This window comes from Lygodium microphyllum, chromosome 2 (assembly GCF_053477565.2).
Source record: "Lygodium microphyllum isolate KBCC chromosome 2, Lygodium_microphyllum_v1.1.10, whole genome shotgun sequence".
NCBI classification, from domain to species: domain Eukaryota; kingdom Viridiplantae; phylum Streptophyta; class Polypodiopsida; order Schizaeales; family Lygodiaceae; genus Lygodium; species Lygodium microphyllum.
The window spans coordinates 150,728,915-150,873,093 of NC_141136.1; the positions used below are offsets into that span (position 1 = coordinate 150,728,915).

Below are 144,179 nucleotides of genomic sequence, written 5' to 3' on the forward strand. Positions count from 1 at the left end.
CCTAACCATGGCAGGGAATAAGGGAAAAACTAAGGCAAATGATGACCTTCAGCAACAAATAAGGGATGCACGCACCCCGAGGGATGAAACTAACCCTGAGGTGGAAGATGAAGATTATTCTCATGACGTAGGGAGCCTCAGTGCACTCACTAACACCCTCAGTTCGCATGAGACAAGGCATGCTGAGAGGCATAGAGAATTGATGGAAGGCATTGGTCAAATGAAGACCACTATGGACACCCTTGCTACCCAGCTCACTAAGTGGATGGAATTCCAAATGAAAGGAAATGAACATGAGGATAGATCAGGTATGCATGTTGAATGAGTGACGGGCCCATCAATGAATGCAGCAAATATGAACTCCCAAGGCATTTTGGAGAGAGTGGGCATCCCTAACAACACTTTTGAATAGGGAGAGCCTTCACATAGACAAGAGGAGCCCATGAACAATGCAATGAGGAGCAATTTTCAGTCATCACAAGGGCCCATGCCATCTATGCGAGTTCAGCCATCTTTTGGCAGAAGTTTCTCTAACAATGGTTCATTTTTGGGTAGCCACATGGATCAGCCTCAGTTTGGATATATGGGACAGCCGCCTAATCATGAAAGAGAGCTGAGAGACAATATTATTTTCTCCAAATTCAATGGTCAGTCGTCATCTCCAGCTAAACTCGAAGAGTGGCTCTCCAAGCTTGAGGATTATTTTGACATCTTACCCCGTAGTGATGACCAAAAGATCCATTTTGCAACAATCCACTTGGAAGGATTTGCACATACATGGTGGAGGTACATTAAAAGAGAAAATCAGCAAGTGAACTCGTGGAAAGCATTCAAGGCACTCATGGTGCAAGTATTTGTCTCGTCGATGGAGAAAGAAAAGCTTGCCCGCCAATGGTATGGCCTTGAACAACGTGGTCTTGTTGTTAGAGAATACACAAATCAATTCCTCAAACTTACCATGTATGTTGAGTTGATTAGTAATGATGCCAAGTTACACAAGTATGTGTATGGGCTGGATCCCCAATTCTTGACTAATGTTTCAACTCAAAACCCATCGGATTTGTTCAAAGCTATTGAATTGGCTAAGAGGTACTCTCGCAAGTATTGTCGAGATGCTTCATTTCAGCATGGACAGCAAAGAGGGGCATCTCAGACAGTGTTTGCGCAGCAAAGAGGAAATATGCAGTCATATTTTGAACAGCAAAGAGATGCTATAAGGATGGGGCAGTTTGGGGCAAGTTATGGTGGTGGTAACATGCAATTCAGCACTCTAAAAATCCCCACATACCCCACTTTTAATGCCTCAAGACCATAAGGTAATTTAAGGACAACAAACAGCCCAAGAATGGATAATAGGCAAGGGGACAACAAAAATAAAAATGCTTCAGCCTTTGGTAGTCCAAAGTCCATTCCCATGGATTTGTATAAAGAAAGAAAGGAAAAAAGACTTTGTTTCAAGTGTAGCGAGAAGTATACAGCTGATCATGCCTCAAAATGTGCTTTTAGAAATGCTAAGGCACAGGTTCACAGCATGCTGCTATTTGAGAACTCAGAGGAGGACCCTGAGGATACACATGCTTTTATGATGACTGCTGAAACAGATGATGCTAATGAAGAGTTTAGTCAAGAAGAGTTCTTTGACCCTACTGACTCTTTTCCTTTTCACCCCAATGGCCATGTATCACAAGGTATGGGTAGAAAGATCGAACCACATGCTGAAATACATGTTGCCACTGCTTATACCATATCTATGGATGCTTGGACAGGATCCAAAAGCCCTAATACATAGCATATTAAGGGCCAAATTCATGGGAAGGATGTGTTTATACTCGTAGACAGTGGTAGCACTCATAGTTTCATTAACAGAGCAGTCATGGACATGCCGAAGCATTTTCCAACTGATTTACAACAGCCATTGAAGGTGCAAGTTGCCAATGGGGATGAAGAAATTAGCACGCAAGTATGCCCTGCTGTTCATATTTAGCTTACTCAAAATTTTGGACTAAAATTGGATTTAATTGCATTGGAAATGGGGCCTATAGATGTTGTCTTGGTAGTGCAGCACGTAACGCTTAGTTAAAATTCATGAAAGGGTTGTTTTCCACACATCACATGGGTGGTTTTTTTAATCATAAAATGGTTGTGCACAATTGTCATACACCTTGCATCAAGCATGCCATGTGGTATCTCCTGGAATGCATTGCAATTGATTGATAAACTTTGACCAACACTGAGAGAATAGGAAACCTAAGCTATAGGTTTGGACGAGTGTTTTCGTTGAGGAAAGTCTTGTGAGGCAAATCAAAATCTCCTGGAACATTGAATTGTGAAAGAGTGGAGTTTTGTGCATTATGTGTTATATGTGTTAGCGACGCATCTTGGGGCTAATCCCTAAGGTGTAGAAGAGTTGCAGTGGAGCCGCGGCAATCAGTCAAGAGGTGCTTCCCTATGTGTGTATTATGAGGCATTATGTCTATATGTTATGGGATCTCCCTCTGAGGAGAAGGGAAGATGAACAGTGGACTACATATTGGATACAAAAGCAAAATTGTCATAATCATTTAGTGCAAAGTGAGTTTTAGACGCTCCTGGCCCGCGAGGCCATGTGGTGGGGTTGTCTATCGTATGCATGAGGTATGGCTTGTGTCATAGCCAATGCCGGGCCATTTTAGGTCCCATCAGTGGTGCATTTGCTGGGAGCTGCCAACAAGTGGTGGTTCTCGAATCTACGGTTTTCAGGGACCAAATAGTTGGTTTATATCCTCTGATAAGGACCATCAAGCCGAAATACAAAAAGCAGAACGTGCTGAGAGGGCTAGACGACAGTTGGAGATTATAAGACGCTATTCTCCTCAAAGGAGCAGCCCATTACGTATAAGTGGTAGTAGTTCTAGTAACCTAGGTGTTACGAGTAGCTCTTTGAGTGCAAGTGGAAGTCTTGGTACTTCCCTATTTGCAGTTAATCAACCCACAATAAGTGGGGATGTAGTGTTGCCTACACAAACTCTTGTTGTCAATCCGGTTGTAGCCATGGCACAACTTATCGCAATTCCAGTAGGTACACCGGATTTACTAGCATTAAGAGCACTATTGCCTACTTTCCATGGGTTAGCAGAAGAAGATGGAGAACTCCACATTAAGAAGTTTCAAACGCTCATGTTCAACTATTGAATCCAAGACGAAGGACACCTAATGATGTTCTTCAACATGATGTTAAAAGGAAGAGCGGTAGTGTGGTATCATGGTCTAGAATTCAAAACCATAGCTAGTAGTGCCCAATTCTTTACGGCTTTTCATCAGGAGTTTGCCCCTGAGAAGGGTGGGCAATATTGGTTGCGTGTTTTGAATGTAACGCGCCAAGAGCTAAATGAGAATGTCCAGGCATATGCCAAGAAACTAAAGCAAGTTCTTCTCAAACTTAACGCTTATATTCCCATTCCAACGGCTGCACAATTGCAATATTTCCTACATGGATTGGATTTTAATATCTAGGTGCAGCTGAGTAGTGTTGCTCTGGCCAATATTGACACTGCCATTACCCAAGCAGCAGAAGGAGTAGAGTCGCGCTTGCAAGCGGCTTATGCAGCAAGGATAAATTGGAATGGTAATAATTTGCCATTGACCAATGGGAGTCAAGGGGACCCAGAGGCCGTGGAAATAACATTCAACTAGGATTTGCATGGATAAGCAAGTAGGGAGTAGCACCCCCAAACCGACAATAAATGGAATATTCCTTGAAATATTCTCTAATTGACCAATGAATGTGAATATTTGTGTCAATTAGGTTAGCTTAACCACTTTCATGGGCTATAAAAGGGCCCCTAGATCTTTTGCTCACTTAGATTTCTTCTAGATAGCCTTAAACTCTTCACTTATCATCTTTCTAGATCGCTATCTAATCTTCACAATGGAAGAAAACAGGTGGATAAAGCCATCTTTTTATGAGTCTGTCTAGAATTAAAGAAATTTGTGTTCTTCTTTTATTTGTTTTCTACTTTCTATTTCTTGCTCAAATTCTGAATGTTACACCATGTAAATTTTACATTAAATTCCATGATTTAAATATATTCTAATTGTAATTAGTATCTTCAACAGTTCTAATACATAGAAGGCAACTCAATTTTTAACAATATGAGTTTTTTTTCACGTGCACCATTAGTAACTCGATTCATTTTGCACTTTAGTGAGACCTAGCTTGCATTAATACAAATATGAGATTCACAATTCAAAACATATGAGAAAATTATAAGATGTCCCCAAAAAATATGGGTACATATAAGCAAATATAAAGATTACCATATTGGATTAAGAAGATGATTAGTGAAAGAATGCTTTCATAAAGAATGTGGGATGTTCTTTCATGTATGAAACAATATCTCTCCCTATAGAATTGGGGGTTGTACTAATCCTATCATGTCAGCCCAGTCTCTCCAACCAAGGGATTGTGAGGACAAATGTAAATAATTTCTTTTAAATTATAATGATACATTTAAATATAAAATTTAGCTAAGTAGCCTCTTATGGGGATAAGGGAATTTTGGGATGGACTATGAAATATGGATCTTAAAAGTTGCCTAGAGGAACTCATTAGCATCTTGGCTAATACACTATTTCCACTAGTAATGTATGCAATCCAACATAGAAAAACCTCTCCAAATGGATGGTTTCCCAATATGACACTATATAATACTTTCTATGAAGTTGAATATCATCAATATATAGCTAGATTACAAAAATAATCTCCATATGCACATATAGATGTAACCAAGCTAACAAAATATTTCGATGTTTAATACAAAAGAAAGAATACAACTATCTTTAAACTTAAAGATGATACATACTGAGAACTACTCCTAGGAGAGGACAAGAGGACATGTAGGATGTCTCAAGATAAAGGACCACCCATCCTAATTGTAGTACCAAAATTGTGGTACGGATATGTAAGGGCTCCATACGATCTGCCAACACAACCAAGCTTACCTGATGATAGCATGATCGCATTGAAATAAAAAGAAGAGTTACCCAAGACAAATAGTGGATAAGATCATATGGTTGTCATTCAAGGAAGATAAATGGTTGAATTGGAGAATGTATTATTGATGCCACTTGGGATTATGAAAGACATTAGATTAATAGAGAGAACATAGATATAACCCTGTGATTTTGTAGTTGAATATAGTCAATAAGATCTTCTTTAGCCTGTAGAAAGTAGTCTAAAACAACACTAAATTTTAAAAACTTCAAGGAAGTACAAACAAGTTCCTTGCTCAAGCAGATATAAAGTATGCAACAACAGAGCTGAGAGAAACTTAGTCCAAAAGTTTTTGCTAGGATCCCTTTCCATTGCATAATAGAGAATGCTAATAATAATAAGAGAAACTAAAATACCTCCCCTTGTGTGTCCTACAACAACAAAAGAAAAATGTAAGGGTAGCACTATTAAGATTTTTGTGTAAAGAAATAACCAAAAAGAAAATGGCTCCACCCCTTTTTTTTGCAAGTGTATTACCACGAATTTGCCTTGGTTGAAGAGACCCATGGTATGTAAGCAAAACTCTTATGTAGTAGCCTTATTATTACATGGGTTAATTGTCCATATTGTATAGATCCTTTTTGGTAAACTACTCTATATGAATAGGCTAACAGTTGTAGCATATCTTCCATAATATGTAGAAATAGCCCTTTAATAAATCCCATAGTGTGGGAATAACCTCTAAAAAAGCCTGCTAGGAACAAATCCCTTGCATATGAATAGGGTCATGGTTACAAAATAATATTTGCACCTCATTACATAGAAACAAGAACATTGGAAGATCTTTTTGCATGTCGAAAAAAATTCTGGACTTGTACATCCTCCAGCATGTGCCAACCTATGCATGACATCCACCCCCTCTGAACCTGCACATCTTCACCATGTGTCAACATATGCATCCCTCTAAGGTGAAAAAGCCATCTCATCTTCACCCAAAGAGTCATGCCCATAATTATACTACAGTCAAGATCATAAACCCAAATCCTGGTCATCCTCAAAAATATGTACCTATCCCAAGCACTTCCACTCGGATCATAGGGTATCTAAAGCTCATATATCCCAAATAGCATGTAACCATCACCATCCAACTCCTTGAAACTAGTAGACTCTCCAAGATGAAATGGTAACAATAGCACATCAAATATTTGTAGCGTTTGAGAACGTGTAAATCCACTTGGATTGTATGGCATCATTACAACATCCCATATCACTTTGACTAGTAGTAATTCACTTGGTTTTGGTTCATCAAACATACCCATCATACATAGAAAAGCATACATCCACATGTACCTTGTCATCATGCATGGGAAAACATATGCTCCTAGTTTCAAACCTCCATAAAGATGCATTCGCCATGATATATATCTCTTGGCTAGCATCTTCTTTCACACAAACTTTGGCATCTCTACAGTTGGAATGAGCAAAAGTGGTGATGCCCTCTCGATAACATCTATATCCACCTGATCAACATCTTTGAAAGCATAAAAATATTCTTCATCTAGAGTCCATATATCATGTACATGGATTGGCCAATGTAGAATTGGCATTTATAGGCATTGTTTCATCCTCACTTAGGGCATTATTCACATGCACAATTTATGTAGCATTTGCCTTCTCAGTCAAAGCATCATTAGAAGACACTTTCACAATAACTTCAATGGCTAACGAATCTACATCATCAAATATAGTGTGTACATTATGTGCACCCTCCTCTAATACTACATTTGCAACCATAGTCAATGCATTTGTGTGATGTCTTACCTAACTTACCTGTTCGTTGCACCATCGCCACCATCACCCTACCATAATGCCACCATGTAGATTGCCACACCATCATCCCGTAGGCATTAACTACCTCATCACCGTTCTTCTCTACAACTCCCTCCCTCCCCACCCCCCCCCCCCCCTTTAGCCATGTGGTTGAACACATGGAAAGCTCATGATAATGACAAAGGAGATAATTTGATCATAACAACAAAGGGAGGTTCCCCCCCCCCCCCCCCCCCTTTAGCCATGCAGTTGAACACGTGGAAAGCTCATGATAATGATGAAGTAGATAATTTGATCATAACAACAAAGGGAGGTTCCCCCCCCAACACACCTTTTAAGGCTATAAAGCCTTAATCATTTTACCATTGGCATAATTCTGGTAAAATACTCAATCGACGTGCTTTGGATATGGGTCCTAGTGTAAGGAACAAAAGATTGGGTTGGTGTTGCACCTTGGAGAAGGTGTGGATAATTACATTATTATTCTATCTTCTAAAGATCATTTGATATTGTCTTTGTGTTTGTACATAAATTATGTGAACGAACCTCGTGCAAATAGGCTAATTAAGTAAGTTAACTTTACATGTCAAACATAAATGTGTTAGGTTAATTAAATAACTAACGCACACCATCGAGGAAAGCGAGAGGCCAAAACTCCCAGTGGGTCCATTCTATGAATGGGTGGTCTTAGTGAGTCTGGAGTTTTTCTATAGGGCACTAGAATTACAAAAAGAAAGAATGTTGCCTAGTGGTCATCTTAGATCCTGATCATTGCTCTTTTAGGGGACCAGAGTCAAGACTCTACCCTAGGGGTAGGGGGGTCGACACAAATTGCTCCCCCTCTCTTGATGCTATGTAAACTATTAGGAGACCTTAACATTATTAGGAGCCTAATCCTCATGGGTGTAGAGTAGAGCTTCTCCTAATAAGGTAGACTCAAGCAAGCCTAGGGAATAATGTATGTGATATTCCAATGGAGTTTTGAATGTTGTCACCTAGGACAATCTCTTAACGGGCTATCGAAATCATGCAGTCATCACGAACACATGACAATCTATATACTAGACAGCATAGGAGCATCCCTAGTCAATATCTTTGCATCATCAATACCCTTCGATACTATATCTGTACTATCTTCTGTCAAAGCATATGTACTCTCCTTTGTCAAAGCACCTACCAAAAATACATCTATAGTACCATGTAACTTATTAGATAAGACATTTGCATCATTTGTATACTAAACATCTTCTTCGAGTCATGTAAATCTCCACTATAACTCATGAATCTCATGAAGAGTTCCTTAGCTTTATCTTACACAATTTCTATGCGCCCTTTTCCTTGGAGATGTGCAATCTTTGACTGCAATTCTTGCATTTTCTATAAGTGTTGAAAACACTCATTTATGAGACCTTGCAAAGGCTTGATTTAGCTCACCATCTTGTGCTGGATCTTACATAAAATACCTTATTTAAGAGCTTGATCAAAGCTCTCCCAAGTTGCACCATATGCTTGCTATATGTCTCAAACATTCTCTTTGATTTCACAAATTGTAATCCAATCCCAATCCAATCAAAGCATTTCATCATATGTTTTCCTAGAACACCATAAAAATCCATCTACATACAATAGGTTTTGAGATAGTTAGAGATTTCGTGCCAATCAAATTAACCAAACCACTGCCAACCACCTAAAGCGCCTTTACTGCCACTTCATCTTCCATGATTTATTAATATACTTGCATCCCATCTATATCTAAGTAGAACTTGATATTCAAACCCTCATTCTCGGCTATGTTCATGTCAAGTTCACCAAAGGTCTTGAGAAGATATGTACACGTGGCCAAAAGATATTGAGTCTTTGTGTGCCATTCAAACAAAGGAGGAAGAAAAGAAGAAGAAGAAGAGCACACTTTTGATCTACAAACACTATGTAAAACCCCTAACTTTGTGAACCCAATCCTTGGTATATCCAAGATGACAAGTCCCTGATTACCTTAAGAGCATCCCCTCAAAAACCATGATCGTTTGCATCAAGAGAAGTGCCCTCCTTTCATCCCTCTCTTTGCTATCATTAGGTATCCATTCCCAATATCTTGTCAAAGCACAAGACCCTGCATACATTCATAGGATCACTTGATGTTCTTCATACCATCATATACATACGTGTCATCAATTTATCATCATCTTCAGTTGCATATCACGTAAAGTTAACTAAAAGATCTTGACATAACATCTGAAATCAAGTTTCAAAGAACCAATAAAATGCCCTACATGAAGTTGCAAGCATGACACCTTTTGCTGATTGCAGTCACTTTCTAAGATAATCAGTTGTCTTCAACACCAAAGACTTCGCATTGCACTTGTTGTGGACAACATACATAACATTGTTGTTTGATACTTGGCTATATTGAGTTGTCAAGGCAAAGAGTTTGTTTTCAATTACATATATTTAGGGTAGAGAATCAAGATGAAGTGTTGTAATCTCCACAAATCCTTGTTAAGTAAGGTGCCTTCTGCTATCATGATCATTCAAGAGCCATCATAAGGATCAATCAAGCTGGGAACACCAACTACATTTATTGCAATCTTAAAGATCCAAGTTAGTGTGACATGGCAAAGCATAAATGTGTGAACCCAATGCTTGCAAAGCTTTTGATCAGGTTGTAATATTATTGGAGAAGACTCTAGAGTGAAGTCAATGAGCTATCTTGTAGCGAGATTCAATAACATGAAAATAACGTGTTGATTTAGTGCACATGAAAATAACAAGATTCAATGGATAATAGGTCGAGAGGAGCAAGCTATTGGAGAAGATTGCTTGAGCTCAAATATAGAAGAAATTTCCATGAGCAATAGTTGGATTGCATCACAAAATTAATATGTTGTCGGCAACAAGTGTAGTACAAAATCTTTGGTGTTAAAGACATTGAGGCAACATACTACCTTATATGGTGACCATAATTAGTTGAATATTTCATGCTCACAACTTCATGCAAGCATTTTATTGGTTCTTTGGAACTTGATTTAGGGTGTCATGTAAAGATCTCTCAGTTAAGTTTATATTATATGCAACTAAAGAAGAGGATAAATTGATGACACTCGTGTATATGATGGTATGAAGAATCAAGTGATTCTATGAATGTATGTACAGTCTTTGACAAGATATTGGGTTATAAGGATTTGAAGATAGGAAAGAGAAGGGTGAAAGGAGGGCACATCTATTGATGCAAACACTTGAGGTTTTTGAGGGGATGCTCTTAATGTATTTAGGGTTTTTTCATATGGGATATACCAAGGATTGGGTCCACAAATATAAGGGTTTACATAGTGTTTGTAGATTAGATGTGTGCTCTTCTTCTTTTTCTCTTCCTCCTTTTTTCGAACCACTCACAAAGACCATGTGTCTTTTAGCCGTGTGCACACATCTTCTCGGCATCTTTGGTAAACCTGACACGAACACGATCAGGGTGAGGGTTTGAATATGGAGTTCTAATAAGATAGATGGGATGTTCGTACATCAAGAAATCATGGAAAAGGAACTGGCAGTAAAGGCACTTTAGGCGATTGTCAATATTATGTCGATTTTATGAGCAAGAATTTTCTAACTATCTCAAAATCTATTGCACACAAATGGATTTTTATGATGTTCCAAGAAAACATACGATGAAGGACTTTGATCGGATTACAATGTGTAAAATCAAGGAGAATGTTTGAGACATATAGAGGGCATACAGTGCAACTTGGGAGAGATTTGACATGAGTATTTTATGCAGGATCCGTCACAAGACGACGAGCCAAGTTGAGCTTTTGTAAGGTCTGATAAATCAACATTTCCAACACTATTACATGAAAGAGTTATAGTTGAAGATTACACAACTTTTAAAAAAAGAGTACATAGAAATTGTGAAGGATGAAGCTAAGGAACTCTTGCATGAGATGCATTAGTTATAGTGGAAGTTTACATGACCGGAAGAAGATATTAAGTACATGGATGATACATATGCCTTATATGAAGAGCTACCCGGTACTATAAATGTGTTATCGGTAAATGCTTTGATAGAGAAGAGAATAGATGCTTTGAAAGAGGATAGTATAGATGTAGTACCAAAGGGTATTGATGATATAGAGATCTTGACTAGGAAGGCTTCTATGGTCTTTGATATTGGTGCATAGATCGGATGCTATATGCGTGCGTAGTGAGCGCCGGAAGGTCCCTAAGAGCAAAAGAACTCTACTTTTGCACAAAAAACAAGAGATAAATTTTACATGACATGAAGCAAAAGACCAATTGGGTACAATCTCCCCCCATGCCTTGTGTCAGTATTTCACAAAGTATGTATTTGATATATTATTGATCTCCAAGCTCAAAAAATAGCCCAATTTACAATTAGCACGCTTTAGCTTTTGTGTTTGCTTTTGTCCCACTAAAGAATTAAAGCTATTGGGCGCCCAAGGAGTCAGGCAGTGCCCAAATACAATGTCCAATACAAATATTTAAATCGTGTGTCTATGCGCGTACAAAATATTAAATAAATATCAAGCGCTTCAATAAATAAGCACGTCAAAATAAATATTGGTGCCATGCCTAAGATGTGCGCCCATAAAAAATGATAATAACTTGAATACACGGTATCACCCAGTGCTTCCCAATGCCAGCGCTGCCTGCTCTACACATCAATTGAAGCATTCACAATTGTTAGAAAATAATAAAATTAAACAAAAAAAAGTGAATACCTAGCAGTCTTCAACTACAAAATTAATAAATTGGTTAGAACTCAATCCTAACCTTAATTTATTACGAGTGTGCACTCTAAACTCATAAACGTCTATTAATTTAAATATGTATTTTGCGGAATCACCCGCTATGGAATCACCCACTTGCACATTAAATTAACAAGACTCCCGAAAAGGATAGGCGTCCCCATCCACTTTTCGCACAAGGAATCCACCCTATGTATGAGCCCTGGCAATAAATAAAATTTTACGGAATCCACCATGGAATATGCCTCCTGGCATCATACCCCCGGCGTGGGATAGCAATTGTCCTCAATTGCTATTAGCTCAATGTGGAGCTAGCAGTGAGGGGTAAGCACTTAGGTTTCAAGCGTGCATCCATTGGGCCTCTTCAACAAGATGATTTTTAAACTTAACCAAATATCTAGAATATCTATGGCCAGTTCTAGTGGTCATAAAGTGAGTATCTAGAATAGTTTCAGGTTCAAGGATTTCAATTTCTTCTTCTAGTAAATGAGGGTTTTCATAAACAGGATGTACAGGTAATTGGCCTCTAAAAGGTCGTAATAAACTGATATGAAAAGTGTTGCGAATTTTCCAGTGTTGTGGTAATTCTAGTTTAAATGCATTGTTATTGATTTTGTGAATGATCTTGAAAGGTCCATAAAATCTAGGGGCTAACTTTACAATAGGGTGTTTGTCAACACTTTGTAATCTTCGCTTTTCAATTCGTAACCAAACATAATCATCAACTTTGAAACTCATAGCTTTTCTTTTCTTGTTGGCTTGTTTTGTGTATGGTTGCTCGGCTTTGACATTCATATCTTTAACTTCATCAAAAATAGTAGCATGCATGTTAGCAATATCATCAGCAGCTTGAACTTTGTTTAACAATGATGTAACAGGTATAGGCAATCTATATCCAGAAATAAATTCAAATGGTGCTTTCTGTGTAGCTGTATGTGGTGTGTTATTGTATGCAAACTGAAGTAAATGTAAATGTGTATCCCATGTTTGTGGTTTTGAAATTGTGTATGCACGTATAAGATCTAAAATAGTACTATTAGTAGCTTCTATTTGCCCATTTGTTTCACAATGAAATGCAAATGAAAAATCAATCTTTGTTCCTAAATTAGCAAACAAAGTAATCCAAAAATTATTGCAGAATCTAGAATCACGGTCAAAAATAATAACTTTTGGCAAACCATGATTAATGAAAATAATTTTCAAGAACAATTGAGCAGCTAGAGATGCAATTAATGTTTTCTTGCATGGAATGAAATATGCTTGTTTGCTAAACCTATCAACAATAGTCCAAATCATATCATGATTAGCTTTAGTGTTAGGCAAACCAGTGATAAATTCCATTGAGATCTGTTCCCATGATCGTTCTGGAATTGATAAATGCATTAATAAACCATATTGTTTACCATGGTGTCTTTTAACTCTTTGACAAATTAAGCATTCAAATACAAAGTTAGATACATCAGATTCCATGTGTGGCCAATAAAAATCTTCAATCAGTGTATGCAAAGTAGAAATAATTCCTCTATGGCCTTGGTATGGGGGACAATGAATTTCATGCAAAACAAATCATCGAAATGGAACAGTTACACAATCTTTTTTTATAAAATATAAATCCATCAGTGTAAGAGAATGAATCAATGGGAATCCAATTATTTGCAACTAATTTATTCCAATCAGCTTGAAAAGTAGGGTCTTGGTCATAAGTATCTTTCATAGGGAGAAGAGAGTCAAAAGATATCACAGAAATATTATATATAGTCAGTCTTCTACTTAAAGCATCGGCAACGACATTCTCTTTTTTGGGTTGATATTGTGTGAGTGAATGAAAACTTTAAATAAAAGCAACCCATTTAATGTGTCTGTCAGATATTTGTGGTTGATTAAGGAGATATTTAATACTTTGTTGGTTAGTTTTGATCATGAATTCAGATCCCATTAAATAGTGTTTCCATTGACGTAAAGCTTATATTACAACTAGCAATTCCTTATCATAGGTAAAATACTTAAGTTCAGAGGGTTTAAGTTTGCAACTATAATAGGCTATGGGATGAGAATCTTGCATAAGGACTGCTCCTATTCTAGATCCACTAGCATCAGTAACTATGGGATGAGAATCTTGCATAAGGATTGCTCCTATTCCAGATCCACTAACATCAGTAACTACTAGGAAAAATGGTCTATTGAAATCAGGTAATTGCAATACGGGAGCATGAGTTAAAGCATGTTTCAATTAAAAAAAATGGAGAATTGGTAGAATCTGAAGATGGTACAGTAGGCATTGAAAGGACTTTTGTTGATTGTCAGGCCAATGATACACAATGCCTTTCTTTAATAATTTTGTCAAAGGTAATACAAGCAATGAAAAATTTCTCATAAATTTTCTGTAAAAGCTAGCAAGACCTAAGAAAGAACGTAATTCGTGCACATTTTTAGGTATCGGCCACTTCAAAATTGCTTCTATCTTTTTAGGGTCAACTTTAATACCTTCAGATGAAACAATGTCCTAGGTATTCAATTTCTGTTTGAAAAATTTCACTCTTTTTTGAATTAGCATATAATTGATTCTCTTTCAATAATTTGAAATTAACCAAAGATAAATGTTCATAATGCTCATTCTCATTCTTACTAAAATCCAATATCTCATCAAAGAAAACAATGACATAATGCTTATGCTTCAAAAATATGCGATTCATCATACGACTGAATGTGGTTGGTACATTAGTTAAACGAAAAGGCATAACAAGGAATTCATAGTGTCCAAATTGTGTTCTAAATGCAATTTTGAATATATTTGATGTGTCCAATCTTACTTGATGGTATCTAGATTTAAGATCTATCTTACTAAATATTGCAGATCCTTGTAGCTTGTCCATAAGATCATCTACCCTAGGAATCGGATATCTATTCTTAATTGTGATTTTATTTAGGGCACGATTCAATGCACATGCAATAGGTTTTCTTTTTCTTTTTCACTAATAGGACAAGTGCACCAAATGGAGAACTACTAGGTCTAATGAGTCCTCGGGTTAACAATTCTTCAATTTGGGCTTGAATTTCTTTCTGTTCAATTTGGTTATGTCTATATGGTGCTTTACATGGTGGTTGTGATCTAGGAATTAGGTCTATTTTGTGATATTCAGGACGTACAGGTGGTAAGCCAAGTGATAAGTCAGCAACAAAACAATCTTGAAATTGTGAAAGAAATTGTGTGTGCCTAGGATGCATTTGATTTTCTTTAGCTTTGATTTCATTCACCCATATTAAATAGGATTTGCTACCTTTCCATAATGCATGTTTAGCCTGTGTATGACTAAGCAATGGAAAATTATCGAAAGTGTGCATACCATGCAATGTGATTTGTTTCCCATTAGAATGAATCTTCATTGAATGTGCGGAATAGTCTATATCAGGATTGTACTGATGATGCCAAGGCATTTCTAAGATAATATCACTAGACTGCAAAAGCACAACTAAGAAATTTCTACGTTCAATATAATCACCAATTTTAATTTCTAAGTCGTGCACTTCTTGTGTTCCATTGTATCTAGTGCCTAAGAATGCAACCTTGATACAATAATGTGTAGAAACAGTATGCAAATTCAATTATTTGACCAAATTTACAGAAATAAAGTCGTGTGTGCTCCCATCATCATGTAAAACAATCTTTTCTTTACCATGCACAAGACATTTCATCGTTAATAAAAAATAGAGATTTGGCATACTTGGTAAAGTATCTGAAGTAGTAATGTCTTCATCGTCTTCCGTGAAATCCGGCATTTCTTCATGGTCTTCATCTTCTGTCGCTCCCAAATAATTGATGTGTACAGTTGGCTTTTTAGTTTGACAATTCGCCGTTAGATATCTAGGTTGATGACATTTGTAACATACTATGGGTTTGGCTTTAGATACATTATTGGTAATAGCAGGAAGTTTAGGAATGTTGGGATTTGGCTGGAGAGATGGCTTAAGGTTTGGAATTGTGTTTGATGGTAAAGCAGGTGGTCATGTCCAAGATTTATGGAATAAAGATGGAAGGAAATGACTTTGATTGAATTTTTGAATATTTGAATTGAATTGTTTTGAACCAAAGTTACCATTAGTTTGAAATTGTTGTGGTCACTTCTCTCGTCCTTGAATTTTGTCTTCAGTGTCATGGGCCAAGGAAATTGCATCTTCGAGAGTCGTTGGCTTGAACATGTTGACTTTCGCATAAAAATGTCCAAGTAAGCCAGACATAAACTTGCGTTTATGGGTTGCCTCGGGTACATCTTCAAGCATTCATAGTTGCAATAGAGCATTCCAAAAACGCTCAGTATATTGTGAAATAGGCTCACGATTCCTTTGTTGTTGCAGAAGATTCCATTGTTTGATTGCTTTTTCCTGGAATTGGGGTCGAAAGAAATTCTGCAAAAATTTCTTTTGGAAAGTCTCCCAAGTAGTAGGACAATCAATGCTCTTGCGGACAACAGTCCACCATAGGGATGCTCGGTCCACTAGATGATTAGTGACACACTTAATTTTGTCTTTCTCAACATACTGTTCTTCATGGAAATAATCATCAAATTGACTGATAAAAGCAAGCACAGTCTTTCTATCGCATGACCCATTGAATGTACGAATTTTGAAATTTCTTTTATATATCTTTGTTTCTTTCCGAATAGATTGTGCTTCAAGTGTTGCATCAAGATCGTACGTCGTATAAGATCTTCAGATTGCGGTCCATCTTGGACGGCGGTAGATCGTTGCAGATTGGCCAATTGAGCTTGCAAGGTTTGACGTACTCTTCATTCCTCTTGAAGCTGCATCATAATCAAATTTAATTTTTGCTTCATCGTTGGTTCGGGTAGGTTACCTTCAGCCATAAAATCTTCCATGGTTTGATCGGACATCCTGCAAGACATCCTGCAAAATTCCAAATGACCTCACACACTCGAAATCTTGTTAGTAGGATGAGCTTAGCTCAAGGTTGGGTTTACAAGGCTTATTTCTCTTTTTTCTTTTATGGCTTTTTGTAGTAATTCTCCTTTGCAGATGCGAAATTCGATGTCACGATTGTCTTCCAAGAAGATAATCTTGCATGTAGACAGTGTGTTGCAAATATTCCCCCATGCCACGTCCACAAGTTCGATGTCACGTCCACAAGTGTGAACAGGGGCTTCCAGAGAGTTGAAAATAGGTTCGTGTTTAAGCCGGTGAGAATTGCCACTATGAAAGAAAGTTGGAATTGACCTTTGTGACTTAGTAAGGTTGAAACTTAAGAAGCTTAAAGCTTAAAGCTTTAAACTTAATCTTTTTTTTTTTTGAATTAGGATGTCGATATGTCTTGAACGACGTCAACATCCTTCACGGCATCCTTCCGCCATGAGTTGACAAATCGTTTAAGCTTAAGCTTTTCTTAAGCTTAAAGCTAATATTAATAAAGTTTCTTACTATTCTTCTTTGAGAGAAAAAAACGTCTTGATGAAGGAGCTTCTAGCGTGGTCCTCCACCTGCAGAGGCTGGTCCTTCGCGATCTGAGTGCATAGCAGGGGATTCTTGACTGCCAGGAACACATTAGTATTGATGGATTGCCACGAGACTGATTGTAGAGCTCGATCATTCTAGCAGTTCCGCCTTCGCACGAGATGGTAAGCTATTGGAAGCTCTTGATCTCAACTTCGCTCTAATACCAATGGTGCATAGATCGAATGCTGTATGTGCACGTAGTGAGCGTCGGAAGGTCCCCAAGAACAAAAGAACTCTACTTTTGCACAAAAAACAAGAGAGAAAGCTTGCACGACATGAAGCAAAATACCAATTGGGTACAATATTCCCCCATGCCTTATGTGAGCACTCCACAAAGCATGTATTTGATATATTATTGATATCCAAGCTAAAAAAATAGCCCAATTTACAATTAGCATGCTTTAGCTTTTGTGTTTGTTTTTGTCCCACTAAAGAATTAAAGCTATTAGGCGCCAAAGGAGTCAGGCGGTGCCAAAATACAATGTCCAATACAAATATTTAAATCGTGCGTCCATGCGCATACAAAATAATAAATAAATGTCAAGTGCTTCAATAAATAAGCGCGTCAAAATAAATATTTGCGCCATGCCTAAGATGCGCGCCCATAAAAAATGATAATAACTTGAATACGCGCTTCGCCCAGTGCTTCCCAATGCCATCGTTGCCTACTCTACACATCAACTGAAGCATTCACAATTGTTAGAAAATAATAAAATTAAACCAACAAAAGTGAATACCTAGCAGTCTTCAGCTACAAAATAAATAAATTGGTTAGAACTCAATCCTAACCTTAATTTATTACGAGTGCACACTCTAAACTCATAAAAGTCTATTAATTTAAATATGTATTTTGCGAAATTACCCGCTATGGAATCACCCACTTGCCCGAAAAGGATAGGCGTCCCCATCCACTTTTCGCATAAGGAATCCACCTTGTGTATGAGCCCTGGTAATAAATACAATTTTACGGAATCCACTGCAAAACCTCATGGAATCCACCGTGGAATATGCCTCCTGGCATCAGATATGCAGGTTAGTGTTGACAATACAAATGCATTCATTGTGGTTGCAAATGTATTGCTAGAGGAGGGTGCACATGATGTACTTGCTATATTTGATGATACTGATCAGCTAGCCACTAATGTTATTATGAAAGTATCTACCAATGATGGTTTGATTGAGAAGTCAAATAGGATGATGGCCTCTCTTCTCTTTTGCAGTAATACTATAGCTCTTGGCCCACAATAAAGATCCAATATTGATTATATAATTCCACAAAAGACATCTTCACAACTACATGCTTTGAAGTCCATAGTGTTGGCTTCTCCAAGACTCCCTTATTCCGCACTATTCCTTGTCGTGCGTAGCTAAAACCCTCCTTTCCCTTTTCTTTAGCACTCTCCCATCCACCTAGGTCTTATCTAAAGATAGCCACCTTTTTTTTTCAATACTTCCTAGTCTACATACTTTTCCCCACACACCTTTCTCTCTTTTTGTTACCCATTGTTTTTTTTAAATCATGCTTTCCCTCATCACATGTGGTATCTTAATCTTCATGATATCCTGTAAGCATACATGGCATAATACTATGAACCATGAAATATAAGCCTTGAATGCCACAATGTTAGATCCCATGATTACAACCAATGTGGCAAGGATCAAGACAAATTCTTATGCACATGTAACCCTTTGTACAAACAAGGTTTCCTCAAATTAAATGCATTGCTCAATGGTAGTAACTCCCAAGTAGGATGACACATTGAAATCACCAATCTAAATGTATGATGTGTCCTTAGAGTCTTCATGCCTTGCACACAAATCCACATTATAGCCAACCCCTCTTTTCCCCTAAAGTATAATAACATACAAGTACATTCATGTACTCCAACAAGTCACATAAGCCAAAAGAAAATAGTCCCTAGACATGTCTAATACAAGCGAAGTTGTAAGCTAATAAGCCTTGACACCAAAGATGGAATCCATAGCATGACATACCCTCTTGTCCTTTAGAGCCTAAAGAGAACCATCGCACATAGTTGTTTCATGGACTTGGCCAAAATATGGCATGACAATTGTTTATTTTCTTCTTATTTAAAAATGATTTTTCTAGGTCTATTCTATTTTCTTTGCTATGATTCATCTATTGTCTTGTTTACTAAGTGCGTGCAAGTATTTCAAGATGGAGTGATCATACGATATTTCCACTTTGGTGACTTGGGCTCATTATAGAGCTTGCCCTTTGGCAAGTTTATAAAATTTTCAATTGTGATTGTAGTCAATGTAGTGAGGGCCATGTTGGAATTCATATTGAAGAAAGAGTATGATTGGCCATTGGACATCCTTCAAATTAATAGCCACAATGAAAGCCCCACTAAGTAAGATGTAATATTAATGAGCAACAAGGGGGCGTTAAAGTGGCTAGTGATATGTAACTTCTCTTTGGTTGTATATATGTATTCTCTTTTGACTTCATATCATTCGATGCATATAACATGTTTTTCCAAGATGGTTGTGCCTAAATGTTACTAATGCATACCTTTGTGAGCTTCACAATTATGCATTTTCATAGAAAGATTAATTGACAATGCGAGGGCTATATAGTGACATTAAAGAAAACATTATTTGAAGGTTTTGCAAAAATGAAGATATAAAAACTATGAATTGTTTGACTCACATACAATATACATTCAATATTTAAATATTTAGTTTTAAGTAGCTAAAAAACACACTTTTTGTTTGCATTTGCTTCCCATTACTCATAAAAATGCAAAGAGTGAGGCACAACCTTGCAGATGACAACAACCATGCAAAGCTCTGTTAACAGGCTAGTGTAAATAAAAAAAGCTTAATCTCTTATTGAGAGAGAGAGAGAGAGAGAGAGAGAGAGAGAGAGAGAGAGAGAGAGAGAGAGAGAGAGAGAGAGAGAGAGAGAGAGAGAGAGAGAGAGAGAGAGAGAGAGAGAGAGAGAGAGAGAGAGAGAGAGAGAGAGAGAGAGAGAGAGAGAGAGAGAGAGAGAGAGAGAGAGAGAGAGAGAGAGAGAGAGAGAGAGAGAGAGAGAGAGAGTCAAATTACTAGTTACTATACTCAACGTTGTAACTGATCAAATTACCAGAATAAAAGATGAGGGAAATACTATGCTCAAAAGCATAACTAACATAACATTTTTTCTTTTTTTAAAAGTAATACAATTTTTATTTTTGTAGTTAGACAAAAATATTTTGCCATCCTTGAACAATAAGGCCTTGCTACTTACATGGTTATGCCCATGTAAGATTAATGGTTGTAACCATCCTATTAAATGTTTAAGATAATGTAAACCTTAAATAAAATATTAACTAAATAGCCTCAAATTACATAATGCCACATAACTGCTTAAATCTTTATTATGACTAATGTTAGTGCCATTGGTTTAGTCAAAGGTATGTGGTGCCTGTATCTTGCCCTTTTGCTAAGACCAAGAAGGACTCCACATTCTAGTGTATTGTAAATATCTTTTTTCTAAAATTTTTGGCATTATGAATAAGTGATAAGCATAACCTTACCATAGGGCCTACCCATTCTCTAGAATATTCAAACAATAACAAAAAGTATATATTTTAAATAATTATTTAAAATTTCAAATTAAATTTAGCAACTATATTAACTATTATCAACCATTAGCAAAAACAAAAAAAGCGGTAGCTAAAAAGGAAGTCTTTTGTAATCAGAAAAGAATAGAAGAAGTGCTCTTAAAATGGGAGGAATTCTTAAATGAGACAATAGGATAATTGATGAAAACTTTTTGACCTTAGTGAGGGTATGCCAAAAAGAGAAGGGATTCCACCACCACATTTGATGAGGTTGATTACTAAGTTCTAGGGTCACTGGAGCAAATAGAGTCAAGTCCACGTGTAGGCACGCTCTGTCTTGTATTTCTCTAAGCCATCGATCCATGAACCAAAGAAGCGTAACCATCCGCTTCATTTGATTGTTATCCTTCTCATCTCATCTTGTCAGCGTAGAAGTTCATCACCCGGCAAGTGACAGAAACGTCTGCTTCAAAGAGAAGGTGCGGCAGCAGAAGAGAGGATGACTTCTGTTGCAGATTTTCGGGAACCACCAGATTGTTGAGGCAAGGGTGAAGATATCACACAAGAAGCTTGGCAATTCGAGCAGCTCATGAGAGGAACTGGACATCTAGAATCGGCTGACAGAAGTACAAGAGCTTATGCCAAAAGCACAGGATATACAGGACTTAGCTGCACCGTTAAGCATATGCCAGAATTGCAGGGACATACAGGTAGTAGGCAAATTCCGCAGCTTATGTCTAAAACACAGGGTACATACGTAGGTGCTAGGCTCTCGCACATTTGAGCACTTGAATCTTGCTGACAGAAGTCATGAGAGGAAATGAAGAACACAGGTTGTAATGCCAGGTTTCCTATCCATCAAGATTTGCGGCTGTTGTGTCCAGAAGCAGCCACCAACATGCAGCTGCACACTTTTCCCCTTCCCTCAGGGAAGCACATTCACCCCTTCTTGTATCATCATGAGAGGAAACTACAGCACGCTGAGATTGTTCACCGGCCAGAAATCCCTATATTGTGCAAGTTTTCACCAGCTGCTAATTTCCGACACCCCTTTTCAATCAATAAATGCTTAGGAAAGTTAGCCAAAGAGCTTGGCTTTGCTGGGTTTTAGATGGAGAAACTTATGGTTGGGAAAACAAGCGGACTGGAGAAGAAGCCTGACAGTGCAGACAACTTGCAGGCTTTGAGCTACATGGATTTCAAACAAGCATTATCTGGTTTGCTAAGAATTGATATGGCGGTTGCTGGAGCAATTGCTAGCATTGCTGTCCTGGCTATTTGTACAAATGCAGCTTGTGCTTTCCCTAGAAATCTTTCGGCAGAGGTTCTTATAAAAACTCCTGCGTGTAGCTCTTTAGAATTTGATCAGGATAGGGATGTATTCCCCTACAAAGGACAGCCAAGTTTATCCAGGCAGCATCCTAAGTCCATGAAACTCAGGCAGCGTATTGAATCCATGAGGCTCAAGTCACAGACACATATCGGACTGGACAAAATCCTCCAAGCTTCTGATTATCATCTTGCTTCAACATTGCAGAGACATCATTTGAAGTCTACAGGAGGCTCACCATCTGCACGCAGTTGCCTACTGCAAGAAAGTAGATTGTTGTGGGAAGGAGATGGTGAAAGTGCAGGTTTTGACTATGACCAGCTTATTGAGGAGCACTCTGACTCACAGCAGAGACGGCAAATGTTTACTGGAGATGCTTGGTTGGGCATGATGCGACTGCAAAAGTATAATGACCTCCTTGACAGCATTGAAGAGCAAGAAAAGATGTGCTCTGAGTGCACACGCAATCGGAGGTAAATGGTTGGCATCTCTGATTATGCTTGATCATCAATGGCTCGTTAAATGGCGATAACAATACCTCTTTCACCAATAATCAAGCTGTTTCTTATCTGCTTGCATATTCTGTGCTGTTCTAATTTTTGTCCTTCTTTCTTATGTGATCCCAATGGTTGACTTTGTTGTGTCTCTAAAGTTGGAGGCTTGTTCGGAACTTGCAAAACACAAGAAATGCCTTTTGGACACATACTCAAGAAATTACTGGAGCTTCACTTTGAGCCTCAAGTAATTTCTTGATTTTGTGTCCAACTAGTGAAAGTTGTGATGAGAGTGAATCAACATTTAGTTGACAAAACTGAGATCGAGCAGTAACTTTGTGGCAATACACAACTGTATTAGCTTCTTACATGTGTTAAGGTAAATAGTAAGCGGACATACAAGTCTTGTAACTGTTTCATATATCACTCCAGTTAAACTTTCAAGGGAATGAAACAAGTTTCAGTGTACATGCATTCCAATTCTTACAAAAAGAGCAATTGGCTGTTTGACGACTCGAACTAAACAGTGGTTTACATTCTTTTTTTCCAGGTTACTGGAGCAGGTTTGGCAGACGGTTTCTAACGTACGCAGCCTTTGTCTTTGTATTAACATCACTTGATTTTCTCATCGATTGTTTTGTATTGTTATCTGTATACTTCAAATGATCAGATCATAGTCCTGTTGCTTACTGCTAACTCTGTTTGTATATATGCTTTCAGAAATAGGTGAAATTATACTTGTGTATGTATTCATTCATGTCTAACAAGTTAGTATACTTAGACCAGTGGGAAACTCTGCCTGAAAATAGATGATGAAATAATGTTGTCATGGGTTTGTTCTAGCTTGCTTTGTAGTCAACTTGTTCAGAACTGTGCTCCATTTTCTCTCCGCACTGTCTTGTTTATCTAATTGTTCCCCATCACTGTTTGCAGGAATATTTTGATCAGTATGGAAGGTGATGTAGTCTGACATAAGAAGATGGCTAACCACTGAAAATTCAAGAAGGCCAAATAAAAGAGTTTTTGTGTGAATGATTGGTCAGTCAGTAGCTACTTTCTTTCACACATTGGGTATAGAAAAGAGCATGAGTTTAACTCGCTCGTTGAAGAAAATCGATTACCCAAGTTTGCCTCGTTAGATGGATGAAATTTGTCATAAATACTGTAGGTACATTTGTAATAGAAGACATGCATCATAGGAGCTGACACAGATTTGAATCTATTAACTTTTGCTAAATTAAAAAAGCATGAGTACATCTGGTAGCTAACTGGCAGTGTAGGTGGTGTCATCATAGAGAAATTCATATCAGATTCAAATAAAACAAATGGCCAGCAATCACTAGAACTTGGCATGGAACTCTTGTAATGTCACATGCTGTCAGGTATGGGCATCCGTCATGTTTTTCTCGGCTCCCCATTTCCCAAGGCCATGCAAAACCAGGTGTTATCTCTTACCACCTTTCTATTTTAATCATGTAGATGTCATGCATGCAACTTCCCTATTTCAGTTTAAACTTAACCACTAAAAGCATCCTAACCACTTGCTCTAGGAAGTGTCGTTTGGGATACTCTCAACATGTGAGTACACTATGCCTCCCTGTAGTTGCAACCATTTTCTCACCAGCGACAACCACCTCTGATAACTTTGAGACTGTGACAGTTCTCTTTGGTTCTAGATAAATTTAGTATACATCTAGTAAACCTTTGCTAGCAATGACGACTCATAAACTTCACATGATTGTATAAATAGCCTAGATAGGAATAACAAGTCACTAGACCACTACAAATCTGAGGGATATGCATATACAATGGCAATAATGGACTACATTTGAGAGAAGATTTTAAATGTATATTGTTTAGCCAAGTTCTGTACCCACCCTTTTTAGCTATTGCGAATTGGCATTACGACTGACAAATTCGAGCTCAATCAGACCCTAGATCCACTTAGAACTGAATACAACGAAGAAAGATGACAGTAGCAATGGAATATGAGTAGAAATAGGCTTGCCTCGCCTAGAACTCATGAAGTCAAAATAATAATTATGAACAAAATCAAATCATAAAAGAATGCTTTTAATGTCATGTTTTCATATATCATGAATCTGGCCAAAGAGAATGTATTCAAAAAAACATTGTATCATCTGCCTCCTCTTTCTTTGTTGCAATACTATGCACTATTGCCTTCCCAAGACTATGCACATCCAACATTATTTTTTCCTAAAAGATGTAGATTAGAAAAGCATATGAGAATTAGGATTCAGATGTTAAGTTCAAGGCTCAACTAATGGCATGGTGGTACTTTGTCTCGACTCACCAGAGATTCACGTTTTGCTGAATTCATGCAGTCACCCAAGAAGGGCAGCAAGGGTAAAAAGGGAAAAGCACGACTTGATACTTCATGACACCATCTGACACTGAAAATGGATGTACTATGGCCTTAAAATGCACTAAATGCATCGAAGGAATAGATGTAAATGTTTGCTTTGGGAGAAGGTGTGCAAATGCATGAGAGGTGCTCCTTAACAAAGGATAGTGAGTTGTTGTTACTTGCATCTTGTTTCCTCTTAGACATCATTGCTGAATTTACAGAAATTCACTGCTATACACTGAATTATAGTAAAGCCAAGACTTGTTTGTGCACCTCAAGACAACTAGAGCTCACCCCTTTAAGAAAGATGGTGATGTACTGGCAATAGAATCATTAAACCAGCTTGTAGATTTGATCTATAGGTCAGTGAACATAAAACTTATAGTGGGCATAGTATTCAAGTTGGCAAAGGAAATAAAAAATACAAAGAACTTGAGAGCTAGAGCACTCTTGCATAAAAAATGACATCAAATTAGTCTTCAAGGTGAGTGCCCCTTATAGTATTTCTTTAACACTGAATATGAGCCTTTACATGAACCACTTGTGCTCGCTTATGTGATTGATATGGTTGTCGTAGACTACCACTCTCTTTGCTAATGATTCCTTGCATGCTTGGTCTCTTTAGTGGCTTGTATTCACTCAAATTGCTATGTGCTTAGTTGCTCTCACTAACCTTGCCAATGAACTTTGAATCTGTTTGAATTACACACTCAAACGAGTGTGTTTTCAACCATATAGAGCTGCAACTAGTCCAATGTTGACCAACATGACATTGAAAAATACATGGTTTTTCATTGCCACCACATTGCAATCAATAAGGAATTCGTACGAATCTCAATCCTAGATTGCCAATCCGATTTGTTGAATGAGGCCTTAGCACAGATTGTCCAATAATTTGCAGCTTTGCTCTAAGTAGTGCACCTTCAATTCATTGTCAAATTGAAGTAATTCAAACCTGTGAACCTACTGTCGGTAAACCCTAATCTTTGCATGCGTTTGCTGTGAGATTGGATGTTGAATTCATTGCTTTCAATGGCTGGAAATCAGACCTGCATGTTTGTAAACATTTGTCCTAAATATTCAATGATGTGGTAGCTCAAAATAAGGGCAAATTGGGGGTTTTGGTTGGAATGTCTTCAACAAGCAATGCCACACCCAAAATGACAGATTTCTACAAACCGTTGCTATTGGTTTGCTGTAAACAACAAACCCTAATTTGAATTTGTTGTAAAATAGAGCTTGCACAAATAGAGAGAGAGAGAAAGGAGAAGATACAAATTGAATTTTGGTTGTCCGATGTCTCATGATGATTACAAAACACTCTCCTTTTGTCCTTCACTATGAAAACTAGCAAACATGCATCTCCTCTTGTTGCTATAGGTCAACAAAATCAGGCTCTTCAAAAAATGAGAGTGAAAGAGCTCCAAATAGCCAAGATCAAGTTTCTAAATGAGTAATGAGTTGCTACTTAAAGGGCTAATTAATGACTTGATTGCCTAGTGAGAGTAGTTGACATGCGACATCCACCAAAGATGGATCTTGAGTGTTGTAATCATGAGTTGGAGCTGAAATAATGGTGAGAATGGAAGGGTAGTGGGATAATAACCAAAACGTAGCAATTTGGAGGCTAGATTTGGCTGAAAGCAGCAGTATACCACTCGAAAAGTGCTGGAAACTGATCATCTGAAGCTGATAACAGCCAGCCAACAGCTAGGAGGGGGTGTGCTGGTGGAGTGCAACTTGCACTACTTGAAACTGCAGGCAACACAAGTGCAATGATGACGTTAGCAATTGGCGATGATTTGCAGGTTGAAAACGCAGCTGCTTGACATCTCTTAGTGGGTGCTAGGGGCTGGAGTGAATGTGGCTGTAGTCAGCAAGGATTGGACAATTGATGAATATGAAATGAAGACCAAAAACTTAGGGTTAATAGCAAGGGAGAGATTGTGGACTGATATGACCTACAAAACAAGGATGGGGTGAATGGTGGTCAGCTTGTCTATTTATAGATGAGTACATCCTCCCAAATTAAGGTTTTGCTTATGGGACATAGAAACCCTGCAGGAACATGTTTTTTAAAAATGAAAGTGCAGGTAATTACATGTTTTGAGGCTGTTTAGAAAAGCTAATTAGTTAAGTAGTCCATTTTAAGCTCAACAGGGGGGGTGACAAGTCTCACATGGGGGCTGCTATGGAGGGCTATACTAGTAGGGTGAGTCCTCTCTCTAGGTGCATACCCTTGGATGGGTTGTTGGGGAACTACTTGGCTGTTGTTGGGGTGAAATTGAAAGTACAAAGTACAACCCTTAAACCTTAGGGTTGTAGAGGGTGTTCACACCTGAACATGATAAGTGCCCGTAAATGTGTAACATAGGCATATACAAAAAAAGGAGAATAAGTCTGGGTGGGATAAAACCTCTCGTATCGAGAGTAAAAAGTGCCCCAGTGTCTTGATCACCGACACTCCTCTGTGAGCGTAGGCGTGGGTGAAACCCAACAAATCCCCCTGGTGAGAAGAGTGATAAAAAATACAAGGATCATCCGCCACCAAAGGAGATCAAATTTAAAGCATTGCGAAATGCTTCAAATTTGTCACGAGGAAGAGCTTTGGTGAAGATGTCTGCCACATTACTGGTGGTAGGATAATAGACAAGGCTGATATCATCTGCATGTAGTCTCTCTCTGACAAAGTGATAATGTATCTCAATGTGTTTCATGCATGTATGAAACAATGGGTTTCATGCCACTGCAATGGCACTCTGACTGTCAGTGAACAAAGGAGCAGGCTCTGTAACAGATACATCCAGATCACCAAGCAAGCATCTAATCCATACACATTCGACTGTGGTAGTGTAAGCTGCCTTGTATTCAGCTTCACATGACGATGTGGTAATAGTGTATAGTTTCTTGCTAAGCCAAGATATGCAAGATGAGCCAAGAAAGAAACAATTGCTACTAGTGGAGTGTCGTGAATCATAATCACCAGCCCAATCAGAATCATTATAAGCATGTAAATGCAGTGGTCCCCCCTTCGTATAAAGCAATCCAAGAGATCTAGTACCCTGCAAGTAACAAAAGACACTCTTAGTAGCTTGCTAGTGTGATATGCGTGGCTGATGCACATATCCGCTCAGGGCAGCTGAAATTGCAAACTGTATGTCCGTGGCCTGTGCATAAGTAAATAAGGCATCCAACTACTGGAGCATATGTGTGTATATCAAACAAATCACTGTCATCATGCAATGACAACTTCAATCCAGGTTCCATTGGTGTATAGACTGGCTTGCAATCCTGTAAGCTAAACCTCTCAAGGAGTTCACCAATGTATCTTAACTGTGATAAACCAATACCTCTAGCATCATGTATAAACTGAATGCCCAAGCAATAATGCAAACGCCCCTGACATTTCAAAAGTTTACTATAAATTTTGTTTAAATGCTGAAATCTGATGAGCATGTATTCCTGTAAGCAAAAGGTCATCAACAAATAGACAGATGATCAGCATGCATCCCTCTCTTTACATTCGTAAAGGGTAGAATCTGATGAGCTGTTTATAAACCCTTGGCTGAGTAAAAAAGCATCAATCTTTGCATACCAAGCTCTAGGAGCTTGTTTCAAGCCATATAAAGCTTTTTCAGCTTGTAAACCAAGTATTGGGATCCCTTTGTTGAGAAATCCTTCACCCTTCACCTGCAGTTTGCATTCTTGTGTTTCTGCGTTTTGTGTTTAGGGTTTGCAACCCCAAAAAGGGGCACCATCTTAGACTGACTATGCCTATTTATAGGCCACTCTCTCATTCATTCCTTATGGCTGATTCATTTAGTCCGTCACCTCTTCTCTCCAGTCTCTCCACTACCCGCACACCCTTTCAGGAGGACATTGCGGTTCGTGGTTCGTGGCTGTCTTCATCATCTTTCTTGTGCTACGGCACCCTTGTTTCCTTGTATCACATTCACTCCATGATTCAAGTCTTCATTATTCCATTCATCAGAGTTTCCTCTCTCTTCTCTTCTCTTCTCTATTTTTGCTGAGTTCATTCCGTGTTCCTCCCCGCCAACCTTACTATCTCGCTGGTATGTCATCTTTTGACATGGTATCAGAGCTGGATCTGCTCACCTAGCAGCGAAGATTCTTCAATCCAGTGAATGCAAAGACCGGTGGCGGGTTCGGCATCCACTTCTCTTCTTCTTCTGCTGCATCAACATCTCATTTTTGCAGGTTTCAGGTGTTTTCAGCTTGTTGTCCACACCCCTTTCGCGGAGGACATCGCAGTCTCAGCTGTCCCATGTTGTTATCTACAGTCTGGCACCTGTTTCCAGCCTATCACACACTGTTCAGAGCTGATTTCAGCATGCTGATTGCTACTGCTGGTTTTTCCTGCGTTTTCAGTCTCTCTCTCTCCTACAAGCTATCCTGCTTGCGTTTTTAGTCTTTCTCTTACTTGTTGCCTACGTTTTTAGTCTTTCTCTCACTTGTTGCCTACGCGTTTAGTCTTTCTCTCTCCTGCAAGCTGTCCTGCTTGCGTTTTTAGTCTTTCTCTCACCTGCTGCCTGCGTTTTGTCTTTCTCTCTCCTCACCTACGTTTTTCTATTGGTTGTAACCTCTTACTGCTGGTCGCATCCTCCTCCCACTGGCAGCTCACTTCCAGCCCTTCCACTACGCTTCCACCCCTTGAGGTGGACATTGCGGTTCGTGGTTCATGGTGACTGATCTCTTCCTTCTTCAGCAAGGCACACTGGTATCCATGGCTTCTTTACCAACAGATATCCAGACTATTGGGTGCTCCTACTGTGGCATCACTGGACACACCATCGATGCTTGCCGACTTCGACCTTTGCTCCCCACCCCCTCGGTGTATATGCGTCTTCCATCAGGCACTCCTTGTACCACCTCTTTTTTCTGGGCCACCGAGATTTTGCATCGGCTATCAGAGTACTATGCTCAAGGCAACAAGACGCATCCAATGCGCACTAAGTCCTTTCGAGCACATGGAGGATTGATTGGCACTACGACCTCCTGGAGATCGTCGCAATGTCAACGGCAGTCTTCCCCTACTTATTTTTAGGTACAGTGGCTTCCACGACCTACAGATCTGCAGTCCGCTCCATCGAGAGACAGTGATTGTTTGATACTGTCTCCTCATCAATCTGCTTCTTCGAGAGACAATGGTTGCTCGACTCCTTTCTTTTCTTCGGCTACTGTTAGATTACGGGGCAGTTTTCTTGAAAAGATGGAAGCACGAGACCAACTAACCTCCCAGCCACGCCTAGATAAGTGCTGGCCCTCAAGCTTATCTCTTTGCCAGCCGTCAACTTCCTGGAGTCCTACTATTCCTGGACTCCCTTACTCTCTAGGCTCCCCTTAACCCCGTTCGGGCGCCCAAGAGCTCGGACGGTCATTCTCGTGCATGTTTCCCTAAATTTACCTTAATGTAACATTAAATATCCCTTTTAATGTCACATTCCACACTTATGACCTTAATGTGACATTAAATATCACTTTTAATGTCACATTTCCTTCCCCTTAAAAATTGGTTTCGTCCTCGAAAACGATATTTGGAAGGTCTAACTGTAAATCGGGAAACCTTTTCTTTAAAGTACTTACTCGCTTCCATGTTGAGCTTTCTTCTGAACAATCTTTCCACTTAACCAAACATTCTTGATAAATAGTATTCCTCGTTCGTCTATTACGAACATTTAATATTTTTTCTGGTTCATGTGGATTAGATTGGCCATAGAATAACTCCTCAATATCATCATTTAAGATTAGATTATCCAAATCACCTAGCTTCTTCCTTAGTTTGCTTACATGAAAAACTGGATGTATTTTACTACCAGCAGGTAGTTGGAGCTTGTAAGCCAATTCTCCCACCCTTTTAAGTATTATGAAAGGACCACAATACCTTGGTGAAAGCTTTGGACAATGTCCCTTTTTCATAGTTTTAGTTTGTTCAGGCACCTTAAGATAGACCAATTCTCCTTCTTCAAAGGAGATGTCTCTTCGGTGAGGATCTGCATATGCTCTAGCTCGACTTTGAGCCTTTTTAATATTTTCTTGAGCAAATTTTAACATACTATTCATATCCTCCAAAAAGTCTTTAGCTGCCTGAACCTTTTCCTTATGTAGTCCTACTGCAAAAGGAGCTCTGGGCTGAAACCCATACATCAACATAAATGGACTATATCTAGTGGAAGAGTGTTTGGCACTGTTATATGCAAACTCTGCTATCGGTAAATACTCTTCCCAATTAGTTTGCCTTTTGCTTACATATGCCCTAAGCATATCTTCAAGAATTTGGTTAACCCTTTCAGTTTGCCCATCTGTTTGCGGATGATCCGCCGTACTCATGCTAAGTTTAGTATCCAATTTCCTAAATACCGCACGCCAAAAATGGCTATCAAATTTTCTATCCCGATCAGAAATTATATTTGCCGGAAGGCCATACAATCGGTATATGTTCTCTACGAACAATCTAGCCAATTCTGGTGTTTTAACATCAGTTGAAGTTGGAATGAACCTAGCCATTTTGGTTAACCTATCCACAATTACCCACACAGAGTCGTGCCCCCTCTGTGTTCTAGGTAAAGCAACAATAAAGTCCATGGAGATACTCTCCCATTTTCCCGAAGGAATTTCTAATGGATGGAGAAGTCCTCTCATTTTTAATTTTTCAGCTTTATTAACCTGGCATTTATTACATTTGACCACATAGTCAAGGACGTCCTTATTCATTCCAGGCCAATAGAACTGTCTTTTAATAAGACTATAAGTCTTATTAACTCCTGGATGTCCCGCACTAGGGGTATCATGACACTCAAAGAGTATCTGGCGCCTTATTTCTATATCTTTCGGGACACATACCCTACCCTTGTAGAGTAAATAACCATTATCAATGGTGAAATTCTTCCACTTGAATCCAGTTTGAGCAACCCCTGATGCTCCATTTCCTAGTTGAACATCCTCAGATATTCCTTCCTCAGTAGAAGCACTTTCTTTTGGATCCCCATTTTTTATTGCTTCCCATATGTTGGAATATGCCGGATCAACCTGATATTTCCCTTTTAAAGATTCAAGCAAGTTGGAAGTGAACTGAGTAAAACTCAATTCATTAATGATGGGCATTCTGCTGAGTGCATCAGCTACTATATTATACTTTCCTTTTCTATATCTTATTTCATAGTCGAACTCTTGGAGGAGTTCGGCCCATTTGGCTTTACGCCCATGTAAATCTGGTTGATCATTAAGCCACTTAATGCTTTCATGATCGGATAAAATCAAAAGTTTGGCACCATACAAATAGTGCCTCCATTTCTTCATTGCATGTACTATTGCATACAGCTCCCTCTCATAAACAGAATAATTCTGTTTTGCACGATCTAATTTCTTGCTTTCAAAAGCAACTGGTCGACCTTCTTGTAATAAGACCGCACCTATTGCCTTGTCACTGGCATCAGCTTCAACCACAAATGGTTTATTGGGATCCACTATTAATAATACTGGAGCTGTAGCAATAGCTACCTTAAGTTTTTGAAAACTTTCATTTTGGTCTGTTCCCCAATTAAAACTTTTCCCTTTCCCTTTAAGTTGGTCTGTCATTGGAACAGCTATTTTGGCATAATCTCGAATGAATCTACGATAAAGTCCAGATAAACCTAGGAAGATCTGCAGCTCTTCCAGGTTCCGTAGAGGTGGCCATTCAATAATTGCCCTTACTTTTTCTGGATCCATGTTGATTCCCTCTTTCGAGATTATATGCCCTAAATATTTGACCTCTTGTGCAAAGAATTCACATTTAGTTTTCTTCGCATAAAGGGAATGCGTTCTTAACAGTTGGAATACTAATTGTAAGTGTTCCAAATGTTCTTCTCTTGATTTACTAAAGATCAAGATATCATCTAAAAAGACTACTACAAAATGTCCTAGATAGGGCCGTAAAACACTATTCATCAGCTTCATAAAGGTAGCTGGTGCATTAGTGAGACCAAAAGGCATCACCAAAAAATCATAATGCCCGTATCTAGTACGAAATGCCGTTTTAGAAATATCTTGTGCCTTATTCTTATTTGGTGATAACCTGATCTTAAGTCTATCTTTGTGAAGAATTTTGCTCCTTGCAATTGATCAAAAAGATCTTCCATTCTGGGCATAGGAAATTTATTCTTCACCGTTATTTTATTAAGTGCTCTATAGTCAACACAAAGTCGCATAGAACCATCTTTTTTCTTTACCAATAAAATTGGTGAAGCCCAAGGTGAATTACTAGGTTGAATAAATCCTTTATCCAGGTAATCCTTAATTTGTCTCTCAACTTCTTGATGCTGTGTTTCACTTAACCTATACGGTGGTTTTGAAATTGGGTGTGTATCCTTATTTATATCAATTGGGTGATTTATTTCACCCCTATCTGGTGGAAGGCCACTTGGTAAATCAGAAGGAAACACATCTTTAAAATCATCTAACAAACTGTTCAATTCATTATTTACATTCAATTCGCAAACATAAGAAAATTGTTGCTTTATATTACAGAAAGTAAAAGTATTCTGTACAGGAAGAGACCATAACATATATACCTCACAAACTTTCTTCTTTATCAGCTTCTGAACTTCAGTAGAACACAGCAAAGGATTATCAGATACTTCATGTTCACCTTGAATGACAAAAGTCTTACCATCCCTTTCAAATTCCAGTGTATTATGGTGATAGCTACGTTTTAAGGATGGTTCCAATCCCCATAGCCACTCCCTCCCTAGAGCAATATCAACTCTTTCCATGTTCATTATTTGGAAATCAAGCTTATCTTTATATCCTTGAATCTCGATTTCCAAATTGGATACCATTGTATCCCATATTTTATTGTCTTGGCCTTGCATCGTACGCACAACGTATTGATGCTCACTGTTTTGTTGGGGAAGTTTCAATTTTTTGACAAGTGCATAATTTATAAAATTATGTATGGCAGAGTTATCAATCATGACTCTAACCCGTTTTCCAGCTATCAATCCATGTACTCTAAGTAAATCATGTGGCCCAAAAGTAGGCTGCCACAAAGAAGTTGACATACAACACTTATGTTGTACATCCATGTGCAAGACCTTTAAAGATTTATACTTTTCATGGCCCTTTAATTCTAAGGTCTGCACTACATGGATTTGTTTTTCTTTTCCCTTGCCCTTGTCATTTCCTTTGTCTTTCCCCTTTTTCTTTTGAGGGCAATTCCAAGCAGCATGGTTAGGGGATAGGCAATTAAAACACAATTTTTCTTTTTTGGCCTTATCAAAGTCATCAGGACTTAGCTTTGGCCTCATATATGGTTTCTTTTCAAAAGGTTGTTTTTTACCCTTGGAAAATGGCATTTTTCTTTTAAATTTACCCACAAATTTTGAGGTTTCTAATTCCTTAGACTTGGGCTCCGTATCAGTGAGACTGGTGAGTGTACCTGGACGCGTACTATCTTCATAAATTAATGCAAATTTAATTGCCTCTTCAAGCGTCTTAGGTAAACTCCGTTTTACTTCCTTTTTACAGGCTTTATCCAGTCCCCTAATGAATCCTCTTGTTTTTTGGAATTCATCAATTTCTTCCAGTTTGAGGATTATCTCACGATATTCCTCCAGATATGTCAGTAGGGGCCGTCCCTTTTGTCTGACATAATCCCAATCTTCCCAATTTCTTTCCATTTCATTTTCAGGAAGAAATTCTTTTAAAAAGACAGATTCAAATTGAGCCCAAGTTTCAGGTATTTTATTCGCCTCCTTTAAAGTTCGCCACCACTTATATGCTTTGGGCCCCAAAGTTAAACTGGCCTCCAGTGCTTGGAGATGTGGTGGGGTATTTTTTAATTTATGTAAATCTTCCCATTTTTGGAGGAAATTAAAGATTGTATCTTTATTCCTATCTTTTTCCTCCCCGTAAAATTGAGGTGGTTTCATATCCTTTAAAACCAGATTATCCCTCAATTTATGATAGGTTTGGGGTTCTTTAGAATCTCGAATGGTCACATCTAAATCTTTGGATGAAGATGGGACATCTGAGATTTCTATCTTATTTTTATCTTTTTCCAATAATAAAGTTAGCTGAGATTTTATTTCAGTAAGTGTTTGAGTTAAAAACTCCATTTGAACCCCCTGAGTTTGCACACGAGCAGAAAGATCATCAAATTGCTCTCTCGTGGCAAAAAATTCTTCCCATTGTTCTTCTTGTATGTCTGGTTCATGGGGATCTGCCATAGGTTGATCCCCGGAACTAGAACTTTCCATTACCCTTTCTTTCCCTTTTTCTGCCATTAATACACTGGAATTGGAAAGCAAAAATAAGAAATTTGCATACAAGATAAAATACTTCCCTGATTTTTAATGGCAGACTGTGACTTCAGTTGTATATGATGTTTTCTGCCTGTCTCACAGCAGTCGCAGTTCTATCCGTCTTAGGAGCAGTCCTATTCGTCTCAGCAATTTGATACTGGCGGCTCCACTTCTGATCTAGTTCTCGCGGGTGCTGGCAGCTTCACGTCTGATCCTCACGGATGCTGGCGGCTCCACGTTTTTTTAAAATTTTTTTTTTCCTGCCCGTCACGAAACGTTTCTGCTCGTAACTTTTTCTGCCGTGACGTTGAAGGTCACATTAATGTGACGTGGCGCTGAAATTCTTTTAAAATTTCTTTGACGGCCCGTTTTCTCACGCGACGGGACGGGGCGCTTCTGACTGACGGCCCGCTTCTGACTGACGGCCCGTTTTCTGACTGACGGCCCGTCGACTATTATCGACGTCTTAATGACCAGCAACTCCAGCGATTATTTTCGTGACGAGTCACGTCACGTCTTCACAGCTCCTGGTTCCGGATGCTCACGCGATATGACCAAAACTGACGACCTGACGGATTCTTGTTCGATTAATGATCAGAAACATAGGCTCTGATACCAATGTTAGATTACGGGGCAGTTTTCTTGAAAAGATGGAAGCACGAGACCGACTAACCTCCCAGCCACGCCTAGATAAGTGCTGGCCCTCAAGCTTATCTCTTTGCCAGCCGTCAACTTCCTGGAGTCCTACTATTCCTGGACTCCCTTACTCTCTAGGCTCCCCTTAACCCCGTTCGGGCGCCCAAGAGCCCGGACGGTCATTTTCGTGCATGTTCCCCTAAATTTACCTTAATGTAACATTAAATATCCCTTTTAATGTCACATTCCACACTTATGACCTTAATGTGACATTAAGTATCACTTTTAATGTCACATTAATGTCACAGCTACCCAGTCCGCTCCACTGAGAGACAGCGACTGTTGCCCACCTCTTACTCATTCTGAGCCCCACCCTTCCCCACCCTCGACTACTCAGGTTCGAGAGGCTATCTCTGGGAGCTCTTCAGCACCCTAGATACCTTCTGCGGCACGACCAGCGGCACTTCCTTTGTCATCAGACATTTTGGAGTCTGTGATCCATGAGTTTTTGGATTCCCTATCTACTTCAAAGGGGGATTTAGAGAGGGATGTTATTTCTTTGCCCTCAGAGGGGGCATCTACTTCTTCTTCAACTTCAGCGGGGGCCCCTCCATCTCCCACTTTAGAGGGGGAACCTACTCCACATGCAGTTCTTCACCCATCCTTTACTTTCTTGGGGTGGTTATCTTCGACCAGTCATCTCTTCTACTGATATCGAAGATCTTCAGGTACCACCTAGATCGGGACCTCGGAGGTTTAGTTGCGACTTGGTGACGAGGCCTTCGTATTCCTTCTAGCATGGATACTTCAAGCTAGTGGCTTCTCTCCCGAGGTTGTGTTTCGAGTTCTCCAGTTCACTTTGTCTAGTGGTCTTTACTGTAGGTTCCCTTTCCGGTGGAAATCTTGGATCTTCAGGATCCTTTACATCTTCTTCCTCCTCTTCTCTTCTTGCCTTCGTCCCTTAGTAAGCATGGAGCCATCTCCTGAGATCAAGTACAGGCATATCCTTATGGTTCTCAGCACCACACAAAGTTCGACATTCCTCCTATGCATTGCATGTTTCCATCATCTTTGTACTAGGGCGCTTGGACAAGTGAACAATTTCTCCATGAGGGACACTGTCCAATTGGCACCTGCTGCATGAGCATTTTTCAGCATGTAGCATTGCATCTCCATCTCACTCTTCTCTTGTTTCCCTTTTTGGGTCTGAGAGGGGATGTTGAGAAACCCTTCACCCTTCACCTGCAGTTTGCGTTTTTGTGTTTTTGCGTTTTGCATTTAGGGTTTGCAGCCCCAAAAAGGGTCACCATCCTAGACTGACTATACCTATTTATAGGCCACTCTCTCATTCATTCCTTACAGCTGATTCATTTAGTCCATCACCTCTTCTTTCCAGCCTCTCCACTACCCTCACACCCCTTCAAGAGGACATTGCGGTTCGTGGTTCGTGGCTGTCTTCATCATCTTCCTTGTGCTACGGCACCCTTGTTCCCTTGTATCACATTCACTCCATGATTCAAGTCTTCATCATTCCATTCATCAGAGTTTCTTATGTTTTCTCTTCTCTTCTCCATGTTTGCCGAGTTCATTCCGTGTTCCTCCCCGCCAACCCTACTATCTTGCTGGTACGTCATCTTTTGATACCTCAACTGTGAAACCAATGGGCTATTGTACATATACTTCTTCATGAAGTTCCCTATGTAAAAATGCAGTTTTAATATCTAACTGATGCACAATCCATCCATAATGGGCAGCCAAAGCAACCATAGACCTAATGGTAGTCATTCGAGAGGTAGGAGCAAATGTCTCCTCATAGTCAATGCCTTTCTTCTATGCATAGCCCTTAGCTACAAGCCTTGCCTTATATTTGCCAATGGATCCATCTGCATTCCTTTTCAGCTTGTAGACCCATTTTGTTCCAGTGGCTTTCTTTCCACTGGGCAAAGACACTAAATCCCATGTTTGATTCTTAATGATAGAATCAAATTCAGCTTGCATTGTTGCCATCCAATGCACATTATGTTGTGCATCCTCAAAACATTGAGGCTCCTCATCATCAACTGTACTTGCTGCCATAACAAACTCCATGGTATGTGCAGTATTAAATTTACGAGCTTGCCTTCTAGTACGACCAGACATGGATGGATCCAGATGACTATCTTTCATAGTCTGTAAATACCATGTAGGCATTTGTCTTGCCTCCTGACTGTGCACAAGCTCTTGCTGAATTTCAGATTCAGTACTTTGCTGAATATTCAGATTAGCCAATGGCTGATTTTCTGCATTTTCCAATGGAGCAGCTGGCTGAACATTAAGTTCACTTGCTGAAGCTCCAGCTGAATCACAAAATGAAATGGGCAGTAGTCCTTCAAATACATCACGGGCAGCCTGATATGTGTTAAAATCAGCAAGGGATAATTCTGATTTTTCATCAAAGAGTACATCCCTTTTAGTGACAGGATCATAGAGTCTATAGCCTTTGCTCTTACTACTATATCCCACAAAAATGCATTTGACAGCCTTGTTATCCAACATTTTTCTAAGTACATGGGGAATGTGTGCATATGCAAGACGCCCAAAGACACGAGAGTGCCTAACAGAAGGTTTCTTGTTGTTCCAAGCCTCAAAAGGCGTAATATTCTTTAATGCTTTGGTGGGGCATTTGTTCAAATGGCAAGCACACATAATGGCTTCCATCCAAAAACTGTGTGGCAAGCTCTTTGCTTTCAGCATGCATCTGGCCATCTCCATGAGTGACCGATTCTTCCTCTCTGCAACCCCATTCTGCTGTGGAGTATAAGCAGTAGTAAATTGATGAACAATGCCCTTTTGCTTCAAAAAAGAATTCAGTATAGAGGGCTTATATTCCCCCCCTTGGTCTGAATGGAGAGTCTTTATTTTATAGCCAGATTGGTTCTCAACAAGTGCTACAAAAGCTAAAAATGCATCATACACTTTTGACTTTTTCACTAAAGAATAGACATAGTAGAAGCGTGTAAAGTCATCAATAAAGGTCACAAAATAGTAATATCCATCCAATAACTTTGTCTGCATAGGGCCATATACCTCTGAGTGCACTAACTATAACCTGGTTGCGGCTCTAAAAACAACATCATGGAAAAACGAAAAACAATGCATTTTCTCCAAAATACATCCTTTGCATAAGTGCTTAGGAGGTCTCTCCAAAAGAGGTAATCCATCTAACATTTGTGTATGCTGTAAGGGCATCAAGCTACCATAGTTTATATGCTCCATGCGAGCATGCCATAACCTCGCTTGTAACATAGCAGGAGTAAGAGTGGATGCTAAGTACACTGACCGATCAACTGAAAGAGCATCTAGCTCATATAACCCATGACATAAAGTGCCAGTTAAGACCAAAGTCATGTGTTTCTTATCTCTTACCATGCATCTGTCATCATCAAAGGTGACTTGCAATCCACATTGTGCCAAATAAAAAATAGAGAGCAAATTCTTCTTTATACCTAGCACAAACAAAGCATCTTGTAGGTGGAGAATAGAGCCATCAATGGCTGTGAGCACAATCTTCCCAATACCTCTAACAAGGTATGATGCATTGTTGGCACACTGTACAGACTTGCCAATTGGAGCTGCACCAATAGAAGCAGATAAATCTCTGCGAGATGTGATGTGCCTAGAAGCACCACTGTCAAAAAACCAAGTGCATGTATCCTCAGTAGAGCTAAATGCTCTATCAGCCCAAGAAGAGTCATAACTGCATGTATAAAAGCAATAGTCCTTATCTGCAACAAAGGACGCTGACTCAGTAGCAGTGGAAGGAGCATTAGAAACAGACATCTCCGACTCCTTTTTCTTCTCCTTGGCAATGTGCTTTCTACACTCAGTGATGTAGTGGCTTGGCTTCTTGCAATAATGGCATTTGCCCTTTTTGGCTTGCGCGCCCCCTTGTTTTTTATTAACCTGTGAAGTGCTTGAAGTCCCAGAGCTCTACGGAGCATTCTTTACTTGGGCTGTCCTTACCCTTTTGTCGTGCCATAAAAGCCTGCTCAGAGGCTATGACATCCACACCACTGTTTCTTCTTGTTTGCTCCTCCTCTAGAAGCAAACTGACTAGCTAAAGAAAAGTAATTGGTTGTGCGGCAATCCTCATGGTGAGGTTTAGGGCCGCATGAAAGGCCAAGTACGAGGGCGGTAATGAGTTCAATGTAGTAGATATTAGCTGTGCATCTGATTAGTACTCATCGGCATTCATAAGCTGCTCATGCAAGTCTTGAATTTTGTTCAAGTGATCTTGCATAGAATCACCCTCATCCATCTTCAGTGTCTCAAGCTCTTTCTTTAAGAAAGAGATACAGGTCTCATTCTTACCAGTAAACATCTGCTCCAAAGTTAGCCAGGCTTCTCGTGAAGAATGTGCAGATCGAATGCGAGGGATGATAGATCGTTGAACTGCCAATGGAATCGGCGATAAAGCATGTGCATCCCATGTATCCCATACTTTTTGAGCTGTTGATCTTTGGAAAATTGACTGAAGTGGAGCAAGTTGAGTAGGCTGAGGTGCCTGTTGTTGAGAAACCTTTCACCCTTCACCCGCAGTTTGCGTTTTTTCATTTCTGTGTTTCTGTGTTTAGGGTTTGCAGCCCCAAAAAGGGGCGCCATCCTAGACTGACTGTGCCTATTTATAGGCCATTCTCTCATTTATTCCTCACGGCTGATTTATTCAGTCCGTCATCTCTTCTCTCCAGCCTCTCCACTATCCTCACATCCCTTCAGGAGGACATTGTGGTTCGTGGTTCGTGGCTGTCTTCATCATCTTCCTTGTGCTACAGCACCCTTGTTTCCTTGTATCACATTCACTTCATGATTCAGAACTTTATCATTCCATTCATCAGAGTTTCTTCTCTCTTCTCTTCTCTTCACCATGTTTGCCGAGTTCACTCCTTGTTCCTCCCTGCCAACCCTACTGTCTCGTTGGTACGTCATCTTTTGATATGGTATCAGAGCTGGATCTGCTCAAACAACGGCAAAGATCCTCCACTCTAGTGAGGGCAAAGACCAGTGGGGGATTCGGCATCCACTTCTCTTCTTCTTCCGCTGCATCAAAATCTTGTTTTGCAGATTTCAGTCTCTTACTGCTGGTCACATCCTCCTCCCACTAGTAGCTCACTTCCAGCCCTTCCACTACCCTCCCACCTCTTGAGGCAGACATTGCGGTTCGTGCTTCACACTGCCCTCACACCCCTTGAGGTGGACATTGCGGTTCGTGGTTCATGGTGGTTGACCTCTTCCTTCTTAGCAAGGCATACTGGTATCCATGGCTTCTTTACCAACAGATGTCCAGACTATTGGGTGCTCCTACTGTGGCATCACTAGAGACACCACCGATGCTTGTCGACTTCGACCTTTGTTCCCCACCCCCCTGGTGTATCTGCGTCTTTCATTAGGCATTCCTTGTGCCACCTCTCCTTTCTGGGCCACCGAGATTGTTTTGCATCGGCTATCAGAGTACTATGCTCAAGGCAACAAGACGCATCCAATGCGCACTAAGTCCTTTTGAGCACATGGAGGATCGATTGGTGCTACGACCTCTTAAAGATCGTTGCAATGTCAACGGTAGTCTTCTCCCACTTATTTTCAGGTACAATGGCTTCCGCGACCTACGGGTCTGCAGTCCGCTCCATCGAGAGACAGTGATTGTTTGATACTGTCTCCTCGTCAGTCCGCTCCTTCGAGAGACAGTAGTTGCTCGACTCCTTCCTCTTCTTCGGCTACCTAGTCTGCTCCATTGAGAGACAACGACTGTTGCCTACCTCTTGCTCATTCTAAGCCCCACCCTTCCCCACCCTCGACTACTAGGCTCGGGAGGCTACTTCTGGGAGCTCTTTAGCATCCCAGATACCTTCTTCGGCACGATCTGCAGTACTTCCTTCGTCATCAGACATTTTAGAGTCTGTGATCCACGAGTTTTGGGATTCCCTATCTACTTCAGAGGGGGATGTTATTTCTTTGCCCTTTGAGGGGGCATCTACATCTTCTTCCTCTTCTTCTTGCCTTGGTCACTTGGTCAGCATGGAGCCAACTCCTGAGATCGAGTACGGGCATATCCTTATGGTTCTCGGCACCACACAAAGTCCGACATTTCTTCTATGCATTGCATGTTTTCATCATCTTTGTACTAGGGCGCTTGGGCAAGTGAACAATTTTCCCACGAGGGACACTGTCCAAGTGGCACTTGCTGCATGAGCATTCTTCAGCATGTAGCATTGCATTTCCACCTCACTCTTCTCTTGTTCCCCTTTTTGGGCCTAAGAGGGGGGTGTTGAGAAACCCTTCACCATTCACCCTTCACCTGCAGTTTGCGTTTTTCTATTTCTGCATTTAGGGTTTGCAGCCCCATAAAGAGGCGCCATCCTAGATTGACTGTGCCTATTTATAGGCCACTCTCTCATTCATTCCTTACGGCTGATTCATTCAGTCCGTCACCTCTTCTCTCCAGCCTCTCCACTACCCTCACACCCCTACAAGAGGACATTGCGGTTCGTGGTTTGTGGCTGTTTTCATCATCTTCCTTGTGCTACGGCACCCTTGTTTCCTTGTATCACATTCACTCCATGATTTGGAACATCATTCCATTCATCAGAGTATCACATTCACATTTAGTTTTCTTCACATAAAGGGAATGTGTTCTTAACAGTTGGAATACTAATTGTAAGTGTTCCAAATGTTCTTCTCTTGATTTACTAAAGATCAAGATATCATCCAAGAAGACTACTACAAAATGTCCTAGATAGGGCCGTAAAACACTATTCATCAGCTTCATAAAGGTAGCTGGTGCATTAGTGAGGCCAAAAGGCATCACCAAAAAATCATAATGCGCGTATCTAGTACGAAATGCCGTCTTGGAAACATCTTGTTCCTTAATTCTTATTTGGTGATAGCCTGATCTTAAATCTATCTTTGTGAAGAATTTTGCCCCTTGCAATTGATCAAAAAGATCTTCCATTCTGGGCATAGGAAATTTATTCTTCACCGTTATTTTATTAAGTGCTCTATAGTCAACACAAAGTCGCATAGAACCATCTTTTTTCTTGACCAATAAAATTGGTGAAGCCCAAGGTGAATTACTGGGTTGAATAAACCCTTTATCCAGGTAATCCTTAATTTGTCTTTCAACTTCTTGATGCTGTGTTTCACTTAACCTATACGGTGGTTTTGAAATTGGGTGTGTATCCTTATTTATATCAATTGGGTGATTTATATCACCCCTATCTGGTGGAAGGCCACTTAGTAAATCAGAAGGAAACACATCTTTAAAATCATCTAACAAACTGTTCAATTCATTATTTACATTCAATTCGCAAACATAAGAAAATTGTTGCTTTATATTACAGAAAGTAAAAGTATTCTGTACAGGAAGAGACCATAACATATATACCTCACAAACTTTCTTCTTTATCAGCTTCTGAACTTCAGTAGAACACAGCAAAGGATTATCAGATACTTCATGTTCACCTTGAATGACAAAAGTCTTACCATCCCTTTCAAATTCCAGTGTATTATGGTGATAGCTACGTTTTAAGGATGGTTCCAATCCCCATAGCCACTCCCTCCCTAGAGCAATATCGCTCTTTCCATGTTCATTATTTGGAAATCAAGCTTATCTTTATATCCTTGAATCTGAATTTCCAAATTGGATACCATTGTGTCCCATATTTTATTGTCTTGGCCTTGCATCATACGAACAATATATTGATGCTCACTGTTTTGTTGGGGAAGTTTCAATTTTTTGACAAGTGCATAATTTATAAAATTATGTGTGGCAGAGTCATCAATCATGACTCTAACCCGTTTTCCAGCTATCAATCCATGTACTCTAAGTAAATCATGTGGCCCAAAAGTAGACTGCCACATAGAAGTTGACATACAACACTTATGTTGTACATCCATGTGCAAGACCTCTAAAGATTTATACTTTTCATGGCCCTTTAATGCTAAGGTCTGCACTACATGGATTTGTTTTTCTTTTCCCTTGCCCTTGTCCTTATCCTTTCCTTTGTCTTCCCCCTTTTTCTTTTGAGGGCAATTCCAAGCAGCACGGTTAGGGGATAAGCAATTAAAACACAACTTTTCTTTTTTGGCCTTATCAAAGTCATCAGGACTTAGCTTTGGCCTCATATATGGTTTCTTTTCAAAAGGTTGTTTTTTACCCTTGAAAAATGGCATTTTTCTTTTAAATTTGCCCACAAATTTTGAGGTTTCCAATGCAAATTTAATTGCCTCTTCCAGCGTCTTAGGTAAACTCCGTTTTACTTCCTTTTTACAGGCTTTATCCAGTCCCCTAATGAATCCTCTTGTTTTTTGGAATTCATCTATTCCTTCCAGTTTGAGGATTATCTCACGATATTCCTCCAGATATGTTAGCAGGGGTCTTCCCTTTTGTCTGACATAATCCCAATCTTCCCAATTTCTTTCCATTTCATTTTCAGAAAGAAATTCTTTCAAAAAGACGGATTCAAATTGAGCCCAAGTTTCAGGTATTTTATTCGCCTCCTTTAAAGTTCGCCACCACTTATATGCTTTGGGCCCCAAAGTTAAACTAGCCTCCAGTGCTTGGAGATGTGGTGGGGTATTTTTTAATTTATGTAAATCTTCCCATTTTTGGAGGAAATTAAAGATTGTGTCTTTATTCCTATCTTTTTCCTCCCCGTAAAATTGAGGTGGTTTCATATCCTTTAAAACTGGATTATCCCTCAATTTATGGTAAGTTTGGGGTTCCTTAGGATCTCGCATAGTCACATCTAAATCTTTCGATGAAGATGGGATATTTGAGATTTCTATCTTATTTTTATCTCTTTCCAACAATAAGTTAATTGAGATTTTATTTCAGTAAGTGTTTGAGTTAAAAATTCCATTTGAACCCCTTGAGTTTGCACACGAGCAGTAAGATCATCGAATTGCTCTTGCGTAGCAAAAAATTCTTCCCATTGTTCTTCTTGTATTTCTGGTTCATGGGGATCTATCATAGGTTGATCCCCGGAACTGGAACTTTCCATTACCCTTTCTTTCCCTTTTTCTGCCATTAATACACTGGAATTGGAAAGCAAAAATAAGAAATTTGCATACAAAGTAAAGTACTTCCCTGATTTTTAATGGCAGGCAGTGGCTGTTGATTTGGAAAGAAACTCGAAGAGTAAGAATCAGATTGTATCTTCCCAGATTAGAACAGTGAAGTAATCATGCTGGAAATTCAATTTCTTGACTTCAGTCGTATATGACATTCTTCTGTCCCTCTCACAGCAGTCGCAGTCATGTCCATCTCAGGAGCAGTCGCAGTTACCCGTCAACAGCAGTCGTGACAGAGTCACGTTTTCTCATGACCCCACGTCTGATCTTCACGACCCCACGCCTGGTCTGGTCCTCGTGACCCCACTTTTAGTCTTTTCTCTGCCCGTAACGTAACGTGTCACATTAATGTGACGTGGTACGTCTCTTTTCTTTCTCTTCACGGCCCGTCGCGTTTTCACGGCGCCTGGCACGTTTCACTTTTTCTTTTTCTTCGCGGCCCGTCGCGCCGTCGCGTTTTCACGGCGCCTGGTACTCACACGACCTTGCGAGACGTTGACGACCTGGCGGACGACTGACTATCTGACGAACAACTGATCTGGTCGTTGAACCATGTGCTCTGTTACCAATGAAAGATGATTTTGAAAAGACAGAGCGAAAACCATGAAAACACGAGTGATTCTTCTCCTCCCAACCACGCCTAGATCAGTGCTGGCCCCCTCACTCGGATTCCTTTGCCAGCCATCAACTTCCTGGAGTCCTACTATTCCTAGACTCTCTTACTCTCTAGGCTCCCCTTAACCCCGTTCGGGCGCCCAAGAGCCCGGACGGTCATTCTCGCGCATGTTTCCCTAGATTTACCTTAATGTCACATTAAATGTCACTTTTAATGTCACATTCCATATTTATGACCTTAACGTGACATTAAATATCACTTTTAATGTCACATTAATGTCACAGAGGACCTTTTCCGTAGTCAACAGACTGGACTCTTTCTTCCACATGATCTCTACCAGTATATTGCAAAACAAAAGAGGTAAAAGAAGAAGGCACAAAAGACGAATCAAAAGTACCTTGCACCGGAGAGGACGGAAGAGTGAAAAAATGGAACATACTCCGGATCTTGCTCTCCAAGAGGGGAGCCCATCCCTGATGGAGGTCTCGACGGCCCTGTAACATCATCAGACTTACGCGCAATATCTGAAGAGTGAAATCCATGCATACCTTCATTTAAAAGCTTTTTTTGAAGGGCAATCCTTCGATCGAGCTCCTCAATCTTCTTTTGTCAATAGGCTATGATCAGTTTATATTCCTCAGAGGTCAGCTTGCCTATCTTTTCTTCCATGTACTCAGATGTTTCTCCCACCATGTCGGAACTTTGTGGAGTAAGCTGATCGCCCCACTCTCGCTCGGTTCTCGGCATAGGCTGATCTGAAGACTGAATCGGTGTTGATGTGTTCGAAGTCATTTGAACCTACTGTTGTTCTTGCTTCTTGAGAAGAGCTTCTAGATCAAAGGCCTAGGTTTCTCAGAGAGTACCAGTCTCTGATACTATGTAAAGAAAAATACCCTAACATAGAAACATAAACAGAAACCGTACGACAAAGCACAGACTGATAAAAAGAACACAGTTAGGGTTAGGGTTAGAGTAACTAAAAGTCAATGAACACAGTGAATAAATGAAATGATATGACTACTAATAATACGATGCTCATGCAGCAAACACACTATGCAGTGAATGAATACTGAACCTCGAACTCTTGTATCTCAAGGATTAGGGCAGGGGTAATGAGGTGGAGAGTGTGTCGTACTCCGAATGGATCCTGAATCGCAGCAAGGCAGCCTCCAGATGTGGAACACCAGCAAACGCAGCAGTGAGAAGCTAGGTCTGATGCAGACAACTGTGAGGAGAGAGAGAGACTAAAAACGGAGCCTGCAGGAGAGAGAAAGACTGAAAACACAGGTAGGACAGCTTGCAGGAGAGAAAGACTAAGAACGGAGCCTGTAGGAGAGAGAAAGACTGAAAACGTAGGCAAAACAGCTTGCAGGAGAAAGAAAGACTGTAGTGACTGTAGATAGGAGAGAGAAAACTGTCAGGGTGGCAGCTGGAGCCTGCAAATGCAGCAGTTTGCTGGCGTGGCTGGCTGTACGACAGCAGTGCAGATGAACAATAGTCAGTCGCTAGGCAGAAACAACAGCAATTAGCGTGTGGAGGGCTGGAAACAGGCGCTAGATTGCAGGGAACAGTGATGGATAGCAAGGGCTGAGATGTCCTCCGTGACCGGGGTGTGGGCAGCAAGCTGATAACATCTGAAACCTGCAAAAACGAGATTGTAAAAGAGTAGAGGGCTGGCTGCCAATTTATAGAAAATTAGGGTTCTAGATCCTCTCCCACTTAACTTTCTCAATCTGCTCCCCGTTTTAGGGTTTTGGCTAAAATAAGCCTAAAATAAGCATGTTTTGGGGCTGTTTAAGTGGCTAAGTGCATTTCTTAGCACAACACTAGCAGCTATCTCCAGTAATCTGAGAGTGAATTTGAGCAGCCATCATAGTCAAGACAGTAGGCGATGGCTTGTGGAGGCTTAATTCAACTAGGCGACCCAACATTTTTTATCTTCTTGGCTGTAGACGACAGCTCCAGGGGCTGATTTGACACAACTGCAGCATATTTCAGTCCTCTCTCTGTAATGGAAGTCTGAATTTTTACTCCTCAGCATTCTTTTTCATTCTCCAGCTATCTCTCAAGTTCTCTCAGCAAATTTCAGCCATTCCAGCCATTGGAGGTGTGGTTTCAGTAGTAAATCCCTAATTTATTTAGCAATAATTAGGGTTTACAGCCACCTTGGGTTTGGTGCTTGAAGATCGAATAGCTACTGCTCGGAACAGATGCTGGATATTGTATGATTTCAGTGTTTCCAAGAGGTGAGCCCATTCCCAATTGATTTGGGGCTAGTTTTGACTATCCAAGGGTCAATTGTAGGCCAATAAAGGGGCAAACTAATAAGATGACTTGGTGGTCATTTATGATAGCAAGAGGCATTGGAAAGTGAAGGAGATAAGCAATCTTAGTGTACTTCTTCCAATTGCAATACAAGATAAAGAAATACTGCAAGGGGAACGAGTTTCTTGGGCGAATTGGGTGCTCATTGTTCAAGGTTAAGTGGTAACATTTGCATTTCAGTTTATGAGAATTTTATGCTTGCTGTATTTTGTGCTTAATTAGGTCATTACCACCCTTTCGGAGAAGGAATGCTGGTTTCACTTGATGTCCAAAGCATGGTATCTAAGACACCTTGGCTGCCCTTCAATGATGATTTGCTCACTTACTAAAGAGTTAGTGGCTTCAATCCTGGCTTCAATCTACAATAGTTTAGGTATTTTTTTGATATCTCCAACCACCACTCGTGTCATGACATCTGCAAAAGATGCCGGAAGTACAGTGCCAAAGAGTCAATTGAAGTCCAACAGCTAGCAGGCCTAGGAAGAGTGACAGGGGTACCCAGGGAACTTGTGGTGGGACCCAAAAAGGAGACTATGAAGCCACTGTACTAAGGGACTATGTAGATGATCCCCTTTGTGGACATGATAGGGGAACTGTTAACAAGCTCGTGTTGCATCCATTGAGGTGAGACGAACTATGATGATACCTTGTCTGGTTAACACTGCTTATTATGCACAAGGCACCAATATGCAAGGTAGAAGGGAGCCAATCTGTGAGTTGTGCTTGGGGAGTGGAGTGACCAATGACCTGTCGAGAGACTGCAGTCCCATCCAACTCCTCCATGGCATGGACCATTTGGAGCTGTTCCTCAAAGCATCCACACGCGAGAAGTATGACTGTGGTACACCTGTAGGGTACTCTGGCATCAAACTAGAGGTTGCCATTGCATAGATATCTTTTAATACCTCCTGTGCGAACTGTGAACTGACCGAGACTGGTGAGAATGCTGTCACAAAGAGAGGGAGCAGCAGAAGAGCTCATTCCATTGGTGGGTGAGCAGTGGAGATGGTGGGGAGGAGGGCAGGAGAGAAGGAAGGCAAGAGGTTGTAGGTAGGAAGAAGTGATGGCAGGTGAAGGAGAGTGCAGCAGGTATAGGAAAGTAGCAGCAGGCCCTTGATGAGACTCCAGCAGCACGATGGCAGAATGGCACCTGACCACAGGAACGGCAAGGGGTGGCAGTGGTGTCCAGCTGGGTGTTGGCAGCCAGCAGACCAGTGTGCTCAGCAGGGTGTCTGGGGCAGAAGGCTGGCAGGAGGAGAAAGGTGACGGGTTCATGGAGAGGAGGCAAGGTTGAGGGACCAGCAGCTGCAGCAGTTGCAGTTCAGTAGGACACAACCTTCGCAATACAGGTCAACAATTACTAATTTGGTAGCAGGTGCCACTGGAGGGTTTGATATCAGATTCCTTCAATGGATGAAGGTGGGGATATTTTCGCCAACACTAGTTCTCGGTGTCTTCTTCCCTCCTATGAGAAAGATGAATCTTTCTCCTTCTTGGGCCTTGGTCTCCACCTTTTCCTTCTTCCCCTGCTTACCCTTTTTATTTCCTCTCCCACCGTTAGTAGAACCTGCTGCAAAGACCTTGGTGATCATATGAGCACCACTGGATGTCTAATGCTGCTGAGGCTCCTGCTTGAGAACCATTTGGCAGTAGCTTCTCCAATATCAACCTGTCACACAATTGTGAGATAATCAAACTAGAGTAAAAGAAATAGTATATAGGGAAGCCGGATGTGTAAGCAGTGCGACCAAGGTAGGAGAATGTCAACAGACAACACATCTTCCGCAAGGATTTGCACTACTGCTATTACGTGCATTTGGTAGGGATAACATGCGTGGATTGATGAGATATCTTGGTCCTTGCACACATGGACTTGCTTTTTCATGAAAACTAATTCCAGGAACATGGATAGAAAAGGAACTCAAATAAATTTTTATTAAGGCTACTGGGTCAAGTCATGTTCCAATCTAGTGTTACAAAGAACATGGATCTGTTTTTAGTCTTTTACAAAGTTATGCGTTGCAAACACTACAATCTGGATCAGGTTCTCTAGAGCAGTAATGTACATTTTGGTCCTGGCATCTATGTTTGGCAAAGGCCTGAGATATTTAGGAGAAATATATTCAAGGAGACCTTGTGATCATTATACAAAGCTCAATGTGGAATTCTATTTTTGGTGGGATTTTTTGATACAACATTGAAAGCTACTTCTTGCTAGATATGAACAGAAATTTGCTGGGGTGCATCATCCACATCCTAGTTTGAAGTCAGAATAAATAGTTTTTGGCGGGCTGCAGATTCTCTCAGGCAGATTGGTCTGGTGAACTCTTTTGGAGCTTGAATGAGGCTGGTGGTTTAATCCATTCAAAGGCAGAACTGTAAGTCTCTCAAATTCTGTAAGTTTTGGCCATTACATCTGGTGTAGATTATTTTATTCGAGTTGGGGTCTAAAACAGGTTGCAGCCTGCAGATATAAAGCTGCCAAGAAAATGGTTGCAAGGCTAGGGGATCATTACAGCTCTTTTCTTACACCCGAAGAGTACAGATTTGCACTGCATCGGCCCATCCAATCAGAATTGAAGTATTTAGCATATCAATATACTGGTGTTGGATTGGAGGTGAGATTATATTTACTCTCTTACTGTCTCCGTGATTTTATCTTTGCCCTAGCCGAATGTCGGCCTGGCAACCCCTCCAGCCTGTGTTCAACAGCTCCTTGCTGCTGTAAATTCAGTTGATGACCTACTGTTCCAGCCTCCACACTGCCCAGACACCTGCGCTTCACTGTCCTGCTGCTGGTTAACTGCATCTGGATGTTAATCACCGAGAAATTGCCACTTAATTAATCATATTTCTTGGCTCTTAAAACAGTGCCAAAAAGAATTAGATAAATTAAAATGAGAATCTGGAATATTTGGTAGGACAATTGGCTCAAAAAGTTCTGTAAAAGTGACTCATTGATGCACTGCCACCTTCCACGTGTAGGTTTTAGTCCCTCTTCAGTTCACTCTCTTTGGATGTGAAGCATGGATCCCCCCTCCTATGTTGATGATCTGCCTGCCTTGGTCTTCCATGAAAGGAAAAGGAGTGGTAAGGCAACCACTAGAAACAAACTTGGCCACATTTATTGCCAGAAATTTGGCCACATTGATGACAATTTTTGTTCCAAGGTAAAGGTTATCTTACTCACCTGTAAAACTGAACCTTTCTCCAAACTGGCCTCATCCCCATGTGGTGGTGGGATACCACTCCATGGTGGTTGAATAGGGGGATACTCCTTAGAGTGGTACCACTGTTTCTCCACTCCTTCCTACTCAGGTTCTTGCAGTTGGTGCTGTGGATTTATGACCACCCCCTTGGTTAGTGCCTTATGACTTGGCTGATTGGTTTGGCCCTCTCCTTCTTTAGGCCAGTTATTTAGGATCTTCATGCTAGACTTAGGATCCCTTGTCTAGTCAAGTTTACGCCATGTAGGCTAAGTTATGCTAGCCCAGTCTTTCTCTAGGTCCATCTTGTGAAGAAATGCTCTAAACGCAGAAAACACAAATCAATCATACGACAAAGCACAAATTGATAAACACAGAACACAGTCAGGGTTAGGGTAACCCAAAGACAGTGAATACAATGAATGATGGAGTGAATGATTACTGAATATACAATACTCATGTAGTAAACACTATGTAGTGAATATTGAACCATGAACTCTCGTATCTTTGGGATCATGGTAGAGGTTATGAGCTGGAGAGTGTGTCGTACTTTGAAATGGATCTTGAAAAGTAGCAAGGCAGCCTCCGTGTGTCGAACAACAAAACTTTAGCCCATAAAGAGCTTTCCGCGGGTAAAATACCTTGTCATTCCAGTCAGTAGAAGAAAAGCTGGGAGGTTGCTCCACATAGACTTCTCCTCCAAATAACTGTTTAGAAAGGCACTTTTGACGTCCATTTGATAGATCAGCCAACTGTGGTGAGCAGCGAGTGCAACCAATAGACGAAATGATGTCAATTGAGTGGTAAGTATGAAAGTTTTGTCATAGTCAATGCCATGGTTTTGCTTGAAACCTTGTACTACAAGACGAGTCTTGTATTTGTCTAAAGTGTCGTTAGTCTTTAGCTTGGTCTTAAAAATCCACTTTGTCTCGATGACTAGTGTGTAAGGAGGATGATCCACTAATGTCCAAGTTCCATTTTGATCAATACTATCCAATTTTTTCTCCACGGCCTCACACCATAGAGGGTCTTGGAGAACCTCTGGCTGAGAATGTGCAATGTAATCAGGTATGAACAATGCTGCATATGAATCCTGAGGGGGGCGAGCCGAGTAGACCTTTTAGGGCCCTCCAGAGTGGAATTCAGTGCTAGTACCAATGAGGTAATGGGTCTCGTGGAGAAGGCTTGGAAGTTGAAGTGTTTGCAGGAAGGTTAGGAGCGAATTGCAGACTCGGCATCAGAAGGCACGATCTCATATGATGTGAGCAGAGGTGAGGCCGCAAAGTCTGGTGTAGAAGATTGCACGATGTTGCTCTCATCAAATAAATCTCTCCTAAGGATCACCTTGTTCATTCGAGGATCAAACAAATGATAGGCTTTCTCTTCGAAAGAGTAGGCCACAAAGACTAAAGAGCTACTCGAGTGGTGAGCTTTCCTGTCTTGTCATTTGGAGTGTGTGTATAAGCATGACTATTGACGACTCTGAAGTGAGAAACAACAGGCCGAGAGTCAAAAAATGCATTGTACATCTCTCATCAAGTACATCTCTCCTAAGGATCACCTTGTTCATTCGAGGATCGAACAAATGGTAGGCTTTCGCTTTGGAAGAGTAGCCCACAAAGATTAAAAGAGCTACTCGAGTGGTGAGCTTTCCTATGTTGTCATTCGTAGTGTGCATAAAAGCATGACTACCAAAGACTCTGAAGTGAGAGGCCGAGAGTCAAAAAATGCCTCGTACAAAGTCTTTTTAGGGACCATCGTAGTTGGATATCGGTTAAGGATGTACACTAAAGTCTTAGCAGCCTCAACTCAAAGGTGCTTAGGGAGCTCTGCTACGAATAATATAGAACATGCCATATTCGTGACTGTCCAGTTCCTATGCGCTACGACTCCATTCTGTGCGGGGGAGTTGGTAGAGATGAGTTGGCATGCAATACTTTGCTCTTGTAGAAACTCAGAGAACTCGTGGGAGGTGAACTCACCACCAGAATTACTCCTGACAGCACCCATATGATGACTAGTTTGGTTATGAACCAACAACATCCAAGTGCACAATAAGTGAACGCATTGACTTGCGCTTGAGGAAGTACATCCACATGTACCTAGAGAAATCATCCACTATTAGAAAGAAGTACAACATACCATTCAAGGCGATAGTGGATGTGGGACCACAAAGATCTACATGAATGAGTCTAAGGTGTTCCTCAGTACGGGTAGTAGACTGCTGAGGGAAGGGTGTCGATGCTGCTTACCTAGCTGACATGCTTTATAGACCTCTTGAGATAGTTTTAGGTGTGGAAGGTTCTCAACCATCCCTTGACACGACAATTCATAAAGAAAGTCGTAGCCAAGATGTCCTTGAGGTGACGGGTGTGCAGTGGAGATGCAATAGTCAGCAATGGTAATGGTAGAGAGAGAGAGAGAGAGAGAGAGAGAGAGAGAGAGAGAGAGAGAGAGAGAGAGAGAGAGCATCAATAGAGAGTAGAGAGTGTGAGATGCACGATGTGTGGGTACAATGAGTTGTACCTCGTTTAGGTTTTTGTGATAGATATATGTAAGGTACAAGTACTAAGGGTGCATTTACACCCGAGCATGCATAAAAGGCATGATGGCCCTTTATTTCCAACAATCTCCCATCTAAAGGCAGCGTGCAATAAGGTTGAAAAAAAGAATCAGCTAAGTCTAAGTATGTACAAAGCTGAAATACATATACTATCCAACTCCCATCATTCGTCGGCAATGAGTAATTGCTTTGCTGGAAGATCCTTCGTAAGAAGATCTACACAGGGTTATCATTTGTATGTACCTTGACAAGCTCAATGCTCTTGTTGTCAAGTATATCCTTGATAAAGTGATACTTCACTTGTATGTGCTTCATCTTTGTATGAAAGACGGGGTTCCATGCTAGCATGATACCACTCTGACTATCACAATGGAGAATAGGGGTCTCGGTAATGGCAAGCTCTCCCACCAAACATGAAAGCCATAAAGCCTCCTTGTATGCCTTAGTGGCAGTCACATACTCTGCCTTTGTAGTAGACAATGCAACACACTTCTGTAGCCTAGAAATCCAGGAACGGTGAATACATACCCTGAAGTAGACTTCTTGCAGTTAGCATGACCATCATACTCTGCATCCGTAAAGCCAACGACATATGCCTTCTACATTTCAAAGCAGATGCACAAGTCCTTTGTTCCCTTACTTAAGATATCTCATGATACCTTTCACTGCTTCCCAATGCTTTGTACCAAGATGTGCCATGTATGTGCTAACCACTCCCATCGTAAATGATATGTCAGGACGTGTAGTAGCCATAGCATACATCAAGCTACCCATAGTTGAAGTATACGGAATCTTGGCCATTTCAGCCCTTTCATCATTAGATGTAGGGCTATCCTCTGCACCAAGGTTCACATATGGAGGCAATGGTACACCAATTGCTTTCTCCCCTCCATATTGAAATGTTGCAAAATCTTGGATACATACTCTTGCTGTGATAGATAAAGAAGACCTTTTGATTTGTCCTTGAGTATACACATGCCAAGAATGTGATTTGCCTCGCCAAGATCCTTCATGTCAAAACTTTTGTATAGGTTTTCCTTCAATGTGTCCAAAGTATGAATATCCCTACCACCAATGAGCATGTCATCCACATACAAAACCAGCATAATAAGGCTGCCATTTGCTGCCTTTTTGGTATATAAGCAGTGATTTGCTTGACTTCTTTTGAATCCTTGTGATTGCATGAATGTATCAAACTTACTGATACCATTTACGCAATGCGTGTTTCAGCTCATACAAGCTTTTGTTGAGTTTATATACCATCTTTTCTTGCCCCTTGGCCACAAAGCCTTTTGGCTGTTGCATATAGATGTCCTTATGCAGATCACCATGTAAGACAACAGTCTTTAAATCCATCTGTATGAGTTTCATATTCTCACATGCAACCAAGCCCAATATGGTTCTCAAAGTAGCCATCTTGACTATAGGAGAAAAGATCTCGTCAAAATCAATCCCATGTTTCCACTTGTACCCCTTTCCAATAAGTTGTGCTATGTACTTTGGCAAAGAACTAGAAGTGACCTTCATCTTGTAAACCCATTTTCATGGTAGGACTTTTTGCCCCTTGGGCAAATACACCAAATCCCAAGTACCATTCTTTTTTAGAGATTTCATATCTAAAAACATAGCTTTATGCCATTTCTTGCTGTCCTCTCTGTCCATTGCTTCCTTGAAGCATGACGGTTCACCACAATTTGTCAACATGACATAATTAGCAACATAATTTGCACCAAGAACAAACCTATTTGGCTGTTTGGTATTTTTGGTTGACCTACGGACCCAATGATTAGTGTTTGTTGGCTATTCAGCCTACAAATCTACATTAACAGCTTGCTATTCAAAGGGTTCAACATGTTGTCCTGCCTATTCTAGCTTTTCTATTAGTACATTTTCTTGCTGAAGTTGTGGTATATCATGGGCAACTTCTTGTTTTCTCACCAGACAAGATAGCCACAATGGGATGCTTCTTGCTTAGCCAAGAAATGTATGACTGGCCTAGAAAGAAACAATATCCACTAGTAGACTGCCTTGTATCATGATCATCAGCCCAATCTGAATAATTGTAAGCATGCATTTGCAAGTCTCCTCCCAAGTTGTATCACAATAGCTGATTGTTTACCACAAAACTGAAAAGAGAAGCAGAAACAGAGAGAATGACCATCCATGGGAGATTTGACCTTCATTGAAGAACTTTTCCAAGAGTAGTATGAGCTCCCAAACTACTCGAATAATGTATTCCCTTCCTATTGAGTAAAACTCTCTTTTGAAGTGTAAACCTTGATCATTATCAGAAGGCCAAGTAGTATATAATTCCCTTCCTAAATTAATGAGGTAGATTCAATAAGTAAACATCTTTTTTGAATATGGTTGGAGAGGAAATTGATCATAAAAATTGCATAATTTCCCAGAATATCACCTCGAATCTCGGTGAGGTTGAGTATAGGGCAGCCTTCATCACAACAGTGGAATGTTTATGGCTGCATAGATTGTTGGCCGATCTACATATTTCTTTGGAGGGTCCTATACCCATTCTTTCTAACAGTTAAGAGTGCTATTGCAGTGGCATGAAATCTTGTGTTTCATGCTCGCAAGAAATGTTAAAATTTGGCAATTTTGGGTAGTAGCCAATGTATTTTGTGTGGTGTGGACACTTATTAAAGTGTCAATGTAGGGTATGTACATCTAGTATCTTAGGAACTTAATGTAGTGACACTAGGTTCTAGAGTAAATAAACCCAACTTTAGTTAGTTGTTGGAAGGCTACTTAGGTCAACCTATGACCTAAACTAGAGTTGTACTCTTTTAGTTTAGTAAGTACACTCTACTTCTGTGCGTCAACTCACTCATTGATACTGTCTTGTTTCTCTCTCCTCCATAGTAGCTGATTCTAATTTCTCACACCAAACACATTGAGGTACATTACCATTATGTCAGAGAGAGATGCTATGCAGGAGAGATCAGTTTAATGTATGTCCTTACATAGGAGAATGTTGTAGACATTTTCACCAAAACACTTTCTCGTGAGAAGTTTGAGGCTTTGCAAAAGTCCTTGAACTTGCTACCTTTTGATGATTGATCTTTCTATACTTCTACCACATTGGCACTGTAGTGGGGTGTTAGAATTCACTAACTCTATGGGTAGTGCCCAATGTTTTAGTTAGTTGGTTTGTAGTGTGAACACAACTATGTTAATAAGTTGTGTCACCACTCCTAGAGTTAGTTAACTTGAGTTATGTTAGGGGTTTGGTCTACCTTAGACCTAAGGTTGTACTTTCACTCTATCATTTTTTCAGTTCAACAAGTACAATCTATTGTTTTCAGCTCACAATGTCTATGCTGCAACGCCAACCCTGTTGTTTTCAGCTCACAATGTCTATACTGCCCTAGTGTCAATCTCTACTGAGTACTATCACCTGCCTTCTCTGCCCTCCAACATTTGTCTTTTCATTCTGAGCTGCTCTCATTAGCGGCAGGCTAGATGTTGAAACACAACAATCTCTGGGCCCTGGGGTGGAACAGCGAAATGGAGCATTGTACAGCTTGGTGACAAGCTCTATAGATGTGTGGATGATATCAGCTGCCATCTCAGGTAGTTGCAGCTGAAAATGCATGAGCAGCAGTTGATGGATATTGATAACGATGTCAGAGCTGACAACCACAGCAGGGCTGAGTGCCTCTAGAGGCTGCAACAGCAGGATTAAGCTACGAACAGGCTGGTGACAGCCAGGGAGATGGTATAGATGGCTGGCAGCAAGGGCAGCTCCTCCGATGTTTCTTTGGCAGCTAGGCTGTCCATTGGCTAATAAACCCAAGCAATTCACCATTTTGTTCTCCAGTTCTTGTTCAGGAGAAGAATGGCACGTTCAGAATGTCCAGTGACTATGGGGCCTCAGCAAAATGTATGTGAAGAATTGGCTTCCTACTTGTAGAATTGATGATATTTTGGATAAGCTACAAGGCTCAAAGATCTTCAGCTACATTGGCTTGTAGAGTGGCTATAACTAGATCAAGGTGAAACTACAACATGTATATAAAACTGCTTTCCACACTTCGTTTGGTCTTTATGAAGTCTTGATAGTTCCTTTTAATGCACCAGCCTCCTTCAATGTGATGGAGCACATCTTAAGAGATTTATCAATGATATGTTGACACTTCTTTTGATGATATTCTTATGTTTAGCAAAAAAGAAGAGGAGCATTGTCAACACCTAGAGATGTTCTACAATTTCTTTGACAAAATGAACTCTTGATGAATGGTAAAAGGAGTGAAATTCCCATGACCATTTGTGTTGGAAGTAGATGCTTGTGGTGATTGTATTGAAAAGAAGTAAATAGATATGAGGGAGCGACAAAGAGGAACCAATTGTTAGTCTACACTATTTGGGACCCCATGCCATTGGGAGGTGCCATTGATGTGAAGGTTTTATCTGATTTGATTAGAGATTTTCTGACAGTACTGATTTGTCGTGCCTTGGTATGGTAATATAATTCTTCCACCTAATTAAAACATACAAATCTTTTGTGGTACATAGTCCGTTCTTTGCATTTTCACTCTAAATACATGGACAAGTTGAATGGGAATATAGAGATTCCTTACTTTCTTTTTTTGCGTCACTGTTGAATAAGAAACCATCTTGTTTATAACCAAAAAAAAAGGAGGCAGGAAAGGACGGGGGGTGGGGTGGGAGTGAAGGGGGAAAGCGGGTGATAAAGGGTTTCCTTGCAAGTCCAACAATCAATAGTTTGGTCCTTCGATTGTTTTGCAATACTTGTTGCATGTTTTGTCTTCTATTTGACCTATCATTGCTCTTCAGGTGATTTAAAGGAATGAGTTTGCAAACTATGGCTTTGGCATCTAATATTTTACCAGCAACATTTTTGCAGATTGGCAAACAGTGCTCTAAGGGTGGATTTCGCATCATTGCTCCTTTTGCAGGCTCTCCAGCTGAGGAGGTTGATCCATTTTCTGTCTTATCAGTATCAACTTCAAATATTAAAAAGCTTTTTGATACACCAAAATTTTACGGTTGCACTCAAAAGTGTTATGATGCTCTGATTCATAGGATAGACACCATACATGCACATGATCAATGGATAATTGCATAAAGAAAGATTCGTTGGGAGATACACACAATGCACTCTCACTAAGATACCATGCATTATATAGGCAATTTTAATTCACCTTTACACGTCCTATACTTTGGCCACACATTTTTTTGCATAGATTTCTTGCACATATCTAGACTTGTATGTACACAGAGTGTGAGAGATCACCCTCTTTTCTTTAACAGCCTTACATAATGGAGATGACAAATTCTCCCTTAATAAGATCTCTTCAGTCTCACTCTGGAGAGGGAGATACCCAACACATACACCTGGCCCTTATTTTACACAAACACAATACCAATGCAGGGGTGATGCAAGGAGTAATGCAAGGTATCATGCAAAATGGGATGCAAAATTGCAACAATGCCACTTGAGCAGCACCCACAAAGGGGAATTGTCCACTTGCTGAAGCACTCTTTTACAAAGATGATTGTCAAGATGCAAAAAGAAAATGATGCAAATGCATCATGATATCAATAAAATGACCAAAACCATGTAAACACTAACAAAAGAGACCACCCCCCTCTCACCAATGAAAGACGGAAGGAGAAGTAAGCATGTGGACCATGCGGGAAACCTAAGAGAAAAACAGTAGGCGAGGCGATGGCTGAAGGTTCCCAAAATCAGATATCAATAAAATGACCAAAACCATGTAAACACTAACAAAAGAGACCACCCCCTCTCACCAATGAAAGGTGGAAGAAGAAGTAAGCATGTGGACCATAGCGGGAAACCTCAGAGAAAAACAGTAGGTGAGGCGATGGCTGAAGGTTCCCGAAATCAACCTCCAAAGAGAAGCTACAAGCATTGTCTGAGAGTAGGGCTAGGTTTTACCAAGAAAAACTCTATAGTGACATCATGTAAGCTAATATTTACAAATTTGTTCAAAATCGATATCCCAGGAACCAGTTAGGGGGACTGACAAACCACCATCTGACATCCTTATTATTGCAACATATGTGAGGTAAGTGTTAGAGTTTAGTTAGGAAACAGTAGGGGTGATAGGCTTCAATGCTACTTTGATCTCAAGATAAAACCAGCCTTCCTCCTTGGATAGGGTGGTATATGACCTGATTAACCAGTAATTACAGCAAGAAATAAAGTTAAAGAAGACGAAACAAACACATTACCAATTAACAATGGATAGCCAACACTAGGTTGGCCCCAAAACTGGTGACACTTGCAGTATTTCTTTAGATTTTATTCCTCGAACCTTGTAGTACACTCAATTTGGAACTCCAATTGTGAGAGATTTTGGCCTTGTCTTGAATTCAAAAGGATTACTCTACAAGAATCTCCTCTCTCCCAATCGATTGGCCAATCTATCCACAAATTCTAGAGTATAGAGCTGTCACAAATGACCAGTAGCATAAATACCCACATTGATCCCTGATTCGATGTATATATGAGCACAAATCGGTACCATCAATCACAAGGCTGCAATTTGTGGGCACAATTCGCAAGATGACGGAGAGACCCTAATTCCAGCAATAATCAGGTTTGGGCTCAGCAAATTAGAGCAGAATATCTTCAGATTTGCTGAGAGAAGATAGGAAATCAGTAGGAGAGAGAAAATCATTTAAGTAGTAACTCTAATAGTCTTTCTGATGATGGGAACATGCACCAAGGGCACATCACTAGATCTTATCCAAAAAACTTATCACAACTTCTACCAATGTCTCTACTACCCAAACTAGGGTTTTGGACTGTCACCATGCCCTATTTAACTTGCATTTCCCGTGTGCACCTAACATGCGTACAACTTCATTATGCCAAAGTCATGAGTTAGAATTCACATCCCTCTAACCCAAACAAGTACATGCCCCCAAGGCAAAAACGCGAGGTCAAACAACCTTTGGCCTCAAGACTGCTCTAATCTCAAGTTTGGCCTCAAAGGCAAACTATTCCAACCTCAAGTAACTAGAGTCCTCCACAAAAGTCCAATCCACTATCAAATATTAGGAAAAAACAACTCTTGCCCGTCACGTCGCCTGCTACCCTGCCTCCGACTGTCGCATCATGCCTGCCCCTGCCGTCGCAGTCACTTGTACCCCTGCTTGTGTCTCCCGCCTGTGGCGGCCGTTGTCTTCGCCTGTGCCCTCACTGCTTGCAGCCCATCGCCCATCGCCCTCGCCCCCTGGCTGTTGCCTTCGCCTATGGCCCTGCCGTGTGCAGCTTGTCGCCCCCCATTCCCTGCCTGTCGTCCCCGCCTGGTGACGCCGCCCTGACCTTTGCCTTGCCTGCAGCTAGTGGTCCCTCCCCTCCTCCCCCCCCCCCCCCTCCCCGGCACGTGCTACTTGAGCCTTGAGGCCTGACCAGGCAGATTCACCACCTGTTTTTGGAAAACAGCAAAACCCACCCCCCCCCCCCCCCCCCTCGGTAGCATTGCAGCGGGATAGGAAGGTTCTCAGCAGGGACACGCAATGGAAACCACTGGTTAGATGCCGGCGCATTTTGCGAGTCTCTCCCAGTCAAACACCTTGCGTATCATCCTCTCTGAGGAACAGCTCTTAGTCGTCTAAGCCACAAAGCTGGAGTTGAAAGAAACAATGATCTTTGGTCAGGTCGTTGGACACTCCCCATCATCGAGGGCCTAGCTGTGGGATTGGCTCCACTCCACGCTGCACGTTGGTACAGCGCAGATCATGGAGGCAGTCCTCATGGGCCGAGGGATCTTCATGGTTCGACTCACCTTTGCGGACGCAGCCCATGAGTTAGTGGAGAGCTCGCCCTATGTTTCTACGCAGGGGGTCATTTATATGGTTCCCTAGTATAGCGGCTTCATAGTGGAGACATTTGCTCTCCACAACAGTTTTCTCAAACAACTAGTCACCCTACGTTTCCCCGGACTGACAGTAGAGTACTGCCAGCTAGTGGAGGACTTTGGACGGCTCTTTCGGCTCTTTGGCACAGTTCTTCGTGCTTCCTTCGCAGATGCAGTGATAGTTGCAGGAGTCCCAAAGGTACGAGTGGCCGTGAAAGATACAAAAAGCATACCAAAGTTCCTAGAGATTGAGACTGGAGATCACTCCTTTAGGCAGCAGGTCATTGTGACTGGGCAACCAGGGCAGTGCCTAGGCTTCCCATGACTTTAGGCATCAAGTAGCAGATTGTACGCATTTCGGGGCCAAGGAGGCTCCATCGACAGGCCCACAGGTGGACGTTGATGGCTTCACATGGGTCCAGAGATGACAGAGAGGGAGACGGCAGGGGGGGCCGTAGCCAGCTTCTCAGACCGAGACTCAACAACAGGGAGCAGGAGGGCAAGCAATGCCCCCTCGGCAGAGCATTCCGCAGCCCCCCTTGCCCGCCCCACCCGGCAGGACCGCAGTCCCCCACATCTATCACCTGCACCACAGACTACCTCACCTGAGATCCCCCAGCACCCCCCTCCCCCCCCCCCCCCCCCCCCCCCCACACACACACACACACACACACACACACACACATACACACACACACACACACACACACACACACCCCTGCCACAAACCTCCGATCATCCCTCCATCCCTTGAGCCCCCTCTTCCCCCCCACATACACGCACCTGCCGCACACCTCCGATCATCCCTCCATCCCCTGAGCCCCCTCTTCCCCCCCACTATCTCCCCTGCCGAGCACCCTTCCTAATCTGCACCCGGTTTAGGCGATCCCCTCCAGACCCACCCCCCCTCTTCCCACAAGTGGTGATGAGCCACACATGCCTACATGCTCCTCGTGCCAACATAGCTTCCCTTTCCACACAGTCACCAACTTATTTGCCCCTGCCGCCCGTTACACTTTCTCGAGACAAGCACAGCTGTTGCCATGAGTTCTTCTGTAGTGGCCCATGATCCTACCTGAGAGTTGTGGAGCGCGGAGAGTTCCTACTATCTCTTGAGGTGGGGATCTTTGTGGTTCATAGGTCAAGGAGGGGCAAGGTTTATCTACTAGCACCATCGGATGGACCAAACTACGCTTTTTTTCTTCAATCCTCTCACTTAGAGGATTGAACAACGATACAGATAGAGGAGGAGCTAAAGAGTCAGGTGGCGGACAACACCTCCTAGTGGATGGGAGAAGAAGGACTAGCATTGTTTGCACAACAGTGGCCTGGTTGCATGATGGACATTAACTAGTGGGCTAGTATTGAGGTCCCACACTTGAGCATTATCTTTCGAGCCTCTTCACAATGGAGAGCTCCGCGGATGTGATTGAGAGGCCCGTGGGATAGGCAGCCCATCTCTACTAGTGCATAGAGTCATGACTCTCAGCATGGCTGATAGATGCATTGATAGTACCACCCGAGGCATCTATCACCCCTTTGGTCCGGCCGAGAGCCACCATGGGGGACTGGAGTGCGCCGTCCAGACCGGTAGCAAAGCCTCATCAGTAGCTTTCACACCGAACATATGTCTGTTTGGTCAGTCGCAGGTTTTCCCATGAGCTTACACCTTGCATCCTGGAATGTGAATAGTCTCCACTATAGTGGGGCATGTGGTTCCAGGAAGTTGATTGTTCGGCAAGAGCTACAGCCTGACCTTGCAGGACGGATCAGCATTTTACTTCTATAGGAGCATAAGCTCACTCCCACCCAGGCCCAGCGGGTTGGGAAGGTACTCTCAAGCAGCTCGCACACTTACTGGTAGCATGCCATAAGTGCACATTGTAGGAGTGGAGGCGTATGCACCTCTATTGGCTTGAGTCTCACCGCCTGTGTATGAGACCACGAGACGGTAGTGGCAGGGATGGTTCTATGGATCAGATTGGATATTGGGGATTCGTGGATGGAGTCCTCAATGTCTATGCCCCTATAGAGGTTAGGGCACGCAGTAGGTTCTGGGTGGAGATCATGGATGGACTCCCAGAGGTGGATTTCTGGATCGTTGGAGGAGATTTCAACAACTTGGAGGCTTTGGAGGACCAGCAGGGCAGAGGCTCTCGTGGGAGAGTGGGAAGGCTCTCGTGGAGGCCAAATTGAGCAGTTGGCGGGTACCATGTTGTTCGATCATTACCCGGTTATCCTGATCCTTGATCCCCTAGCATTTGCCCTAGACACACAATCCTGCCGGATCCTTGACTCGATCTATAGGAGGGAGAAGGTGACGAGACAGATAGAGCAGATTTGGACCAGGGAGTGGGATAGGAGAGACCAGATCGCAGAGGAGGTTGTAGAGGTCCTAGCCGAGTCGAGTAGAATCTGCTAAGAGGCAGCCATACAGGCCAGGCAGTAGAGCTGGGAGGAGGAGAGAGCACTTCAGTGGGACCTTGCAGCCATGCACAGATTATTATAGGAGGCACCAGCGGATCCCACCCTCCACGCACAGGAGATGCGAGTGTGAGCATCCATTGTTGGCCTTGAGGATGGGTGCTTGGAGTTCTCTTTTTGCACCGCAGTAGCCTTCTGGGCACGGAAGGGGGACACGATGTGCAGGGAGTTCTTCCAGGTGCACCAGCCTCGCACCGCAGGAGAGCAGATATGCAGCCTTTGGGATTAGTATGGGAGGACTCCTTCTAGCCTAGACGAGGTGATGGAGATTGCCACCGACTACTACAGGCGCCTTTTCCAGTAGGAGACAGCCTCAACTAGAGGATAGCGTTGTAGACAACAGGTCTGGGATCACATCCCGTCCCTCGTCATAGAGGAGATGGGACGCTCCCTCTTAGCTCCCTTCACAAAGAAGAAACTAGAGGAGGCTTTCCATACACAAGATGGGCAGTTAACAAGGTTCTCCTAGCGACGACCTAGTACATCGCCTCGTGTTGGTGCTTCTCCTCGTCCTACGTAGTGCAGCTTTGCCGCCAAGTGTGGAACTTCCTTTGGTCAGGGTCAGACGGCTCCAGGGATTCCAGGGCCAAGGTGGCGTGGGTGACCATCATACGGCATTGGTCAGAGGGAGGACTTGGGATCATAGACCCCGAGTATCAGAGTATGGCCCTTTTGGGCAAGCTAGTTGTCTGCGGTCTCATACCAGGTGGGCAAACCTGGAAGGTCTTATTACAGGAGGGTCTTCAGGAGTGTAGACCGAGGCTTGGCGGTGAGTGGAGGCCGTCCCTGAGATGGATCTTCATGTTAGCCCAGATCACCCTCCCCAGATCATCTTTCCTACGCAGCTTGCTCCGCGTGTGGCAAGGCCTCTACAAGACCCTAATCTAGAACCCCCCAGGCTTCTAGGAGGAGATAGACCGTCAATCGGTGATTTGGAACCCCCAGGTCAGAGATCGGGAAGGGGCATAGATTGGCGAGCGCCCCCACATCTAGTGGACTGGTTGGGAGGCCGGCCCGGCTCATACCATCGGGACATGGCGGGTGGTGTAAAGGATGGCGGACAAGGAGGTGCTACAACGAGTTTCAGGCTGCCATAGAGGAGTGGAGTTAAGGAGAAGGGAGATAGACGTAACAATACCTCAGGAGTGGCTTGTTCCCCCAATACAAGAGCTGATAGAACCCGGGAAGGTATGGGCCGCTAGATTTTCACCAGCAGGCATCCCCCTATAGGTGGAAGGTAGAGTGGGCGGCGCTCCACTTTGGACCTTCTTCACCATACAGGAGGGAGGATGTTTGGCTCTTGACAGAGGGCAGTAGGATGAGGGGATAGCTGTCCTTTCATGGAGGAGGATCTCGGTGATTGGCCTTTAGGGGAAGATCAGGTGGCTGGACCCTTTTGTCTTATGGGAGGAGCTTAGGGAGTGGCGCCTCTGGATCTGAGAGGGCAGGCCACTTGATGAGTTGGAGTGGGATCCGGGAGAGTAGAGTGGCTATGGCCGGCCACTGCGGTTGCCAAGAAGCCACTGAGGTTGCTGGAGTACACTGCCAAGATTGGCACACACGTATTGATGCAGGAGGATATGGATTGGGCGCTGTCACGTAGCAGGCACCGGGCGGAGCACAGCATTACGGAGCCTTTCTGATGGACCTTTTGGTGCCACCTATGGGATAGCTGGAGGCCGAGGAGGGTATCGTATTTCTTATGGCTGGTGGCACATGGAGGCTTGGCAGTGGGACGTTGGTTGGCCCAGATGTGGAAGGAGGGAGGTTGTAAGTGCTGCACTCAGCAGCCTTTGGAAACCCCAAAGCAGTGCCTTTGGTCATGTGAGGAGGTGCAGTTCGTATGGAGAGGAGCAGGCCGCACCCTTCGCCATATAGCACCTAACCTTGGATGTATCTCATGGGGGGCCTTCTGCTGGCAGGTAGTCAGCCAAGGCCCTCACCTTCTGTATGAGGTCGGGATGCAGGACACAATATTCATTATTGAGGCACGGTCGTGCGCAGTGGTCAGTTTTGAGGCTCTACCCATCCGCCAGGTATTGGAGCCCACAGCAGACCACTCTGAGGTATGGGAGATCATAGGGAGTCTTACTGGATGGCATATTTGGAAGGCGCGGTGTCAGGAGGCTTTCGGCGGAGAGAGACTCTCAGCACAGGTGATCTTAGCGGAGCTATGGACCTCCTGCGGGCCGATGGGATCATGTGCAGGGCGAGTCCAGGGCTTGCTAGGAGCTCCGTTGTCATTTCATGCGCACTTGGGGCGGCCAGGACTTGTTTTTCGTGATGCATGCAGGCAGCCCCAGTCTGCAATACACCCCCCATCCATGGCTTCTTGCCCCCATCCCCCCTAGACCGCCTTGAGAGGCTTGTAAACATGATGTATTTGTGACTTTGCATCAGCTCTAGCTAGACTGTTGAGCAGAGCATGAGTACTCCGTTGTAATCACAGTGGATTGAGCAAAAAAAAAAAAGGTCCAATCCACTGGGTATCTCATCCTAGGCTTCCTAGGAATGCACTACAACCTCCTCATGAAGGGATGAAAAGCTAGAGGAGTAGGCTCCTCCAAGGTGAATGCTGTTGCATTGTGTAAGCATACTCCCCTTTTACCTTATAGAAGAGTGGCTAATTTGTACTGAGATGCACATGAGTTACCATTGAACAGTCACACTCATGTGATTCCATGGCATCTTACCCACATCACCTCTTCAGCATTACCTCGTCTTGTACTTTGTGTATACCTCTGCATCAACTCCCTGGCCACAGCATGGCTCTTTATTTGGCTACCTTTACTATTCATTTGTTGCATTTAAAAAAACTGAAAGAACAAAAACATTAGACCTATTAAGCTACTCAAAAGAAGGTATCCATTGCCTTTGTGATCATGGTAGGCCCTTGGGCAGTCATTCATGACACCCTTTGTCCCATGCCTTGGTTTCTTTGGGATGGGACCTTTTTGTGTAAAAAAGATGGTGAAGTAATGACTCTCTTCATTTTGGACTCTTTTGGGGCTCGAGAGGGTGTAGGTGATCTCATGACCTAAATCATTGAGAAGTTGTTGATCAACTCTATCACTGTGTAAACCTGCATGTGATCTGACATGCAACCTGCAGTTGCACATGCAATCAGCCTGGGTCTGACCTGCTTCATCTGCATACATGATCAGTCTCGCCATCGGGTACATGACATTGACTAAACATGAAGAGAGGTTCAACCTGCTCCATCTGCACACACGATCAGCCTCATCATTACATCGACTAAAGCTTAAGAGAGTTCTTGGAAGCCTTTGAAGAATGGGGAGATGAGGGCAGCAATGGCCCATTCTACTTATTTTGAACATGACCTTGTATAAAGTCTTTGATTCCAGTTTACATGCATGAATGTGAAGACTGCAAAATGTGTATGCCTTTCTATGTGACTTCAAATGTTCTATGTTGTTTCACATACATATAATAAACACTTGACCATAGCTATAGAAATAGATACTGCATTGAGCATACTGTACCTAACATACCTAAGTACCTTCAGAAACATCACGTTGAGCTTGTTGTGTGGAATGCTACGGGTGACTGCAGCTTTGCCTTTTATGACATTCTTGTCACATGAAACTATATATTTAGTAATATGCTTGTTGCAGAAAGTTACTGTCATTTTGACTGTAGCAGTCAGCTGCTAGACATTCTCCTTAGATGTGGATAATGCCATGATTGCTCTCATGGTGACTAAGGTTGTCTGTGTATTATCTTTCCAATAAAAAGAATTTTCCGCTCTTGTCTGATTCTCTTTCACATTGTTTGCAGGTGGGAATTCTGGGTGGGGAATGCCTTCTTTCAGTTGATGGACTTTCTGTTGATCTTCTTACTCCAGACGAGGCAGTAACTTTATTACGAGGCCCAATGGGCTCATTGGTATTTTTGAATACCTTTATACTTTCTTTTATGTAAGGACTGTTGCATAAGGAGGGTTTTCCTGTGATTTGGGTTGTTTAACTCTTAGAATGCTAGGCAATGACATTGGCCATTTGAGAGCAAAAGAACATTTCAAAAGCAAATGTGGGATTGTACGACTAAAGTTTATTCACAACGTTGTCGCACGGGAGTTCATGAAGTCACTCGCCGCAGGGACGCTTAGCAAGATGGGAGGAAAGGATAATGAAGAATACTCAACTTAAGGCAAATACGTGGAGTAGAAGAATCATATACATTAGTGATCAAGTTAAATTGGAAGAAGCCATGTAATCGTTCAAACTTGCTTTGTATTTGGGAACAAGATACAATATTCCAAGGTACGAGAACCACTCCAAGGTATAAGCACAAAAATGTAGAAGTAAAGTGGTATTATAGAGAAGGTGTGGATAAAGGATATCACAATTGTAAGATCACTTGTGATGAGTATGCGGGAGCAATTTGAAATGCGTCGATTGGACGATTAGTACAATGATGAAGCATCCTTGTTTTAATGCTTTGGTGGAAGTTATGAACTTGCTGAAGCTTTGGTCTTGTTGGCCTAATGTCGTCTTCATGTCCTTTTAAATTTTCAGTCACCAAGTAAAGATCCTTAGAAGCCTTATCAGAATTTTGACAATCAAGCGGAGAAGCTTAATAAGGAAGGTGCGAGTCCAAACCGACAAACACCTGGAATTGTTATTCAATCATGTGGGAAGCTTGGAGAAAAGGGAAAAGGGCAGAAAATCAACATGCTGTTTCTGAAAATTGGCCAGCTTTGCATTCGGATGTTTGGAGTTGTGGTTCGGCTTAGACAACTATGTTGGCAATCTCCTGGATCACATACACTATAGGTTTGGAAGGATCATGGAAGCAGAGCGTGTGCTTTCCTCTTCTATGATTGTTTCAGTTCGTCAAGTTGAATCCGGCAAACAAGTTGATGAAGGCAGACACGAAATCCGACTGTCAGTCGGATCTTTTCCTTGATATCATCTTTTTGCCGTCACTTCAAGAGAGTTCGCCACCATCTTTGTCATTGATGTTTCATTGCGGCTCCAAGTTTGCCGAAGTCCCTCTGTCCCCTCTGTTACAGCATCATCCTGATTGTCCTCATCCTATTGCTTCTTCTTCATCGTCTCTGTCGCAGCCACGTTCGCCCTTCCAAGCTCCCTCCTTGTGTTCGCCGTAATAGTCAACTTTGTCTTCAATGTTTGTGCTTCCGTCGTCTTCTGTGGCAGCAACTTTCTCGTCTTCGTCTTCATTCCAAGCACCTCTGTCGTCCTTCAACTTCAGAAAGGCTTGTCTCTTTTGCTACTATCAGCTTCATCTCACCCCTTCGTTTAGCAACCTGTCACCTTCTTCCTCCGATTCTTCTTTTTGTCATCTTCACTGCAGCCTGGTTCTTCTTCACCCCCGTCCGTCGTTCTTCTGTCCTTTGTCATCTCTGTCACAGCAGTCTTCAACGAAAATCTCTTCCTTCAGTTTCTCTAACGCAGGAGCGTCGCCAATGCTTTAATGCAAACTTTTCCTTGTTCCCCGTCCTCGTCCTTCTTTCGTCTGTCGTTCTTATTTTTTCCCTCGTCCGTTGCCGTCTTTTACATAGCTTAAGAAAAAGCTCCCCTCCAGAATATTGATCTGCTTCTTTTTATAAGGCGCTAACAAAGAAAAAAAAACTTCAAAAAGCTTCAGAAAATATCGTTGATGCTTTTTTCTTAGAATTTTTTTTTTCAGGAAGCATCATCAATGATGATGTCTATTTGCTGCTCCTCGACATCTCATCAATTTCAATAACAAATCAGGCCACCATCTTTTGAACGTCTAATATCATCTTCATATTGACACCTAAGTTTAAAGCTTGCTGAATGGTCTCAACACTATCATCATGGAGGATTCAAAAGGATCTTCAAACCGCCATGGCCATCGGACTTCTATTCCTTCCTTTCAAGCACTTCATGTAAGACAATGGCAAGTAGTCGCAAGCCTTGCTTGGCGAACCAAAATATAGCTCGACTAGCCTATGTTCAAAGGGAGCTGCCTAGTAAGGATAGGGAAATTCCGAAGCTTTGATATTACAAGCTTTTATACTTTCAAAGTTTTGCCATTGTTTACAACATAAGCAAATTTAAGGTGAATCTTTTCTAATGACACCAGTAGATAAGCTTAACAGTAGCTCCATAATCAAGCTGCTCGGATGGATCTTACCTCCCTTCCAAGCCTTGAATAAATCTTTTGTGGGTTCAATCAACCTAAATGCAATGTATCCTACAAAACTGCTTTGTGGATTTTCACGCCCAATCACTCATGCAATGTCGAATCCGTGATTTGCCACCAATCAAACGATGTTCACAAAAAATTATGAATGCTCTCAGGAAAATGTGCCTAGCCTAACTACAAGTGCTCGTGTGTCATGCAAATGTAAATACAAAAGATACACACAATGGAAAATAAACTCATAATGACGCTGACTAGTGTGTTCAAATTCTTGGCGAAATACTCTGCTCTCAGATTCGCAGTAGTGGACGCGCAACGTCACGACAACGTTCATAGTGCTGATTTTTCTACATACAACACTGTTAAGCGAAATTTTGTAATATCCTAGTTTGACTTCAATTTGTGTACATTTTGGTTTTTGACACATGGTTGAAATTCTAAACTCACAATTGATTTGTTATTAGCATTCATTGCACTGTGACATGCACCCCATTGGCACTTGGGCCAAGTATTTACTTTTGCAGGCACCGCATGCTTTTCATGTTGAGGTGATCTGTCTAGAGGTGCCTTTCTTAAGAAGGGCTTTTGAATTTTTTTCCTGTTTGGCACATAGTCATTTCATATTTTCTCTCTCTTTGTAAAAAGTTTTTATTGTCGTGCATGCTTTATAGAAGTTCTTAAATATCTTTAGTAGCATGAAACTTGTTCAAGCAGTTGTAGTATCAAACCAAGTAACTTATGCTTGACAATATAATCAGCATCGTAACACCACAAAATTTGAAGTCATCCATGATCTCATGGTGCAAGGGTACCATTGCATCACAGAAAAACCATAACGGGAGCATCTCATACCCTTTGTAGCAGTTTCCATCACCACATTGACATTGGTGTGAGCTTTCAATCCATCCATGTGGCATAGATGCCATATGGGATTAGAAGTTTGTATGTCAGGAGCTTTACATTTGAAATGTATATCTATACATTTATGTGGTTTTTACAACAAAAAAGAGGCCTTTTCTAGCAAAAACCTTGACAAATTCTCCTTAATGAGGAAAGACAAATTTTGTTTCTTATTTCTCCCCTTTGACCAATAAATTCTAGAAAAGTCTCTTGAAAGTCATAATGCCTTTAAAATGAATTTGTAACCCTTCAAAAAACCATTGCTTCAAGTTATGTTGAGTGAACATGTCTAGAGAGAACCAATGTTTCCATAGGTCTATGTAGACTAGGTAGCTTGATAACTGCATTTGTGGTACACTTGGGTTAAGGCTAGACGTTGCCTTAAGTATAGTTTAGTCAATCTCTAATTGTCACTTGGAATTTTGGGCAAAGTTGGAGTCATAACTTGATAAAATGAAGATTCAATTTAGTTCAAGGTCAATCAAAACCCTAGTCCAAACAGTGCTATTAGATGATATGCAAGTCTAGATAAGTGTACTTGTTATTGGAAAGTGCATAAAGCGGGATAAGGGAGTGTATATTGAAGGGGGTGTGCGCAAGAGTTCAATGTGTGCAACAGTAGAGAGTGTAGAGAGAGAAAAAATGTGAGTAGGGTGTGCGCAAGAGTGCAACGTGTGCAACAATAGAGAGTGCAGAGAAAAAACGTGAGTAGGGTGTGTACCAATGTGGTACACACAAAGAATAAAAGAATGTATTTATATCTAGGGTATGATATACTCACCTGTAAGGTTGCATTCACATGTACAAGTAAATATATACATGGGAAGTGTAATGAAGGGCCTTTACACCCTACCACGTCCCACTTAAAGGTCCGGAGTGAACGTTTAACCAACTCCCACTAGTCGAATGTAATGCTCATGCTCAGCCTTTTGCAAGACTCTTAGTGAGAATGAAACTAGCCTTCTTTCCGTGGATGGGTGGTAATTCCTTGATTACAACTTAGTTACAGTAACAACATTTATTACAAAACTGAGAAATGCAAATTAACTTATAATCTTGGACAATGGACACCCTATTGGTCCCAAAACTAGCACTCCTTTCGGTATTTATTCAACTTAATTAAAGAAGTTGATGTACAATGGGATTCTCCCAATCCCTTTCGGTATTCCAACTCCTCTTGCTTTCCAAAACGGCCAGCAAGTCTTCAATCCGATTTGCCCCTTGATTTGGGCAGTTAATTGGCCTTCATCTGCTTTGGTGGAGATGGAAAATGCCCCAAATTCATTGATTTGTTGGTCCCTCCACTTGAATTTGGCTAAACACAGCTTTAGCCATGTTGAATCTAAGTCTTGGAGCTTCCAATATTTGGTATGCTTCTTGAGGCTACTGGTAAACCCTAATTTCTACTAGGGTTTATAGCAAAGAAATGTGAAATTTCTCAGCCTTTGGTGATCTCAATGTTGTAATATTTGGAGCAAGGCTGGGAGATGAGAAAGAAAGTTCTATTAACGTCTCTAAAAGGTTAGGATGGCCTATGAGACCATAACCAATACAACTGGTATCATTATCTCTCATCAGAGAAGAAAAACAAAATTATGTCTAGATCTACATGATAAACTGAAATGAGAAATAAAAAATAAGGAACGAGTATAGAGTATCTCCCTGAAATCGTGGCGCGAATGTGTCGCATATGATCATGCCTACGTTGCCGAACAAGTACCCTAGGGCGTTGTACTCCGTCTACTGTGATGCCACCTGATGATGTTCCTTGACGGCGCCTGTTAGCAGGAGATGTAGTGTCTAAGGTGGTAGTGGCCGGGGGGTTAGCTTTATTGAAAAATTCTGTAACTACTCTGTGGAGGGGTGGACATGGCTAGGATTGGCTCCAATCCTGTAACAATGCTACTCTACGCCGATGGAGCTCCAATAAGAAAATACCCAGATATCTCTGGTCCTCATAGTCCATCACCAGTCTCAATGGTCCAAAGCCCTTCTTAAAGAGGCAATGGTAGCGGCCTTGGATATCATAGTATACAGTACATCTACAAATGTAGTGTTTCTCCATCTCTGGCTCCCATCTGCAAAGCTGACATATCCTCTCATTTGCTGCAACATGACTCCATCGACCTATCTCAATCATCAGCTGATGTGATGAGGTGTGGGTCTGTCCAATAGCAACTCGAAGCCCATGAGAGAGTTGAGCATCCATGAATCTCGGCCTCACCTATGAAACCATCATGGGAAAGCTACAAGAAGTGACACTGCTATTGTGCCATCTTCGTGCGTGATGGGAAAGGGAGACTTGGACCAAGTTCTCTGTGTCTCCACTTTAGTGATGTCTGCTTTGATCACTCTATTCAACTTTGAACAGCTGAGACTCAAAGCGGGACAATCAAGGTTGTAATTGAACAGTGGCAATCTATCTATATTCATGCCATGCAAGTTCAGGCATGTGCTCATATGTGTGTACCAACACTGTCTATCTCAACCACCTATAGATGCTGTCACCTGCTATTGATTGGTCTTCTCTTGCCCCCTACCTGCCTCAGAAGGTCCTCGAATGGCTGCAAATCAGACCAGCAACATCTCCTCCCTCTCAAAATTAATCCACATGTTAAGTGAGGGTTAAAAAATACATGTCCTCATAACAGAGAACATCTGCAAGGTTATCTTGTGTTATTTGAGTGACCCACAAGCTAAAGAATAGGAAACACCCTTCATAGTATTGGTTGCCTTATCATCTTTTGGGCAATCTGCTTTGCTAAGCTTCGTGTACAGTGGTGATGGTACACCAAGAGGCTTAGCATTAGCCATTGAAAACTTGTCAATTACTTTGCTCATGTATTTTTCGTGTGAGAGAAATAGGAGCTACTACTCTCTATCTCTTGTTATAGGCATGCCCAAAATGTGTTCAGTTGCACCCAAATCCTTCATGGAGAAGGCTGAATTCAGCTGTCTTTTCAATGCATTAACCTAGCTCTTATGCTTAACAGCAATAAGCATATTATCCACATAAAACACAAGAATAATAAGGCTTTCCATCATCAGCCTTCTTTGTATATAAGGAGTGATTTGCATTGCGTCTCTTGAACCCATGTGAGAGCATGAAGGCATAAAATTTCTTATACCATTGTCTAGGAGCTTGCTTTAGATCATACAAGCTTCTCTTAAGCGTGCACACCAAATGACTTGGCTCTTATGCTTACTAGCAATAAGTATATCATCCACATAGAGCATAAGAATAATAAGGCTTCCATCATCAGTCTTCTTTGTATATAAGTAGTGATTTGCATTGCTTCTCTTGAACCCATGTGAGAGCATGAAGGCATCAAATTTCTTATACCATTGTCTAGGAGCCTGCTTTAGACCATACAAGCTTCTCTTAAGCTTGCACACCAAATGCTCCTTTCTTGGCATAACAAAGCCTTCTAGTTGCTTCATGTATAGCTCTTGTTCTAAATCACCATGCAGGAATGCAGTTCTAACATCCATCTAATCAAGCTCCAGATCCATAGATTCTACAATGGGAAACATCACATGGAAAGTGGTTACCTGGGCAATGAGTGAAAACACTTTCTGAAAGTCAATTCCCTCTTTTTTTGTATAACGCTTAGCCACAAGCTCAGCTTTCTATTTGGGTTTTCCATCTACACACTTGATTTTATAGACCCATTTTGTTAGGAATGTATTTTCTATCTTTGGGCAATGGGACTAAATCCTAAGTATCATTCTGATACAAAGTTTTCATTTCTTCTTGCATAGCTAGCTCCCACTTTTCTTTAACTCACAAGATTGTGCCTCTTTGTATGTGCGAGGCTCACCTTCATCTGTGAGTAAAATGCAGTCCACAGAGGGATCAAACCTTTGTATAGGTCTTCTAACACATATAGACCTTGTCACCCAATGATCTGTATTCTCAAGCAATGGGTCTACATCCAAAGGAATGTGGAGATCCGTTGCAAATATGCACCATGGTTTTAAGTGCCTTTCCCCAAAATGACTGTGAAAGAATAGCGGTGGACAGTATGCACTGAATCTTCTAACATCAAGTGTGATTCATCTGCTCAGCCACACCATTAGATGATAGATTATAAGGGGCACGCTCTCGTTTAGTGTTCTTATGCACTTTAGTTTTAAACCCTTTTGAGTGCTAATGAACGTATAAAACCTTTTAAAAACATCCAATGTCTCACTTTTTTGCCTAAGCAAGTAAACCCATAGCTTTCTAGAGTGGTCATCAATAAAAGACACGAAATAACGGAAACCACCATGAGTTTTTATTGGCACGGTACATACATCAGAATGGACTTAATCCAAAATACATGCCTTTCTAGAGGCTCCATGAGAGTATGAACTCTTTACATGTTTTCCCAAAATACAGTTATCACAAAAGGCAAGCTTTGAATCTTTCACATCAACTCTTCCAAGTGAAGAGAATGCTTGCAAACACTTTTGGCACGTGTCCAAGACGCTTGCGCCATAGCTTCATGTGTAATTGTACTTCTACAACTGCAATAAACTTTCTAGAAAGTGTCTTGCAGTGTAGATAATACAAAGTTTCTTTTTTACTGCCTCTAGTGACAAGCATGGATTATTTATGCACCTTTCACATTCCACCATTAAAAGTAGTGAAGTAACCCTTGTTGTCTAACTGTCCAATTGAAAGCAAACTCTTCTTGATGCCATGTACATACCTAGCATCATGAAGAATCAATTCCTATCTATTTTCAAGAGCCAAGTGTATGGTGCCGATTCCCTCTATGTCACATGTATAGTTATTCTCTAGGTAAACTTTCCCAAGGTGACTTGTTGCACAAGAAGAGAAACACTCCAAAGGAGTTACATGAAATGAAGCACCACTGTCAACAATCCACGATTATGACAAACCATCATGAGTAAACAACAAGGCATGTATCACATCCTCTTTAGTGATATACATGTCTTCTATTGTCATAGCATGTGGATCTAAAGATGCAATCAACAAAATTTGCAGTATCTTCATTTTCTTCTATCTCTTCAATGACAATCCTAGATACCACATTTTCCTTCTCTGTTTCTTTAGGGATAGAGTTGCTATCTTTCTTATTCTTTTCACCTTTTAGATTTATTTGCTTTTTGTGTTCTTGTTCCTTTTTAAAATACTTGCAATTGGGCTTGTTATGCCCTTTGCATCCACATTGGTAGCAAATAACATCTTGCTTTTTTTCCTTGCTTTTGTCACAACTCTATAGAAACAAAATTTGTATCCTTTTTCATTAATTTTTCTATATAATGATTTATTAAATTTGTTTCCTTTGCACTAATTAGATATAAAGAAAAGTGCATTGGAGCTAGCCACTGATGAGTGGTCACATGTTATGGTGGACCCACGCTGTGGGTCAGAGAAAAGATAGTTCACACTTTCACCTATATGGCCCGATTGGGCGCCTGTGACCAGAACTCACGCATATCAGGGTTAGACTCGCACATAGAAAGGATTGATGCCTTGAAGTGTGGGCTAGATCCGCTAGAACAGACAGTTACAATCAACAAGATGGCATGATCATGAAATGCTTGTACAATGTGTATGTATGGGCTGAAAGTTTGAAATGCACATTTCTTTGCATAGGAAAGTCACATGAAGATTCTGATACCGTTTTTGCGATGTACACAGAAAAAGCTTTCATATGACACCCATATTGGGGGGGTCCCTAAATTTTAGGAGCCTCGAATTAGCCTAAAAATGCTAGTCCTAAAAAATAGGGATGTCATTCTAAAAATAGTAAATTCTGTACTCTAACTGTGCTTACTAAATTTGATTGTTTCTATTCTTGACAGTATTCAGCCCAAAAAGGAAGGCCATAGAGAAGAGACAAGTGTCAAGACACTTGTCACACAAGTTTCCAAGTGTCCCACCACTTGTCACATCTCATGATATGTGGCGGACACTTGTCTTGTGCTACTCCACTTTCCCCTTTTGTACTAGCTCTTCCCTCTCCTATAAATAAGAGCTCGTTTTTCTTCATTCAGCATCATTTTTCTTTGCTGTAAACTCATGTACAGCACCCACAGATAGCCAAAAATTGGCCCCATTCATCCCCATCATCATCCCTCACTTCTCCATTATCAAATTCCTCCATATTCCCTCTTCTATCACTGCTGTTTTACAGGACAGCAAGCCTGTAGGCGTGGTTACTAAAGTGGTGAGGAGGTTGCTGGGTGGTTGCCTTCCTCCTTGGTCAGCACTCTTTGGCCATATGTCTTGGTTAGCTTGCTGACATGCTTCTTCCTGGTCTTGCCTCTGTGGCATCTCATGTGGTGTGGATGCGTTCCCCGATTGAGGTCGCGACGGTGAAACAGGTGTATTCACACTAGAGAGATCTTCAATTTGGTCTTCCAGTATGGGCTCTATGTCCTTAAGGTGTTCATGGGCATCCTTGACCCACTTCTTGACTTAGGCTATAGCCTCGAGTTGCTGTTTGGGGTGGGGGTATTCCCCTACCTTGGCACTCCCTAGTTCTGCTGTCTTAGGAGCTGAGGTCTCTGCCTCTGCATCAGTGACCCTCTTTCTTGTCACTAGCGTTGTAGCTTCCTCAATCTTAAGGGTAATCTTTGCATCTGTTCTCTTTCTCCTTCTCCTCCGGCTTTTCTTTCCCAATGAGGCTGCATCCAGGTTACTTGGCCCATGCAATGAGATACCTGCCTGTTTTGTCTATGCTCGCGTCATGACATGTAGTGGGATGGGTGTATCCTCACTGTCAAAGGTCTCCACACCGAACAAATCTCGAAAATAAGCGAATATCATAATTCTTAAGCATACTACGTTGTTCGGGGCATTTACAGCTTTTGCTGCGGTTTTTGTGTTTATTTGCAGCATTTCAATCCTTCCTCTTACATTATGGGCTTATCCACTGCTGCCCCCACTTGCCTTGCGTCTAATCTCCTCATTGATAATAGAGCTACGCATACCATCAAAAGTCAAGTTGGGGTTGTTGCTCAAAGCGACAACCAAATCTTCCCATGAATCTGGTGAAGTCATGAGCAAGAAGATAGCTTTCAACTTGGGATTCAAAGGCTGCAAGCTTGCATATTGTAATTGACTCAAAATCCTAGTAAATGCATTCAAATGCTTTGAGGTGGGCTTGGACTCATCAAGCTCCAAGTTAACTAACTTCCGCATGAGATGGACTTGATTGACAGGAGTAATTCTCATATGAAGCTTTGAGTTTCACCCAAACTTCACATGCAGTGGAGAGTCCCGTGATATCAACCAAGATGTCATCTATGGCTTCCATTTTGATGTAAGCAATAGCCTTCTTATTCATCTTAGCCCATTTCTCATTTGACAAAGCAACAGGCTTTTCTTCTTCCAAAGCATTATCACAATCCTTTAGAAATAGGATACCTTGCATATGATCTTTCCAAACTTTCTGAATCTCAAAAGATTCTTTGTGTCAAAAGTGGATGCACTACCAGCCATTTCCAACAATAAATTTCTGCAATAAAGTGCTGAATACTGTCAGCCAATAGCAAGATTGTTGAATATAACAGAAAGTACACAAAATGCACTTCCAAAGGTGCTTTAGAAGCAAATAATTTGCTGCAATTTCAGTCCAAATAGGCTGATTACAGCATGTACATGCACAAAATATGATAAGTATTCATTTGATACATCCCAAGTAAGAAATTTTCCCACTCAACATTGAATCTGCTGTTATTTCATTGCCAAAGCATGAACTAGGAAAAATACATCACCGATGTGAACAATCCCAAAATTTCTCCAACAAATCTGCCCCATTTGTATTGATATAGGTTCCCAAGTGCCAAACAAGGGCAAATGTTGCAGAAATTTAACAAATTCTGCTAAAGCCCCAAATGTCTCAAGTCCAGACGTGCACCAATGTAAGTGAATTCAACTCAGTTGGGCAAAATTTCACTGATACATGAAAAGCCCCAAATGTTCCAAAGCCAACATGTACAATGTTTGCACGATTTGGGTCAAATGTCACTGCACAAGCATTCACTGTGCAAAATCAGAGAAAATTCCAAAGGGGCCAACTGCTGTAGTGTCCAGAGATTACTCCAGATTTAATGAATGTCAATCTGGAACTGACAGTAGGACTGCCATGTTACCACGGGAGGGCCACTGTCGCATTGTTCCAGAAGGTACTGCAAGCTGTTGTCTGTTTGATTTTAGGGTTTCAGACTGTCTGTTTGAGCAAAAACAACTTGCGCTTGCCTGCGGAACAAAAAATGATCTGCACTGGCCTGCCTGAGCAAAAAAAACTTGTGCCTGTACCAGATTTAGGGTTTCTGGCCTGTTGATTGACGATCCAGCACACACATGACCCAGAAAGTGACGGCCTGATGATTTCCTCACGCCGAATGAGCTGGATCTGACTCACATGGACTCCAGGAAGCTCACACGCCTTAACTGAAGGTCTGATACCAGTTTGAAGGGGGTGTGCATAGTAGGAGTGCAAACAGGCCATACATTGGTATCCTTGGAGAGAACTTGAATGGAAAACATAGTAATTAACCGCTGTATGCACTTGAGAAACTGACCATTCGATAGAAAAGACTGATTAAAACGCAAAGGCAAGTGGGCTAGTAGAGCCTTGAAGGCATGCACTAGTCAACGAGTCATTTCCAAAACCAAAAGTAATGATTAGGAAGGATATGATCCCACCTACCCACCTATCAATCACTGCCGGAAGAAAGGAATCACTTTGGCAAATGTACATCCTATCTAGCCTAGCCCAAGTTTCGGAATGTCAAAGAGATCAATATATAAATCGAGACCCTTAAGGATGCAACCACGATCAAATGTCATGTTTCGAAGCCAAGGCTGTCATAGCATCCCATGCTTGACACTCCAAACCATCCATAATAGAGTGAGGTGAAGTGGCCTGATCCATACATACATAGACGATAAAGTTGCCCTAAGAAGCCCTCGATGGGCCATGGAAAGGGATTGCAAATCTTCCCAAAGTTGACAACGGTCTCAAGCTATATTAGGGGCATATACACCCACCAACCACAAAACCTCCCCCTCATACATAATCTCCACTACTAGGAATTGACCTTGAACAATTTGACCAACCAATGAAGGCTGCAACGAAGATCAAATAGTCAATATAACTCCAAATTTTTGAGGAACCTGGCCACTAAAGAATACCGTAAAGTCCTTATAAACATAGGTGGAATAGGCCAACGAGTGCTACTTATGTTCCACTGCGCAAAAAACATCCCAATTACTAGTAAAAATAGTCCTCCACAATTTATACTGCTTATGGTGTGACAAAACCCATTTGACATTCCATAGAACGAGTTTCATGATGAACAAAGAGAGGAATAACTACTTGATCACTGCTTTTCCTTTTGCATCCACAGATTTGGTGGCTTGAAATCTCTCCATTGCATTATGAATCACATCCATAAGATCCACCCTTTGCAATCCAACAATTGAATCATGACGAGGGAACTAATGGGGCAACAACCTCCACAATCATCAAACCTCAAAGTGAATCCAAGGCACCTTTATCAACCATTGCATTTGCTGGCACATGAGATGATTGAGTTTGAGGTTTAGAATAGAATCCTTTACCCTTGTGTTGAAAGGTTTGTGTGATATTATGAGAGGCTGAATGCGCAAGAATCGAACGAGCTTCTTGGTGAGCATGGCGTTTAATCACATAACTCCTAGGAGCATCATTAGGCACTTGACCTTGACCGGTAGGACATGACTCATCAGTAAGCCCAGCTTGAAGGGAATTTGTATTAGCAAATCTGTGCAAACCAGGAGGCGTGGGGGAAGGAACAGATTGTTGCACTTTGGCTTGTGGTTCACACTCTGGCATATCCACCTCCAGATCCAAACAACAGTGCAAGACATATGGAGCATGATCACATTCATAGACAAAATGACCCAACTGGCTGCATTTAAGACAATGTCTTGCAAAAGTTTCCCATTTTAGCTCAAAAACCAATGTATGCAACCTTGGCGCCTCAAGGGGAATTTTATTAGGCTGAGGTTTTCAAGTATTTTAAAGCATGCAAGCTTTGTTCCTTTTTTAGAAGGCCAAGCGGGGCTCCACCAAGACTTGATCAAGAGATCTCAATACAAGCAAAAGAAGCTGCCAAAGATGAGAAGAGAAATTAACCACTTCTACCCAAATTGAGCATGCCTATCTAAGAATATTGGAAATTCCTCCATGAGTCTCTGTGAGATGGCATGTACCAATTGACCATCTAGAAACAAAGGGATTCATTGCATTATTTGTGCTTGAGCATCCAAAGAACGAAAGAAAATCTAAAACCCTTTAGGGTCATCATAAATCTCCTCTACAAGAGCTGCCTGCACTTGCCCTAAAGTATTGGTTTGACTTGCCTCATCATTTAATAGCATTGATTGCAGCCATGCTCTAATACGGGGAATCAAAGGAGTCCTCCCCATAAAATAACAGATGGCTGCCCTCTCATGGAAGGTAGCAATCGGCTGTAATACTATTTCTGTCCCCATGGCAGCCACCACAGGATCACCATCTGGTAAAGAACTTGCTTTTCTATCATTTGCCCAAGAACGATCACACACACACACACACACAAAGGTTTGTCAAACACACTTTTTATGGTATGTTTTAGCATTGTTTCTAATAACTTACAGGATAATGCTTGCTTTGAGGACTATCTTCCTTATGCATTAGTGAACCAATGAACTATGTTTTTTCAAGACAAGGCCCTAGGTTGTACATCACATCTATCAATCACTTTCACCCTCTCTTCCCATATCTCTAACTTGTACACTAATCTCTGTCAAATACATTTCTATGGAATGCCCTATATATGTCTTTGTGATAGCGAGGCTGTCAAGTACAAGCTTTATGGATCTAAATGCTTCTTTTGATAGCTAGTATTTGATGTTGGATGATTTAATCCTAAATTCTATCAAAGCCACTGTATGAGATATGAATTAGAAGGTTTTCAATGTTTGTGCTGTCCAGTGCATGTTAACTAAACTGTTCATGTGAATCCATTTTACTTAGGTCGAGCTGGAAGTGAGTGATGCAACACCCAATGGTAGCTTAAGGAAACTCCTACTGGAACGGAGAGCTCTTCCACTTCCTCCATTGAAGATGCGAATGATAGACGCAGGAAAGGGACGCTTGATGGCCTACCTAAGACTACATTACTTCACTCACAATGGAACAAAGAGAATGGCTTCTGCAATCAGAGAAGGAGAAGCCCTTGGTGTTGATGGCTATAGTAAGAAGACTTCTTGCATGGGTAGTTCTAACAAAGCTTGAATATACATCAATGCAGTTTTCTGAAAGAGACTTTACAGGAACAATATTATATGTTTGGGACAACAATCCCAAGCACCTGAATTTAATATTTAAAGTTGAATTGATCTTCACAGTAAATCATTACATGCAGAATTATAAACACAGTAACTGACAGTCCTATGTTTTACTGAGGTCTTTAACAGAACGTGTCATAAAATTAGATGCTTCATTTGTATGCTTTTTGAGCCCTATATACAATATGAGTATTATGACAGTGAAATGTGTTATTATGGATTGCTGTAATGTTGGATGCAGTATTAGATCTGCGGAACAATCCAGGTGGTGTCTTTGAGGAAGCCATAGCAATGGCAGTAAGTACCCTTGCTCCAAGAACAGTTCATTGCACATATTTATAGCAACATCATCTTGATCATGTGTTATTGGCATATTCTGTGCATTGTTCTGTAATTAGTTTTGAAGCAGGAAATGGAAGCTTATTTTTGAACTTGCATATGGACAGGATTTTTGGTTAGACTGCAAAGATTGTGGTATAACAGAGACTGTACGAAGCAATGCTGCAGATATAGACGATTTCACATACATAGCTGGAAATCTTCCCGTAATTATCTTTTCTGAACTACATTCTTAGAGATAGTCTGACTTTACATTTTGAGTACAGTTTTCTTTGCACACAGTTTGACTTTACATCAAGAGTATGGTTTGCTATTTGCAAAGGCATTGCAATATGCCATACAACTGAGATATATGTGACTAGTAGCTGGACATGGTGATTCTTGACTTTTAGAGCTCAGTCAGGTGACTTACCTATATATAGGCTCTTTGTTTAGGCAGCAAAAATTATGGTGCAATGACTGTAGGATTGCAGATATTGATGATCTCACATATGTAGCTGGAAATCTTCTTGTAACTATCCTTGAAAGCAGTCGACTATGCATTAATGCATTAATAGTAGGTTTGCTATTTGCAAAGACATTGTAATCTGGCATACAACGGAGATATCCATAACTAGTAATTGGAGATGGTGAATCTAGACTTTTAGAGCTTGCAAAATGTGAAATGGTCTGGTGACTTATGCATGGATAGCCTTTGCTTTTAATGGGCTCATATTAGAACTCCAGATAATAGTGCTTCAACCATTTGAGTTTGTGCTAGGAAGGATTGTCATTGTTTCTTTCCATCCACCCTTGATTGCCTGGTGTAGGTAAGGGGGTTTGGTATATACAAATGTATATGTAGAGAGTGTATACATGTATGCATGTACATATGTACATATGTATGTATGGAATGCCTTTACATACGAGAGAGAGAGAGAGAGAGAGAGAGAGAGAGAGAGAGAGAGAGAGAGAGAGAGAGAGAGAGAGAGAGAGAGAGAGAGAGATCAGGACTCGGAAGGTCGCATGGTCACTGATCCGCAGACCATTATCAATATGTGCAGAAATTATTTTATGGATCTTTTTGGTTCTTCATCCTTGCCGTCTAGCCAGGTTACGCATGCCCGCTCGGTCTTCTATCAGCTGGTCCACCAGCAGGTTCCGCTTGATATGCAAGCCTCTTTGGAGGCGGATATTTGCGAAGAGGAGGTTATGGATGTGTTGTTGCACCTGCCTAAGGATAAAAGTCCTGGTTGGGATGGTCTCACTAATGAATTTTTTGAGCACTCAGCCACGCAGTTGGTAAAGCCTTTGGTGGTCATGTTCCAGCAGGTTTGGGAAACAGGGGTCATGCCTTCTTCATGGAAAGAAGGCCTCATCAAACTGATCCCCAAGGTCCCTTCGCCGTCAAAGCTGCAACACTGGAGACCAATTTCGTTGATGGGCGTGATGTGTAAAATCTTTTCCAAAGTGCTGGCAAATCGGCTTCACAAGCACCTTCCAGCTCTTGTGCACCCCCTCCAATATGGTTTCATTAAGGGGCGCAACATTTTGCACAATATCTTGAATGTGCAAATGGCTATTGATTATGCGAGGCACTCCAATCAGCAAGTGGTCTTGATTCAACTGGACCTGGAAAAGGCGTTTGACTGTGTGGACTGGTCTTTCCTTGCAGAGCTTATGTCTGCTATGGGCTTTGGGATCCGCATGTCCCGATTGATCTCCACCATTAGTACTGAGGCTTCTTCAAGAGTTATGCTTAATGGTGGGGTCACAGAGCCATTTCTCCTTGCACGCTCGCTCAGACAAGGCTGCCCTTTGAGTCCTCTCTTCTTTGCCTTGGCGACTCACCCGGTCCTTTCAATGTTATCCTCCATGGCGGCTTCTGCCCAGCTGGCAGGGTTATCTCTTCCTTTGGGGCAGCACTTCATTAGCCAATCCTTGGCTGATGACTCCTTTATGATTTTGCAGGCGGACAGGGATAACATTCGCAAGGCATTAGATGTTTGGACGCTCTTTGGTCAAGCTTCTGGTCTTCGCATCAACGCCTTCAAGTCAGCCATTCTCAGTTGCACGGAGCCTGATTTAGAGTCATTAGGCTGGCAGGGCCAGGTGGTTTCTCGTGGCGCGATTGTCAGGCATCTTGGATACCCATTGGGGGTGGATGTACGGCCAAAGGCCCTGCTGGAGTGGATTTCACACAAACTGGCCGTGAAGTTTATGTATTGGAAGTCGCAAGCCTGGCCGTTCCATGTCCGCCTCAAAGTGGCTCAGACAATTATGCTACCAATGCTGACGTATTTCTTGCCATTACTGCCATGGACGCCCAGTACTTTGAAGGCTCTTACTCATCCCATTCGTTTCATGCTATGGAAGAAAGATTCACTGCAGGCAGGCATTTCCTGGATTTCATGGTCACATGCATGTACCCCTAAGCGCATGGGTGGTGGAGCTATTTTGGATGCAGAAACTCATATGCTGGCTCTTCGTTGGTCTCTGTTTCGTGCCATGTGTGTGGATCATCACCCGTGGACCATCATAGCCCGTTATTTTCTTGAGGACAGCGGCCTCCGCCAGGGTAACACACGGCTTCGAGCCTCATGGTGGCATGTCCTTAATGCTGACGCTTGTTTCTCCAGTCCCTCTTCCTCTTTGTTAGTGCATTTGGTCGGCTCTTGGAAAGTGGTGCTCCAAAAGGCCCGTTGGCATCCTGTAGGGGACCGCGTGCAGACAAATTCTTTTCAGCTGGAATTGTTGGCGGTATCCACATTACTTTCATGGGAAGATAAACATCAGCTCAGACCAAGATTTAACCGCATGGCCCGTTTGGGTGTGACTTCGATTGCGGATGCTACCCTTGCCACTCGCAATGTCCTTGCATCATTTCGGACTGCTAGGAGACTTTTCAGGATCCCGCGCGGATACCGTGATTTATGGGGGAAGCTTTCCTCGGAACTTTAGGGTAGGCAACCCTTTCCTGCCCTGGCTATGGATCGCCCTTGGCAGGACTGGGACCTTGCAGGCCGGTTGAGTCTGGAAAAGGCCTCTACTAATCAGGTGTATCATCTTCTCATTAAAGATCACCAATGGTTGGGCGTGAAAGTTAATGCTGTTTGGGGCCTGCGGAAATCACTGTCATGGTGGCAGGCAACGCTGATGGAGGGATGGCAGAACAAGACACCTTTCAAATGCAAGGTCTTTCTGTGGCGGGTAATGATTGGTGGTCTTCCTCTTGCCTCGGCCCTTTCCAAGCGTCGAATCTCGAATGGCACTTGCTTCTTCTGCACCACTTCGGCGGAATCGGCCCGACATCGTTTTCTTTCTTGCCCGCTCGCCAAGAATATTTGGTCACTCTTGTCACGAATCTGGCACGCGGTGGTGGGGTCTTCACTGACTCCCTTCGATTGGGTTTTTGTGCGCCCGAAGTATCCCACACCACCACCGTTACATATGAAGATCTTATTCCATTTTTTCAGATACTGGGGATGCTGGCACATTTGGACCACCCGAAATGCTTTTCTCTTTGATTCGGCTTTTAATGTACCGCGACATATTGCAAGGCTTAAAGGGCTCTTGCATTGGCAGCTAGATCTCATCAGGCACTCTGACTTGCTCCCTCGGGAGGATTTGTATTCCTGGCATTTGGCAATTGCCTCTGGGTCCTTGCCATGATTGGTGTAACTTTTTAGTACCCTAGTCCGGGGATTTCCCACACGTTGGCCTATGGCCCTCGTGCCTCTTGTACTCGTGTAATCTTGTACTTTCTTCGTAATTAATACAATTACCTTTTACAAAAAAAAAAGAGAGAGAGAGAGAGAGTAGTTTATTATTGTCCACAGAAGGCCAAATTATGACCCATGGGACCTTTCCAGATATACAATGATTCTCCTTCCCCATGGTAGGAAAGGGTAGCTACGGTGAAATAACGTTCTAGGAAAGGGTAGCTACGGTGAAATAACGTTCTATGCAGTGTGGTTCTCCCAAAAGCATAACATGCAGGTGATGAGAGCCCCTAACTTCGATACAGGAGTAGTGGTCAAAATTTGGTGAAGTGGCCCTTGTAAAGGGATATCAAAGTCAGCCCGTATGTGTGCATATGTTGGGCATGTCATAATCATGTGCTCCTTTGATTCTACACTTTGTAGTCCACACAGCTTGCATAATCTCGTATCTCTTGCCTGTCCACTCCATGCACCTGTCTCGATCAATAAAGTGTGTGATCGAGTTCGAAGTCGTGTAATACTCCGTCTAAATACCACTGAGAGCGGGTTGGCTATGTATGGCTGCGTGTATGCCTCTCCCTGCATGTAGGATTCCCAACATGAAGGATAGATATGCATACTGTAATAAACAAGTTTGCCATTTGCTCCCTTGCTTTGATGTTTTGCTTGATACGCTTGTAAGAGGTCTGATTGAAATGTGTCTATGCATATATCTTTGGATGCCATATCTAGATATCTATCTACTCCCCACCCTTTAAACCATTTTCGCATATCCAACACCCATCCTGTTGAAACCACTTTACTTTTCCACGTTTTCTGTAGACGTGTGCTAGCATCCCATGCCCGTTTGGGGAGCCTATTGTCATTCATTTGATATACTCGAGTGGTATATCTCAGTACTCGGATCATAGCGTGTACCTCAATTGGCCGACGGCTAGTTTTCAAAAGCATAAGTACATATGGTGTGATGCTTTTGATGCCCAAATGTCGACGAATAAAAGCTTTTTGTAGCTTCTCAATGTCGTGCCATATAGATGAGGAGATGCTCCCCCCCCCCCCCCCCCCCCCCCCCCCCAACACTTCCACTCCATATAATACCGTTTGTAGAACATATGTATAAAAAATGATTCAACATATTTTTCAGCATTAAGTATTTGTACGGCTGCAGTCGTTTTTAAAGTGATAATACTTGCTTTTCCCTGCCGCTAATCGCCGCTCCACACATGTATGCCATCTGTGGTCTGCAGGTATCTCAATCCCCAAATATTTGAAAGTAGATACTACCTCTATAGACTGTCCCGCATAATGTACTTTTGGTGGAGTCTTTGATTGCTTGGTGTACACAGCCATTAGCTTTGTTTTTGATTCACCGTCAAACCACTATCTTGACAAAACCGTTCAAGAATCCCTATGACCTGCTGCATACGTTCCCCGGTATATGTAAAGAAGACCACATCATCTGCATAAAGCGGGAGTAAGATGGCAAACATACCAATATGTGGGCTTTTGGCTTCCTCTTTATTCATAGTTGTGAGAAGTATTTCCTCTAGCTTATCAATGTATAAACCAAATAACGTAGGGGAGAGCGGGCAACCTTGTTTGACTCCTATATTACTCTCAAATACTTGTGACAACCCGTTGCGACCTCTGAGGCGGCACACCACTCGTTGATATATCCTGTAAATTCCCATGCATAGATCATTTGGGACCCCTAATTCTTGCATTCGTTGCCATAAGCCAACCCTTGGTATGGTGTCAAAAGCCTTCTTAAAATCCACAAAACAACAATACAAGGTTGCTCCCTCAAGCCGACTCTCATCCATAAGCACACGTAAAGTAACCAAATGGTCTATGGTGTTATGACTAAGGCGAAAACTTGCTTGTCCATAAGCTCGTTTGTTATTACTTTCTGTCCATTTACTCAATTGCATTTCCAGGATAGTGCTGAATAGCTTTGCCATGGTTGAACTTGACCATAATCGTGCGGTAGTTTGTGAGCAAATTGCGATCTGCTCCCTTATACAATGGTTGCATCCAATTTTCCTGCCATTCTTGGGGAAAACCATATGCAAAAGCATGATGTATCACATGCAACATAAACAGTCTCTTCTCCTTTGTTGTCCATTTCAACATCTCCGCATTCAACTGCAAAGTATCACATGCTTTTCCATTAGCCATCTTGTTGAGGGCTGTCTCCAATGTTTCTAAAGTGAACAGAGCACTAAATGACTGCGTATGTACATCACATTTGATGGGCTGTACCCTTTTATGCATGTAAAGTTCTGTAACATATGATAGTATGTCAACATCTGTAAAATCCCCCATAACCTTTGACCGTTTGGTTTGCAATTTTCTCTATGCTTGCCTTGGACATTTCTCAAACTCCCTAGCATCTTCACTTTCTTTGGCCACTATATATTGTCGTCGCTTTTTACGCGTGAGAGCATTATATCGTTTTTCCGCCTCACTTCGTTTTTGTCCCTTAGGGAGGATTTTCAGCTTTCTACGTGTAGCCTTACATTCATCATCAAACCATTTCTTGCATGGCAATCCTTTGACATTTTTGTGATTGCTCTTTGGTATTCCAAAAACCTCTATAGCCGTATTTAACATTGCATCTCTCAGATCAGCCCATGTGCTCCTAGTAAGATTTCTCATAAGACTATCTAGGTGACCAACATATGCTTGCTTCTTGTCTACATCAATACAGAATGCACCAGTACTTACTGTGTCCCCTGCATGTCCTACATGGTGGCAAATATCAAGTGTCAAGCCCAAAGCTATATGATCCGATTCTGGATGTTTTTCACCTAACCGGAACTCTCTGATCATGGATAAAGCATTCATGTGTACCACTGCATAGTCTACCACATTGGAACCTCTACTAGTTGAGTAGCACATGCATCCTTCAGTATCGGGGAAACAATTCATACCATTCAATATCAGCATGTGCAAACCATTAACCATATCCATTAGAGCATGTCCATGAGCGTTAATGTCTGTATCCTCAGATTGTTTACACCAATATGCATCTACATCCATAATCTCTTCCTTGTCTAGCTCATCATGTGCTATGGGCTGAAATTGCATACATCCAATGCGCGCATTTGAGTCACTTAAGACAATCACATGTCCTTGTTGCATATATGTGCATGCATCTATACTCAAATCTTCAAAAGGTTCTTGCGAATCCACTTAATGTCGTGCATAGAAGAAGGGGGACTCCTTATGTGGAATGTAACATCCTGCAATGTATATCGATGTAGTGTGCTTGAGCATAATCCATATGTACCGCTTATGTCAGTCTACTTTACATACATTAATCATTCCTTCCAAATGACATTTGTATATGCATGGAACTCCTCCTTGCCCTCTTTTTCCTTACATGTGACTGATATGCGCTATGATAAGTGCGCAACTCCCATGGGTTGTGCATCCCTATGCATCCTTTGAAGTGTTATCACTAGATTTCTTTTGCAAATTGTATTGCTTCTAACGTTTCTCCTGTTGCATGGGGGTGTGATCCTCATTTACATAAAAATCTGCTCCCTTGAGGTATACTCTACTACTGTTTAAAAGTATAGTTCTCTTACATGCATCCAGTAGAGTGCATACAATGGCTCTTGCCTTCCCATCGTCTTTTTTCTTGCCCATACGTCGAGCACCAAAGACAGGTACATCTGCCATGGCAAAATGCTTACAAAAAAACTCAGTGACTTCCGTAGTAAGATATAGTGCAGTCTCATTATCTATTTCGGGCAATCCCCAAATAACTAGGTTTTGGGCCCGCTTTTCTCTTTCTTTACATTCACGTGCATCCACATCATCTACCACTGCATCACTGCCCTCTGCATGAAGTACAGGCATGTCTCCATTTGGGGGAGTATGTGTTACTACTCTAGCCCATGTTTTTGGTGTTTCCATGCATGTGTGTGTCGCCATACTCGTTTCCAAGTCTTTGATTCTCTTGGCATGTTCCTCCACAGTCTGTTCCAACTGTGTATTCTTGCTTTTCAACGCTTGACACTCGAGAGCCAAGCGTGTGATTTCTTGATTCTGTGCATTGATTGATGCTTGAAGTGTCACCAAAAAATTCCATATTCCATCCTGTGAGATTTCTCCAATACATGGCTGCTCCAACATGCTAGTAGAGGGAGGTGAACCCGTGGTTGTTGAGTTGGCTTTGCTGCGTGCGACAGATCATCCACTCCGAGAAAGGCGCTCATTAGTATCTCCAATCGTAGTCATGTTTCCTGGTTCTCAGCTTCTGTTTCTGCAATGATCTGAGCCTGAAACTAGCAGAGATCTCGCACAATCGCGTTTTTAGCAGGCTTTATAGACACAGGTACTTCCCTCTGTGGTTAGAGCAGAAGAGGAAGTTGCAGGCGCTGGAACAGTTCTGAAGAAAAGAAACAGACAAATCTGCTGATAGGAAAGATCCCCGTGCCAATCAACAGGCTTGCAGTGCGGCATCAAGGTATTTGTCTGTTTTCGTATGATTGAGGTTGGCATTTGCCATGCATGCCTTGCATCTAGAATCGATAGACATGTCTAGTAGCACTGCTGCCGTTGCAGCCAAGAAAGGCATGGGAATCCTTGTCAGTGCCACCCGGATTGGCCTCTCTGCTCTATCTGGACAGGCGAGATGTCGAAGGGGATTCTTGCATTAGCTCAGGAAGGGGTGCTGCAGAAGCTCAAGGATGGGTGGATCGGAGAGAGCAGCTGATGTATTAACTCCATTGATGACGCCCCTGCTACCCCAAAAGCATGTGATCTGCCTACCTGGTCTGACCAATTCTGACTGATGCTGTCTGTGCTGCCTGTGCAACCTGCCCGTTGCCCCTTTCCGTGCTTCTATTGAACTGTGCTTGCCCATGGATGTGTGAACTGCCTGTCACCTACTTGTGGGGCCGTCTGCCTATCCATACAGAAGCTGCCTCTCTTAACATGGATGCCTGAACTGCCTGTTGCCTATCCATACACAGAGAGAGAGAGAGAGAGAGAGAGAGAGAGAGAGAGAGAGTGTGTGTGTGTGTGTGCGCGCGCGCACGTGTGCATGCATGCATAATTACCTAGAAACTGTGATAATTTTTCGATGGTCTTTCCCAACAGCTGCATACCCAAATTCCAGCTGAAGTATTTGGAAAATTATTCTATCTTTTGGGAAGGTCTCTTGAAGGGTATCTCAGTGTTTTCCCTTTTCCTTCATTGGATTAGATATTGGGCTTTCTGGACTGTTTGAACTCTAAATGAATCATGTTTTTATGAGTACTTAAGTTATGCCTATTTCAGGCTTTTGCTGCGGCAATCATTATATGATTGTTGCACGTGCTGGTGATTTTAGATGCTTCTGCTATGGATTTGTTTTACCATTGTTCTAGCTTTCTGAATAGACTCTGCTATTGAGTCTATTCTTCTTGTAAAATTTTGACTTAATGAGATAATGAATAATAGTTTACAAAAAAGAAAAAAGGGTGTGGGTGGGTGCATCCATGGATGTGTGTGTTTTTTTGGGGGGGGCCAGGGGGGAATCGGGGGTGGTGGTGGTGGGGGTGTGGGTGGGTGAATCGATGTGGGTGCATGCATATGTGTGTGATTGATTGAGTCATTTGCACCTTAAAACTACTTTCACCACTCTCTGCAGCAATTCTTTTATGATATCTGTCAACTTAGTGATACAGATGCATCTCTTCTTAATGTATTTTATCACTGTTTCTAAATTCTTTGGAGTAGACTTTGATATGAAGTCTACTCTCTTTGTGCATTTGTGATATTATGAACAATGGTTGTGCATAAAAACCTGTGTGTGCGTGTGTGTCTGTTTTACAACTTGCTGCATCGACTTGTGCCACTTGCTGCAGGAATCTTTGTATAATAGCCCTCAGTTTGGTGATACAGATGTTTTGCTTCTTGATGTGTTCTACCACTGTTTATGATTCTTTGTAGTAGACTTTGCTATGAAGTCTACTTGTTTTAGTACTATCCTTGTACATTTATGTCAATAATGAATAGTGGTTTTACAAAAAGAAAGTGTAAAAAAATTAGAAACTTCATAAAAATATATTTTACATTTGTATGCATGGTGAAAGACAAATTGAACTGAACAACTACCTGTATTTTGATACAATTAATAATGATCTTGCAGCGTGCAATCTTTATGAGGCATCCTGGTGTTTTGACACATGCACCATTGGTTACAATAAGCAATCGGAACAGTGCAAGTGCAAGCGAGGCAAGTCCTTAGGCAGAAAATTGAGGTCATGATTTATGAATTTTATAATTAACTCTTGATGTGCATAATGGATATTTGGTTGATTGTTGAGTTTCAAGAGCAGGTTCTTATGGGCGCTCTTCAAGATAATAAGAGAACGATTTTGATTGGAGAAAAAACCTTTGGAAAAGGTGTTGTCCAGGTGAGGAGGAGGAATTTTGTAAATTTATTCCTAAAACCATGTGCATGTAGATAGGCAGTCTGTTTACAATCAATTGATACTACTCTATTTATGAGTGTAAGATAGTTTACAACATCTTGAGGCATTTTAATAATAGAAAAATATGTTTGCACTATAGCAGTACTATTTTCCTATGGATGATGGGAGCGGATTGAAGCTGACTGTGGCAAAATACTTGACACCAAAGCGATATGACATCTCAAAACAGTATATACTACCCTTCCCCCCCTTTTCCTCCGAAAAGGCAAAAAGATGGATATGTGTGTGGTCTTAGCTGCTTTCTGTACCACTCCTTGTACAACTGCATTTGCTAACTGAATTATCGTGCTGAGGATTGGATTTTGGTGTTTTTTCAAGGATCTGTTTCTACATGTCCTTTTGCTACCAAGTTGGTTGAGAGAGGCTCTCTCTAGTATTAAGTGGACTGGCAGGCCTGACGCTGAAGGTAGTTCATAATGAAGGTCTATGTAGGAGTAAGGTTTGTAATCATTCATTCATTCATTGTTGCTGAACCAAGAAAGGCTTTGAAATGGCCACCTAGATTCCAACCTACACACGAGAAACGACGAGCTATATCCACGAAGGAACATGGAGTGAACATCAGATTCACATCCTATCCATAGAGCCAAATAGGCTCACCCCCGAGCCTAGGAGCTAGCAGCAAACTGGGTCATGACCATGTCCCAAGAGCTGACATCCCATATCACCAACCCACACCATCCCAATGTATAGATGCATCGACCTATGGGCCAAGATTCCAAAATTGGTGATCAGAATATTGTGCACAATAGGCCCTTGAGTCCTATAAGTAGGACTCAGCTGCTCTAATCCTAAAGACTCATAGTGCATTTGCACCAAGTTATTTCATGACCACTGTGACCAATGCTACTAGCGCTCATCTAGATGTCCAAGGATATAACGATTTCCCTTATGAATGATTGTGGTCCTCAGCAATATCCTCATGAATGAAGCAGGAAAAACCACTCTTCAATGAATGCACCAATTGCTATGTAGTCTCTGCCTTGAGGCAATTATTCCACTTGAGTAAATACTTGGGATAAATGGTCTGACAGGATCATTTAGTCCTATGGTCAGGATTCACATAGTTGCCAAGAAACTCGTTTCATAAGGTTAGGAAACTTATTTTATACCTTGGCATTTCATAAACATATAAATATGTATTTTAAACTTTGAAAAAAAAGGCCTATCCAATAAAAATTTTTGAACTTCTATCATTAATATTTGTGTGAAACACTTATTTTCAACATTCAAAAAAAGTAAGGCCTACCTAGAAGAATTTGTGGAATTGTTATTATCAATTTTTCTCATGGATTCATTTGATACATTGACATGGATTATTATTGATCATTGGTATTCATTGCAAGAGTTTTCTTTGAGTTGTTATCCATCTATGTTTCTTGTATATTTAAAATTATTATTGATTCTGGATAATGGATCATGATGCATACAAATCTTGATATTATGTTGAATGTTCATTTGTATATATAGAAATCATGAATGATCATAAATCTTTGTTAGCTACATCACATGAGTCATATTCTATATATTATGAGGTTACATAGTTTTTTCCCATCTTAAATGAAACCCATTTCTAATGTTTTATGAAACTCGTATGAAACCTGTGGAACCCGTTTTGTATCTCATGTTTCAAAAACCCCTAGCAACTATGGTCAGGAACCAAGTCGGGGTTAAGTGGAATATAACGAGCAGTGTCCTGGAGTTGTGGGACTTCTGCAATTAGAACTATTAGTTTGTCGTTTTTACAATGCCCTTAGAGAGAAAGAAATAAATTTGTCAAAATTTTAGAGAAAGACAGGGTGTTGACTTTAGGGATCCGACTAAGCATATTGACAACCATATTAATTGCGTCCTTCTAGTAATGGATCTCAAAGTCGAACTCGTGCATAAGCTCTGAAACCAGCCTTTCTTCTTGGAGAGGGTGATAAGTCCTTGATCAAGCACTTAATTACAGCAATCAACAAGTAAACATAAATTGAAATGCACAATCTACCTTAATAATCTTGGACATTGGACACCCTGTTGGCCCCAAAACTAGTGTCTCTTTTGGTATTTCTTTAACTTCAATTGCCAATGGATTGATTACAAGCTGAGATTCCGTGATCTCCTTGGCTAATCCAAAAGCCCCTTGCTGGTCCAACAACTAGCAAACAAATTGGTCAAGCAATTTGCCCCTTAAATTTTCACCCAAGACTCGTTCTAATTGGACTCCAATTGGCCATATGCTGCCCTAAATTTACAATGGATGGCTTGGCATCTAAAATCCCTGTCAATATCACAAATTGCGGATGTTGATCTTAGTTTATGATGCCTTCTCTTGTTGGCATGAGGCCTGAGGTGGCTGTTAAACCCTAATTTTTGTAGAAATTTAGGGTTTACAACAGAATTCCCTGTGCTGTCCCACCAAATATGGCTGAGATCTTTTCCAAATGGTTGAGCAATGCTGAGAATGGTTGAGCTTTAACTAAAGAAGGTGAGAGAATGCTGAGATAAGAGAGAATTCAGAGATTCTGTGCAATGAAATGCCTAGAACTGATTGCTGGCCCGTCAATTCTGCAATTAATGCAGTTGTGTGCTATCCTGAGCCTTCATAAATGCTGTTGCCTTATCAGCAAGGCTGTTGCGAGTCCTTAAAAAGTGTCTCCCTACTATCGCATGCCTCCTAAAGGCCCTAGATGGCTGTTGCCTACAACAAATACTGATTTCTACATAGGTAGAATGACTAGCAGCCTTCTCTCTCTCTCCTACCAGCTCCAAAACTAACTCAATGACTGAGACCCAGTCGTTCCAAAAACGTTTTCTCAGTTTACATGGGCATTTTTGCCAAGTGGCAATCTTCTAAATCTATTTTTCAGCATTATCCAGCCATTAAATTAATTTTTAGGATTAAATAATTTTAAAAATCAACTTCAATACTTCTAACCTTGCCCAAAATTAAATGTGCCCATTTATAATTAAATTGGCTTAGCCATTCACAATCTAAAGTGGTCCCCAACCTTTATTGACCCTTAGACTGGCATTAATCAATTAATTAATGCTAGTCCCTAGTGTAACCATTGTCACTTATTGTCCAAACAACTATCTTAGGGTCAACATTGACACCAACTGACTACCAAAACCTAGTTGGTATAACTTATTGCAACTTTTGGCCTGTTACCATGAAATAATTGCCATGTGCAAGACATGTGCTAAACAACCTTGCACATTTGATTAGTAACTTAATCAAATCCTATTAGCAAGATCAAAGCATCTCAAAATTTCATGTCCCCATGAGAAACTCCACCGATCTTGCCTTGTGGCCAAATCATATTGATTGCAAAGGTACTTCAGGAAATGATGGCCAATTCAAATAATGAAGTGAGCGTTGTAGAAATAATGATGTCAAATTTCAAGGGCATAGATGATGGCCAATAATTCTTTCTCTTGAGTGGTGTAATGTGTTTGGACATCCGTGAGCTTATGACTCTTAAATCCGATAGGTAGGCCATCCCGATAAAGGATAGCACCTATAGCATACTCACTTTCATCCATATGAATAGAGGTTTACTTGGATCGATGATTTGTAACATTTAGTAACTAGCCATTTTAATGTTTGAAAAGATTGATTGAGCTTATTAGTCCAAATGATCGGCATACTAACACGGGTCTTCTTGCTTTAGATATTCTTAAGCAATTATGTCAAGGGTTCAACAATATGAGCATATTTCTTAATTAATTTTCAAAAGAAACTATTCAAATCCTTGAAAAGAAAAACTTACCTTATGGTCCTTGGAATAGGCCAATTGAGCACTACTTGAACCTTTTCATGATCAATATAGATGCCATCAATCAAGATGACTTTTCCGAGATACACAAGCTCTGTATGAAAAAAATTGCACTTGTATAGTTTTGCAAAGAAGCCTTCTCACCTTATGAGATGTAAGACAATACACAAGTGACTTGCATGCTCCTCTAATGACTTAATGTAATGTTATCAAGAAAAATAACTATCCACTTTTCAAGATATGAATGAAATAGACCATTTATCATGTGCTGGAAGTAGAAGGAGGATGTGTTAATCCAAGAGGACAGACAAAAAATTGATAGTGTCCATATTGTGTATGAAACGTAGTCTTTGGGACATCCTTAGGATGTATTTGTATTTGGATCTAAGATTGAACTTAATGAAGTAAGATGCATCACGGAGTCAATATATAAGATCATCCATTCAAGATAATAGATATTTATTCGCGATGGTCACTTTATTGAGACCATTAATAGTCCACATAGAAGCATGAGTTTTATAGTTTGTATATAATGAAAAGATCTATGAAAGCAATATGGCATAAAAAGGATGACATTGACATCATTACCAAAAGTGCAAAGACTCATGATATTGTTGGATCGAAAGATCCAACCTTGGCACCATTTGATCCCAACGATCCACCGTCGAGCCCTCCACATGCCACCCACACTCGATATTCTCAAATAGCAGTGTTGTGTGAAGTTGAAGTCTTTGCATCAATTGAGAAGAAAGAAAATTGTGAGTAGAGCCGTTGTCAAATAGCACTATAACCGTTTGGCCATTAATATTGCCCTTTAAAAGGTCATGTGGAACAAATACAATTTTATTTATAGAATAATCCTTGCAACTACTCACATTAACAAAACCATTTTGTGTTGAAGATTCACAAGATATATGTGCAGCTTTCATAGTATTTACTGAGATCTCAAAGTTGTTTTTTACCTTTTTGTTTTGTGGACATTATTTATTACCATATAAGTGGCTTGTTTGATGGCACACAAAACAACCACCTTTGGAACAATCCTCGCTACGAGAGTCACTTTGCTTTTACCATCCTTTTTCTTGTGTGGCTCTAAAGGTGACTGATGAGATGTTGCAAGGATATAGGGTTTCTTTGACTTAATGGCAGAGGTAGCTTGGTGGTATCCACTTGTTGACTAGCCGCTCCTGTTGTTATCAAATTGTTGTAAAATTTTTTGGTATACTTGTAGACATTCTCCAAAGAATGTAGATGGTTGTCAAGCACGTCATTCTGATAGTCTGACAACAACCCAAAGAGATAGCATATGTAGAGCAACACATCGGGGTTCTCTAGGGCTTTTGTTTATGATGAAGGTCATTAAACTCTTGTGAACAGATGTCTAGAGTCTTCTTCCCCATATCCAATTCAAACAACTTGTGAAAGTTTTCAATTTGGTTGTTGATCATATTCTGCTTTCGAAAAATGGATTGAAAATGGGCTTGTGTTTTTGGTTTGGGGCGTATTTCCACCCACCAAGAATAGGCCTTCCTGTGCAACAATGTAATTTGTATTTGACCGATATGTTGAGCGTCATCGAATTGATAGAAAGCGAAATACGCTATCCATTTCGCCAACCACAAGTCATTGTTTGTCTTGTCACATTCCTTCTCCTCCTCAGGTTGGATTTGAAGAGGCAATATTCTCATGGCTATGGACACCGACGATTGAAGGAAAGAAATGTTAAAGCTATTTGGCCTGGTAGGTATCATCATTATATAGCGGAAGTTCCACCATCATAGCAAGCAATCTCTCTCAAATATGCAAGACAAAGGGAAATGCATGGACCTCACTTAGGAGATAGCTGGTCTTAAACTGGAGCTTGCAAAGCTTCAGGATGTAGTGAAGCAACCCATGAAACCACATGTACAATGCATTCATTCTAGGCAAATGCTTTGTGAAATTGGGTTCAACAATTTTGAGGCTTTGGTAAGATGAACTATTTATTTACATTTGAAGGTGACGAGGTCATTGTCTACTTACGGATCATTTGTGTTTGGAGAAATTACTGAGATACAACCATTTGTAACTGATTTGGAGCATACATCAATAATCTAAGGAAATATTGAAAGAGGTGCCAAGCTTTGGGGCCAATAGGTGTCATGTGTGGTGCAGGAGTACTCTAGCTCCTGTTGTGTGTGGATTTTTTTTGCTGAATTTACTGTTAAGCTAAATTTAGTGTTTGCCAAAATGTGGACTATTGCCTTTTGGGCTTCTTTCGGTGTTGGTTGTCCAAGGTTGAGGTAAAGTTTGTATTTTGAGATTGGTGTTTTTATTGCTTATTGTAATTTGTGATAAATTAGGTCATTCGTCACCCTTGCCAAGAAGGGAGGCTGATTTCATGAGCCACCTATATTAGGTGTTTAGGGAATTATCATGGGGCATTTGCAGCCCGAAATGCACAGTGTAATGTATGATAACATTGATATGCAGCTAGGAATGCAAATTGGAATGTTTGGTCAATGGGAGGCCCTGTTGGGCATATGTTAAATGCAAATGCAGCAATGATATTAGTGAGGCCACCATTTTTACAGCGATGAATGTATGATATGGGTAGCACGGGGCATAAACCTTGTCAAGTGAAATGCCAGCTTCAAAGAAAATGATAGTGAACCAAGAATTGAGCTCTACTCTTTGCTCAAGAAGCATCCAGGAGCATAAACATCAAAGTCGCATTATCCAAATACATCGACATATCATCCCGAGTAGTCGAGGGCACTCGTAGACCATAGGCATAACCAAACTGGAGGTAAACTAACCTGTCAACCAAGGTAGCATAAATCCCAACCAACAACAAAGTGTCCGCATCCAAATCAAGACTCAATAGCTCTCAAATAGAACACCTTTGGGTAAACTTAAAGACTACAAAGAAGATGGGGCAGCAATCAAATTTGAAACCCTTAATGGTATGCAGGTAGATTGAAGGCTTTGACCTTCATTCAACAATTTGATGCAGCCTATCTTGAGGGTAATTTTTCCGAGCATTCAAAAGTGCACAAGGTAGCCACTTTCTTAAAAGAGAATGAACTTCAATGGTGGACAGCATCAACACTTTTTGCTATAATTATTGCTAGTAGGAGTTGCGTTCATGAGATGAGCCTTTCAGCCAACCACTTTTCCTATAATTGCTACAAGCAATGGTACAGAAGGTATTTGCATCCATCTATTGAGGCAAACAAAGGCAACTTATTCACAACATGATATCCAAATTAAAATATGCAAGTAGATATAGTTGTTGCATGTTTCATTTATTTGTGTGAAATTTCATTCATTAGTTAAGGTGTGATGCTATAGCAATGGAAATTTATCAAATTGATTTGTTAAAGGTACCGTTGCAAATTGTTAATAGTAAATGTGAAAGGCTATCGTCAAAAGCAAAATCAAGTAAAGTCAAAGACAGTAAAATTACAAGTGCTTGATTTATTTTATGGCAGATCATTATTTTTGGAGTGCTTCAATATATTGTTTTTTAGGCATTTATATGGCTAATTATATTACTCAGAAGGCTGATTACAACGAAGTCCACATGCTCAACAGACTAGCTAGAGTTGATGCACATCACAAATCCATCATGTATACAAGCCTCTCAAGGCGGGGTCGGGGGGATGGGGGCAGGAAGCCATGGAGGGGGGGGGGGTGTATTGCCATCTGGGGCTGCCTGCTTGCATTGTGAAGAACAGGTCATGGCCGCCCCAAGTGTGCAGGAAGTGAAGAAGAAGCTCGTGATGAGCTGGATACTCGCCTTGCACCTGGTCCCAATGCCCGGGGAGAGAATGGATGATGGAGGTCCAAAGCTCTACCAAAGTCGCATATATTGAAAGACACTCCCCGCCAAAAACCACTTGATAGTCTGCCTTCCAAATGTGCCATCCTGTAAGACTCCCTATGATCTCCCATATCTTTGAGCGCTTTGCTATGGGATCCAATACTTGGCAGCTGGGTAAAGCCTCCAAGCCGACCACTGTAGAAGATCCAGCCTCAATGAGAAAAATCGTGTCCTGCATTCCGGCCTCAGACAAAAGGTGACGGCCTTGACTAACTGCTTGCCAGTAAAAAGCCCCCCACGAGATACATCGAAGGTTGGGTGCCACACGACAGAGAATATGGCAGGCTCGTCTCCACATGAGCTATGCTGCCTTGCAAGACCAAAGGCAAGGCTTTAGAGTTTCCAAGTGCTACTGTGGGCAACGCTTACAACCTCCATCCTACTGCATTTGAGCCAACCAACTCCCAACAACCAGACTTCCATGTGCCAAAAGACAAAGGAAATACGATACTCTTCTTGGCCTCTAGCTGCTCCATAGGCGATGCCAAAAAGTCCAATGAAAGGCATGTTGTGCTCCACCCAGTATATGCTACACGAAGGCGCCCAATCCATCTCCTCCTGCATCAGTACATGTCTACCACAATCGTGGCTGTGTACTCCAAGAATCTTAGTGGCTTCTTGGTGATCGCAGTGGCTAACCATAGCCACTCTCCAGGGTCCCACTCTAGCTCATCAAGTGGCCTGCTCTCCCATATCCAAAGATGCCACTCTTGAAACTCCTCCCAGGGCACATAAGAGTCCAGTCCCAAGTCTTCCCCTGGAGTCCAACCATACGAATCCTCCTCCAAGGACAACAATCTCCTCATCTTGCTGCCATGTGTTAAGAATCAACCGCCTCCCCATCTTGCACGGTGAAGAAAATCCCATAGGGGGCACCGCCCACTCTACCTACCACCTGTAAGGGGATACCCGCCAGTGAGAATCTAGTAGCCCATATCTCACTAGGCTCCACCAGCTCTCGGATTGGGGGGTCTAGCCACTCCGGAGGGATCGCTGAGTCAATCTCCCTCTTCACCTCAGCTCCTCATAGACAATTTTATGCCTGCTGCAACACCTCCTGATCCGCCATCCTATATACCTCTTGCCACGTCCTGATAGTACGAGCAGGGCCAGCCTCCCAGCCAGCCCACTACTGGATGTGGGGGTGCTCACCAATTTGTATTTGGTCCCGATCTCTGACCTGGGGGTTCTAGACCACTGGTTGGTGGTCTATCTCCTCCTAACATCCTAGGGGCCTTTGAACTAGGGCCTTGCGAAGGCCCTACCACACTTAAAGTAAGCTACGGAGGAATGAAGATCTGGGTGGCGTGATTTGGGTAGTCGTGAAGATTTGTAACCGGCCAGTTCACTGGAAAGGGCGGTAGTGTACAACCAAAATACATAAATGCTTTCACCCAATTTATAGTCGTCCACTTTACTTGAACTTAAAGACATAGAATCAAGAAGAAAAACAGGAAGCTAAAATGCTCCTGTTGCCACACAGACACCCTGTTGGCCCCTTAGTTAGGCGCCCCTTGCGGTATTTCTTTATTTTTAAAAAGAGAGAGTACAATGGGCTGTGTTTCACCTATTCTGGGTGAAATTTGGCAGCATAACAGTACAATTACTGACCCAAAACAAGCCGACCAGGAGGGAAAACTTTGCCCAAGTCTGAAACTTCTGGTTGGAGTGCAGAATTGATCATTTCAGCCTGCTGTAATTACTGGTTCAGACCTGTTCTGAGACCTGTTTTCAACTCATAGTGTTCCCTGTATTGTTCAGCCCACTGTAACTACTGGTTCAGACCTGTTCTGACACCTGTTCTCAGCTCATATTGTTCCCTGCACTGTCCTGCATCATCTGGGCCAAGTGCCCCTTGATTCTGACATCAATTGGGCTCTGAATTAACCTCTGAACAGTCCAGAATCAGAACTGATTTAGTGCTGTTTCAGACACTTGCTTGGTGAGGTTACCACCCTCACCTGTTCCTGCTTGTGGGCAGCAAACAACTGCTCCTGTTCCTGGAGAAAAGAGGCTCTTGCCTCATGCAAAAATAGCATATTCCACGCAGTTGTACCTGAATCAGAAGAAAGGCCCTTGATTCTGCAGCATAACCATACTGTCAGGGAGAGAGAGAGAGAGTAGGAAGCAAGCCCAGCCCTATGTGCATCATGGACAAGGTAGACCAGCTCTCAAGAGCTCTCCATCTGCAGCTGTTCATCACAAATGAGCCCCTTTCCATCAAAAAACTGCACGCCAGCCCTCTTTTAAAGAGGTAAGTGCACAACTTTGTGCCAAGTGGCAGCACTGGAAGATATTTCCCATTCCAGCCTTCCGGTCTAAAATTCTCCATCCTCGGTGCAGAATTTGACCTCGGCACAGACCGGAAGATTGATCATCGTGCAAAAACGAAGATAATGACGCGAACAGATTCTGAGGTCCAAAAATAGTAACTCCCTAAATTTTAGGAGTTGCTTCCATTGCATCCCACTAGTCTTCTGACCATCTTTGCAGACTATGGCTACATTCAAATTTGCAATGTAGCTCAACTGAAAGTGAATTTCCACTGATGACCCCACATAGACTAATCTCTTGCAGATTTGTCCATCTTTACTTTGAACTAGTCTCTTCCAAGCTAGTTCTTCAACACACTTGTCCATATACACTTTCACAAGTCTCTTCCAGGCTTGTCAATCTATAGTGCCATCAGTCTCTTCCAGACTTGTACTGGACCTTAACTGTCCAGTCTTGACTCACTAGACATTCCTGTCCGTTTCACATACTGGCCATGCAACTCAGGCGTTTAGATTTCAAGAGGGGTCCTTCCAAAAAGAAAAACCAAATAAAATATGTAATAAAGAAATCAACAAAAAAGGTAATAGTTGTCACAGTCTTGTGACATACCTCCCTCTCGAAATCGCAAACGTCCTTGTTTGCATGAATGTTATACATGCTATCAGCTAACCCAGTGAACTTACACTTGGTAGCACATGTACAAGATATACATGCTATCAGTCAACATTGTGAACTGAACACACTGTTAACACATGTATGTTCTAACTGTGAAACATGGTAGGCTATCATCATGTGACTCCACATCACTGTTTCCAGATATAGTGGCCGGTACATCACAATGATATCCCCATAGTGGCAGATTCTCATTTGATGACTCCACATCACCCTGACTAGAGATCTAGTGGCCGGTACATCAAAATGATATCCCCACCGAGTCAATTCACAAAATACATGCCCGATCGAGTAACCATTGTTACGACATGTATCAAATCCAATAGAAGTAAAAACTGTATTCTTGCAAGAAATACTTACTTCTTTAGCACTGAGAAAACCATATGGACACAGTAAGTGTCAGCCTGTACAAAATCTGTTTCTGTATGTAATTTCTTTCTTAAGCAATTGTCACTTTGACAATCTATTTCAGCTTAGAGATACAAGGGGTCAAGGTAGGTTGCAAGCGAAATGCTTCAAGGTAAAGTTCCAACACATTAGGTGACTCTGCAAGTTCACCTTCGTCCATCCACTTAGCATCTATAGCTGGATAGTTCTTGAACTTAACCAAATACCTTCTAGCAATCTTGCCTTTCACTTTCCTTTCCTTGTGTGCCAATACCTGTTCTGGAACAAGAATTTCATCAAGTTCCTCAACTTCGGGCTGTTCCTTAGCTGGCATATCTTCTGGCACATCACCCACATAGGGTCTAAGAAGACTTACATGGAAAGCATTATGAATCTTCCAATTGTCAGGCAATTTCAGCCTATAGCTAACATCACTAATCTTCTCTGTTACTTAAAAAGGCCCATAATATCGCATACTAAGCTTAGTGAAAAGACTTTCCTTGCCTTTCCGCTTCTTTAAGCGTGCCTTTTCAAACCGCAACAGTACCCAATCACCAAGTGAAAATATCAATTCACGATGGTGATGATTAGCAGCTTTCTTTTGCTTTGCTCGAGTCCTTTCAAGGGCATGCTTAACTTTCTGATACATTTCACCCATACTCTGCACATACTGATCTGCCTGAAAAATCTTATCCTTTGTATGCAAAATGAGAGGAACCTTTTTACCACCTTCAACAATTTCAAAAGGGGCTTTGCTTGTTGATGAATGCACAGTATTATTGTATGCATAATCGACCAAAGGCAAATACTGCTCCCACTTTGACTTGTGCTCTAACACATAGCACTTAGGCAGATCCAAGATAGTAGAATTTACCTCTTTTGATTGTCCATCAGTCTGTGGATGAAATGACGATGAGAACTTAAGCGTTGTGCCCATGTTCTCAAATATGCCTCTCCAGAATAGACTTGTCATCCGTGGATCACGGTCACTGACAATAGACTGTGGCATACCATGATACTTGAAAACATTGCACATAAACAAACGTGCCATCTGATCTGGTTTTATCTTCTTAGATCCATCATAAGGATGGCCTTTATCCACCGCCAAGCCTCGGTCTCCACTCCTGGTGGAGACCCTCTTGTAGAAGGACTTTCAAGTCTGCCCGCCAAAAGGGCCAAGCTCTGCAACTCTGAGTTGATGATCCCAAGCCCTCCCTCAGACCGATGCCGGATGATAGTCACCCATGCCATCTTGGCCCGGGAATCCATGGAACTGTTTGAGCCAGCCCAGAGAAAATTCTGCACTAGGTAGCAAAGCTGAACTACACAAGACGAGGAGAAGCACCAACAAGAGGCGGTGTACCAAGCCGTCGTTAGGAGAACCTGGTTGACCACCAGGGCTTGGCCCGCTAAGGAAAGGCGAAAGGTGACCTATTGTGCTCTAGTAGGTCAACTTCCGCGTAATAGGGTCGGGAATTGGAAGAAATTGTTGGGCAAGAGTGATGTTGAGTCCCACTTGGAATCCTAGATATCGGATGGTCTATCCCCTGCTCACCCATTTGAACCCCAAGACACCCCACTCTGTGCTAGAGTTCGGATCTATAAGAAAACCAACCGACTTTCGCTAGTTGATTTTCACTCTAGCTGCAGTGCAAAATACCTCCGGAGCTAGTCTCACTCTCTCCAACATCAACTCATCATCCTCTACGTAAAGAGCAGCATCATGTTCATACTCTGAGTCCAACAGCTCAGTCTCCTCCCTCACCGGAAGTTGAAGTCCACGTAGCCTGCTCACACGTGAGTGGAGCAAGTAGGACATTGCCTCCGCAAAGAGTAAAAAAAGATACGGGGCAAGAGGATAGCCTTGCCAGATAGATCTCTCTCGCTGAAACTCCTCCCTCCTTCTACTACCAATGAAAACTCTACTAGTGGCTGATCTATAAAGTGCAAAAACCCCACTGATCCATACTTGGGGGAGGCCCAACCTCGCCATGGTGCCCTCTAAGAAGTCCCAGTCAACCGTATTATAGGCCTTCTCAAAATCCAGGAGTATTGCCAATCCCTGACCACTGTGCTGAGCCCACTCGATCCCCACAAAGAAAGTGGAGACATTGTCTAGGATGCTCCTATCATGGACATAACGTGTATGGGTGTCATAAATGATGTTTGGAAGCACGAGGCGGAGTCGACTATCAATCATTTTCGCCAGTGCCTTATAGGCCATTGACAACAAGGTGATCGGTCTCCACTAGGAGAGCTCCAACCGGTCTCCCCCTTTGGGGAGGAGACTGACAAGTCCGGCCGATAAACTCCTTGGCATTTGTCCTGAGCTGAAGATCTCCTGAAAGGCCAGTAGTAGGGGGTCCTTCACCACCTCCCAGTAGGTAGTGAAGAAGGCCTTAGAAAGACCATTCTCTCTCGGGTATTTTTACCCATCCTGTGCATGGAAGGCCTTAGCTAGTTCCTTCTTTGTGAAGGGGTCTAGGAGGGAGCATGCCATCTCCTCTGTGACAAGGGACAAAATGCAATCCGCGACCTGTTGTCTACAACACTGTACTCTGACAGAGACTTCCTCCTGCTAAAAAAGGTGTTTGTAGAAGTCAGTGACAATCTCCATCACCTCATTTGGGCTAGAGTGAATTCTCTGGTACTGATCATGGAGGCTGCGAATATGATCTCCTGAGGTGTGAGGTTGATGCATGTGAAAAAACTCCCTGCACATGGTGTCCCCCTTTGGTGCCTAAAAGGTTGTTGAGGTACGGTAGAAGAACTTAGAGCGCCTTTCCTCCAGACCGGCAAGGGCTGCTCGTGCGCGCACCTCCTGGGTGTGGCGAGTGGGATCCCCTGATGATGGCTCCTGGAGTAGTCTCTGAGTGACTGCTAGGTCTCGTCGGAGTGCACTCTCCTCCTCCCAACACTGCTGCCTGGCCTCTAGGGTTGCCTCTTGGTAGATTCTGCCTGACTGGGCTAAGACCTTTGCAACCTCCTCCGCGATCCGGTCCACACTAGCCCGCTCCTAGTCCAAAGCTGCTCAATCTCCCTCCTCACCTCCTCCCTCTGGTAGATCGAGTCAGGGATTCGACAGGATTGCGTGTCAAGGGCTGAAGTGGTAGCATCAAGTGTGAGGAGAACCGGACAACGATCAGACAAAGTGGTGCCAACCAACGGCCCTACTTGACCTCCTCGAGAGCGCCCCCACTCTCCCACATAGAACCGGTTGAGCCGCTCCAAAAGAGCTCCGCCCAGCCGCTTGTATCCCCAAGGGAAGTCCAGTGACCTCTCCCTCTTGTGAAAAGGTGGGTCTTGCCAAGCATCACATGCTCCTACTGGGAGGAGGAAGACCTCCCATAAATCCTGCTCCCCCCCTATCATACCCTAGTTATCTCTGCCTCTGCCTTGCTGGTCCTCTAAGGCCTCCAGGTTGTTGAAGTCTCCTTCAACAATCCAAGAGTCCACCTCTTGAAGTCTTGCTGCAATCTCCATCTAAAACCTGCTGCGTGCCCTAACCTCAATAGGAGCATAAACATTGAGGACTCCAAGGCATGAGTCCCCTAAATCCAATCTGATCCATAGGATCCTCCCTGCCACAATCGTCTCATGGTCTCGCGCACAGGCGGTCAAGCTTGGGCCAATAGAGGTGCATACGTCTCCACTCTTGCTGTGGGCACCGATGGAGTACTCCTAGTAGAGGTGTGAACAACTTGGAAGTACCTTCCCCACCCGATGGGCCTGGGAGGGAGTGAGCTTATGCTCCTGAAGAAGTAAGATGTTGATCCGTCCTAAAAGGGTAGGTTGCAGCTCCTGCGGAACAATCAATTTTCTGGAACCACGTGCCCCACTGTAGTGTAGGCTGTTCACGTTCCAGGATGCTAGGTGTAAACTCATGGGGAAACCTGTGAGTGACCTAACATGCATCTGTTTGGTGTGGAAGTTGTTGATGAAGAAGAAAAGCTATGGGGTATGCGAATGTGCTTGGCCGCAAGCCTGGAGGGTGAACTCCATTCCCCCATGGTGGCTCTCGGGTGGACCATGGGGGTGATAGATGCTCCAGGTGGTACAACCAGGGTGTCCATCAGCCAAGTTGAGAGGCATGACTTAATGCACTGGTAGAAGTGGGCAACCTTTGCGAGGGGCCACTCGATCACATCCATTGGTGAGCTGCACTGGGTAGGGGTTTGAAAAATAATGCTTAGATGTGGGATCTCGTCTCCACTCCACAAGTTAATGTCCATCATGCACCCTAGCCACTGCTGGGAAAAGCGTGCTAGCTCTCCTTCACCCATCCACTGGGAGATGTGGTCTGCAACCTTGACTCTCACTTCCTCCTCTATATGTGTCATTGTCCAGTCTCCTGAATGAGAGGTCTGAAAGAAGAAAACATAGTTTGGTCCATTCGGTGGTGTTAGTAAATGGACCTTGCCGCTCCTTGACTTACAGACCATGAAGATTCCCACCTCCAGAGGGAGTGGAAACACTCCGCGCTCCGCAACTCTGAAATAGGTACACGGACCACTGTGGAAAAACTCCCGTGGGAGCAATTGCGCTTGTCGAGGGAAAGTGTGACGGGTGGCTCGACCAGATGAGCTAGTGGCTGTGTGGGGAGGGGGGCGGGACCGGCTGCAGGCGAGGAGAAGATATGGGCGTCCGAGGCTCATCACCCCTTGTGAAAGGGGGGGGATACATGTACTCGGTGAGGATCAGGGGGGTTGGTCAGTGAGGGAGATGGTGGGGAAGAGGAAGAGTGAGGGATGGTGGGGTGATCGGAAGTATGTGGTGGGTGTGAGGGGGGGTGAGTGGCCTCGGAAGGGGGGGATTGTGGGATTGGGTTAGGGGGCAATCCATGAGGTGGGGGTGGGCAAGGGGGCTGGGGGATCTCAGGTGAGGTGGGATGTGACGCCTCATTGGGTGGTGGGGGTGGAGACATGTGATCCTGTTGGGTGGGACGAGCAGGGGGCTACTGCGGGGTGCTCTGATGGGGGTTCGTCACTCGCCCTCCTGCTCTTTGTTGGCGTGGCTGTGTCTGAGGGGCTGGTTCAGGCCCCCCTACTGTCTCCCTCTTTGTCGTCGTTGGACTCGTGTAAAACCATCAGCATCCACTTGTGAGTTTGCCAGCTGAGCTGCCTTGGTTCTGAAATGCGTGCAATCTGCTGCCTGATGCCCAAAGTCATGGCAAGGCATTGACCAGGCCACCCTGTCACAATAACCTGCTGCCTGAAAGAGTGTCTGTCTACCTCAATCTCAAGAAACTTAGGTATGTTCTTTGTATCTTCCACAGCCACCCGTACCTTCGGGACTCCCGTGGCTGTCACTGCATCTGCAAAGGAGGGAGGAAGAACTGTGCGGTGGAAAAGCCGTCCAAAGTCCTCCACTGACGATACTCTACCACCAGTCCAGGGAATAGAAGGGTGATTGAGTATCTAGGAAACGTGTTGTGGAGCACGAAGTCCTCCATTGTGAAGCCACTATACTAGGGAACCATATAGATGACCCCCTTTGTGGAGGCATAAGGTGAGCTATCCACTAGCTCACAGGCTGTATCCGCGGAGGCGAGTCGAACCATGAAGATCCCCTGACCCATGAGAACTGCCTTCGCAATCTGCGCTGTGCCAATGCATAGCGTGGAGTGAAGCCAATCTTGAAGCTGGGCCTTGGATGAAGTGTGTCCTACGATGTGTCCAAAGATTGCTGTTTCTTTTAGTTCAAGCTTTGTGGCACAGACAGATAAGAGCTGTTCCTCAGAAAGGACGACGCACAAGGTGTTTGACTGGGGGGTACTCGTAGAATGCAATGGCGTCTAACCAGAGGTTTCCATTGCGTGTCATTATTGAGGACCTACCGAGCTAGCTACTGTGATACTGGGGGAAATGTTGCTGCAGATGAAAGGAGCAACTATTGAGATGGTGGTGATTAGAGGAGGAACTGGCGAATAGGGAGGCGTCTGCAGGGATATGCAATAGGCGGTGCAAGACAGGGTGTTGACGGTGGTTGGGATAGGGAGGCGGAGGTGACTAGACCAAGGGGCAGTGCAGCTAGACGGCAGGTGAGCTCGAAGTTTCGTTTAGGGATGCTTTACTAACTTCTCTATTTATTGGTATACTTGATGGTGGATGTGAAAGAGCAACGACATTAGATTGTGTTGCTTGGGTTATGGAACCGTCTTCAAGCCTTTAAGCTTTCGTACTACAATGTGGGAAGGTAAGATAGGTGAGTTCACTATAGCTCGAAGCTAGTCTTGTGTTCTTGCTTTCTTGGGATAGAGAGGAGGATGCATGGTTCGTTAGAGCGGAGTGTCGAGAAGATAAGGTGAGATTATTGCCGAAGTGAGTTGCAACTTCTGAAAGAATAAAAGTCTATCCAATGTCCGGTCTCTTGCGCATTTTGTCCAACACCAATGATGTTGGTTGCTTTTGAGTGGTGGTTCTATTGAAGGTGTAAGTTGCACCACAAGAATTTAGGAGATTCGTCTCTTTATAATCCCCTTTTTGCAAGCAGCTGATCCATGTACCGGCTTGATCCATAAGGATTATTAGAAGCTGATACACCGTTGATGTCTTGTTTGGGTTTAAGTGGCATGAAGAATCAGGAGGATTGGTGGGAACATTGGAGCAAGTGATTTTTTAGGATAGTAGAAACATGTTGAGGGCATTCATAAGCTGACATTTCTTTTTGTTGTGGTGGGGAATTACTACTGTTGGTGCTCCATTGACATGCCATGCTTATGCCATAGATAGTATTCCTCTTAATGCAGTACCAAGCGTACAACTGCTAGAACACATCCCCAACATACACCATACCAGCAACAAGCATATCAAATTCAAGTCTCACAAAATACAATAGAAACAAGCAGAAATTATTTTAGCACTTGTGATCAAATAAACACAAAAACTTCAAGAATTGAAAAAACACCCCAAAAAGTGCAATGTTCACACACACTTGTGTGCTCTTGGTAATTTCACCATTGAAAGCATAAAAGAGAACATTTCATGTATCCACAGGCAGCTTGCAAGCTGATAATACCCAGACATATCATCTACCCTAAAAAGCTACCCAATGATGGTTGCTAATAGACCACAATCCATTGTCTGTACCTAGATTATGCTTACCCTGCAGTGTGTCACTGTATAGGCTTGCTTCTTGCAGTCACTCTTCTTTTACTGAAACTTTTATAACCTTGCCTGCATGCATAGACTATGGTTGCTGAACATACTGTCTGCATACTCTCTTTGACCATGTTAACATTACAACTGTAAAGAATTTAGCTCTCCATGCGTCAATAATTAGCAGCAGCATTATTGGTTTAAGGTAGCTTTGTGGGAAATAATATTTTGGAGTTTCAATCAAAGGACATGAAACCTTTTGTTTTATCAGGGGTGGCCTAGTTCCTGACAGATATTGTGGAGATTACCCACATGCCCCAGGCATGTCTGATAAATGCATAGATGCAGCAATCAGGGTTCTACAGTCTATGGTAGATTCTGAACAGTTGGAAGAAAGCAAAACTGGTGTAGCTGTACCTGCCCCCATGCAGTATCGATGGTTGCCACTTACTGAACAACAGCTATGGTCGAAAGGAGCTTACTAGCTATGCCAGTTCTGTATCATGTGCTGTATTTCAAGATTGGTATGCTATCAGGTCTTGCTTGCATCAAGCCTGTGTTTGAGCTTTCTGTGAAGCATTATTGTTTGTACATACAGTTTGGTCATAATTGTTGTTGCTGCAAATTTTTTCTTGAGTGTATAGCTTGTGGTACAAATTATTTTTTCTATAAAATGTTCTGATAATCTTGAATTGTAAATTATTTTTGTCATTGTAAAGCAAGCATGTATACTAAAGTCTGCCTGCCTTAAAGTCAAAGCTCAACTTAACATATGGCATACTTCTTACTGAATATTTGTATGTATTTCTTCTCAAATCTCTCTTTTTCTTTTTGTAGTGGGTGTAGTATGAGACTATTTGATGTAGAATTGCTCATCTGGTCAAAGGTCATTTGAACCATCAAAAAGCCAAAAACCAGCTAGGAGGGCTGCCTGGCTGGTCATGGCAAAAAATCAAAATCTGTGATATTACATTCTCAGAAACCATGCAAAATCATGCATGAACAACGATTATAGTCACACGGTAATCTCAAGTGTATAGCAGCCATGTCACTTATGGCAACAGCTGTACATATTATTGTAGCCACTTGAATAAAAGTAAACAGCCTAATGCAGCTAATATGAATGTGAATGGTAATTTAAGGCATTTCTAGTACACCAGACGTATCAAAGTCCTTTCTTGTTTCATGGAGTGGAACAAAGAGACTGTTAAGGCTGCCAATCACCATCACTTGATAAGTTGCCATTAATCTTATTAGGCATGGCCATCTGCAATGTGCACTACAATGCATTCTGATTTATACATACGGCTGCATTATGATTTTGTAATATCATTCAAGAGCTGGGCCTGTTCCCCTCCAAATTATAACTTCTCCCAAAGTTAGATAGGAAGACCTGCAGCTAGGCGAGATGAGTGGGCCAATCATGACAATGGATGTTGCCAAAAAGTAATTTTGTGTAATACTGAAAAGGAACATGAACTTGCAAGTCCTTGAGGAGCATTCAAAACATGCCACAATGAAGCCTTGATCATTGTATGACCGAGTGAAATTATAACCTCATGTTCTAAGAAGGCCAAGCATCATGTTCTAAGAAGGCCAAGCAAAGAGCTGCCATGCATTTGTTAACATCCAAAAGATTGGCTTTACACATACCCTTAGGGGTGCTCGCATGCTACCAAACAAAAGGACCCATACTAATTGTCAATTTCAAGTGAACTTGCAACATGGGAGTTTTGAGGTTTTCCTCTACAAAAACTCTCTATATGGTTGGATATTCAATCCAACAAGCACCTTTTTGCCACATGCACCCCATTTTACCCAAATGTCTAGTAACACAAAAAATCCTCTCTTATGATATCGGATTTTCATGAGTAACTATAGTTGGATTACCATAACCTTTTCTCATTCCCATTTTTCAGCTCTAAGCCTGCACACACACACACACACACACACACACTCTCTCTCTCTCTCTCTCCCCTGTATAGCAAAGATTAGAAAACAACTATGATCTACATGTGTGTGCTCACCTACCCACCTTTTCTGTTATTAGTTATAAGGTGAGGTTATGCCATTGCAGGAACAAACTTACATACAATAATACGTGGATGTATGCTTCAATGATATAAACACAAATAGCATGGTATACCTCTTGCAGTGTTTCAATTGAGTGCAAAAACACGAGTGTGTATCATAAGCAGTGATAAGTCCCCACAATACGGATGCCAATTTCTGTAGGAATCCCTTGCTATAGGAGCCCATGAACGTTGGAGTGCTAGCATCTTTGCTTTGTGTTTAAGACTGGTAGTAGCACTTCTAACACTTCCAGCTAGTCAGGACTAAATCTCTTTCTTATAGGATAAATGCAAAAAGCTCTACTTCTAGTTGGTGCTTACTGAATTCTGAGAAACCAGACCAGCTGTCCATTTGTTTACTGTTGTATATCCAATGGATATTAATTGTCTATCCTTTACACATGGATATTAACTTGTTGGGGTTTCACTTGCTAACCAAGCAAATTTCCTCACCAAGCTAGGTGGCTGTAACCAATGACCTCTTCATTGCTATTATGCTGCAGATTTGCGATGGTCATTTATGACCTACACACACCATTTTTCCCAGCTATTGGTCCTTATGTGAAGCTCTAATAGTGGCTATTTGAGCTGGTTCAGTCAGGAGCAGATTACTACTACTCTAGAGGCTCATTTTTAATCTTGTACTGATGCCCACTTGTGGTGGATAGTTGTGGTCAGCAAACCTGCTTACTCCAGATTCATGTCCTCGTCTGAGGTTCAAGACCAGGCCTGGGATCGACTCTGTGGACCTTCCTAATTGTCCAACTTTCCTCTTTCTTACATCACTGGAGCATCCTCACCATCTTAGAAATGGGACTATTATGTTGGCATGGTTTATCTTTCGAGCAAATAAACAAGGTATTTTGTATTTGATTAGACATGGGGAAGGGGATGGCAACCATGTTGCTTCATTGACACTTGCAACATGATATAGCTTGCACTAGTCCTCACTAATCAGCTACTCAATTGGTTTTGTAGGTAACAAGAGCAACATCTCCATATCTTGTCATGTTCCAGATTCTCTTTTGTGTGTAGTATATATTCTTGTCATTCATTGCTCCCCGAGTAAGAGCTCTCTTGCACATAACCCTTCTATCATTTTGCTTTATTTATTCAATCATCTCTTTAGTACTTCTTTTCATTTGGATATTTAAGCATAAATTTGACACAAGTTGTTGACTACTATTGCCATCTTGTAGTAACCACACTGGTGGGTATGGTGCAAATGGCAACCATGCATTGTAATGAATCTATGGTATCAATGTCACTATCCATTGTCTGCTCCCTTCAATAACAACTCTAAAGTTGGACTATGTATTGTGGCTTTGATGTGGACTTGAAGATCCTCATTATTGGTGTCCTTGGTAGCTATATTACTTTGTAAACTGAGCATCATTATAAGAGCTTTATAACTTAATTACAACAGGCAATAATTAATGAAATTCTGAAATAGAAACATTTTCCAATCAATATTAGACATTGAACACCCTATTGGACCCACAACTGGCACCTCTTTCGATTGTCCCTCTCAAGTAGAGTCATGGCACTCCTCCAGGATAAATGGAACCTCGTCAAGCATCATACATCGGCAATAGATATCATCAACACCTTGCTGATATAGTATTCGTATGATAAAGGAAAATTTCAATGGCCGTTGTTTAATTTTCTATAACAGCATATCAGTAGGGAATAAACGTCGTATCAATCTTAAATAATGTTTCCATGTCGCTTTCTTCAGCCAAGACCTCTTTTGGCTCTTTGAAATCCATAAGACATTCTACAATGCTCTGTAGCTTCAGTGGCTTGCTCTTAATCTCGTAATCAAACTCCTGTAAAGTGATTAACCACTTTGCTAAATGATTAGGCGGCTGTAACTTGTTCAGCAACGATCGAAGTTCTTCCTCCGTATAAAACACCACCTTTTTATAAAGAATGTAGTGTCTAAACTTTTTGGTCGCAAATACCATCGCAAGGCACAACTTTTTCATATAGATATAGTTAATTTTCGATATGCCCAACTTCAAACTGATTACATGGTTAGGTTCCCATGGCTTCAAAATAAAAAAATTCAGGCAAAAAAATTCAACCCTCTTCCATGGCTCTATCATTCTATGAATTTTATGTTAAAAGAAGGTTTGTTAAAGCTTAATTATACCTTTATCTTAATATTTATATAAATTTTGAGCTTATTAAAGCTTGAAATTTGCAATTCGTGAGGAAAAAGAGGATAATTTTTTATCGTTGACGAAAAAATGACATTATAATGAAGTCTTACAAAGTCCAGTTTTGATCATATTAAGGCTAAAAGCCTTAATTATTCTCTTTCAACTTAACCAACTTCAAGTCTTTTTACTCCAAGTTACTTGGAGACTATTCAGATCAGCTTAAATCATCTTTGACTTTTAACTTTTTAAGAGGTGATTTTTACTCGGTCACTCCAAGGGAATTAAAATATCATCAACAATTTTCATATTTCTTATCTATTTCACCTTTTTATTTTGCTAAAAAGTCTCTCTTTATTTTGGTGCTTATATGTCAAATTTTTTAATTTTATGGGTGAAGCATCTTTAAATTTCAAGACGTCTCTATTAATCAGATATCTTCATCAAGCCTTTCGCAATCATCATGTCTTATGAATGACCATCCGATAGTGCAAATTTTGATTCTGCATCACCGCTTCTTGAACTAACCATGGAGCAATATATGGATTGATTGGCCATGCAAATAGTAGAGCGTTAAGATCAGACCCAACTAGAGCAAGTGTTGCAATCTCTCAACTGTTTGTTCTCTCAAATTTCCTATGGCAACGACACTATGGTTTGCACCATCAATGCTACTCTTGGAGCTCAATCCAACTACAAAGAGGAAAAGATAAGTAAACGTACCTTTAAGTTTAATACTTATGATGATATTAAAGATGGTTGTAAAGTTGTCTCTTGGCTAAGTCAATTCGACTCATATTTTGATAATGAAAGTAATACAAAAAATGATAAAATTAAGTGTGTTTTGTATTATTTTATTAACAAAGCTTCTTTATGGTAGGATGTCACATGCAAGAGCACTGATCATCCTCTTATGTGGAAAGCATTATGTAAAAAGGTTCTTACTAATTTTATTCCTCCAATTTGAACTTTGTGTGCAACAACAATGGGGATGTCTTTATGCAGCGAGAGCAAGAGACCATCCCTTAGTACATCGAAAGATTTTAGGATACTTTGATGCAACTTCAAATAGTTGAGTATGTAGCCGAATCAATGTTTAAGAGAAAGTATATAAGTGGTTGCCTTCAGTTTTTCCAAGCTGAAGTTAACATGTTTAAATCCAACACATTTGACATGGTTATCTCTTTGGCATATGATACTGAGAAAAAACAAACTAAAGATCGCAAACTAAAGATCGGTGATAATTTTCAAATTCCATGAGAAATAATATGGATAATAATAATAATATTTTTTATTTTTTGGTACTTCCAACTTTCAATTTGGAAATTGTTGACCTTGGATAAGAAATCTTTCTGATAATGCAAGTCAATCTAATCCCAAAAATTTTCCTCTACTTACTACTAAGCTATCTTAATCTAAAAATATTAATCTAAGTGTTTCAAATACCGATTTTAAAAACATAATTTGTTACAAATATAATTGTTATCACTAAAATTTCTATCCATGTTTGATTAAAAATAAGATGTAAAATCCATAGTTATTAAATGATTGTTTTGCATGATGATGGAAGTACGCATGACTTTGTTTGAAAAAATTTAGTAAAAAATTTATAATTTAAAATTATTTTATCTAATTATAAAATTAAGGCTGCATTCTTAGAGTAACAATATAATAAAATTAAAGTACATGGATTATAATTTTCCATTAGATATTGTAGAGAAAAATAAAATTTTCTACTAGTATATTTGCAATTAGCTGATATAATTTGAGGTATGCCTTGGTGACATTAATTTAATCCTAATATTGATTATGATACGTATTCGATGTATATACAAGATGAAGATAAAACTTTTTCTTGAAGGACTAATAGATACAATTATATCCATTAATTAGTCATACTTAGGTGAAGCATATCATTAAAAAATAATTAAGTCTTTCTCGTATTACTTAATGAAGTCAAAGCTATTCATTCTAAGTTGACTATAAGACAAGCAAATTTTATCGGTAAAATTTTTGATTATTTTTCTTTCGATTTATCTCTTCAACTTTTTTCATCACGACTTAAGGATCATCAAATCGATCTTTTGCTTTATAGTCAACCTTCCTATAGAGCTCTTTATCGTTATAATTATATAGAGTAAAAAGAAATCCAAAATAAATTGAAGAATTGTTAAATAGAAATTAATTTGGCCTAGCACTTTACCTGTTGGAGCTCTTATTCTTTTAGTAAAGTAAAAGAATCAAACTTATCGAATGTGCATAGATTATAAAGCTCTAAATAAAATTATTGTTAAAAATCAATATCTAATTCATCGTATGGATGATTTGTTAGAAAATTTGCAAGGTGCTACTATGTTTCGAAAAATTAACCTTAAGTCTAGTTATCATCAAGTACACCATTCAGTTTTACTAATGTTAATGCCATTGAGTCTTACTAATGTACATGTCACTTTTAGTAGAATGATGAATCGAAGATTTGATCATTATGAATTTCAAGTAATGCCATTTGGTCTTACTAATGTACATGTTACTTTTAGTAGAATGATGAATTAAATATTTTTAAATTCTCAACATTGTATTATTGTCTTTTTTAATTATATCCTTATGTTTAGTAAAGCTAAAAGACAACATGAACATAATTTATCTTTAGTTTTTGGTTTACTAAAACAAAATTATCTTTTTGCTAATCCAAAAGAGTACTTTCTTTCAAATAGAAATTGAATACTTAGATCATACTATATCTGCTAAAGAAATTCAAGTTGATCATTGTAAATTTGAGGTTATTAATATATAGCTTACCCAAAAATGTGAATAAAGTTTATTTTTAGAATTAGGTAGTTTTTATCATAAATTTATTAGAAAATTTTTATTACTTGCTTTGTCATTAACTATAGTATTAAATAAAGGTATTGTATTTCATTAGGACAACAACCAACAATGATCCTTTGATTTACTAAAGCATGAATTAACTCATGCACATGTTTTACAAACTCTCTAATTTTAATGGACCATTCTTTCTAGTTGTTATTGACGCTAGTGATTCTAGTATTGGAGGTGTATTAATGCAATATGATCATCCAATTTGTATACTTTTGTTGTAAATTGAAACCTTTTGAACTTAAGTATAGTACATATGACAAGGAACTTTTAGTTATAGTACATGCATATGAATATGAAAAAAATTATTTAAAGGGTTTAAAATTTATGATTAAGACATGTCAACAAAGTATCAAGCACATTTTTTCTCAAGTGTAAATTTTTTATATGTATATAGAATGACATTTTTCATTTAGTCTTTTCATCCTTTAATCTGGTATCAACTTGGTGAATAAAATATTATAACTGATGCATTAAGACGTAAACTATCTTTAAATAATATTTATGTGCTTTTTATATCATCATTAGATGTTAGAAAAATATTTATTTATATGATTGATTTTTATGACGCTTGGTTGAATTTGTCTTGAAACTAATGGACTTTTGTTAATAATTTTTTTTTGTTTTGATTTTAACTACTTTACAAGTTGTGAATCTTTTTTTAAAGCATAACTGTGTATATCATGATTTACCAAACGTTATTGTATTTGATCATGATCTTCGTTTTTGCAATAACTTTTTGATCACTTTATTATTTAACCTTGATATTAAAATTGATTTTAGTTCCAACCTTTTATCTTGAAACTAATGGTGAAATTGACACTGCTAATAGCACTTTTCTTGATTTGATTTATGCTTATACTCTCTCTTCACTTGCTACATGGGACCAACATTTACATTGTAAGAAGTTGGAAATAAGGATTTAGTGTAAATAACATTGATATTATGCCATGTCACACTGACATTGGTATAAAAGGAAAGGATATGCAATTTTACATATCTTTTTGATACATTAATGCAATTACAGTCTTTCTCTCCCATCTTGCTCACAGCTTCTATGGCTTCTCCCTCTTTCCTGTCTTTCTCTCTCTAAATCTAGTATTTCTCTCTCCTCGTCACTCTTCTCTCTCTTCCTACAGTCTTCCTCTCTCTTCTGCAGTCTTTTCTTTTCTCTTTCTCTCTCCCTAGTTCTCTCTCTGACAAGTGGTATCAGAGCATTGGTCTTTGATCCATTCTTTTTTTCTATTTTCAGTCTTATTTTTCTATATCAAAATTAAATTCAGATAAAAATTATACAAGACAGTGACTAATGGAGTACTGCAGATCATCTACAGTTAGTAAGAGAACATCTGGAGATATCCAAGGTCAGACATGGAGGAGGATGGCTTAAATGGCAGGTCGTCATCAAACTTCATGCAAAAATGGAGGTAACTAGGGTAAAGGATGGTTAACCGGGCTTAGTTAGAGGTTAAACTACAATTACTTTTCAAAAGAGAGCTTATCTTCTCTCTCTTTCAAGCTTTTGACTGAAGCTTCCATTGTGGCTGCCAAGAAATCCTCAAATACCTTTCTCTACTGATCATTTCTCACTGCCAAAGCATGGGGCAAAGGTTCCTTGTTGCATGAGCTTTAGGAGGAGTACCATGGTTGAGGGATGATGCAGGTCATGAATCAGAGAACAGCCTGAAAAATGCATCGAGAAATGTGTTGATTTTCTTGCTCTTATTTCCTGCTCAATCTGCTCCAGATCTTCAGTCCATTGATCAAATGCTTTGAAAGGTTTCATCAACACTTGTCTACAGCAATCTTCATCTGGAGAAGAACTCTGATCAGCCATTCCTTTGCTCAAAACCCTAAAACACAGCAAGGCAGCCATAGCCACAGATCTGGAAGCTCAAATTTCTTCAAATTTTGGACTTCCCCAACCTCCAAGGCTTCTCTAATGCTATGTATAAGTTGGATAGACTCCAAGATTGAATACATTGAGGAGATTTCAGCCCGTGCATGACATTGGAGCTCAAATGGAAGGATTATTTTGGTGCTTTTATTCAAGAGGCTTGAATCTTTGATATTCAAGTGTTCAAGCAAGACCGGAGCATTGATTCTTCACGGGTTTCATCATATTGGAGCTTGTATGGACTGATTCTATGGAGATTTCAAGCTTTATGACGGATTTATGATGGATTATGAAGAACTTTTACATCAATGGAATTGAAGCTGACATCCACCATATTCTTCAAGCTTAATTGAGGTATTTCTTTTACTAATCTCTGAAATCTCTCAATAATCCATTTGCTATTGCTTTTCCACTTGATGGGAGATTATTGATCAATTAATTCACTGAATTGATCAATATATCAGAGATTAGTGTTAATTCTCATTGATTTCAACCTATTCCATTGAATTTCATTCTGATTCAATCATTACTTCATCATAGATATCATTTGATCAGCTTGATGCATAACCTTGATTTGTTTTGGCTGAATTTCTTTTACCCAAGCTGAAATATTGTAAAAGGGTAAGTACTAGCAATTAGTGAGTCACTGAATTGCATTGGTAAGACCCTTCTCCTATCCAAACTTTCAAGATTCCATTCAATTGCATCTCATGAAAGGCTGAATGAATATTTCAGAGATGCATCTCATGCTGATTGATTAGAATACTAGCCTCTGCCATTTTGATATACCCACCGAGGAAAAAGGTGGATGCCGGGGGAGATAGTGGGACAAAAGAGAGGTGACCCTCCCTCACTATCAAAGATCCTGAAGGGGTGTAACCAATCGACCCCGGGGGAAATTTGCCCACCTCCCGGTGATTCGGAGCCCGTGTAGGGAGCTTGTCATGCCGTTTTATCCCTCACATAGGTACAACGAGTGGAGAATTGAAGATTGAAGACTTTTCAAAGGCTCAAGTGCCTACAGGTCCAAAATAGGGTAAAACAGGGAACTTACAAGGCACTTATAGGGCACTTACAGGTGATTACAGGTACACCCTTCATTATTGAAGTACAGGTGCATGTACTACAGGGTATCCACAGGTCCTATACACTCTTTTATAGGGTTTGGTAACCATTTGGGGTTACTATTTTTCACTACAAGGTCAAAATAGGGCACTTACAGGTCTAGACAAGGTGTAGGACTGGACAGTTCAGACTCAGAAATTCAGCTATAGAATTATTTGTCCTAAACCTATTATAGCGTGCTATAGCTCATCTCGAAGAGGGCACTCTTAGCTTTGATTTGAACTAAAAAGTTCTGAAATCGGAGTTTCCTAGCAAAAGTTATAGCCATTTTTTTTACAGGGGGTACTATAGGACTACACTATTATGACAGGACATAAATGTAAAAATAAGGTCTAGGAAGATTATGCTCAGAAAATCAAGGATTCCATGCTGGATAATACACTTCAAGAGAGCCTTGAATAGCTTCAAAAACAAGGAAAAGTCAGTATACTTAATAATACTTTGTGTGCCCATGAACAAAGACATAGGGAACGACATGAGGCCATCTTGTCAAGAATGGAGCAAATGGTTTTATCTACTGATCAAACAAAGTCTTCCATTAATAAGTTGGTGGATTCAACGACTCAAACCAAGGCTTCTATTGATAAGTTAGTGGAATCTAATGCTCAACTTATGGCACAATTTTCTCAATTGATGCAATTGCAAATGGGATCAAGAGAAGCTAATGAGAAAGCTTGTTCAAACAGTGGCCCTTCAATCCCACTTCAGCCATCTAACCAAAATGGTCATGGATATGGGATTATTGGAAGAAGAGGCATTCCAAATAGTCAGTATGAAGTAGGAGAGGCTTCACAGAGGCATGATGACTATTTGGGCAGTTTGAATGGAGCCAATCCTCAAGCTTTTGGACTGAATACTCAAAATTCTTGGGGTGTTCTACCAACAGGAATATTACATAGTAATTCTCAGCCACCTGTTGGAAGATTTCCATCTCAATTTGGAGGTTTCATACATGGTAATCATGATTAGCCTATTTTGGGACAGCAACCCTTTCATGAAAGAGAGCTTAAGGACAAAATTGTTCTAGCCAAATTTAATGGTCAGTCATCTTCACCATCTGATTTAGAGGAGTGGACCTCTAAGATGGAGTCCTACTTTGACATATTCCCTAAAACTGATGACATGAAGATTCACTTTGCTTCCTTGCATTTGGAGGGATTTGCCCATACTTGGTGGAGGTATATTAAGAAAGAAAATATACTTGTAGAGAATTGGGAAGCTTTCAAGGCACTTATGGCTGAAGTATTTGCTTCTCCTCTTGAGAAAGAGAAATTAGCACGGAGATGGTATGATTTGGAACAAAGGGGCCTAATTGTAAGAGAGTACACTAACTAATTCCCCAACCTGACCATGTATGTGGAAAGTATCAGTGATGAGGCTAAGCTTCATAAGTTTATGTATGGTTTGGAGCCATCTTTATCAGATGATGTTATGGCACAAAATCCTACTTCACTCTTTAAGGCTATTGAGCTTGTGGAGCACTATGGAAGAAAGTATAGAAAAGAATCTTCATTTCAGCCTGGTTTTGGACAACCAAGGACTGTTTAAAAGCAGGGGCAAGTTGGTAACACTTATGGCAGTAATCATGTGCCAAATGGGAGCTTACGGGTATCAACTTATCCTACATTCAATGCTTCTAGACCTCAAAGTAATTTCAGGACAACAAACAGTCCAAGAGTTGATTTCAAACAGGGGGAAAGCAAGCCTAAGTCCATCTCAACCAATACAAATCCTAAATCTATTTCTATGGATCTTTATAAAGAAAGAAATGACAAAGGCTTATGTTTCAAGTGTGGGGAAAAGTATACACATGATCATGCCTCAAAGTGTGTATACAAAAATGTCAAACCCAAGCTTCAGAGTATGCTGGTCTTTGAGGATTTTGAAGATGACATAGATGAAGCTAATGCAATGGCACTTAATGTTGAAAATGAAGATATTGAGGAGGAAGTTGGGTAGGAGTATTTTTATGATCCAGCCGACTCTTTTCCTTTTGATCCAGGTGGAAGTGTTCCGTTTGATCTAGGTGGGACTTGTGATGAGTCGCTTGCTGCCACTAATTGTTCTATCTCTATGGATGCTTGGACAGGATCTAAGAGCCCTAATACACTCCGTATGAAGGGAAGCATATGTGGAAAGCTAGTGTTCATCCTGATAGACAGTGGCAGTACTCATAGTTTTGTGAATAAGTCCGTCATGGACAAGCTAAATTGTGTTCCCACAGATTTACAGCAGCCCATTATGTTTCTTTACAGTTGGCTGAAAATTTTGAAGCCAAGATAAACCTGATCACTCTGGAAACGAGGCCTATAGATATTGTACTTGGTTGTGATTGGTTGATGACACTAGGCAGGATCACTATGGATTTCTCACAGCTATATATGGAGTTTATCTCCAATGGATAACTTATCCATTTACAGGGAATTCCTAGTAGATTAGATTTTCAGCTTATCACCATTCAACAACTCAAAAGAGAGTACAAGAAGCGCTCACAAATATTTATTTTTCATCTGAATAAAGAAACACAGGATCAACCCAATAATTCAACAAACAATCCAACCTTGACAACTCTTCTTGAGGATTATAGAGATCTATTTGAGGTACCTACTTCATTGCCTCCTAAGAGAGCAGTGGATCACCCCATTGATTTGGAGCCCAACTCAAAGATAATCAATAAGCCACCTTACAGATTATCAAAGTGTGAACGAGAAGAAGTAGCCAAGCAAATCAAGGAACTTCTTGAAATGGGATTCATTGAGCCAAGTTCTTCACCTTATGTATCCCTAGTCTTGTTAGTCAAAAAGAAAGATGGATCTTTCAGAATGTGCATTGACTATAGGGATCTCAATAAGATCACAATGAAGAACATGTATCCTATACCTAGGATTGATGATTTTCTTGATGAGCTTAAGGGGGCTTGATTTTTTACGAAGATTGATTTGAGGTCAGGGTATCATCAGATTCGCATGCGAGAGGGTGATGAAGTCAAGACTGCTTTCAAGACTGATCGTGGGCTCTATCATTTCTTAGTGATGCCATTTGGGCTTACAAACGCTCCAGCTACCTTCCAAAGCTTGATGAATAAGATTTTACAACCTTTCCTCTTTCAGTTTGTCTTGGTGTTCTTTGACAATATTTTGATCTACAGCAAGACTTTATAGGATCACTTGGCACATATGAGGAGGGTTTTTGATGTATTGAGACATCATAGACTTTTTGTTAAGGAGAAGAAGTGTTCTTTCATGCAGACCAAAGTGGAATACTTGGGACATATTGTTAGTGAAAAAGGAATACATGCTGATCTCAAGAAGGTGCAAGGTATAAAAGATTGGCCAACGCCTACTACTACTACCTCTCTTAGAGGATTCCTTGGTTTATGTTCATTCTATCGCCGATTTATTAAGCATTATGCGGCAATTGCAACTCCTTTGACTGATAGGTTGAAGAAAGAGACTTTCTTTTGGGATGCTCTTACAGATAGTAGCTTCAACCAGTTAAAGGAACTTCTTACCTCTGCTCCTATCTTAGTATGCTTAGACTTCTCCAAAGAATTTACTATACAGTGTGATGCTAGTGGCCGTGGCATTGGGGCTGTTTTGCTTCAGGAGCATGGAGTAATTGCATTTGAGAGCCATAAGCTTACAGATAAAGAAATGGCAATGAATGTTTATGACCAGGAGATGTTGGCTATCTTGCATGCAATCAAAAAGTGGCACCATTACTTATATGGCAGCCGATTCAGAGTACATAGTGATCACAGGGTACTTAAGTACTTCCTTACTCAGTCCAATCTTACTCCAAAGCAACGTCGTTGGGTAGCTACATTACAGGATTATGATTTTGACATCACTCATACAAGGGGCAAAGATAGCATAGTGGCTGATTCTCTTTCTCGTATGTGGGCCTGCAAAGTTTTAGCTATGACAGAATTACATAATGACTGGATTGAAGAATTACAGGAGGCCTATCTTCTAGATGAGGAATTCAGCCAAAATTTTCAGAAATTACAGCAAGGTCTTATGGAAGAAAACTCTCATTACCAGCTTAAAAATAGTCTTATTTGGTTGAAAGGCAAGATTGTTATTCCCTCTACTTCTTCTTTTAAGCAGAAAATTATGGAGGAGCTACATTCTTCGCCTCTAGCTGGACATTTAGGAGTTTTTAAGACCTATGACAGGATCAGTAAGAGCTTTTATTGGAAAGGACTGTGGAAAGATGTCAAGGACTTTGTTATGAAGTGTATGCCTTGTCAGCAAAATAAGGACAACACCCATAAGCTAGGAGGTTTGTTATAGCCATTGCCTATTCCTACTAGTAAATGGACTCATATTACTATGGATTTCATTACTGGCTTACCTACTACCAAGAAGGAATGGAATATTATTTATGTGGTGGTAGACAGACTCACCAAGGCAGCCCATTTTATTCCAACCAAGATTCAGTTTACTGCTTCTCAAGTGGCCAACCAGTTTATGGAGCAGATTTTTAGACTATATGGATTACCGCAAGTGATTGTCCATGATAGAGAGACTCAAAGTTTATGAGTAACTTTTACAGGTGGTATTTACATCTATGGGCACTAAATTGGCTCCATCTACGGCTTATCATCCTCAAACTGATGGACAGACAAAGAGAGTTAATAAATGGTTGGAGACTTATCTTCGGCATTTTTGCTATGATATCCAAACCTCATGGGATTCTTGGTTACACTTGGCTGAGTTTGCTTATAACAATTCTACTCATGTGAGCATAGGAGTTTCACCCTTTGAGGCTTTGTATGGTTACAAGGTGCCCTTACCCACAGTCATCTTTAATGAAAAGATCAATCCTCATGGGAAGGAAGAGTTGGAAAGAATGCATACCCTTCTTTAGCAATGTAAGGTGAATCTAAGGAAGGCTCAAGATCAAATGAAGATGTATGTTGATGAGAAGAGGAGGCCCTTAGAGTTCCAAGAAGGAGAGCTGGTTTTATTGAAGGTGCCCAAATCCAAGTACTCTACATTAAAAGATGGATCTAGTAATAAGATTGCCCACAGGTTTTATGGCCCTTACCGGATCCTTAAGCGAATTGAAGATTTGGCATACAGACTAGAGCTTCCCTCTTCTACAAAGATTCATAATGTCTTCCATGTTAGTCAACTCAAGCCCTATTATGGTGATCCAGTGGATATAGTTGATGAGCTGCTACCTATTGATGAAGACGGTCTTATTCAGTACATCCCAAAGGTTGTTATAGGTTAGCATGAAAAGAAGCTTCGATTACGTTCTATTGTGGAATATTTGATCAAATGGAGAGGTTTACCACCTGAAGAAGCTTCTTGGAGACCTGATTCTATATTGGATGAGTTTTCTTTCTTGAGGGATACATTGGTGGTTGAAGCCTATTGCTTATGGAGTTAGTAATAATGCAGACTGGTTTAGGACAGCAAGCTGTTTTAGAACAATTTTTATCGTGCCTAATTTTCAGAATTAAGCTATCTACATGGGCTTAAAGTACTCTTCAAGAGCTTCATTTTGATATATGTTACGTCCCATTTTGATACTTCTACTAGAAGTTATGGCAGATTTGGTCCAACAGGGTCTATTTACACAGTAAGCTGTCTACTTTGTTTTGAGATTATTTGTTGAAGACTTTATGGCTCCATATTCTTCTGAAGTACTCCAAATCATGTATATAGCTGGGGCTTACTTCCGTTCTTCAATTTCAGCTCATGTAGTTGGTCATACTTCATTCATTTTTCATTTGTAAAGTTGTAAAAACAGAGTAGTACTCTATTCTATCCATCTTTTTCTAGTTATTTCCAGGTTTGTTTTTGAGGGCAAAAACTTTTGGGAAGGGATGGATTGTAAGAAGCTGGGAATAAGGATTTAGTGTAAATAACATTGATATTATGCCATGTCACACTGACATTGGTATAAAAGGAGAGGACATGTAATTTTACACATCTTTTTGACACATTAATACAATTACAATCTTTCTTTCCCATCTTGCTTATTACAGCTTCTATGGCTTCTCCCTCTTTCCTATCTTTCTCTCTCTAAATCCAGTATTTCTCTCTCCTCGTCACTCTTCTTTTCTCTCTTCATGCAGTATTCCTCTCTCTTCTGCAGTCTTCTCTCTCCTCTTTCTCTCTCCCTAGTTCTCTCTCTGACATACATCTTTTACAATTTACTTATAATAATACACCTCACTTTGTCACCAACAAAACACATTTTGAAATTATCTATGGTCGCAAAATACTAACACCGACATTTCATTAAAGTTAGAAAGTACCTTCTGCTGATGATTAGGTACATACTCTCATTCTACTATTTTTGAACAAATTAAACAATTGATTGCTAAGGCCTAGAAATCATATGTTAAACAAGCTAATAAAAAATGCTAAACTGTGTGTTTTCAAGAAGGTGATTATATTTGGTTGCAAATTGAGAAACGTAGACTACATAGTGTTGAGAAGAATCATAATGTTAAACTGGCATCTAGTTTTTATGGACCATTCAAAATTCTTCACTGTATAAATGTTCCTACTTTTAGATTAGAATTTCCCTCACATTATTGAAAAGTTTATAATATATATCATATTAGTCTTCTCCGTCCATTTAAAGATTCATTCCATGTCCATCCTGTGTATGATTATCCACCATTGCTTGAAGATGATAATGAGCTTTTAATTTTTGAATCTATTATTAATATCGATTAGATAACTGTTTACACTGTCAATACTTATTTTCACTATCTTGTAAAATTTCAAAACCATCCTATTGAGCAAGCTTAATGAATGGCTGCTTGTGTTTTGCGTGGTTATCCACATTTACTAACTCCACATCCAACCAATAGCAATTAAGGACAATTGCTATCCCACCCTAAGGATATATTGCCAGGTAACACCTATATGAGGGAATAAGCACCTTCAATGGTTCTCCCTTGTGTGCATATTGATGGGAGGAGTGCCTTAAATGGTTCTTCGTTAACACGGGGCACGTTCCTAAGAGTGAATCTTAGGTCTAGACGTGAGACTTGCAGGTGTGAACACGAGTGAAGTCATACATGGGTGATGCCACAAAATTCATATTTCAAGTATTAACGCCTACGTAAATTAAATATTTAATGGAATTTCAATGACAAACTAATTTATTATGGCTAGCTATATTTATTCAATTAATTATTTTTCTAAAATGATTTTCTCAATTTTTGACAGAGTTGGTATGTAGAGCAAGATGAATTGGATATTCACAAAAAGTGTATTTTATTTTAAATACCACGATAGATCATTGACCCTTGCATTGCATTCATTACATGGCATTGGAAATATATATCATGGATGCATAGCACCTACTTTATGAACCGTGACCCACATTGAGGGTGATGAGTCCCAAGTTGAAGGGTTAATGATCCATTTCATTTGGGGGACTTATTTAGTGAGGATTATACTTTATCTCCTAGAATGATTGATGTGATAAGAGAGGACTATGTATCCTATGTGTTATATGTTTGAACGACGTATCTTGGGGCCAATCGTTGAGGTGTAGGAGAGTTGTAGTGGGCTGTGGCAGTCAACCGAGGGGTGCCATGTGTATGTGCTAATTCTGCATAGCTAAATAATAAAAATATACTAAGGTGTGTAAAAAGGGTTCTAACCCCTCTAATGGCCTATTACACAAGTACAAATATGAGTCTTACAGGGAGAGATTTAGCTCCCAATACATTGGAGGCCTACAAAATGGGCCACTTTTGATCCTTTATTATGTCTAAATGGGGAGAGGATATCCCTAAGGGAATGCTAAAAAATCTCATTTATGCCGGTTTAAATGGCGCTAGTCTTACAGGGGCAGGAGCCATACGAGAACAAGTTATGGATTTATGTATGGATTTAGACGAGTCTGAAAAAGATTCTTATCTACAAAGGGTTTTACGCCATCCCATTCTTCAGGAGCTTGCTCTATTTCAGTCATCGTTAAACAAGAGAGAAAAGATCTATCTACCCTCCTGTGTATTGCCATACTATGGGAGGGTAGAAGAAGAACTAAGCGGGAACTCTGGGGGGAGTCAATATCACGGGGGGTTTCTCTCCTATCGTATATTAGCCTCTCACGAAATAGTTATTCTTGCCTACTTGGTAGAGACTCTCTACCAAAAGAGGATAGGTATTCCCCTTTTCCTAGAGAATAATGGACTTCTAATTCTTACCCAAGCAAACCAACGAGATTTGGTGTTTGAACAATTAGATAATTTCTTAAAGTAGCAAAGCAGCTACTTCTTAGGATTCAATATCTCATTAGAGATAAAGGGTTAGATCACCTAGCCCCCTCAATCCAGGCGGTAAAGAGGCAAGAATGGGGAATAGTCATTATAGCTATCATAGTTGTCATAGTTGTCATAGTTGACATCTTTATTTGAGATTTTAGGAGATATATTGTAGATATTTTAGAAATATTTCATTGCTCTTAGTACAACAATTGTGGGTTGTGTAACTGATTGTAACCATTGATTCAGTTAACTCAAACTCTTTTGCAAAATGAGTGATTGTAAAGGGCCTATATTTGGGCAAAGAAAGATTCCCTTTAATATTACAAATATGGCATGGAGGAGATGCCCACTCCATGTACAGGGGAAAATTGCACTCAATATGTGTGTCGCTCAAATTTACTTTACTTTTATTTTAGTCTATTTTGAGTTTTATGAGTTGTACTTTCAATATTATAAGAAAAGAGAGTAAGGGAAGCCTTCTTTGATTCCCTATGTACAAGTCTTGCATTTGATCTATGCAACAACATCTCTTGACCATGTGTGCTTCACGGATTTTTCCCTAGCAACAACTGAGTGCATGTCAACACTCATGACCACTCTTAAGACCATGCAAGTCAATATCAATGAGTTGGAAAGGGGAAAATAAAACGAAGATGTTTCCATCATTTTGGGAATAGAAGCAAAACGTTTCACTTGAGACTTCAACAAGTTTGAGAGAATGCACAAGAAGGATATCAAAGACTTTGGGTGGTCTTAGAAAATTAGAGCTCTTATATGGGGAGCTAAAATAGGATGCATAGAATTTATATGTAGGAGAAGTATGAGGAAGAGAGAATGGCTTATTAGGGATTTATGAGGTACTCATCCCAATAGCTATGTGACTTGCAAAACTAGATTATGGAGAAAAACAAGGTGATAACGGGGTTGAGAGATAAGCAGCTAATAAAAGTGGAGGTTATGAGACAAACGGAAGAAAACACTTGTCTAAAGTTGCAAATCTTATGGTCTAGTTGGAGAAAGAAAAAGCGCAAACAACAACCATTACCAAAAGAGTTAGCGACATCTCATCAGTCTCAAGCACAATTGACGATAGTCCTCATAGACTACAAGACACAATCAAGATGAGTCTGACTAATGCAATTAATCAAATGGAGAAGAGAGTGAAAAGGCCCATGAGGAATTGTTCCATCAACCACTTATGGATTTGGCATATTCCCTTCACACGGAACGTTAGTTTAAGCTTCATGTTGCTACCTATAAACATGTGTTGTCACTACATCAAGGGCTTTATCAATAGCCTATTTGCACACTATCTTCTAGAAGCATAGACAATATAGAGGAACTCAAAGCTCAGTTATGGTTGGATACAAGCACTTTGGTCAATTTTAACCACAATGAAGAGCTCACACTATTAACATCTAATCCAACTAGGAGCCAGATGATTGGTCACTTGTATGATATGGGGTATGATGAATAGGAATTAAGAGTAAGGATGTACAACCCAAATCTACTGAGCCATCTGACATGCAAACTAAGTCGTTGGCCAAAGCCATCATTGTAGTAAAGCCTCTCGAAGTCATAGATCCACCGTTGGATTACATGGATCCAACGGTTTTGATGAACTAAAGGAGGGTCCTATAGCAGTATCCCAAGAATTACCATCTATGATGACTGAGCCAGCATCTTAGGCCAAAGTGTGCTTTGATAGAACGCTGTAGGTTCTTTATGTTTCCATTCAAGTGGTACCAGAGTATCCACTTGACTTTCAGGGAGTCAAAGCACAGAGAGAAGATCTAGATGAGCCAATTAAGACCTATCATGAGAAGCCGACAAAGGAAGAGACCATAACTTTTAATTTTGATGTCTATGAGAATGTCAAAACCTCTCATCATAGTGTAAAGGCTCATCAAAGTGGGTGAGCACATAACCAAAAAATGATCGTAAAAACAAAAAAAATTGTTTTGAAGGTAGCTTACAAGGTTCCCGAGGAGAAGAATAGAAGAGAATATCTCACAAAGAAACCACATGAGGCTTGGAAGCTTCAGCTAGACTAGAAAATTTCCATCTTGCGAGCACATGAGCTTGCCTATTCTACCTTTTGCTACTCCAATCAAAGGGAAGATGTGCTCTATTTCCCTTATCCTTGAAGGTATGCAAGTGATTATGATGTTTGGCAGTATGGTGGATACAGTTATCCCAAGATCCCCAATGTGAATGTTTCACATGAGAGTAGAATCTACCACTTTTAGTTGTAGGATTTGTAACCCTCCTTCAACCGCTTCCTCAAATTGTTCACAAATTGTCTAGATCGAGCATTCATAGTGACATACAATTATCTCCACCTCCTTGTGAAGCTCTTATGACAACCATGAACCCCCAATGAGAATAGTCTGCCACCACTATTGTTTGACGTCAACACAAGGATTGGCCACATTGCTATGGTACGACTTCATCTTTGAGTTATACTCTTCCCATTCTATAGTGTAGCCTTGTTAGAGGATATGTTGGATAGCAAGTTTTCTTATTGTACATATCCTTTTTTCCAAATTCTTCACATCTGCACCTTTTTAAAGCTATATCTTGTTTTGCAATATTTGCTTTGGTCCCTCAACCTTCTGAAAGTTATTCCCTTGTGCTCTATGATTAATCAAACCTAGGCTTCCTTCACCTTGCAGCCACTCCTTACGGAGTGATTCCTTGGATCATTCAATCTTTTATAAAAGAAACAAAAAAGGAAAGAATAATAAAAACAAAAAAAAGAAAGGAAAAAAAAAACTAAAGTAGAATAAAAAGAGGGTAAAAGCTCTACTATTAGTTAGGTACACTCACATTTCACTGCATCATCTAGGGGTTCTCAAGTTAGATGTGTCAAGAGGCTTTGGTTGACTGGTTCTTATCTCTAACCCCCTATCCCTTCTCCTCGCTATATAGTCTTAGGACACATTGAGGGCAGGACACCCTGACTTCCTCAAACAACGTGCCACCTTGAGTTTAGTACTACGCAACAAAAACCTTTCATGAAATGGGTTCTCAAGTGTGCGGCCACACTTAAGGCTTGTCTAGATCTCTTTGTCTGGAGCTCAATCCATCTCTTGATTCCACTTGCATATAAACACATTAGTACTCATGTTAGTCAATCCCACCTTTTAGGGAGTACACAAGTTGGCTTGTAGGATTTTGTGAAAGACCATTTGCAGAACTAAAGATCTACAAACATTGATGGCCTCTACATCCTTTTTATTCCATGATTCTTTTCTTTTCTTCGGTAGTGCTATTAGTGATCCATCATGTAGCTATCTTCTTCCATCCACTAGCACATCTTTTTGGACATTATCTATAGTATTAGCTAGAGCATCATCTTCTTCAGTATCAATTCTTTATCGGCAAGCATATTACTCTAATCATCTAATAGTATGCTTCTTCATCAGTAGTATTTATTTATCTTCATTGGGATAAATTCGTCATCATTTGTTTCTATAGCTTTCATGTGAGTTTATATCATTTCATAGCTTTGATGTGAGTACCATGGGATTGGCATTGGTCTCAGAGGAGGGGGATAATGTTAATAGTCGTGGAAGGTTAAAGTGCAAGTGTTAGACTTCTTTTACAATAGATTATTATTGTTGGAGTAATTTAGTGATTATTTTTGGGTACTTGTAGTATTTGTGTACTTCAAGAATACATTATATACATGGTAGTATCATTCTCTGAGAGCCGATCTCAGTCTTGTGCAATTATTGTGTGGGTTGTGCACATGGATTTGTAATTAGAATAGTGTAGGCTAGGTTTGTCTTGGTTAAGGACAAAGCATGCTTCAAGGATTAACCAGTATAGATCCCACAAAGTGGATAGGATGCCCAAAGGAGAGCACAAACCCTAATTCACAATGGTGGAAACCCTAAAATGCAAAAGGGATGCAAATCCTAATTCAAACGGGCACAAAATCCTAAAACACAAAGTGGGGTGCAAATCCTAAAATGAAAAAGAGGTGTCACCCTAGAGAAGTGACCTAACCCTAACCCTAATCTTGGTGTATATAATGATGAGAGGTTCCAATTATATTGATAATTTTGATGCATCCATGCTATGGAAGCTCTCTTAATGCAACTATTGAAGCTTTCTATTCTCTTCTTCTATTCTATCATCTTGCCTCCATTATTGAGAGTGAATGAGAAAGAGAGAGAGTGTAAGTGGTGTGTTGAGCAGGAGATTGAGGAAAGGTGAATCTCTTCATCATCTTCTTTCTCTTCTTCTTCTTCTTCTTCTTCTCTACTAGCTTCTCGAGTCATTGGTATGCTCAATGGTGGATATGAAGGAGCAACAACATTGGATTGTGTTATTTGGAACATGGAACCATATTCAAGTCTTCAAGATATTCCCTACAATGTGGGAAGGTGAGTTGGTGAGTTTGCTACAACTCAATGCTAGTCTTGTGTTCTTGATTTCATGGGTTCAAGAGAGGGATGCATGGTTAGAGTGGAGTGTCGAGAGATTGTTGCTGGAGCAAGTTGCAACTTCTGAAACAATAGAAGTCTACCCAATGTCCCAGTTGTTGTGTATCTAGTCCAACAAGTTGGGATGGAATGTATCTAGATTCTTAACCAAGTCATACTCCTTAATAGATTTCACTAGATTTTTCATGTCCATTTTCATTTTTCTTCTCTCTTCAAGAATATAGTGCAGTTCTATCACTCCCAAGGTGAGAGGTATTTCAACTTCTTCTATTTTCTAAACCTCCTTAGGGAAATTGGGAAAATGTGGCCTTTTTTTCCATACCAATAAGATTTAACTTTCAACCTAGACTACCACAAGACTATCGTTCTCTTTAACTTTAGGATGGGGACCTTCTAGGCCCAAACTTGGACCCAAATAATCTAGGCTTTGACTTAATGTCTTGGGTTGTTATTTTTTATTTCACTAGTTTGAACCTTGCTTTTGTTTCTTTCTTATATATTGCATTTCCTTCAAAGAGAAAATATCTTCACACTAAGATTGTTGGTTTTCAGGGACATTCAGTGGCTCAATGTTTCACTTTTTTAATAGCAGTTTTTGCACCATGTATTTGACTTAATGGTATGTTTGATTGATCTCGTAGCATGAGACCACTAGTAATATTCACTTTTAGGATCTATAATCACTTTTTAATCACATCATCGACTCCTTTTCAATATTGGCATCCGAGTTTGACAAATAGTCATTCAAGTTTTCTTCTCCCAATGCACTTGCAAAGGGGTTTTGGGGTGTCTCTATAATCACTACATAAACATGCTAAATTGATACAAAGGGAGATCTATTCTCATCCTAATTCAAAGCTCCAAGAACACCAAGAAAATGAAGGAGAGCATTGCAAAAAAATCTATCTTGTAATAAAAGCAAGCATCTTCTTATCCCCTTTATCCCTCCACATAAGAAAAACAAAACCAAAGAAAATAACCTCATGTAGCATCATAAAATAGTTCACCCATGATTATCTTCGATGAAAACACATCATATTTTTTATTGTCATAAACAAAATAGCAAAGAACACATCCATAAATCAATATTAAATCAAAATGATCTCATAAAACTATTATGATTGTCTTCAATAAAGCATCCTGTGGTTCACATCAGTCAGTCTCACAAGCTCTCATGTATATAATGTATTAACATCGAATATATAGTTTCTATTGGATGATCAAGATTTGTTTATTCTTTATAAAGAGGAGAATAGAAGCTCTTCTAAACTAGCTTAATATTCCCTAGGCAACTAAAAAGAACTACATATATTCTACAATCAGCCCTTTAGGGCTATCTTAGTATGTTTTTGGTCATATGAGGCCATTTCAAGCTCCATTTTAGCTCTGCAAAGTTATGACATTAGTTTTAGTTATACTATAATTTCAGCTATATCGATAGCCATTCTTAGGTAAACATGTTATATATTTTTAATTTATAAATTATGAGATATTTAACACGAAGCAAACACAATGTTTATCTATAAATAGGTTGCAAATTGTATATATTGTTGAGTAGTGAGTGACAAAGCTGCTTGCTTTATTATTATGCACTTCTTTTGAAAAGTTATAGAAAACTTATGGTTTGGTACTCAATTTTTTCATAATGGTGGTTGAGAACAGTGGGAATCATATTATTAAAAAGCTAGACAAAAATAGCTACCCATCATGGAAGCTCCATGTGATGAGTTTGTTTCAAATGAAGAAAATGAACCAAAGCTAAATGATCCTTTGACTACTGAAAAATTTAAGATGTGAAAAGAATGGAATATAAAAGACAAAAAGGTGATGTATTGGTTATATGTTGTAATTAATAATACTACAATAGAGCAAATAAAAATACAAGGACTATGCATGCAACTTAAACCACCTTTGAAGATATTCTTTCACTAAATACAAAGATAAGAATGATTTAGCTCAAGCAAGAGTTAAAACGTTGAAGATATGAAATATATTTGTAAATGAGTAAAACCTTGAAGATAGGAAATATATTTGTAAATGAGTATATATTGAAGGTGAGGAATATTTGTAGACTCCTTGGCAACCATTGATATGATGCTAAATAATGATGATTTGGTTTTGTTTACTTTGGGTGGCCTTAACAATAAGAAGACCTGGAAATCTTTTGTTATTGTTGTGCATGTACAAAATCCATTCCTAAAATTTAATGTTTTGGTCTCTCTCACGGATAACTAATGATATCAACATGTAGTGTTACTAATTTGAAAGAAGTGATGAATAGGTCCAAGCATTCTTCTCAAAATCAAGAAGAGAATGTAGCAAGTTCTCTTCAAGGGGCCTAATATGAGACATGCTAGTGATAACCAACAAAAGAAGTGAAATCAACAATGGTGACCTATGAATTTTAGGAGGTCATGGTAATTTTAAAGGTAGAGGGAGCTCTAGAGAAAGAGGTGGACAGTAGAACAAAGGTTCTAGTAATTTTAGTATTATCTACCATTATTGTAGAAAAACATATCATATTTTAGCCAATTTTTATAATAAGAAAATAGCATTCATAATGGTAAATTATAGCAAGGCAATTATGCATTATTCTCAAGATAAAATGATGATATAAATGAGCATTGGTTTGTCATGCAATATATGATGAATATTATTATAGGAAGGGGAACAAGTGATGATGTATCGCATATTGATTCAACTGCATCTAATCATATGACTAGCCATGTTGAATGGTTTGAAGAGATACATGAATTAGAGAGTCTAGGTTGTGTAGATATGGGTGATAATTTGTGCTATTTGATTTCAAACATTGAAAAACTATCTTTATCCTTGCATGTTGGTTAAACAAAGTGTTTTTCAGATGTATTACATGTGCCGTCCATCATAAAGAATCTGACATCTACTGGTTGGATGGTAGACTAAGGGTTGCATATTAAATTTAATATAAAGACCTACTCTATTGAAGACTTTAATAGTTAGTATAGATAGATTACAAAAGAAAGTAGAGTTTGGTCACATGTTTACTTCACATTCTAGAATTCTTGCTATAAATGTTCTTATGTATGTTAAAGGCAAAGGTACAACTGTAAACATTGAAATATAAAACAAACTTATTGTTGCATAGATCGGATGTGAGATGCATGTATATAGCAAACGATAGAAGCTCTCTCTCTCACTCTTTTCTCATAAGATGAATAGCATGCCTCACTTATTAAGCCAAAATTAGACTAAAGAAGAAAAAAAAAAAGTAAAGTAGAATGAGGCAACATACTATTGGATACATTTTTTTTCCATACATGGATTTGACTGCTTCTCCATGTATGTATTTATAATATTTTATTGAATCTTGCTTTGGCCAAAGTAGACCCTTTACATCACTCTTTTGGTAAAAGAGTTTGAGTATACTAAATCAGAGGCTACTAATAGTTGCATATCTCTTTGGCATTGAGAGCCCTTTATTATTTATAAAATATCTTTATAAAATATCTAATACATCTTTCATATCAATAATAATTACAAATGGTTATGTGCATGCCATAGGCTAACCAATAGTGCATCCTATTAAACAGATACTAAATAAGAAAGTATTCTCTAGATTAAATTGTGCATTAAAGGGATTAGTGTCTAAAATGGTTCTCCTTCAACACAAGGCACATTCTATTAAGAGTGAATTTTCTCCTAAGTGGAAGGTCGATGGCAATGCCTATCCTTTCTAGGCATGAGACTTGAAGGTGTGAATGTGATAAATCTGTCTATGGATTATGTCCAAAATCCACATCATAAGTGTTAAAATCTGTATATTTTTTATATTTAATAAAATTTTGATTATTTATGCTTTATTATGGCTAGATTTTTTCATTCAAATAATTATTTTACTAACAATAATTTTCTAAATTTGTAACAATTGATGTGTAGAGATGATATGACAAATTGGATATGTGTAACATGAGTAATTTATTAGAGAATTTATGAAGATATTTCATAAATAATGGAGGACTCTCAATGCCAAAGAGATATATAACTATTAGCAACCTCTAATTTAGTGAACTCAGACTCTTTTACCGAAAGAGTGATATAAATGACTTACTTATTTTATAAATAATGGAGGGCTCTCAATACCAAAGAGATATGCAACTATTAGCAGCTTCTGATTTAGTGGACTCAAAAATCTTTTACCAAACGAGTGATGTAAAGGGCCTACATTGGGCAAAGCAAGATTCGATAAAATATTATAAATATATACATGAAGAAGCAATCCACTCCATGTATGGAAAACATTTGTACCCAATAATGTGCCACCCCATTCTACTTTTCTTTTCTTTTTGTCTTATTTAGCCTAATTTTGGATTAAGTGAGTTGTGCTATTTATTTTATGAGAAAAGAGTGAGAGGGAGAGCTTTTATCATTTGCTACACACACATCTTGCATTCGATTTGCCAATAGTGGTTTAAGCTCTCCATCAATTTCCGGGGGAGGAGGGGATTAAGGACAAGGATTCAATAAAATTTTATAAATACATACATGGAGAAGAAACCCATTTCATGTATGGGAAAATATTGTATCCAATAGTACGTTGCCTCATTTTACTTTACTTTACTTTTTGTCTTCTTTAGTCTAATTTTGGCTTACGTGAGTCGTGGTATTCCTTTTATGAAAAAAGAGTGAGAGGGAGAGCTTCTGTCAATCACTACACACACATCTTGCATCCAATCACGCAATACTTATTGGGTATGCAAATATGCAAAGATTGAAATTAATGCAACCTAAAGGGTTGGTTAGCTTCTGTCAATCACTACAGACACATCTTGCATCCGATTGCATAACACTTATTGGGTATGCAAATATGCAAAGGTTGAAATTAATGCAACCCAAAGGGTTGGTTATAGGTTTGCATGAATTTGGAGTTGGAAAGTTGCACATGGTCTTTGAAGCATGTTAGTTTAGAAAGAAAGCAATATAAAAATTTTTACTGTCAAGATTCATGTGGTGGGGGGACATGCTTGAGTTGCTGTGCCAAACACACACCATACACACAAGAGGAAGCTCGCTCAAGAATACAAGAAGAGAGATGGAGGCCAAAACGTTTTCTTGCTGGTTTCTTATTCTTATTCCACACACAATAAAATATAAACAAAGTATAGATAAGATATAACATAAAGTAAAGTGGCCTGCTAAGTCAAATAGTGCATAATTGACTAGCGTTAACAGTTGTAGATAGGTGAAACAAACTATATATAATAAGTGATAAGTTAGTATAGCCATGTGAGGATCATAATGATGTTGTCATAGCAGCACCTCTATATTCTGTCCCTGTGCTTGAAAAGCAAGTGTAGGTTGCTTTTTGTTGCTCCATGTAACTATTGCACTACCAAGGAAAAACATGAATCCACTGGTAGATATTCTATCTGACATGCTACCAGCCCAATCTGCATATGTGCATCTAAACACATTTACATCCTTACTTGTCTGATAAAAAAGTCCATAATGTAAAGTTGACTTCACATACCTCAATATACGTCTAAGTGCATCCAAATGAGGCTTTCTAGGCATTTGTATAAACTGACTAACAAGGGCAATAGCATAGCTCAAGTCTGGCCTTATGATAGTCATGTAAATCGGACTCCCTACTATCCTCCTAAATATAGTAGGGTCATCTATCTCATCTCCAACCTCAAAACTCAACTTCACATTTTGATCCAATGGTATTGAAAGAGGTTTACATGCTGTCATACTATACTTGGATAACATTCATATTACCTTTGGGATAGCCATATACGATCATTACATCTTATCACCTCAATACCAAGAAAGTATCTTAACTCACCCAAATCCTTTATCTCAAACTTCTTTTTCAAAAAGTCCTTAACTTCAGCAATCCCATTGTCACTATCACCTATAATAATCAAGTCATCCATATAGATGACTATGATGCCCAAACTTGCATCTCCCCTTCTCACATAAAGTGAGTGATCAACATCAAAAATATAAAATCCAATATTGACAAGATACATTACAATCTTGGCAAACCATGCTCTAGGTACTTGCTTCATCATCCCATAGAGTGCCTTTTTTAACCTACACATATGTGGGATGCTCTAAATCCTCATAACCTGCTAATTGCTCCATATACACCTCTTCTTCCAATTCGCCATGCAAGAAGGCATTCTTAACATCCATTTGCTAGAAACTCCAACCTTTGGCAAGAAGGAAATCATGCATCTAACAATTGCCATCCTAGCAATTGGACTAAATGTCTCTTCATAATCTATGCCATATGTTCGAGCATAGCCTAGCCTTATACCTACTAACCGAACCATCTGCATTATGCTTGATTTTGTAAACCCACTTACAACCAATAGCTTTCTTTCCCTTAGACAAGGGTACCAAATCCCAAGTCTTATTGGCTTCTAATGCAACCATCTCCTCATCCATTATTGCATCCCAATGAGCATGACTAACAACATCCTCAAAACAAGTGGACTTAACATCCTCAACTACCTTCACCATATAAGCATAATGGTGAGCTGCATAACTTTCAAAACCAAATCTTTTAATAGGGTATTTGACCCTACTAGACCTGTGTACCACTTGACTATGTGCTCTTTGTACACTTCCTATCATGACTAAAGGAATACCAAGCCCATCATCCAAACTCTTTAAACCTCTACAATCTCCATCAAATAAAAAATGACTAGTAGATGCATCATTACCGTCCAACACTTTCTTATTTCCTTTGTCGTTACTTACAACACTTGTAGATCCACCTGAAAAATGTGGGGCTACTCCTTAGTCTCCTAGACCAAGGGCTAACTGTAGGTGTAGTACCAAATGATGTTTCTAGTCCACTAAGGCTCCATGAATCTTGCTTTTCTTTTTGCACATAGCTATCATAATAATTATCATCATTTAATACATCACCATAGATATATACCAACTCCTCATCTCATAAAAAATAACATTTGTGCTCACTCTGAACTCACCTGCGACATGTTATAACAAAAATACCGTTAGATATGATCAATGCCCCACCCTCATTGGGTGCTACCAATGATCCATGGTGCTCAAAGTTGTAAGGCCCCCATTATGAGGAGAAGCCAAATGTGAGCCTGGACATTGGTTGAGTCCTGACTTGTATATCAAATGAAGTCTATGTGACCGGATGGCAAAAAGGTGACCGTTGTGGGTCTAATCTTTGGGTTAGATGGAGTGGTTAAGCTGGTAGCAACTCGAGGCGCACTGCATCGAGTTGCGGGGTCAGGCCAACCTCACGGCCTTCGCAGGCTATAAAAGCTAAACCCCTTCATAGCCATCGATCACTCATCTTTTACCCAGTTAGAGTTATTCCAGCTAACCTTAAGCTCTTCACCTATCTTCTGTCTAGATCGCCATCTAAGCTTCACACAGTGAAAGCACATGGGTGGACAGAGCCATCTTTGTATCAGTTGTTTGGAGTTAAAGAATTTACTGATTCTCCTCTTTTTTGTTGTGTACTCTCTATCTCTTTCTCAGATTCTGTTCACTGCGCCGTGTAATATTTTACATGGTATCAGAGCCCAGGGGGCTCTAGAGATCGAAGAGTGTGCAAGAGGCAAAGGCTTCAATAGCAAAGAGAAACTATGTCGACTTCCGGAAGCGGTTCTGGCGCATCAGGAAGCAGTGCAGGAGGTGGTGTTGCTGTACCGGCTATTCAAACACTGAGGATTCATCCACTAACCTTCAGCGAAGGCAAGTTAGATGGTACAAACTACACCTTGTGGAAGTTCAAAATTACAACTATCCTTGATTCTTATGAGCTTTTGGAGACTGTGCTGGGGACTGACGCAGAACCACAGCCTACCCCCGACCCATCAAATCCTAGTGTGATGATTCCTCCGAATGTAGATCTTCTACGAGCTTGGAAACGAAGGAATGCAGATGCATTGTGTGCCTTAGCTACAAGCTGTTTTGACAGTGTTCTGACTTTGATTCAGCATACAACCAAAGTGTCAGAGGCTTGGAATGTACTAAGGAGTCAGTATGAAACATGAAACCAAACAAGGATTCAAAACTTAGAGAATCAACTAGCAGTGGAGAAGTTTGCTGAAGGAGAGACGGTTGAAGCATTCATCACTCGGATTAAGAATCTGCGCGACCAGATGGCTGGCGCTGGGATACAAAAGACTAGTGAAGAGCTAGCTCGGAGGTGTCTTCGAATTTGTTCACAAAAGTTTGATGGACTAGTAACTGCCCTTAGTACTCAGGTGAGACCTCAAGCTTTGACTTTTGAGGAGTTTTGTGCATTATTAATGGAGGAGGAGTTGAGGCTGAAAGCCCGAGAAGGAAGCAACAATGGAGATGTTGCATTCTCTGCCAATGCAAAAGGCAAAGGTGGTTTCTCCACAAAAAATGATGGTGACAAAAAGAAGAAGGACAGAAAGAAGAAGTTTCAAGGAGAGTGCTTCTACTGCAAGAAGAAAGGACATGCAATTGCAGATTGTCGTGTCAAGAAGGCAGATGAAAAGAATGGTACCCTTAAAAGTAAAGGGAAAGAGAGTCAATACAACTGAAGCAGAGCTGGAATTATTCATGGCGACCATTGAGGAAGTGTGCTCCTCATCGCAAGAAGAATCTACCACTGACTCATGGGTGTTGGATAGTGGGGCCTCCCGTCACATGACCAACAAGAAAGGTCTATACAGTTCCATGTAGCCTCTACAAGAATCCATCACTGTGACGGTTGGAAATGATGCTAAATGCCCTGGTGCGGGCATAGGTACTATTTCTTTTGTTGCTACAAATGGTGAAGTCAAAAAGCTTTCAAATGTATTGTATGTTCCCGAAATCAGGAGAAATCTGTTATCAGTTGCTGCCATAACTGATCTTGGTCATGAGTGAGGTTCAAGAAGACAGGTGCATAAATTATTGATAGTGTTGGCACAATTGTTGGCAAAGAACAACCTGTATGAGCTAAGTGCTCTTACAGCCACTGCTGGAGTGGGCACAAGTAAGCTTTGGCATGAAAGGTTTGGACACATCGGATTTGCAGTGTTGAAGGAGATGCAAAAGCAAGGTATGGTTGCTCACCTACCTACAGTAACTGAATTGAAGGAACCATGTGAAGCTTGTCTGATGGGCAAGCAACAGAGAAAGGCATTTCCACAAGAAAGCAAGAATAGAGCATAGGCTCCTCTAGAGTTGGTGCATGCTAACTTGTGTGGTAAGATGCCTACACAGGCCTTGGGGGGATCTTCTTATTTTATGTTGATTGTCGACGACTACAGTTGGAAGATGTGGGTGTACTTCCTTCGTGATAAGGCTCAAGCTTTTGGTAAGTTTAAAGAATGACTAAAACTTGTTAAGAATGAAACAGGGAAAAGTGTGAAGAAATTTAGAACAGATGGTGGTGGTGAGTTCAACTCAAAGGAGTTTAATGGCTTTTGCAAGAGCAAAGGGATAAAGCGTCAATTGACGACGCCTCACACACCTCAGCAGAACGGTGTTGTGGAACGCAGGAATCGCACCATTGTGGAGATGGCAAGATGCATGCTAAAGGGCAAGGGATTGCCTAACCATTTTTGGGCTGAAGTTGTTAACACTGCAGTCTACATTCTAAATCGGAGCTACACAAAGGCTCTCAAGGGGAAAACACCTCATGAGGCTTACACTGGTAAGAAACCATCTGTCTCACATTTCAGGATTTTTGGATGTGAATGTTATGCACATGTTCCAGATGAGAAGAGAAACAAGTTAAAACCAAAAAATAGAAAATGTATCTTCTTGGGTTATAGTGATGAGCAGAAGGCATACAAATTATATGACCAAGAGGCAAAGAAGATCATCGCGAGCCATGATGTGGTGTTCAAGGAAGAGCTGCATACAGTGGAGGAGGAGAAGGCAAGTTCTTCCACTTTATCATCAAGCGAAGAAGTAGTCAACTATGAACTTTATCATCAAGCGAGGAAGCATCATCTTCATATGATGAGGAAAAAGTTCACCAACCTGACATCACCCCACCGGAAAAGCCATTGCCGCGCTGGGTGAAGCAGCTCTATGACCACAATAATCCTATGCCTGCATCTGTTGAGGAGAAGGCAGATGGACCAAGGAGGTCTCAGAGAATAGAGGGGCAAAGGAGGGCTTCTGCTCACATAGTCAATATGGCCCGTGATGGTTGAGATTATGAGAGAAGTAAAGGAGCCAACTGACTTAGAAGAAGCACTTGCAGATCCATCATGGAAGGTTGCTATGTAGGTGGAGTATGACAGCATAATGAAGAATGACACTTGGGAGCTAGTGGATCGACCAGCAAAGCGGAAGGTTATTGGCACCAAGTGGATGTGGAAGGTAAAGTACAAGGCTGATGGTACCTTAGAAAAGTACAAAGCTAGACTGGTTGCCCAAGGATTTTCACAAGTTGAAGGGTTTGATTTTCAAGAGTCATTTTTTCCA

The 144,179-nt window shown here is 40.7% G+C and overlaps 1 protein-coding gene across 11 annotated transcripts; it reads left to right on the forward strand.

The window, feature by feature from the left end:
• The first annotated feature begins 20,981 nt into the window (after positions 1-20,981).
• Positions 20,982-114,427, forward strand: LOC148040463 (uncharacterized). Of its 11 annotated transcripts, XR_015694839.1 has the most exons (17): positions 20,985-22,439; positions 23,011-23,044; positions 23,394-23,416; positions 50,109-50,189; positions 50,282-50,429; positions 58,463-58,531; positions 67,731-67,838; positions 82,010-82,250; positions 82,565-82,620; positions 82,770-82,868; positions 92,509-92,595; positions 92,699-92,776; positions 92,934-93,022; positions 111,185-111,437; positions 113,489-113,843; positions 113,964-114,050; positions 114,185-114,425. XR_015694839.1 is itself a non-coding variant. In XM_087699609.1 (15 exons), exons 1-14 carry the CDS (start codon positions 21,748-21,750, stop codon positions 111,396-111,398), a joined length of 2,019 nt encoding a protein of 672 aa, XP_087555735.1. In that variant the 5' UTR covers positions 20,985-21,747; the 3' UTR covers positions 111,399-111,437; positions 113,964-114,425. The 11 variants fall into 11 exon arrangements, 3 of the variants coding, with proteins under 3 accessions (XP_087555735.1, XP_087555741.1, XP_087555731.1); XR_015694838.1 differs by having other exon boundaries at positions 111,185-111,449; positions 113,964-114,426; XR_015694837.1 differs by having other exon boundaries at positions 113,964-114,426.
• Positions 114,428-144,179: the final 29,752 nt, after the last annotated feature.

What these genes read in the sequence shown, in the direction of transcription:
- LOC148040463 (XM_087699609.1), top strand. Translation starts at nt 21,748, where the DNA reads ATGGAGAAACTTATGGTTGGGAAAACAAGCGGACTGGAGAAGAAGCCT. An exon ending in CAGGCTCTCCAGCTGAGGAG is followed by an intron (nt 58,532 to 67,730) that starts GTTGATCCATTT and finishes CATTGTTTGCAG; the next exon opens with GTGGGAATTCTGGGTGGGGA. An exon ending in CGATATGACATCTCAAAACA is followed by an intron (nt 93,023 to 111,184) that starts GTATATACTACC and finishes TTGTTTTATCAG; the next exon opens with GGGTGGCCTAGTTCCTGACA.